The sequence below is a fragment of the Chroicocephalus ridibundus genome, chromosome 6 (assembly GCF_963924245.1).
Source record: "Chroicocephalus ridibundus chromosome 6, bChrRid1.1, whole genome shotgun sequence".
Classification (NCBI taxonomy): domain Eukaryota; kingdom Metazoa; phylum Chordata; class Aves; order Charadriiformes; family Laridae; genus Chroicocephalus; species Chroicocephalus ridibundus.
In genome coordinates, this window is record NC_086289.1 from 30,393,883 (window position 1) to 30,528,686 (window position 134,804).

The 134,804-nt window shown below is 41.3% G+C and overlaps 3 protein-coding genes across 4 annotated transcripts; 2 read left to right on the forward strand and 1 right to left on the reverse strand.

The window, feature by feature from the left end:
* The first annotated feature begins 7,748 nt into the window (after window positions 1-7,748).
* Window positions 7,749-9,981, forward strand: SLC18A3 (solute carrier family 18 member A3). The gene has a single exon (XM_063338875.1). The coding sequence runs from the start codon at window positions 7,749-7,751 to the stop codon at window positions 9,339-9,341; it is 1,593 nt and encodes a 530-aa protein (XP_063194945.1). The 3' UTR covers window positions 9,342-9,981.
* A 4,604-nt stretch (window positions 9,982-14,585) lies between these two features.
* Window positions 14,586-44,473, forward strand: CHAT (choline O-acetyltransferase). Of its 2 annotated transcripts, none has more exons than XM_063338982.1 (14): window positions 14,586-14,652; window positions 16,736-16,923; window positions 19,095-19,213; window positions 20,680-20,733; window positions 23,397-23,577; window positions 24,559-24,736; window positions 29,238-29,407; window positions 31,463-31,563; window positions 31,763-31,891; window positions 33,064-33,186; window positions 34,702-34,843; window positions 38,009-38,071; window positions 42,151-42,288; window positions 44,069-44,473. In XM_063338982.1, the coding sequence occupies exons 1-14, from the start codon at window positions 14,586-14,588 to the stop codon at window positions 44,336-44,338; spliced, it is 1,923 nt and encodes a 640-aa protein (XP_063195052.1). In that variant the 3' UTR covers window positions 44,339-44,473. The 2 variants fall into 2 exon arrangements, with proteins under 2 accessions (XP_063195052.1, XP_063195051.1); XM_063338981.1 differs by having other exon boundaries at window positions 14,586-14,648; window positions 16,732-16,923.
* Window positions 44,474-60,823: 16,350 nt separating this feature from the next.
* On the reverse strand, window positions 60,824-119,576 carry OGDHL (oxoglutarate dehydrogenase L). Its single transcript, XM_063338401.1, has 23 exons — window positions 119,418-119,576; window positions 114,415-114,649; window positions 107,559-107,738; window positions 103,771-103,873; window positions 100,300-100,415; window positions 98,198-98,352; window positions 95,107-95,253; window positions 94,425-94,515; window positions 93,730-93,909; window positions 93,237-93,365; window positions 92,675-92,854; window positions 92,251-92,403; window positions 90,867-90,969; window positions 90,120-90,248; window positions 87,487-87,637; window positions 84,090-84,217; window positions 72,775-72,953; window positions 69,459-69,530; window positions 68,031-68,156; window positions 67,346-67,418; window positions 65,145-65,308; window positions 64,358-64,512; window positions 60,824-63,599 (listed from the first exon to the last, which is right to left on the reverse strand). Exons 2-23 carry the CDS (start codon window positions 114,619-114,621, stop codon window positions 63,476-63,478), a joined length of 3,045 nt encoding a protein of 1,014 aa, XP_063194471.1. The 5' UTR covers window positions 114,622-114,649; window positions 119,418-119,576; the 3' UTR covers window positions 60,824-63,475.
* Window positions 119,577-134,804: the final 15,228 nt, after the last annotated feature.

Below are 134,804 nucleotides of genomic sequence, written 5' to 3' on the forward strand. Positions count from 1 at the left end.
AAACAAAACACCAAACCAAAACAAAAAAGCCCCTCACCAACTCCCACACATCCACTTTGCCAAACTGCTAAAAAAAAACTAAAGTTCTGATTCTGACTCTAAGCTACATAACCAGACGCTGTTTGGGATTATGAGGACATCACCAGTCCCATCACATTTTGACAGCAAATCCCATGCATTTTCCCACAAGCAAGATGGCTCAGAGCAGGAGCTCTCTCAGCTGATTCTCCCAGGTGCTACTCCTGCTACCCAGCCAGTCCTACCTGGGTTAGCAAACAAACTTCATCTCCTCAGGTCTGCAAATCCTCCAGAGATCTTTCAGTACAATTTCTAAACGCAAAGTTACTGGATGTACTGAAAAATCTCAGCACTTCTAAAGAAAATTATTCTACTTACGGCCTGCTCTTCTCAGATTCAAGGTGGGGAGTGGAGGAACTTATATAAAAATTTATTTAAAATTGCAGAAATGATCTCTTGAACTGAGTCGCAGACCCTTTAAACACAGCAGAGGGGAAGCTCATTTGGACATAACCAAGAAAAGAGAAGAGAAGAGCAAATACGACAAAGCCTGAAAGTGACAAAATTGATGGCAGCGGGAGAGGCTTTGGAGAGGAGAAACATTCACACAGTCAGAGCAGGGACACACTTCCAGAACTAAGTAACAATGATAAACCTGCTATTTCACAGTTTTCTTACCTCATCTGACGACTTCTGCTGCCAGGCCACAGTCAGCAATGCCTCTCCATCAGTGCTGTGCAGCCTAGAGCCTGCTAGCAGCATCCGTGAAGCCCCCGAGCGGGGGCCAAGACCACTCTGGGCAGGCAGCAGGATACAGCCCCATGGCACCAGCCACGCCAGCACTGCCTACCGCTCCACTGACCAGCCCAGCTCTCACGCAGCAAGGGTCTCCAGAAGCATCGACCCCAAGAAAGGTTTCCTAAAGCCCTGCATAGGCATAGACATGCTGAGGATGAGACACCAGGAAGGAGAGGGGAAATTGGCACTAACTCCACACACTTCCAGCCCAGGCAGAGAGGCAACGGGAGGTGCACAGCCCACAAAAGCCAGTCAGTGCAGTCCAGGTTTCTAATGTCAGGTATCTTATATTTACAGCAAGTTCTTTGAGAACAACCTTCATGCTGAGAGCAACTCACAACACTTTCAAACAAAATAAGTGAGACAACTGTAAAAGTACCTTCAGGTGACTGATGAACAAAGACCCAAAACCCCTTATCTAATGTATTATTCATTATGGATTATTATTCAGCTCTATTCAGAGATACCAAAGGCTGCTTTGATAGATCTAAAAGCACCAGCAGGAGCCACTGCCCTTTATACCTTACTAAGAAGGGCACCCAGCTGACAAGGGCCACGTGGACCATATGCTGCTCTGAAGCAGCACTGACAACAGAGATCTCAGCAGATACTCCAAGTGACAAAAAGCACTGTAAAATCACTACCTTCACTCTTCTGTCTTTACTCTCGATCTATCCCACGCCCTCACTCCAAGAGCAGCTTCAAACCAGCACTGGTTTGTCCCAGCCCAAAATTGGCCTCATCTGCAGCCTGAGTCCATCATCCCTAGCAGGATAAGACCCAACCTAATACCATTCTGAGGAACCAGCCCTGATACACACCTAATCTCCTTTCCTAAATTTGTGTGGATACTAATCCTACACACCTGCAAGTACCTACAAGGTGGCTTGAGTCTCCATTGATTTTATCTATGCTGCAAAAATGAGCATTTCTCCCCTTGTTCTCAAGGGTTTTCAATACTTTGAAATGACACAGCCATTCAAAATGTTACAGCAAAGGAAGAAAGCTACGGAAATGTAACTTCTTATGAGCAAAAGAGTGGGATGAGAAGAGATGTGCAAGACCAGTGACAGATTCTGCTACAGCCACACCTAAAATGCCTATAAAGTATGTACATGAGTAAATATCTAAGGCACTGAATAATTATCTATCTATTCTGATTTTCTTAAGTCACATGGAAAAGTAGGATGCACTACAACATCATGCTGGTTTTTTTCCAGACGCTAACACCTATTTCATATTTCACTCAGAATTGTCTCCTTTGCAATAATTTTGTAGAAAAGCATTACAAAATTGCCAGATGCCAGAGCTTTTCTTGACAGTGAAATTTCACTTATATAGTATGAAGATACAGGCTGACTATTTTAAGTGAAATCCTGTCACTGGGATATGTCACATACAATATATACTGCAAATACATTTTTAATTCTTTGCCAAGAGATTTTTCTCCCCATTTAAGTAAAACATTCATATTCAATTCATTCTGCTTGGGACAATGTTGATCACTTTACAGATTACCAAACCAAAATATCTGACAGGCTATTTGAAATATCCTTCTTCTGTTGCCAGCACTAGAAGAATGCCCAGCATGATGGAAACCTACATTTAAACTGTCAGCAAATCAGATTGCCAATCTGATACCGGTTTTAAAGCCACAGAAACTATTTGTGAGTGTGTGGAAGATGTCTTTCCTGCGGTCTTAGTTCTGAGAGACCGTTAAGCAACGAAGAGCTAATGAGGAATTTGATCTGCATTACAGCAAAGCCTAAAAAGGTGAACCGACATGAGTGGCTAGTGGAGAAGTGCATTAAGAATCAGTAGCATCAAAACATTTCTTCAGTTCCTGCTCCCTGCAAAATTGGATGAGAAATGAGTGCATGCATGAACTTGAGGGGTTTTGGAGCAAGGATAGATTCCGTATGTTTACAATTGAAAAGCTGAAAAACAGGTAATTTGAGAAAAAAGCAATATTTTCATGATTCATTGGAGAACACTTTGATAGGCTTCCTCAAAAGAGCAACGAAAGACGTAATAGGACAAAAATGATGCTGAAGCAGTCATTGGGAGGAGCAGGATCTTCCCAGATCTTATAGCTGCTTCTTGCATCTCAAAGATGGATACCATTTGTAGTCCCCATCTAGTCTGAGACTGACAGCAAATGTTTCAAGGAGATAAAGAAGAGACAAGGGTGGTCTAAGGTGGCACACACAGTAGACATAGGCATAACGGGAAGTAAACAGGAGAAGAAATTCCAAACTGAACATTAGGAGACTACTCAAGCTGTGAATTTTATTGAACAGCTAATTATTCTCCAAGAGGGGAAGTAGAAACTCCATTTGTTCAGCCATTTAGAAGTAGAGACGTGAGTTTATTGTAGAGAATACCCTATACTTTCAGAGTTGGAAGACAGGCTATAATTTAATAGCTCTTTTTTAACTCTAACTGCACAACTGTCTATTACAACTAACAAGAACATCAACTATTGCTAGAGCTACCATAAGCTTAGACACAAACCCTTGAATTACTTTCTCTCTTCTATCTATTTTCCTGTCTCTCTCTAAACATTATTGCCAAAGAGTGAAGCAGCATGAAGTACGGGTGCAACACTAAAAAAAAACAAAAAACCAAACAAGCAGATCATTTACCATTCCTCAAATAAAAAAATAAAAAGGTATGACAACCATTTTTAAAGAGCAGTTTTCCTTATTGAACACAGCTTTTACAGAAATAGACAGGCACTCTTTCATGTACAGTCCCCACCCCTCATCACACCTGTATCACACATGAAGCTTTGACAGAGAATTACAACAGACACGGTCTCCCCAGAAGGTTGTGCCTGGTGGCTACTCACGCTAACACCAAAAGCCCCATTGGCTGAAGGCGCTAAGGCTTGTCCAGCCAGTACTGCCAACCAGCCCTGCCCAGTGGGATCCCGAAGCAGGACCAAGCCCTGCCTGCCTTTCCTCCGATCCCAGTGCCACCACATGACGCCACCAGCCATGGAGATTTGCCAGCCCTTGCCAGGATTCCCTCTTTCCTCTGCTCTCCAAAGCTCCTGTGTGTGCCTTTCTGTGCCTCTGCCTGCACCCATGTGTCTGTCTGCCTTGGGAACAAAGATTTTAGTGCCCAGCTGGAAGGGCAGGAAGCTCAACTACTACTGACATACAGGAATATGTTAATGGCTAAAGCAAAATAGCCAATGTTTTCTCAATAATTCCACTCATGGCAATAATTAATTCTTCTCTGCTTGACAGCCCCACTATTTTGTGCACAAAAATGCTTTTGAAATTAAGTTGTTGAAAATGGACTTTACCTTCTGTTTCCTCCCTTTTCCTCCACCACACTTCTAAAAATTATAGCATACTTCTCAAACTAGGTGAGCCTCTCCTATTTAGCAGGATTAGATTATCAGGTCTTTTAATCAGAAATTAAAAATAGAAAAGAAACATGCAATTAGTTTGGCACCAAGTGCTAAAAAGTATTGCCATATCCTTAAGAGGACAAGCTCTCTATTGCAGACATTAAGTACTTGGACTATTAAGAAAATTAATAATTTGCAGACATGAGGAACTCTAACTCTCTGACTCATTGTGTTTGGACTCCTCATAGCAAAAAGTTTTTCTCCTGTGGAAGAAAGATGCCTAAGGATGCACGATTAACTTAAATCCATTCCTGACAGCAGAGTGCATCACAGCAGTTGTTGCTTCTCTCTCTCCCTCTGTAAAATCACCCTGATCCAGTGTCAAAAACAACTGTCATTCCCAAGAGCAAGGACTATCAATTCAGTAGGTAGCAGGACAAGCAAGCACAGATTGTACACAAGTAATTTTTTCTGTTTAACTACTCAGATTTATTTTATGTTTGGAGAGAAACCTTTCTCATTTTTCCAAAATTCCCAAGGTAGGTAGATCTTTCTTTCTAAACTAAAGCAACAGTTAGAAGTGTGACCAACTGGTCTTACTAACCCCCACTTTCTGCTCATGTTTAACTTGAAGTGATACCATGATCAGACATGTAGATTTACATGCTCGTATGTGTGTTATGTATTTTCTGTTGTTTCTGAAATCTTAAAGATTCTAAATGTAATTTCCCTTCCTGGGCTTTTTTTTGGACTCAAGAATAAATTCTCCTCTATGGGAAAACAGTCATCATGAGCTGTATTTTCCTGCATCTACAGCATCTAGAACAAAGAAAGTGGTAAGAAGTCCTGGTGCGGTCAACTCTGTTCTTTATACAGACCTAAAATCTTCTCCATCTCCTTGACATTAACAGTGGTTTTCCAAAACTGCATGTTCTGCACTGAAGGACAAATGAAGTACATCACCTCATCTGCATTCCTCCTCTCAAAGCAAATAAGCATCATTTCCTCTGGGTTTGGGATAAAAGTATAAAATTTTAAAAGTTGTCTCATCTCACCCCGAAGTTCCTTCCCAAATATAATTGAGTTTCTAAGCCAAACACCAGGGAGACTTTTTTTTTACTTTAATTTACTGTGGGTCCATCAACTTTGACCACACTTGAAGGTACGTTTTCTCCCCATTAGTTCTGTCTAGTCAAAGAAGCTCACGTAGCGATGACGCATCTCTTGCAGATAAGGGTATCTGCTGATTTGATTTACTAAGAAGGCTAAATTTATTATGCAACATTTTACAAGTATAATTCTGCTTTCCCTTGATGGTAATAAATTCGATATTAGCTCCCCTGAGACAAGAGAACCAGTTCCTTTATTATCCAGACATGACCCCCAGAGCCAGATTCCATTTTAGAGACGGGAAATGGCCATATCTCTGATTAAAAGGGAAACTTTAATCAAATAAAGTGCCTCATCAAGTAAGAGCCAAGATTCCAATACTCCTGACTGAAGCACAGCAATGATCCAAAGTCATATCTGCCCCCAACCCATTACCGCTTACTGCAAACGTGATATCCATCCCAAACAGGAGGTGCATCGTTTCCTTATCATCCTGGGAGCTGATCCTCCTGTGCCCACAGTCCCTCGCAGAAGCATATTTTCAGCCTGCTACCCCAGGGTCTGTTTGAGGAAACAGAGGAGGATGGGCATTGTGAAACCAGAGGAGGATGGGCTTTGCAGTGTTTGGGGATTTTTTTCCCAACTAAATCCATCTCGCAGGTGACAAGTAGCCTGAACCATGCAGCCAAGTGCAGCAGCCATGGCCTTCAGCTCAGTACCCTTCCAATAGTACTCTTCTGTTCTCTCAGACACTTTCCTTCTACAGTCTGAAAAGATCTTTTGAAGCATTTAGGATACTAGCTTATTTAGAGTCCCAGGTCAACAGCTTTGTCCCTGTTGTCAGTAGTGTATTTCTGCAGTTTTACAGTGGGGTAGTAGGTGAATAACAAATAATGGTAACAATGAAAATACGGATGTCTAGGGGTTTTGTTATTTTAAGCGTGCTTTAAGACTCCACTTCTGTGTAAGCACAATCGGATCTGTATGCCACTCCATGCAGCGTTCTATCTTAAAGTCTTTCTGTCCATCCGGACAGTTTTCTTGCAACAGAGCAAGATACAGAAACTGACAGATAAATCATCTCCCTTTCAGCCACAGAAGCCCAGCTACGCAAGCAAATGAAGGCGCCCAAACTCCACATCTACTCAGGAACTGCTCAGCTGAGAGATCCAGTTATTTCATACAGCCTTCTGCAGAGATCCTCCTTGGATCAGCCCTCATCTCATTTCTGCTACAAGAGTAATGACATCTACCTTCTGCTTTATGCCAGGAGTATCCAAAGCCTCCGCACCCAGTGAGGGCCCTTGCTCCGCAGAGTTTCCAGCTGCGGCAAAATGCGGGAAGTAGATAATACCACTGCACTTGAAGATTATTTCCCTGCTCTTTGTCTGACTGCTACACAGACATGCACGCATGTAGGAAGATGGTTACTGTATCGCTCTCTGCTTTCCAAAGCGGCTTCAGTGGCCTCTGAGGTGGGAGCGCTGTCCCCGGGGGTATAAAACACCCCCCCGACGAAGGGCAGGGCTCAGCCCCGTTCCCGGTTAGCCCGATCTCCCCCAGCCGCCCCCGCGCCTTGCCCTTGACCGGCCACGCCGTCGGGGGGGCGTCCCGGGCAGCGGAGCTGCGCCGGCTGTCCCGGCGAGCTGCTCGGGTTAGCCGGGCTGCGCCGCGGAGACACAGGGCAGCCGGGGAGGAGGCGACGGTTCCTTGCGGCCCCGGCGTGGGGGCATTGGGGGCTTTTGGTGCTCGCACCGCGCAGCGACCGAGGCGGTAATCGCCGACACCCGGAAGGCGAGCCGGGCTCCGGACCGCCACTCCGGGGCAACGGCGGCGCAGGGCCGCGAGGACACGGGAGCGCTGCCGGCAGCACCGGCGGGCGCACGTCGGACCGGGCCCGCTACCCCCGCGCCGTTCACGCCCAGAGGGAAACGACGGAGTGAGCCGTCCGAGGGGGCTGCCAGGGGAGCCGGGGCCGCTGCCAGCGCCGCCCATGGGTCCGCGGGCAGCCGCGCCGTCGGGGCGGCGAGAACTGCTGGCGGGACCCCGCCTCGGGGGTGGGGCCGCCGCCCCCCCCAGGCACACCCCCGGGGCGAGCAGGGACAGGCGGCAGCCCCGCGCCACAGCCCCCTTACCGCGGCCGGGCAGACCTGTCGCCGCCGGCGCGGTATAGCGGAGCGGAGCGGGGCGGGGCGCGGAGGGCGGGCGGCGGGGCCGGGCCGGGCGGGCTACGGGGGGGCGCGGGGCCGGCGCGGTGGCGGGGGCGGGTGGGGTTTCCGTGCGCGGCGCTTATTAGTGTGGTGATGGAGGGCCGGCCCCTCGGAGCCGCCTGGCAGTGGCGGCGCGGGCTGGCGGCGGCCGCCGGGAGGTGAGCGGCGGCTCGGGCGGCGGCGGCGGCGGGGCCGCCCCCGCCGTGCCCCATGCGGGCGGCGGCGGCGGGGCGGCGGCGGCGCTGAGGACGATGGCGGAGGCGGAGGGCGCGGGTCGGGCGCGGGCCGCCGTGGCGCGGCTCTCGGAGGCGGTGGGCGAGCGGCGGCGGCGGCTGGGCACCGCCATGGGGGAGGCGCGGCGGCAGCGGCGGCTGCTGCTGCTGGTGGTGTGCGTGGCGCTCCTGCTGGACAACATGCTCTACATGGTCATCGTGCCCATCATCCCCGACTACATCGCGGCCATGCGCGGCGGGGGGAGCGCCGCCGGCCCGTCCGCGCCCGCGGGGGGCAACGAGAGCGGCAGCGGCGGCGGCAACCGGAGTCTCCTGCCGGCGCGGTACCCGCCGGCGGCGGGGGGCAATGAGGACGTGCAGATCGGGGTGCTGTTCGCCTCCAAGGCTATACTGCAGCTGCTGGTGAACCCGCTCAGCGGCACTCTCATCGACCGCGTGGGCTACGAGGTGCCGCTGCTGGCCGGGCTAGCCGTCATGTTCCTCTCCACCTCCACCTTCGCCTTCGCAGAGAACTACGCGACGCTCTTCGCTGCGCGCAGCCTGCAGGGGCTGGGCTCGGCCTTCGCCGACACGGCCGGCATCGCCCTCATCGCCGACCGCTACGCCGAGGAGCCGGCGCGGAGCCGCGCCCTGGGCACGGCGCTGGCCTGCATCTCCTTCGGCAGCCTGGCCGCCCCCCCCTTCGGCGGCGTCCTCTACGAGTTCGCCGGCAAGAGGGTGCCCTTCCTGGTGCTGGCCTGCGTCTGCCTCCTCGACGGGCTGCTGCTGCTGGCCCTGGCGCCTCCCTGCGCCACCGGGGCGCGGGCCAACATGCCCGTCGGCACCCCCATTCACCGCCTCATGATCGACCCTTACATCGCCGTGGTGGCGGGGGCCCTGGCCACCTGCAACATCCCCCTGGCCTTCCTGGAGCCCACCATCGCCAACTGGATGAAGGACTCCATGGGGGCCAGCGAGTGGGAGGTGGGCCTCACCTGGCTCCCCGCCTTCTTCCCCCACGTGCTGGGTGTCTACGTCACCGTCCGGCTGGCTGCCGCGTACCCCCACCTCCAGTGGTTTTATGGGGCCCTGGGCATGGCCATCATTGGCGCCAGCTCCTGCCTGGTACCAGCCTGCAGGAATTTTGGGCAGGTCATCATTCCCCTCTGCGGCATCTGCTTTGGCATCGCCCTGGTGGACACGGCCCTGCTGCCCACCCTGGCCTTCCTGGTGGACGTGCGCCACGTCTCTGTCTATGGCAGTGTCTATGCCATTGCAGACATCTCCTACTCTGTGGCGTATGCCCTGGGGCCCATCGTGGCCGGCCAGATTGTGCACACCATGGGCTTCGCACAGCTCAACCTGGGCATGGGGCTCGCCAATGTGCTTTACGCCCCTGTCCTCCTCTTCCTCAAAAACGTCTGCCAGATGAAACCCTCTCACTCGGAGAGGAACATCCTCCTTGAAGAAGGACCTAAGGGACTCTATGACACCATCAAAATGGAGGAGTGCAAAGGCATGGGGAAAAGCCTCCGGCCAGTGGGTGAGATGGAGGAGAACAGCATGGACTCCTACCGCAGAGACCTGACAGGGGTGTCCGAGGAGGACTCATCAGACTATGAGTACAGTTAGGTTCCCCCACACATCCCAGCCCCAGGAGCAAGGAGGGGCATGTGGGAGAAATGAAAAGGGGGGGGATGAAAGCGTTATTGCATTATGTTTCTGTACCAACGTGCAATATATACAGTTTAACCTTTGTCATGATGTAATGGCTTTCTTCTTCTAGACTTATTTTTAATCAGTATTTCCTTCAGCATTCTGTCAAGGTGGAGGTGGGAAATAGAGGGGACAATCCTAAAGAAAGTTATCTGAATAATCATTGGCATAAGTCTGGGTGGGATCCTTCCAAAAAAAAGCGCCAGCAACAAAACAAAACAAAAAACCCAACAGCCTCACAGGTGGGGTATAATTGTGCAAAGTTTTCTCAAGCTGAAACTATGTGTGACATACTGTATATCTCTGTAAAAAATAAAAGCAAAAAAGTCTGTGTAAAATTTTGAATGGCATATTCAGGGACTTAGTAAATCTTGTGTACATATACTTAGATTTTCAGTTGGTTTCATATATTTAAGAAGAGCAACAACTATTACGTCTTACTCTTCCTTGGGAATAAATTGAAGTATTGTACTTTTTTTTCTCTCTCTTGTGCTGCTCTCTGGTAAGTGCAATATGCTGTATTATGTTGAAGTCCAAACTACAAGAATAATACGATCTGAATAAATGGAATTGAAGGGGATCGATTGTCTTTGTTTCATTGTTGAGGGCTGCTTGAGGGAGGGAAGATGGTTGTGCTCAGTGTAACCCCTACGGTAACAATTCCTTGTAACAGAAACCTCATCGGTTACCAAAATTGCCCAGGAGAAAAGCCCGGTACAAAATGTTCTCATTCATTCTTTAAAACATATGTTAACGGGTCCAAGCAAACAACATCGCACTGCAAACATGCTATCGATCGCCTAAAACCAACTCCTTGTATTCTCACGCTAATTTAATTTTAATTCTCACAATCGTTAATTTCAATTTCCGATTATTCCAAAAATTACACTACCAGCAGTTAGAGACACAACACTGGTAAAAGCCTTTCTTGGTGCTGAATGCTGCCCCATTGCAATGTGCCCACCTCAGGGTAGCCGACAGGGATTAAACAAAACAAAAGATAGGTGAAGTGTTTCATTCAAAGCTTTGCAAAAAGTGGAAACCTTCGATCCAACCACAATAGAACCAGGGTGCATATTTTGCACTGTAAATTTATCTTGATATAAAATAAAATCGTTTGTTTAAATTCCTAGCTCATTAGGAAACAAAATAAATGACTTATCATCTCAAGAGGGGGGAAAAAATACATAAACGGACACAGCAACTATTGAAGAGCTCCCACCCCTCCCTGGAGAGCTGGGCGCCGCGAAGGAGCCGCGGAGAAACCGCTCCTCGGTTCCGCCGAGCTGCGCGGGAGGCGCGGCCCCTCCGCGCCGCAGCTCCCGTCGGGGCAGCCGAGTCGCTGCTCAGGATGCGCACATATCACGACAGCACTGCGGCGGTGCTTCGGCACGGCGGGTTTGGCGAAAGAGCGATTGGCACCTCAGTAGGAGCTGAGCCCCGCTTCCCTAAATCGCAGCCGCCCTCCTTGCGGTAAGTGGCACCGGCGACGCCTCCGCTGGTCAGCCTCCCCGGGGCCGCCGCCGCTCTCGCCCCGGCACAGCCCGCTGCCGGCCCCAGGGCAGCTCCCGCAGCGCCCGGGCCCCTGCCGGCACCCCCGCCGCCCCCGGCCGCCGTGCCGGCAGCGCCGCCCGCCCCCTTGGCCACGGAGCTTTCAGCAGCTGCCGGATGCCCCGCCGCGACACTGCTCGACACTGGTGACAACCCCCGTGGTAAAGCGGGTCACCGAAAGCTGTAACCCTCACGGGCTCCCCTTGCCGCCGCCGCCGGGGAGCCTCTCGTCTGACCCCGACAGCGGTACGGGTGTGGGTGATCCCGGCTCTGCCCGGCACCTCCCGCCCGCCCTCCCGGGACACAGCCGTCATGGGGCGAGCCGGCGACGGTGCGACGGCGCGGCACAGCCTGCAGACGGGGCCAGACAAGCGCGGCGGCCCGCGCGCGGAAGGAGGGCGGTGGCGCCTGTTGCGCGCAGCGGGCGGGGCAGGCAGGGCCGGGCCGGGCCGGGCCGGGCGGGGAGGAGCCAGGCAGCGGCGGGGACGAGCCGCGCTCCGCACGCCCCCGCCCAGAGGGGACCTGGCCGCCGAGGAGGCGGTGGTACCTTGGACAGAGCCGTCGCGACGCGCGGAGCCCGCCCAGCAGCCGCTGCGGAGCGCCCCGACGAGCAGGTACGGGCGAGAGGGCTGCGCGCCCCGACGGCGCGGCTACAAGTGCCGGGGAGGGAAAACAGCGGGCCCGGGAGCGGGGGCGGCGGGTTCCGCGGAACCGAGCCGGACGGGCTCCCCTCGCCAAACTCCGCGGTGCTGGCGGCACCCACCCACGGATCAGCCCCGATGCCGCTGCTCGGGCGGCCCGGGAGGGAAGGGGCTCCGCCGGGGCTGGGGCGCGCCGGCAGCCTCCGGCGGAGCGAGAGCGCTCCGCGACGGACCCCGCCGCTGCGGCGGCCCGCAGGGAGCTTACGGGAGGCGACAGGGCGGCTCCCGGCTCCGCTCCTAACGTCAACGGCCATAGCAGAGCACACTTCACACATCTGTTCCTGATAACGCATACATTGCTCTTAACTTTAAGCATAGATTCCTGAGAGCTTTAAGCTTATCTTTCTTATCTTCTTGATAACACTAAGAGTGAGGATGAATAGATGGGGGCTGAGTGTGATGCCCTAGCGACGTTATATACCACAAGCTGCTTCCTGAGTCCACAGTGTATGGAGAACTGGAGTATAAGCACAGGGGCTTATTTCCATCCTCTGCTATGTGCTAACGGAGAGATCAGTGCCTTTTTTTGTGGATTTGAGCTGATGCTTTGAGCTGTGGGGAACGCCACCCGGCTCCCCAGCCTGCCGTGACTTGCAGCCACCCTGCTAAGCTGCTCACCCCAGCCCTCCAGCTAAGCCATCTGTAAATAAAAAAAGCTAGGATTATTTTTTTTTTCTTAATAACTTTGACAATGGACCTCTGAGCCATCGAAGTGAGTAACTTTTAAGTCCTCCTGAATTTCTGCAGGATTTTCTCTTGTGCCAGTTTCCTTGTCCTTTATTAAGCAAATACAGCATTGGGCATGATGCTAAGCTGGCAGCACTTGAACCAGAGACAAAGCCTCAGTTCATCCCCATGACAAAGAAAAGTATAGTTCAGCCTACCATCTCCAAACCCTTTATCACACTGATTTTACAGATACGTGAGTCTGTTATTAGTAGCATATCCCACAGACACAGAGCCAGTAGGGATGTGTGGTTGGTGTGACTCCATATTTCAGTTTGACAAAAAAAGGTAAGGAACGAAAGAACAAAAGTCCCAGTGAGAAGAATACTGGCAGGATTTTTTCTTTAGGGGAATACAGATTTAGGGGCTCTGTATTTGAACACAGGTGGTGAGCCGAGGCCAGCCCACAAACAACTGGGAAAGCCCCAGTCTTCCCAGAGTTACAGGACACGTCCATTATTTGAAGTGCTTTGAACCTGTGTTGCTCGGAGTAGAGCACAGGGCTAAGCGATGAGACCTGGACAGCACACGAGAGGGAGCGGAGCAGCACAGCGGGTTAACGTGGCCTTTCCACGAGGGAAATTGTCTCTCACCTGGGTTGAAATAGTGAGCAGATGACAGATCAACATGAGTTTGCTGTGTGGCTCATTGCAGGGCCCCAGGGACATCTCTCAACCTTATCCAACCTACTTCACAGCACATGGCCCCACTGGCAGCCAGTGCAGGACAGGGAGAGGACAGGATCAGCACAAGATGTCAGCGACCACATACACATTGGCAGAGCCATGCAGAAGCCACAAGGCTGGAATAGCCAAGCCAGTTCCTCAGGAGAGGAATAATGCACAGCTATCCCTGCCCGTTGCTAACCAAAACTCTTCACTTTCATACACTGTAGGTTTTTATCCAAATTGTTTTTTAAAAGCTGTTTTAGAAATAATTCAAGTGTCTTGAATGTATAGTCCTAAGGGTTTCAGAAAGGAAATATGACATTCTTTTCTACTTAGTCTAACACATGCTGTGTTTTATATTTTGCATACACACAGTGCAAAGTAATTTAAAAAAAAAAACCCAAAACGAACAAAAAAACCCACCCTGTGATCCATCAAGACCTGAATGAACACACAGAACTTACTCTGCTTTAGCTGTACCACTGTAATTGAAGGACAACTGCTTGGTGTGAGCACTATTACATTGGAAGAAATATGTGCACCATATAGTTTATTCTTGTACAGAAAATGAGTAAGAGGCACCTTTAGAAGTAAAAACCAGGATAAGCACAATACCAGAGAGCCACAAGTGGAAGTGTTGCTCTGTCACAGATAACTTCAGTGACTTTTGGCAGGTTAAGCTCTCTCCCTGGATAGGTATATGCTATTTGGGAAGACTGCTGTGAGAAGCAGCTGAAATGCAGTGTATGCCTCCCCTCCCAGTCCTCCCACAGCCAGCCTGCCAACCTAGGCAGGCTTACCGGGTCTCACAGCTACAACTATGCCCCAAAGCACTGGCACCCTGCGAGCTTTTAGCCTGCAGGGGGCAAAGGCACGTTTCCATCAAGCTCCTTTCCACATCTTTAACACGGAGATGACAGCACCTCACTGTGTCCTTGGAACCATGCGATGACAAATACATTTAAAGACTGCAGTGCTTTCATATAAAATGGTAAGAGGAGGACATAGAAGATCCTTAGATAGAAAACTGCAACCACTATTACCTGTGTTGACATAAATACATTGAAAGGAAAGTCACCTCTTTCCTCCAGCTAACATAAAACATTAATACAAAACGTGCAGATCACGGCACAATGCATTGTGAAGTAAATTGAAGTAAATTAGAGTGACAAAATAAACCATGTTGAGAAGGAACCATTTATGTGCATCAGATAGTTCTGGACAAAGAAATTTATAGCAAAATGAGACAAACAGAATGTCAAAGCAATCTCCACAGGGCTCAGTTCGGCTACTTTTGAATGTTGTACTCCTATTTCTCTTCAGTTTTGCATTCTGAAGCTTTTGTGTGTGCTTGCGCAGGGAATACTCCCCATGTACATTGTGGTAGTAAATAATGGGTACTGACTGGACTTTAAATCTTTTCTATTTCCAGAACTGAGGCGTGAGGCTCCATAAGTGCCCCCAAGTGGCTTCAATTTCTGTACTCAACAAAAGATATCAAAAGAAATGCAGGAATGCCTGTCCTAGAAAAAAACATGCAGAAGAAAGAGAAAGACACATGCAGTAAAGATGAGACAGTAAGTGACTATTTCCGGGAAAACAGAAAGAAAAAAAGAAAAACAAAAGGTTGAAGATAGATGACTTAACAGCTTTTAATGCTGTAAACTAATGTAAATTAATATAGTGATTGTAAACCAACCTCTGTTCCAGAGCTCATTTCTTCATTTCAGGGAACACTAGTTAGGCTGCAGCAGCTTATAATCAGGAACTGTGATCTAACATTAGTGCTTCTCACATCCAAATCACTCCTTCAAACATCCTGTGAAGAATTCCAGTAAGCAAAATATTATTACACAACAGCAGATGCATTACTACACAGTCCGAGATGGCATATAATTATTTCTTAATAGTAGAGAACTATCAAACTATCACATATGATTCATTTTCAAGCTGGTTGAAAAGATGACAGATGTTTATGCCTGTAAGTAATCAATCCCTTGGGTTTAAAGCTTTTTTCCTAAGCAGAGTCATGAACTGTACTGTAACCTTACCCAGAAAGATGGGGACAAAGCCAGGTATCTGAAAGAAATACTATTTGGCACATCTATTTCCACTGACCAAGAAATCAATGACAGAAGAGATATGCCCTGACTAAACATAGCTTGAAACTGTAGAATTACCATTCTTTTATTTCTGAGATCCAGGGTGCATTACAGGCTAAATTAGATTTGCATTTCCATTAATAACAGGTAATCCTGTGACACTTCTTAGGAGTATCTGAAATCTTTGGTTTCTAGATAGGGAAACATAATGCAGCACTGACTTTTCGCTGGATGTCAAAAGGCAGAGCTGGTATTTGAGCTCAGAGGACACCCGCTCCCTGCCTTCTGTTCAGAGCACTTCGCCCCCCTCCTTCCCTGCATGCACTAACAAAGGAGTTTGCAGCTAGCCTTCCTCTGAGCAGCAGGTGGGACTAAGTGACTGCTAGACATCTCTCACACTATGGTCCTGCGATCCTGTGAAAATGAATGTCTTTACATCAAGAGCTAGTAAAAAAATCTGAACTTTATCTGCTTTAGGAGACAGGCAAAATATTAAATTAGAGAAATAAACCCTCCAAAAGTTTATGGTCTACACTAACCACTAATGAACATGCACAGGTGAATTAGATGACAGTTTCTCCACTGGGAGACATGTTCACCTCCCTGAGGAACCATGTCTAGAGCATCACAGCCTCTTGAATTTTCCGTCTTTTGTGGATTACCTCCTTGCTTGATTTTCCCACTGCCCCCGTAATTCCTCTGGCTTTTAAGTGACTAATTACACTTCACTTGGTTAATTCAACATTAAAAACTAAAGGAAGCTTAATTGCATGGACAGCATGAAATTGTTTTCTTCCCAGATACTATTGGTTTCCTGCTCCAAGCAGGATAAGAATAAAGCAAGTATAAGCAGAAATGTTTTATCAAGCCTTCTAGGAGGGCTCCAGACTGGCTGACAGCAGACATTTGGCAGGGTAAAACTGTATGTAGTCAGTGCTAATAAACAGGTAGACCTGCACATTTTCTATTTCTGCAATTTTATAACCAGTCATATTACCTATCAGACAAGTATTAACCCACGGTTTTAATAATCACAAGCTAAATGCACTTCTTTCCTATTGAAATACCTTCTCTTAATGCATTATTTTATTATACTCTAATGTGTTTGAAAATTTCCTAGAGTCTAGCTCAGACTATGTGCTTGCATCCTGACTATCTGCCTGTTTGTCCTAGGATTTCTAGAATTTTTACCAAGGAATATTCTCCTGTTTTCCACTAGTTTCCTCACCTATCCATTTGGAATCCTCATTGGCCAAAGGCCTACAAATAGAGTTACTGGAGAGCTACCACTGCTTCAGTATTGCATACAACTGCATACTATGTTCTAAAATCCAGGCACTTTAAGACCTAATGAGAGTCTGCTGGAGTCACACAATTTAATTTGCAGTAATCAGGCATCTCAATTGCTAAAACAGAATAAATGGATTAAGGAAGGGATGCAATATATTAATCAGAAACAGATAAAAAAAAAAAAAAGAAGAAAAAAAAAAGAGAAAAAAGAGGGCAGTTTGGAAACAAGTAGAATTACTTGCTAATCTCTTTTTTTTTTAATGACTAGGCAGTGCCAAAACTTCCAGTCCCACCACTGCAACAGACCTTACGCATGTACTTACAGTGCATGAAACACTTGGTGCCAGAGGAGCAATTTAGAAAGACCGAGGTCATCGTGGAACAGTTTGGAATTGCAGGAGGTGTGGGAGAATCCTTGCAGCAAATCCTCGAGGAAAGAAGGGAAAAGACAACTAACTGGGTAAGCAAATGCAGATTAGAAAAATAATTTCTGTGGTAGATGATGATCATTTACAAACTCTTTGTGATGTTCTATATGTGATTGCTGCTTTCTTTCAGTGGGTCAATGCAAACAGGGGTGACATCAGATTCTACCAAAGGGAATGGGTATTTCAGACATATTAAGCTACAATTTTCAAACCATGTCAAAATCCATGTCATTACGTTTTCAGATCAACAGTTTGTTGACATAAATGAGAGAATTCATGCACCTCAAGTGCATGCACACAGGTGTCAGCTCTACTTATAGGAAGCACTACATTACATCCTTTTTGGATGTAATTTCTTCCTTTCACTTTTGTAACAGGATTTAGAGTTTTTATTAAAATGAAAAATGCTTTCTGATAGGGCTATAAAAAGTGCCTTGCATGCCCATCTAGCTGAAGCTCTGATTCAGTCAAATTATTCTGGAATTAAATACTTTAGGATAGGAATTACTCTTTTTTAATTAAACTATTATTTGCCATTCATTGTCACACCATACCAATGTAGTTACCCTGAAGTATTTACTTTGAATTTACTTTGAATATGTATGAATATGTATACATATAAATATATATCTATCACACAGACCATGCCGAGACCTCAGCCTTTAAAAAAGTCCAGCTTTCTGCTTCCCAAGACAGGAAAATTAAATAAGGCCTAGATAAAATAGATTCTATCATTCCACAAAGTCATAGGTCATCCTGCCTGCATTAACCATGTTAGAATATGGCAGCTGAAAAGTAGAGACACTGATTTTATTGAAGTCCTTCCATCCCAGGAAGACAGAGCAACACTGAATGGTTTCATGGATTCAGGGAAATCCTGCAGACTTGCTACTGATGTCAGTGAAGTGTGGTTCTCCCTTAACTTTTCAGTTGTGTGACCCGCAAGAAAACTCCATCAAATTGCTGCTATAGGCACAAAAAAAAAAAAAAGGCTACAGTACTGGCAGTGCTTTTATTTTAAAAGCAGTGCTTAATTTCTGAACTTATAATTGTTATATTCTGATCATAGAATTTCCTGGGTTTGGTGGCTAAATTAACCATCGCTTAGTGTTCCTGATAACAAATAGTGTTCCAGGAGACTACTGTTCATTTAACCACTTACAGCATGAAAATTACAGAGGAAGGATGTACAAGCGTTTTCTGAAACATCTCAACTTTAAATACTGGTTATTAAAATTAAATACCTGATTCTTAAGATAAACAAGAAATGTTTTGATTTAGAATTTAACTTGCCAGGAGTACAGCTCTAGCCTGTTCTCCTGAAGACTCCAGAGACTGTGGGGGAAGCATCTGTTCTAACAGCAATGAAATATCTCAGAGGAAAACTTTTTCAACTGATGCATGCATTCATAATTCTTTTTGCATAATTTTGTTGTTTATAGTTACTATATGCAAAGCATGCCTGCTAAACTCAGAAAGACCATTTGATCATTTTATGAAAGCCTCAATTTTCCAAATAATGACTCTTCAAGCTCTGCTCAGACATACAGGAACGTGGTTACCGTATATCTGTGTTTTCAATAAAAATGGTTAGAAATTTAATACGTGTGTCTGTCTGGGTCAAGCATCAGTAATCTGTATTTGTGTCAGTGGACACAGAGGGAGTTCCCCAGGGGCCCTATCCACATGCCAGTATGTGAAGGACTGAACCATTAGACTCGGGACATTCTTTTCCCACTCTATCTTGCTACAGGACAGTGTCTGATGGCTAGCAACAGAGCATCTTGGCAAATTGACAAATATGTGCAGCCCCCTGAGGAAAGCCATCACGAATAAAATTCTGTCCATCTCTTAAATATATCTCAATTACTATTCAAGCGTCAGCAGTTTGCATGTTGTACTCCAACATTTTTTTGTTGCAGAGAGAAGCAAACAAGAAAATACCCAAACCACCACAATATGGGTCTTGTTTACTTTTTAATGGAACACACTGCAAATTGCCATTGATTGAAAAACAGGATTATGGAATTGCGGCTGATTTCAGCTGAGCTGAGGTCACAGATCCCAGACTGAAAATGCTCAGTGGCTCCATTAATCAGAGCCCACGCCTGACACCAGAAGCACCAAGCACTACCCCCTCACGCCCGGATTGCCTTTCTGCATGTTGTTCATAGCTTTAAGATTTCATGTTCCCTTCCTTCAGGTGTTTAACTACTGGCTGGATGACATGTACCTCAACAACCGGCTAGCTCTTCCAGTCAATTCCAGCCCAGCAATAATCTTTGCTCGTCAGTATTTCAAGGATGTAAATGACCAGCTGAGGTAATGTACTACGACTTTGCAGCTTTTGCTAAATGAAAGGATATTTTAACTGTACTGCTTTTGCAAAAAGACAATCAACTTTCATTAAAAAATAAGGGCTGTAACCATTAAATGATTTCCTACTAGGCCTGCTGACTGAGGGCAGTGTTTCTGGAGTTACTCATACTGATATTCAGAAATAAAAGTGGCATTGCTATTACATTTATTGCATGAAAACAAAATGCCATAGGATTTATATTTTTTAAAGGAATATTTGCAAATCTTTTCATTGTGTAATTCAAGTAAACCATTTTGTGATGGAAACAAAAAATACTAATTTCTGACACATTGTTTAAAGAAAAACAATCTTTTACATGCTATCACTATGACTCATATCCAGCCTGCAACCTGAAAAGGCCGTGCTGGCATTAAATTGTCCCTCTCAGGTGCCCAAAAGGGCACCAGAAACCCAGGGGATCTAAGAATAAGAATTCAGAAACCATTCCTCTCCAAGAACACTGTTCTTCACTGTTCCTTCAGTCCCATCCTTCCCAGCCCTGAACTGACCTTTCTCCTTTGAGCTCTTGCGGGCAATTACAATAATTTAAAAAGTGAAAAGGTAAACAGGCAGCCAAGCACAGAGTATACCTCTCCAGACACCCTTAAAATGGGATTCCGTTCTTCAGCCTTTGCCAAAACATTTTCTCCTTTTAAAACAGTAAACCAGATCAAATCTACCTTCATATAGTACAATTTTCCTCTTTGCTTTTAGTACTCTCTAGCTGCTCATTACTGAAAGAATTAACTGCATGTGAATTTATGCTATTATAAAACAGCCAGAACCTTTAAGTCAATATGTATTATTTTAACATTTTGCATATGTATTATTTTAACATTTTGCATAGACAATGTGTCTTTTTACTTTAAACATAACTATAAATGCTTCCATTCATTACTGACCAAATTTATTGTGCACACAGCTTTCGAAAAACCTCCACTTTGCATTTTCTAATGTATGTGCTTTAACGAGGAAATATTTTTCTTAGAGCCTCCCATTCAGACACAGTGCAAATGGGCAGTGTCAGGAAATAATACACCTGTCCACAGCTCTGCAGAAAGAGTATCTGCTTAGGACAGGAAGTACTCTAATAAATTGGACAGCTTATGAGTATTGATATTGAAACCCATGTTAAGGATCCTATTAAATATTCAGCCTCTGCTCTCATTCTCTAAATAAATGCTTTCAGCCTTCCTCCTGTGGTAGTCTGTTTAACCATTTGAAGGGACCATCTCTAGGATTTCATATTTCTCTTGACATGAATTAATTCAGATTTTGGGTGGGGGTGGGGGGCTCTTCTTGCCAAGCCAGAAGACTTTCTCTCCTCATGCTGTGTCATCAATCATTCAGGCTCTCTTCTGTCTCTCAGAAACAGCCCAGTGTTGCTGAATGACAAAAGACTGATGTCACTTCTATCTGCTACTTGCAGGTTTGCTGCCAATCTCATTTCAGGAGTGCAAGACTATAAAGCCTTACTGGACACGTAAGTAGCTTGGAAGGAGAGCTGCTGCTTGATTATCTGCAGGGCTTCTGATTCAAGGGTGCTCTAACGTGCCCAAAGTCAGGCTGCATTGCACCTCTCCACCATTTGGCAGGGCCGGGGCTCCATCATGCTTCAGGGCAAGCGCTCCAGCAATTTTTTATGCACTTTCTGCTTTATTACTGCAATCTAACAGGTTTTGATGCCTGGTAGTCAACACTCTTGCACATGCAGTGCAGCCCAAAGGCCACACACAATCTACTGAAGAGAGCTATTGAGGAAGTCTGTGGTCCCCAGACCCAAAGAGCAGCAGCACTGCGGTTACACAGCCGGCACACCTTCCCCAGCACCAGACCCCTGCCAGGGTGCTGCACCCCCTTCACGTACTGCACCCTCCATTGAGAACATCAGCCCCCTGGCCTTCCTCCCACCAAAAAAGAAATAACACATCCTACCAGGAGAAGGAAGCCTCATCACACACAGGCTGGTTCAGTGGCTAGTAAAAATAAGTTGCTTATGCCATTGTTACTTTCTCTATATAAACATGGGGGAAATCCATGATTCATGGTCATGTATGAGGTAGCTCATAACAGCATTTTTTGTAGCACTTCTTAACCTCACCTAGTATGTTCCAAGTTTATTGCTGAAATCACTATTCCCGAAACAATAGCAACAGTGCAGAGCCAAGCACAACAGATACCACACCCTAGTGGGGAAGGGGTCATTTTCCTGTCTGGAAATACAAGAGACCTATGTGATATGCTTTAACCAATGCTTATTTGGATGAGGAAGACAAAGTCCATATTCAAACAACAAAGTCCCTATTATCTCTAAATTAGATAAAAGAAACAGGAAGGGGCTGTTTGATTTTTCACTTCAAAAGTCTGACAGCTACTCAGAAAGTATAGGAGAGGTACTTATTTAAGAACACGTGCCTTTGTCCAAGATATGCCATGTGACTGCATACACCAGCACTGACTTGCTGTGAAGTACTATTGCATACTAATGTAGTTTGTTGCATCTTTATATGACACCATCTGAGATGAGCTAAAGAAACCACATTGCTCAGACAAAGGACAATTTACATTCTTAATATTCTGACCTCGCTACTTTAGATCCAAAGACTCCTGTGATCACATTTGCTTGCCTTAAATCAATAATCATTTAACTCCTCACTGTGTCTTCAATATTTTTACTGTTTGCGTATCACCCCTCCTGTATCATTATGATGACACCATAACTGTAACATTTTCAGTTTCTTGTTGCTGTTAAGGACTTGTACCAGCGAGTATACTGCTAGCTTCTCTTGATCATCCCACATACAGATGCACAATATTCCAGCCCAAACCCATGTGTTTAGTAACTAAACTGTGCAGATATTCCATCCCGATGCCAAGACTAAATATTTCAAACAAAACCTAACTTGCTCACATAAGAGTTGTACGATCTACACAGACATCTAAATCAGTACGAGATTTTCTGGTGCTATCAGGGTTAATGACCCCTTTCTTAACTGCTATAATTACAGATTGTCTTATATAAATATACCATGCTATTCCAATATTTTTGATCATCATAGATGCTCTTTAAAACTCTGCTAAACTTAAGGATTTTTGCATCATGCAAAATGTAGGAGAACACAAATAACCCTGCTTTGCTGATAAGGAACAAAAAAAATTAAGCATCTGTACAAGGAAATAAGTGACACAGAGAATCTGAGAGTCAGGAACTAAAGTGAATATCCCTGGTTTAGAACTGCAACAGTTCTAAAGAGACAGTTAAACAAGATAAACTAGCATAAAACGTTACCCCATATCAGCTGTATGACAGTAACCCTCCTTGTGTGTTTCTTTGCCCCTGCCCCTCTCTGTCAGGCTGGAAGCTTAGTCCTCTTTTGCTGAGGGGAAACCTCTGCACCACAGGATCTTCTTCCTCCTGTAGTCTCTGCAGCCTCTCCCAAGCGACAGCACCATTATTTCCTGCTGCAGTGCCAGCAGGATGTTTTACAATCCATAATCGTAATTGTGATAACTTCTCTTTTTTTTGTGGCCACTAAAGAAGCCTTTTCAGAGGTAGTGTGTTCATATGCCTTCCAATAAAAGGGGAATAGGTTTTCAGCACTTATTCCCCTGTAAGTCTAAGTAAGGATTAGCACATAAGTAAGGCTCTGTGGAAAACAGAAATGCCCTCTGTATTGCCCCAGCTGATCCTGTTCATCAGGCAAGGCCCTCTCACCCACCCTGTAACCACTGCGCACAGTACAGGGCCACTGTGATTTGCCATGAATTTTATCAGTACTTTTTTCAAGGTGCTATGTCTTTTCCAGCTTTCTGCTGACTTTCATCCTGGCAAGTTTCCAGGGTCCCATCTAGGCAGGCTTTCCACGCACATTGCAAAGCTGCTTGTGACCTGCTATTCTTTCCATTTCCACTAGATGATAATGCAATTGCTTAACGAGTATGCATGAAGCTGCCAGGAATGATGTATTTAACTTTGGTATGGGAATTCATCTATTTCCCTTATACTGTAATCTCATTTTATTATTCAATTTGTGTTATATCTGATCTAATTGTAACAGAACAAAGGACAGATTAGATTTCTTTTCCTTTCTGTCTCTCTCTCCCCTCTTTTCCTCTGGCTTTGTTTTTCTCCTTCTCTCTCTCCAGCCATGCTTTACCTGTTGATTTTGCTCGTGGACAGCTGTCTGGTCATCCTCTCTGTATGAAGCAATACTATGGACTCTTTTCTTCCTATCGTCTTCCAGGACATACCAAAGATACCCTCGTGGCCCAGAAAAGCAGCGTAATGCCAGAACCAGAGCACATCATTGTTGCTTGTAACAATCAGGTAAATGGGTGTTCTTTTTTTATACCTTTCTATATTTCTTAACTTGCTTAAATTCACTCAAAAAGAGCCTAATCTAATCACTGTTCAGAAACACAATTTGCATGCTACACATGAGCTCACTTCTTACCAAGCATTTGCTGTCAGTATTTCCAGAAGGTGCTTCCGCAGCACTTTTATCCTTAGCCCACATTATGTTCTACGTACAATGATGCAGAAAGGAGAATTGTGGCAGAATTCATTTGCTTTCTCATTCAAACAAAAATGTTTATTAAACAGAGATGAAACCACAGAGAAAAAAAAGCCTTATTAGAGTGCATTTGCTGGAAATGCTCTTCTCTTGACAGTCAAGCACAACACATGGCATATATACTACCATCCCATGTAAGGGGGCCTAAGCTATGCCTGAAGAAGTTAGCATGGATGCAGGCAGAAATACTGAAGCGTTAGAGTGAATTTGCCCCACCCAATAAATGCTGTTGAGCAGCGGAGTATATTGGCTGGTCAGAGTACCTTATAGCCCAGCTCAACTATTTGTAGTACTGGAGCCGTGCCTGCAGGCCCCCTTGGAGTGAAGGGGTAGATCCCAGAGGTCCCTTTTCCAGGAAGTCCTGTTCTTCACCCCAATGGGAAGTTCTCTAGATTCTCTCGGTCATTTTTAAACAAATAATACCATGGAAATTATTTACATACTACCTGATTTTATCTCTTTAGGTTTTTTTAAGCTTATTCAAATAACCTATGTTTTATTTGACCCAACACACACTATAGGTCCCCTGTAGCAACTGGCATTACACTGGTGTAAAAACACAGGAGGGGTGAGCCCTGGGCCAGTCTCCAGTGTTTTTGAGCTCCATTGCCTGCACACCTGGCTCTCCAGGCAGGACTTCATCATCTAACCATCACCCAGGCAAACGCACAATGTTGGACCAGTAAGGGTCCAACCCATCTGTGACTGTTCTGAATTCTGTCATTTTTTTGCAGTTTTTTGTTTTGGATGTTGTCATTAATTTCCGTCGTCTCAGTGAGGGAGATCTTTTCACTCAGTTACGAAAGATAGCCAAAATGGCAGAGAATGAAGAGGAAATGCTGCCTCCAATTGGCCTGCTGACAACAGACGGAAGAACAGAGTGGGCAGAGGCCAGGACGATCCTTATGAAAGGTTAGCAGCAGCAATCCCAGCTTTTTTTTCTTCATCATCTTCCTTCTCTTCCTCCTCACCATCATTGCCTTTCTTTGCTGGGAGTGAACGTTACAGCAAATATAGGACTGAATGTGCAACCTCACTGCTGAATTTTTCTAGCAGGAGGAAACTCAGTACTCGTAAGTGTTCAGATATGTGTTACCAGGAAAGCAGCAGATACGGTTTGACCCTCTGTCTGGGTATGTTTAAGTGTTTCGCCAGGTAAATAGCTCTCACTCCATTCTCTGTCTTTCATCACATAAATTACATTACATCAGATTTTGTGATTTGTCTCCTTCTTCATATCCATTTTGTACCAATAGGAATGATGTATCCTCTTAGCTTATGGCAACTATTAGACATTTTTCATCTAATCTAACAGAGGCATCTACAAGTTAAACACCTATTGAATCTAGCTATGTACTCTCTCTAGTCAATGGAGAAAAACAGAAAGTACCAGGGCTGAGTCATCCAAATCTTAAGTAAATATCTAGGAAAGGTGGCACCAGTTATTATCTGGGGATAGTTCTCTCTCTCTTCCAACAACAGGCAGCACTTAGCTGTCTTGGATTCTGGACTCAAACGCCTAACTTTAAAACAGATGAAAATAAAGGCTGGGATTAGTCACCTCTATCACTTCACACCTTAGATACTTTACCTTAAAGCTAAGTAATGTAAATGGTCTCTTTTTGCCATGTTAGGTGAATTGGGGATTCATTTCCCCACCTTGAAAAAAATGTTAATTCATCTCTTTATCCACAATTCAGCAATGCTACAGAAAATATTGCTGTTTTACCAATGCCCTGGAAAATACAAGAGTTGCCAATAGTCTCAAAATATGTTTACCATCCCAAGGAAGATCTTCCCTTTTCTTATTCAAGTTTATCTGTGGCTATAATAACTTTATATAGATACACACATAGAGTCCTGGTCATTATTACAGCATTATTACATGGTATCACTCTCATCCTCAGGCTTTCCCCTCCCTGTCTTTTCTTTTTGAAGCAGGAGGAAAAATGATTCCTTAGTTTAATGAAAATGAGTTAAACACTTAATCATTTATTTTCACGCCACGCTTTTAAGTTAAAGAGTGAATACCTTGAAAGCTGCAGCAAAATCATCTATACAAATCTACACCATTCTAAAGAAAAAAAGATAAATCAACAAAAACTACAACAAAAACACCTCTATGGTATTCCTGGATTGCCTGGCATTTGCCAAAATTTTAATGAGGAAGTAAACAAACTCAGTTATGCAACTGAAAAAAGCAGATTCTGCACTAGCAAATATCACAGCACCGTGATGTGAGCCTTGTCTAATTTAGAGGAGGGATCCCATCCTAGACAACTCATATTAGCACAGTTCCCCTATATAGTATAATGCATTGCTGTTACACATGGATACATGAGTATTAACAGCCCTTTTTTCTTTCTTATCTGTGGTGAATAACTAAGAGAGGAAGAGAAAAGCCTCTAGTGAGGCAGTGTGAGGAGGAGGAGGTCACTCCACAATGGTTCTGTACTGGGCAGGGAAAGAGAGGATCCTCTGGGACAGAGAAGACCTATACAGCACTCTGCAGAGGTTATGAAGGAGATATATGCATGAGCCTGTATAGAAACACAAGTAGAGGATAGGTCTTCTAGGTTAGAAAATTTCAAAGAAATTGTAGTCACTGATTTATAAACACGTTCAGTATTTTAACTGCATTCAGGCTCCAGAACAAATTCACTCTTCTAAGCAGAGGAAGCAAATTCTTACTGCTATAGGGGCTACTGTTCTACGTACACTATTTCCGAATTTGATTCAGAACTGTCTTCTCATATTTTCCTTTTTAAAGCAAAACCCAAAAACCCCAACTAACCAAAAGCTGACTGGCCAATTCAATGCAATTGTGTGCGAAAGAAGGAAAGAAGGAAAGAAGGAAAGAAGGAAAGAAGGAAAGGAAATGTCTTGCAGGGCTTTAGGCTTGTTCTCACACTTCTCCTCTGTTGCAGCTCTTCTGGAAATATTTATTTTCCATTCCAAGTCATGGTTCCTGAGTTCTTGTGCAGTTCATTGCCTGCTTTATATGATAATTGTTTCAGTGTTTGATCAGCTGTCTGGACATGTCTGTTTCTTTCAGTAAGGGCATCTTTCCCCTACTTTTCTGTTTCTAGCAGAGCTTAATTTTATTCACCCTAATACCTAGACTCAAGATACCCTGAAGCCATATGTCAGAATAAGGGCTTCATATCTGTCAAAGATCTGTGGGCAGCAGTCACAATGAAATATACTTAAACCTATCAGATAACATAAAGCAGAATGCTGAGCAAGTTGTGAGCAGTTTGTAAATCACTATCCAACCAGTTTTTCCTTGAAGATGCCTGTCCGCAAATACCAACAGCTGATGTGTACGGGGCAACTTCCATTCACAAGGATCTTTTCAGCCTTTGCATTGATATACCCAGACCATCAATGGAATAAATACCACAGTTACAGTCAGCCCTGCAAGTGTCAGATACAAGAAGAGCTTTACAGCCAAGAGGACAGGGACATGTCTTCTCCCTTATAAAGCTTCTGAATGCTTTTGAAAACAAGTCATAAGGACATCAGTGTTTCACATGTTGTAGAGCAGCACAGATCACTAGCAGAAAGCTCAGCCTATCTGCGTGCCCCATCAATTACAATCTCTCGGCTCAAGTCTTTGTAGGAACTGGCAGGAACACCAGATGCCTTCCCTAGGACTTTGCTTCTGTGGGCAAGGAAAGACAACACACTATGTACTCCACCAGGTCCCCACGCAGCCTGCAAGAAGTCAGGCTGGCCACCTCTGTCACTCATGCCAATGGCTGCCAGCACTCCCTCATAGGAGCTGCCAGACAGCAACAGACGGTACCTTACCATAACGTGCAAGAGCCACAGCTCCCCCCTCTTCCTTCTCAGCCACTGCCATCACTTGACTGTCCTTTGCTTGACTCCTTTTTCATTTCTTGCATATTTGTGCTCTTTTTTACTATGCAGCATCTGGAGAATGAACCTGGATGATGACAAGCATCTGTATTTTTTTCTAGCTCCTCACTAACCTATGTTACTCATTTTGGGAAGGTGCATTTTTTCTTACTTTGAAAAATGCTGTTCTTTCAGAGGATCAAACTACTTTTCTCGTTTGCAAACATTAAAAACATATGATCCATATTTCAAATGCAAATCAGAATTGTTTAATTTGAAATTTTTTTTCCATTCTTTCAGCTAAAATCATCTCCTGAATTGAGCACAGATTTGTTGAACTTAGCATAAACTTGCAGGAAGTTTTGATCAATCTGAATTCATATCTTTAGTTAGAGCATTTTGAAACAAAAACATTTTCACCAAAATCTAGCAAAACCAGCAGCTGAAAGCTGATCTGTTAAGAATGGAAGGCATTTAAAGTTGATGTTTGAAAACCCTTTTTTTGTTTGATATTGTTAACAACCATTTAACAGCAATTAATGATGTTATATGCTTTTAAATAAAACAAGTTCTTGTTATAGGTTCCACACTTTTATCCTTTCAATTAAGAGCTGTATTAAGTGCTCACAATTAAATATTTCCTATGCCTCAAATTGGCCCTCAGAAGCAAACAAAACTTTACCTTCATAATATTTCTGAGTTAAAGAAACTGAGAAAAAAACCCTGCATAAATCCACCATAAATTAGAAGGAAAGCACTGAGGACAACATAAAAATAGCCTTTGTAGTCCATCTGTAGCAGCAAGAGTAACAGAATAGGGAAAAGAAACAGAGAAAGAGAGCCAGAAAAAGCACGTTTCTGTTCAGCAGTACACTAGTGATAGGCGGGAAGTAGAATGTGGCAGCCCATGGTTTTGGCAATACCATGTTCAAAAACTAAACCTCATGACCTCAGCCACAGATGTTTCCTCATGTGACGTAGCCAATATACCCAGTCCAGGGCTTATTTCTCTAAAGTACAAGAAATGACCAGGAACAGGAGAGAGAAGAGGGTTTTAATACAAGAACACAAAACCAACATGGGCCCTGCTGTTCCTTGTCTAGTAAAGGGTTTTAATGGGACAACAGCACAAAACCAGTATAGGCCCTGCTGTTCCAGAGCAGAATACTGCAGCACTGAGCTCTGAAATTCTCTATTTTCCACCTGTCCTCTTTGTAACTGTTACGTATAAAATAAGTAAGCATTGCTGGCTTTAAAATAGATCTATTTTGTAACATAATTACTTCAGGAAATGAAAGGTAGAAAAAGAAAGTGGACATCGTTGAATCACACAAAAGATATACAGATATATTGCAAAAGTTAAAACATAAATGAATGCCTTGGTATAACTTTTCCTTGCATTGAGACGTTCTGCTGTTGAGAACACTCTGCAGACACCAGCTCATTGCAGAGTCAGGGTCAGATCTTCAGTGCTCTCCAAGGCAGCAGGGCTCCCCAGCCAGTCCTGTATTACAGGTAAGAGGATGTGAACATTTCACTGTTTTATCCCCAGACTCTACTAACCGCGACTCTCTTGACATGATTGAACGGTGCATATGCCTGGTGTGCCTGGACGGCACAAGTGGGGTGGAACTCAGTGATACAAACATGGCATTGCAACTGCTACATGGAGGAGGCTACCATAAAAACGGGGCCAATCGTTGGTATGACAAACCTATGCAGGTAAAAACCTTACAGTACTATGATATTACTTGCACATGGCAAAGGACTCCAGTTGCCCTCATGATAGGGACCACTTAGAATCAAGTTGGAGAATGAGGGGAAGGTGGTGTCAGCATCTGCCAAGGCAGGGTTGGTGATGTTAGTGCTGTTCCTTGCAAAGCAGGGGAAGCAGTTGGGGGGCCTCTTCAACACAGGTACGCTTTCACCTTCCCTGAAGTTGCCCTTTGCACTTGAGGAGGAAGACAGATACACAGATATAGGAGCAGGTAGACATCTGATGAAAAAAAACCAAAAAACAAACAAACCAACCACAGTACGCATTTAATTACACTCAATCAAATGCTGGACTAGCATTCCAGAACAAAAAAGAAAAGTGCAATAGCTTTCTCTGTTTTCTCTTCTCACGCATTTTCCTGACATCCTAGAAATACTACTGCTTACAATTTAGCATGTATTTAAGTTAGTATTAAGTTCTCACTTAACAGACTGTTTACTCATTTAATGACATTCTTGTTGAGACTTTACTGGAAGTATTGATTTCTCCAGACTTTTTCCCAATCAGATTTTGATTGTCATATTTGAAAGTGCCGCACTGTTATTTTCACTTTTTGCAATGGACCCAGGATGAAGCAATGTATTAACCTCCAACTGTCAACATGTTGACACCTCATGAAAAATTGAAAAACCCCTGACTGATACATTGCGTTTGCAACGCTTGTTGCTCTTGCCATATCTAAGAACAGCAACATTAAAAGAGAAACCACTAAACTAATTTCACTTGCACTGACTTACCCCAGTGAAAATACATTTCAATAGTCATTCCTGATTTATGCCACTGTAAGTGACATTATTACCCGATGCCTGTAATGTGTTTTTAAAGAACAAACCATTTGTCTTTAGTTAAAATCCTCTGTTATTTGCACGGCCATTAGTTGAGATGTTTCAAGCAGATGAGAATAAACAAGATTTTCTTTTTGTTTACTATCAGAAGGTAGCAGAAAGCAAATAAATTGTATAGTATATGGGAGAGCTTCATCTGCCCAGATGTATTCAGGCCAGAAGTAGTTTAAAGGCAAAGAGAAATTCTTTGGGGAAAAAAGACTCCATTTTCTTTCATGAAAACGCATGTTATCTAAGGAGTCATTCTCACAGTAGGACTCGTTCTTTCTTTCTGTATTCTTCTTCAACTTTGCAGTAAGGCATCAGAAAACATCCAGGTAAACTTTTTGCATCACACACTTACTCGGTGAAAACCTCATGGGAACCAGGGAGGCAGGATGCATATGTGTAATACAAATGTGCAGAGTGAGCTGAGTGGGAGAAGTCCAGCCAAAAACACTTCAAAAGAAGTGGGAGAAGAAGTCCAGAAAACATGTGAGACAAGTTGCAGTTTCGTCCTAGACTTCTCCTTTTGTCTGAGATGCAGAAGTAACCAACTGCATGGGGGTATCACAGAACTACTCTGCAGCAGGTTAAGTGTCACCAGTTACACCATATGTATGCAATGAAATCAGGAATGAAGACAAGTATTGGGGAAATAAAGAAAACGCCACCAAAAAAAAGGTAAAGAGGAAGCAGGACAGTAAAACAAGCTATGAGAAAGCTATCAAATAAGGATTAGCTTGCTTATTTGATATGATACTTCTAATACAATGTGATCCTAAGGGACTTCCCAGATACAGAAGTTGCATTGCCCCCAAATGTGGAAGGAGAACCCTGGCCTGTCTTTCTATTGATGGGTTTTCTCTACCATAAAGCAGATGCTAAATCAAATTTCTGGACCCAATGGGAATTGCTAAAATTTACATTCTCGCAGGACTCAGTCCAAAATAGCAGCATGAAAGGGATCCAATGCAATGCTATTCACAGGACAAGAAAGTCTCCTGCAATAAGTCTGCAAGTCACTCACTGATCTGTAAGTCAAGGAAGTTCTTGATATGAGCAACAAGAAAACCATGGAGAACAATATCTTTTGTTAGGTTGCCATCATGGCTAACTTACTCAGAACGTGATTTATTCCCTATATATCTTGCACTTCTTCTTTTCCTTGTTTAGTTTGTAGTAGGAAGAGATGGAGTCTGCGGTACCGTGTGTGAACATTCTCCTTTTGATGGCATCGTACTGGTGCAGTGCACGGAACACTTGCTCAAGCACATGTGAGTCCCATTTCAGTACAGCTATTGTACCCACTCCAGCCCCTGGGAAGCCTCTGCCAGGGGCAAATTCCTCCTGATGCCCAGGGCCACTAAGACCCATACAACTGTTGGAAACCAGTCATTTACCTGCTGAAAAAGCAGCATTTAACAAATAGATTATTCCTGTAACCTTAATGACTTTTCTCTCACATACTAACAGGAAAGAAAGCTCCAAGAAATTAGTCCGAGCTGATTCAGTGAGTGAGCTTCCTGCTCCACGGAGACTAAGATGGAAATGTTCCCCTGAAATTCAGGCACATCTGGCATCATCAGCAGAAAAGCTCCAAAGGTAGAACAGATGCCTCATTTTTCTCAGCAATGAATGCAAGCTGGGAACTACCCAGCACAGTGAGTGCAGCCATGCGTTTCCTCCTAGAAGGCTCTCCCTCATCTTCCCAAGCTGGACATAACTAGCATCTCTTTTGCAGGATGGCACCCTTATGGGCTGGAGCTACTTCCCTGTATTCAGGAATTGCATTACCATTGTTTTCCTTCCATGTAAATATTAGGAAAGCTAAAGACCACTGGAAAAAACAGAGTCCTATTTGCACAGGATGCAAACAATGCAGGTCCTCCATTTTTGTGAATGCATTTTATGGGTTTGACCTGACTAAAGCCAAGCCAGGGCAATGGGCATACATATATGGGACAGATGAATACCACTGTTTTGAATAAACAATTTGAATTCAGGAATGTAATTTGTTTACATCCATGTTGCTCCTACAAAGGTTAATTCTTCTGAATGTGTTTCCAGACTGTAAAAGATTTGCATGATCTTTGGGGGTGGGGATGGCAAGGAGAGATATTTTTTTCCCCACGTCATTTCATCTCAACACTCAGAGCTGTGATCTCTCTGTAGAGAATTAACACATTGTCTGCATTATCAGCTGTAAGTATGTCCAGTGTAATTGCATTACATCAGACCTTAAAGTGGCTAGAAGCATACATGAGAGTATGAAAACATTCAGGACGCAGAGTAATTCCTTTTTGTTTTTAAATCAAGGTAGTAGTCCTCTAAGTTGAAAGTTGTAAGGAGCTTACAGCCTTTATCAGGTTTTAAATCCACCCATTTTTCACACTAGTAAATCTCACAGAACTTTATAGAGAACAAAGGAGGCCCTGGCTTAGGATTCAGGAGTGGAAACACTAGGTTTTGGTTTGGTTTTTTGTTTTTTTTTTTAAAAAATAAAAAAAGGTGTTTTACTCAAATGAACAGAATGACTAGAGTGCCACAGCTCATGTTAGGGCTACAGATAACAAGTCCAGTCTAGAACCTGTACGAATAAAAGTTGCTGACTAGGAACAAGTTACCAAGGGCCAGGACTGTCTGCAGAGCAGAAGCCTGCTCAGCTCCGAGTGGGTACAAGCAGGAAAAGATCTCTGGGTTTTATTTGCAAATGGAAATGGAACATGACATTCTTGCATCTTCACCCACAGTGACTGCCTCTGCTTGTTTTCCAGGATAGTAAAAAATCTGGACTTTATTGCCTACAAGTTTGAGAACTATGGAAAGGAATTTATTAAGAAACAAAAGATTAGTCCAGATGCCTACATTCAAGTCGCACTTCAGCTGGCATTTTACAGGTAAGGTTAATTCAAATCATAGGAAGAAGGTAGCACAAGAGGAGATTCATAATTTGTTTTTTATACAGAGGGTCCTTTTTTCCCTCAGCACCCAAACAAATGCTTCCTGCAGAGAAATGTCTGATCTTGCCTAATGACTGTAGGTGAGACAAGACAGAAGTTACCACCTGGTTATAAGACAGAGTACTCCTTTCCCTCACTCCCTTTCCTTCTCCTTGCTCTACCTTCCCAACTCTGTGTCCCACAGGCGCCGTTCCCAGTCCTTACCCTCCCTACAGCTGTGCCTGTGCTTGGCATAAAGTGGGTGAGGGGATGTGGCAGGGAGTGGCAGACAACCCTGCCACCCACAGCAGCAGAAGCAGATAGGGACTCCTAGGTCCTGTAGCAGAAACACTCCCTTGACACTGCAGGTAGCTTGGGAGGAACCGTGGCAGTAATTCATAGCTCACGACATACGCATCCCCTGCACCACAGGGGGAAACACACTCCCAGGGAAAAATAATACAGCAGCATATCAGATCAGAATTCCTGCACAGGATAGTAACTGCTGCTGCTTCCTTCTTCAAAGACATCCCAAGATTTGATAATATCCTCTAATTTTCATGGTATTATCAAAGTTAAAAGCTCCTTTCTACGTTGCCAGAAGAGCTGATGCTCCAGGCTAGAGATCGGTTGCATGGTTTCCTGCAAAACAGCCTATTACACAAATAACTCTTTATCATGTCAAATTAAATCCTGAAATGGTCTCTACCTAGTAAAAACCAGAGATGCCTAACACATTTTGTGTACTCCGTTAACATCTGTTAAACATCCATTTTTTGTATTCCATTAACCAAACTCCAACAATGACCTGGTCCAAGATTTTCATCTGGATTCCAGCCATAGTATAAATCCATCCAAAATATAAATATGCAACAAAAAAACCTTAGGGAACAGTTATGTTCCGAGACCCCTGCTTCAACTGGAAGGCACAGTAGGTCTCCTGAAGCAAGGAATGGTAGCTACATACCTGGACCCAAACTAAACATTAGTCTTCACAGCCTGGTCTATTTGCTCTGTGGGTTTTCATTCCAGTTCACAGTCTCAAATAGCACCCTTTTAGTTTTCTATTTTTCACACAGAGTGCATTTTTTTCTTGTTTTAAATAAAATATTTCATGCCCATAAGTAAATGATTAATTACACAATTATTTTATGATGCAGTACAAATAAAACATTCCTTGAGATCTTTCAGTAAATTTTAGTTTTACTAGCCTTGTTTTTACATAGCAAGTAATTTTTTACTGGCAACGCATAACTAAAATGTATACAGCTGTATGCAGCTCCTCATATTAGAAAGGAGTGAGCATCCATCTTTTTTAAGTTTCTTATAGAATTCTGTCAACATTAAGATGAATACTATGCAAAAAATAAAATCACAGCTGTAACAATAAAACATACCAAGCCTATATTTCTTTTACTCTTTATGACTCCTTGAAAATAATTATTCTTTATTTTTATTACTTCATTCTCTCAGATGCCACAGGAGACTTGTCCCTACCTACGAAAGTGCTTCCATACGCCGATTTGATGAGGGTAGAGTCGACAATATTAGGTCTGCTACCTCAGAAGCATTTGCTTTTGTAAAAGCAATGATTGATGACAAGACAGCTCTATCGGTATGTTGGTCTGGCTCCCTCTGCCTTCTTTAGCAAAACACTAAGCAAATAACACATTTGTGATCCCAGATCTCTCACTCGTTAATGTTAACTGAGAATATTAAGGCACAGGGCAGAGTAGCCAAGCCTTACAGGATTTTACTTTTTGTGCAAACCAACCATTAAGCTAAACAGAAATATTTCCTTATTTTTATTTAAGCATCCAAAAGATTCTATAATCATTCTATGATTCTATGCCTAAAAATGACATTATAAGAAACAAAACATCTGATTTTAGACTTAGTACTGTCTTCTGAATGATCTGTCACCAGATCCAAATTCTGCTCCCTGTAGAGATCTAGGCTGAACATGCGAAGTTCAGGATCGTTACACTGCCGCAGCAGGGGAACTGCCTGGCAGGTCCCCTGCAGTAGATAGCTCTGACGCAGATTGCAGTGACTGAAGTGATATAATTCACATACTTTGACTTCTGGATAAGGTGGATATGTTCTGGCTGATCTTTTTTGTTTTAAAGGTATGTTTCTACCAAATAAGAGTTAGTTTTATAAGATCCTCTAGGGGGCTGAACCTTCATGATGAAAAGAGTTCATCAAGCTATTTAAACAACTCTCCTAATTGTCCTGATATCATCCTGTAAAAAGAAAAATTAAATCACCTTTCTTTGAGACACCACCATCTGTTCCCCAGAAGCATGAGTACTGTACATGGTCGATGGGAATGCAAAGAGGTACAGCTGAGAGAGCTGAGCCTACAGCTGCACAGACAGCTTTGCGCACTGTCCCGCCTACCATCCCTGGAGAGCCTCCCTCAATGTCTCTCAGCGTGCCACTTCCACCCACTGCACTTCGCTGCTGTACAGGGAATTTCCAGGTGGCTGTTGAGATGCAAAACGCTGCAACAATATAGATTATTTTGCACAGTAAGCCCACTCCAGTGGCAACAGCCCACATGGCTGTTGTTTAGAATCTAGCATAGCATTGCTAGAAGTATTGCTGGGCTGTAGATTAAGTCTAAATTGATGAAACATTGTAAACCAAAGCTCTAATGACCAGAGGATGAGGAAAATTTGCCCAGAGAAGTGCTCTGTTCCTCCACTGCTGCTTCAATCTCCTTAAGATGCCCAGAATTTAGCTCGTGACAAACAAGACTCAAATAAGTTCCATGTTAAACTTAAAGGAAACCTGAAATAATTCCCTATGCTGAGTGGGTAATTCAAGGCAGATTATGACCATACTATTACACGTAATAGTGACTACCATACAATAGACAAGAAGATGATGTTGTTATTTGCTATCAGTGTCAGACAAGACAACATGGTTCTTAATTGTATTTAATTAGAAGCTGCTGTCATCTCTGCACACCATCCCCTCCACACTTTGGGGCTCAGCATACCCCAAGCTCCAACACACATTGCTGCAGGCTGACTGTACTCCTAGGATGAGCCAGCCTGCTCCTGACACGTTGTTCTGCCAAATCCTCCTTGTTCCCTTCAACAATTTCTTTGTACCTTCCTTATTCCAACACTTACTGACTTCTGCAGTTCTCCCAAAGCTTCAGCATTTCTCACCATTTTACCACCCAAATTTGAGATTGTGCCCACCTTTCACAGCATCCTAAATTGAACTGCTTCACACAAGCAAGCAGAAGAATGCCATGCATGTCTACAGTGAGCTCAGTCTCAGCCCCCAAATCTTTACATTGCATGCCTGGGCAGTACCAAATAGGGAGAATAATGGTTTCGTTCCCCCTGAAAAATACGCAATCATAATGCAAACCAATCCACTGACAGTTTTCCTGGCTTCTTGCCCACTGAGAGATGCAAAGGACATTTAAACTGTTCTGTGATTATTCTTTCCCACAAACTTCCAGAAATCTTTGTTTTGTTGTGAACATCTTCATCTTTTAGTTCAAAACTAGATATATTATTATCACAGAATCATTAGAAACAAAATTCACTTAACACAACCCTATTCCAAGGTGATATCTTTAGACCTATAGATTGCCTCTGGATGTGAAGGCATTAATTCTATTTTTTGGACAAAGAGATGCATCACTTGGTTCAAGTAGCCTTGAACTCCCCAAAATATTGTTTTTTAATAGCCATTAATCCAAATCAAATTAAAAACAGTTTTCTATCTGATGGTAATAAAAATTATTTTCAAACGATAGCTTGAACAGTCACCGAAGACTGATCAAGTTGGATTGATTCTCTAGCAGGAGAAATATATCATGCATATGACACTTGCTGTAAAAGAAGCAGCAACAGACACTGCAGAGATGGCTTGAATAGCTGTAAATTAGTCAGATCTAAAGACTGCATTTGGTAATTTAATCTGTATAAGGGAATTAATGCCTAGCTCTAGCCCTATGAAAAAATATCAGACTGTACTTTGAAGGTCCCTGACGGTGGCCTTGAATTGCTTCTAAAATGAATTCTTTGTTCAAAAGATCATTCATCGTCCATAGGAGCTGAAGGTTCCCTGTTTATCTGGAGACCCAGTCATTTCTGGCTGCCTCAGGGTCTCCCAAAGTTGCAGTGTCGGACTTGATGTACAGCAGGGCAGTACTTCTTAGGATCGTTCCCTTAATATAAAAGGCTGCCATTTGACAGGAGTCAAAATTTACTAGCTTGTTATCTGAAATGTGAGGCATCTGTGGAGGGTAGAGCAGCCTTGGAAAATTCTAGATATCCCTTTCACACAGGGGAGTAATTTTTTGACTGGCTAGTAAAAAAGCGGTAATGGCTTTCATTAATATCACTGTCATTGTCTAGATAAACCATTCTGGAGCAGATATACTGCCTGGCTGCTTTGAAAACACTGAATTACACTAGGCAATTATTTTCCCTACTTCAAATGGAACGATTCAGTTAGTAATAATCTACATCCCCAAAATCCATGGAAGGAATCCATGAAAGGAACTGCAAGTCTTTCCTTGACCTCAAACAAACCACCACCAATAAACCTGTTCAACCCTTGCACAACCAGGCACCATTGCTGATCAGGACATCGAATCCCTATGGCTTTTTATAAAGAGTACTTAGACCTGAGTGAGGAGCAAAGGGCATTTGAGAGTGCATGCTGTTTGGCTGCTGCTTAATTGATGGAAGATGCTATTTCTTTGAGAGTTTATTCAATAATAGATATATTTTGATTCCCCCAACAGGATTCTGAGAAGATGCAGAGATTTAAGGATGCAATTGCAGCTCAGACTAATTACACTCTTCTGGTAAGTAAAACACTGCTTTGTCTGAATAAAGACTAGTTGTTTTTTCAAGAAAAATATGAAGATACAATCATTAACTACTTAAGCACCAGAAAATGTAGGCATCTCTAAATAGGTAAGTACCTGTTAGACACACTTACAAAAATTTCTAATGACCCGAACACCCTCCAAATAGCCATATTCAACTAACCTCACCTTAAAAAATACTTCCTGGAAAGCAAGATAACAAAACTGCATCAGACATCAGTAGCAAGACCATCACTCTTGGGCATTAGCTCTCTTACCCAGAACTGTCATGGAACATGACACCCTGTATTCAACATATTCATGGGGAATATGCATCTGTGAAACATTTATGATTTGTATCTGTGTCATAATTAGGCATCCCAGCCACAAATTATGATTCTGCTAAGCTTGGTGTTGTACAAACTAACAATTCAAAAATGGCCTCCATCTTAAAAAGCTTGCAATCAACATTTAGTAACGGGATTTTTTTACAAATATTCAAAGGTTCGCAAGGGAGAACAGTAGCCAGATGAAATAAGCCTTTATTCTGCGTGCTCTGTGATCAACATGAAATGTTAGCCATGAAGATAGCCAAGAAAAGTGGCAATGGGGTATTCTAGCGGGGTATGGCAAGTGGACAGCTGAGAGCCTTATCAGGATGCGAAGGAAGGCTTAAAAGCCACCAACTTAACTGCTGCGTAACATGCATGAGAAATAAAACTCCAACTGCAAAATCCAGATCTCCCAAATTTACAGGTATTTAGACCCATACACTATAACATTACAGATAACCTCAGACAGCTGTAACACATCAGGAACTTTCCCCCCCTCCCCTAAAAGTAACCATTTATGCATTTTCTTATATTTCTCTTCCCTAGAGAAGAGAGGTCCCTATCTGGGACCTGATCCTCAGACAGACTGGTATTCTAGGAAATGTATTCTGGTATTCCAAAGTGCCATTTCTAATAAAGGTCATTAATGATGAGGGAATGATTATAGTAAATTCTCTTTTAAAGACCTGAATGCAATGTCTAATAAAAGGAAGAGACGATTTCCAGTGAAGAAATCAGTTTAGTATCAAATAGAACTCATTTTCTGTTGATTAAAAATGAGACAATTGAGCCTGGGTAATGCTTTACATCCCACTGTGCCAAGACAAAGCATAGACTTACTCTACAAAGAACTTAGTCAAACCATTCATGAAATTAATAAATGTTAATAACCAGCTATGTTAAGTGAATTTGCTACCTACGGTTCTGCCTCAGACCATTGCCTAACAAACCCACGTTGCTGATTACTGTTTAAATACTCATAATAGTCAAGAAATCATTCACTTCCAGAGGTGAATTCAAAGGTAAACTCAGAACTCTGGAGAGGTGAAGTGTGGCTTTCAGGCAGGATTTTTTCCTAAGACTGTGAAACAAAAAAAGCAGGGAAGAAAAACGGTTTTATGTTTCAAGCCTTGTGCTGGGAATCCACATCTTCGAAGCCGAGACTCCACATCACCTCTAAAACAGAGGCAAGTCTTACTTCAGGGCAACTGTCTCACCTCAGCCACCTCTGGTAACCTTACAATGAGCATAGTATACTGTAGGTCTACTAGGTCACAACCAATAAAATTTCCGTACGACATCTCTTTTAAAAAAAAAGGAAAAATTTCCATAAAATCACCCCTCCAAGTCATTTCAGTTCCAGAAATCGTTACAAAATTCAGCCTCCAGTGTAGCTCATGGGAAAATATTAAAATCACCATTGAAAAATTAATTTATCTTTAAATTTAAAAAGGTCTCCAGGTATTTCTACTCATCAAGCTCCCCTTTCTTTCTCAGAATAGCAGAATGTAATTGTTGTGCCTTTAAACTATGGGCAAGACTTACATAGTCTGACTAAATTGTATGTAACAGACTGAAATGTAATAGCTCCTAAGACAAACAACCAAAAAAATCCACTTCATAAAACAAAAAGCAATTTAATGATTTTATTTCCCCTTGTTAGGGCTTACTAGTAGCATTGCTATCTTAAATGTGGAGCTCTAAAATTCAATTTACTGCAGTTTTTTCCTATGCGTTGACTCACAGTTTATTTCGTTAGCCTGTCTCGGCCTCTTTTCAGACATGACATTGATCTATGTTGCAAAAATGTCATTGCTAACAGCCTTATAAATCTTGTGTGATAGCAAAATATTTCCTTTGATTATCAAGTCAGTTTCCCTCTATGGGAAAACCAATGTAAACACTGCCCTGATGTATGCTACTTTTTTGCAAACATCCTTGCTCTGTCTGGGCTGATGAACAAATGGCCCGTTTACCAATGGGTGCCTACTCCTTAATAAACTAAACAAGATTATGGACTCCCGGGCCTCTGCTTCACGCACTTATTACTGGTTAAAATGATTCTCCTCTTAAGAAGAAAAGCAAACTTGTGCTTTTCCTTTTTTTTTTTTAACCCCCTCTGTTTTTTTAATTCTTCCCTTAAGAGGAAAACCAAACTTGTGCTCTTTTTTAAATCCTTCCTTCTTTCAGGTTGCTTGTTCTCCTTCCTACAAGAGGCCTGTGCCACGGGGATATCAGTTCTGCTCTCTGTGTTGTACAATGTGCTTTGTTCAGCATCCCCTTCCTACTTGACTTCAGCCTGTTACCAGGGATAAGCTACAGCTCAGTCCTCATAATCAGTGCTCTCACCAGCTAGAATAAACCTAGCCTGAAGGATTATAAATGTATTTTTTCATCTGAGGCAATTCCTGCCTGGTTGGAACAAATTTTGATTTAGTTTCCTAAAGAAACAAAACTCCCTAACTATCCTGTCTGCCCATCTCCCACTATTGACTTTTGATCTTGTTAGCCATCTTCAATTACATTTTCTAGCAGGGCAAAGATCTTAAGCTGATAAATTCCATAAGTCTATAACATTAGGTAGCTGGATAGAGCAGACAGACCCAGGCATAGCAACCTCATGGCAGAAAGACTTACTGCAGCCTCGGCAGTAGTTCTTGTGAGCTGGCTAGCTGGCCACCAGCGTGCCACTGCTGCTAACATTCAGTCACTCACTGCACATGCTGCCAGTCACCTTGCCTGTAACCATGAGACAGAAGAGGATATTGGGCACATTTGGGAGGAGGGTTTGGGGGCAAGCATAGTTGGTTCTGTGCTGTGGATGATGGCGAGCAGAGACATGGGCAAGCAGGATGGCAAGTAGACTGCTCTAGGTCTCTTGCTTGTCAGGCACATTATTCTTCTTTGTTAAACCCTGTTTAATTTGATTCTAGACAAATGGTACCTGGACTACAGTACCATCCACCTGTGCTGTCCTACACTTAGTGTTTCCAATTGCCTCATTAGAGCGAGGGCTAAAGTAAGGGCTGCCCCAGAGATAATCCAGCTTTGCAATGAAGCCACCACAGGGAGTGGGAGAGGGAATTGGGATATTTTGGCAGTAAATTAAATTGAGAAGGCATCTGGGTCCCTAACCCCAGTATTCTCAAGTGGTGGAGTGTGATAGTAGATCTGTGATAGATCACTGGCAAATCTATCTGTTACTCTGTGATAACTGTGAAATCGGTTGCAGACATCTACCAGATCTTTGGATCTAAATTCTACGGAATGACACATGCTTTACCTGCCAGAGGGAGACGCAGGCAGCAAGGCAATGAAAGATTAATTTGTTCTGGTTTGGAGGTGTTTTGGAGCCTCCCATTTTGAAATATAATCCAAGTGACGTACAGGAAATTCCAAAACACACAGAGATTTCTGGTGTCCCATATGCTCCCCTCAGCAGCTTTGGAAGCCCAGCCCAGGATATTCAGTTCTGAGAGATGATGAACACCCAGAACACTAGACAACATCAGCACATAATACATCTCAAGACCATCTTCCTAATTTTTACATCTTCAGAGCACCATATGAATTTCTAGTTACTGATCATCAGCAAAGTACTTACGCAGAGTAATACCTGAACATTAGAGGCATTACATCACTCAAACCAAGTTCATCAACTCTGACCAGAAAACAACGCAGTAACAGCCAAGAAAACATCTCCATACTTAATTAAATGTTGGTGTCTTATCATGTTGTATACAGGCTATTACTGGAATGGCAATAGACAATCATCTGCTAGGGCTCAGAGAGGTGGCACGGGAACACTTCAAGGAACTGCCAGAGATATTTACAGATGAGACATATTTGACAAGCAATCGATTCATCCTCTCAACCAGCCAGGTGAGTTTCTCCTGTTCACTGGTCTTGCTAAGCAAAGGCTAATTCATTTGTGTTCTTCAAATTCATTTGTCTTCTTCCAGACCTGATAGCTCACAGTGAGAAGGATGGAAAAAACAACCCCAAAACAAACAAACAAAAAACCCTAAAACAAACAAAAAACCCCAAACCAAACAAAAAAACCCCACAAAGTATCAGTACCATCAAGAAGTCTCAAGAAGTCTGCAAAATTCTCCCGATTTTTAATCCAGTTTGGGTTCATTCTGCAAAAATCAGCACAATAAATACTGACTGAAGTTATCACTTCCCCTGCAACATCCAAGCAAATTCCTAGAAATTCTGGAAACGCACAGAAACAAACTCAGTAAAATTTTTATAAGGGCTCAGCGTTTCCTTGCTTTCCAAACTACATATGTTTCTATTCCCTTTCTTGTCCTCCTTCCCCTAAGGTGACAGCTCTAGTGGGAATGCTTTGCTCCAGTGACAGTATAGCCATAAGCCAGACAGGCTGCCACTGAGAAACAAAAGCCAAGAGGCATGAGGAAATTTTACTCTTAAAAGTAGCTGTGTTTGAAATGTTTGAGAGCCTTCAGTTGTTCAGTGTAAGACTTCAACCTCTGTAGGCATGCCTCTTGGATTTACAGACATTTTAGACATTTACAGACATTTATGGATTTACAGTTATTTGCAACTATACTAAGATACTCTAAAAATCAACACTTCCTACATTTAATGTCCTGAATAAGGAAACATCTTTATAGCATACAGTCTAAAAATTAAATGTTTCATTGCATATAGTAGCAGTCCTAATGAAAGAAGAAATCTATGTAGGAATTCATTTACTGAAACACTAACCTAACTGCGCAGATTGGAACTATGCAACAAAAGAGACTTATAGTATCGTGCTACAGCATAAAACCTTAATAAGTAATTTGATCTTGTCATAATGTTTGCAGGCTTTCAGACATGAGTGAATGTAACCAATGTACTACTACATAAATTCTCCAAGAAACTATCCATGAGCAAAGAGTGCTTCTGAATAGCTTTATGGCCTTCGGCTGTTGCACAGCAAATTTATCTGACAATTCTATGGCTCTATTAGCAGGACTAATGGCTTGTTCTGCACCATTAAAAAGCCAAATGTCATTTGTGAAGGCCCATGTACACAAAGTCTGAAACATATAGATTTCTAACACATCTTTTATTTTCTGCAGGAGAAAGCATTTCACTCTTGTATTATGCTATGATTAAACTGAGGTGTAATAGAAATACAGCATTAAAATATGTTTTTATACAGCATCGCAATTATAAATGAGTATTAGAAATGGAAAATACTACTTTCTATAATTGATTACGCTCTTCACATTACAAGTTTAACGTAACCTTAAGAAATTAAAAACCTTGGAGAAGTTTTATGAATTATAATTTTATGTATCAGAATTACATACAGCCTTAAAAAAATTCCCTATCAGTAACAAAGCTTATAGCTGTTAAAGACCTATATAAAGTGCACAAAAAAATGCATTATATCCACTAAAATGATACCAAATTTCAAATGCTGGCAAACAAACAGAGCAACCAAATTCTATACTGTGATCAGCTTTTACTAAGTGCCAGCTCCAGGTCTGGGCTTCTGAAGGAAGCAATATTCTACAAGGGAGAGGGGGATTCACCACATTTCTAGCATTTGGAGCATTTGTTTATCTTTTTCCTCATTCCTAACCAGCTGATTTCAGGTGCCCTGATTAACAGAGATTACTCCTTACCTTCTCCCTGTAACCAGGTTCCAACTACTATGGAAATGTTCTGCTGCTATGGGCCTGTGGTGCCTAATGGTTATGGGGCATGTTATAACCCCCAGCCAGAGCATATATTATTCTGCATCTCAAGCTTCAAAGACTGTAAAGAAACCTCCTCAGACATGTTTGCAAAAGCTGTGGAAGAAAGTCTCCTAGAAATGAGAGATATGTGCAGCAAATGCAACTCTACTACTGCAAAGCCACTTGCAAAACAAGAAGCAGCCACACAGCTACAGAGTGACCGCAAACTCTAAGAGGCTGTGGGAATTATTCTCCTGACTCCATCTTACGAAGAAACAATGACATAGTTGTTCAAAGGCAAGACAGTACTAGTAATACATATTAGTGTAGAACCAAAATGTCATTTGTTTTACATTGTTGCCAACATTTAAAACCCTGTAAGTATTAAATCTACCATTTCTTGCTTGAGAGTCAGCAAAAAAGGTTTGGTCTTGCCGGCTGAAATGAAGAAGGAAGTAATACGGGTATGTGTTGTACTACCGTTTCTAACCATAATTAACTTATGCCATTTTATCACCTAAAAAATTGAGTAAGTTTGTATATAACATAAAATAAATACTAAGGCACACCAATTAATGAATATCCCCTGCAAGTAGTTCTAAAATATTCATATCTATTCCTGCAAGATTTGCATGTAAAGAAAAAAAAACAGAAAAGAAAAAAAGGAATTTCCCCTGTTGAGAATGTTGAGCGTAACATTGTAAATAATAGGCTGATGCCATTAAATCTTGAAAATTTGCATGAAGAGCATTTAATACCACCATGTTATTTCCTACATATGAAAAGCATATTATTTTCAAGAGTGGTTGCTGTGTATTTCCACAAAGAGGGTTTAGGAAGATTACACTACTGTTTGCATGTTCCCCCCATTCAAAAATGCTACAGAAATAATTTAGCCTTTATTCTGGTTTGTGCTGGCCTCAAGCACAGTCCCACTCTGAAAGCAGCACATTGGAGATAAGATTCATCACAGAGAACTGGGATAATTTTGTCTGTAATTAATTGACTTCATTTTTTTCCATCAGTGAGCAAAATCCAGTCTGGCAGAGAGGCAAAGCACAAAGCATAAGTGCAATTCAATCCTACTTAAGATCTTTTTTGTTTGCACAGGAATGAATTTAGTCACTGTGAGTAGCAGGAGAGCGTATGCAACCACACAAAATCAAAGAGCAATAAAAAACTAGAATGAAGAGGCAAACTTGCAATATAAGGACGTCGCCAAGCTAGAGCTATAAATACCAGTTTAATAGTACTGGTACTCAGATCAGCTTTGCATCATCCCACTTGGGAGGGATTTATATTTTATATTTTTTAATAGTAGATGTAGGGTATCATAATCTCCAATATATAGTAAATTTAGTTGGAAAAATAATGCAGTATGTGGTAATTTCCATATTCTGTGGGTGTTATCCTAAGGGTTTTTTCATTATCTTTTATTCCCTACAAATCTTTCCAAGGACTGATATTTTGAATTGCCTTCTCTCAAACTGAAATACGTTGCCTTGCTTAGAGGTGTTCAGTCATTCTTAGAATACAACTTACTTGCTGACTAAAGACACTTACTTACTAACTCCAGAGTAGATCCTTTGCTAGGCAAGCTGGAGCACGCTGGGAAGCCCGGACTGCTTACTTGCCTGTGGAGAAGTGGAGACATTTTTTCTTCCTTTGTAGACTGAACAATCACATGCTTAAGCACTCTCAAGCCTAAAAGCAGGAGAATAGATTTATTATAATAAACTAGAAGTGCAGATACATTTCTGTCTAAGAATTTAGATAAAGATGCAGTAGATTATATATCTCTATGCTTATTTTACTGCCTCTTTGCAGTTGCACACATGCAATTAAGCAGTCTGCTGGATAAAGGCTACCTGCAATCCCATATACGAAAGCACAGTGGGCCTGATAATCAATTGGAGGAAGTCAGTTACATTGGCGCAAATCAACTCAGTTGATTTGCAGTGATTGAGAGCTGGGCTCATTTTTTTAAAGTTAATGCGTTCCTTTAAAAATATGTATGTTTCATTACCCCATGAGCCGTTGTTCAAACCAAAGATGAAATCTATTTTTAGATTATATAAATAGTATTTTGGCATACAAGCTGCCCCAAAGTTAAAATGTAAAAAAAATAAAAAAAATTTTAAAAAATTAAGAAAACTGTTAGCGACACCAAATGTTCACTTAATGTTCACTGTTCAAAATATGACTTTAAATTGTTCCTATACTATAATTATGAAAATTACTTCGAAACATTCCTAGTAATTTTGCTTTGTTCTGTCTCTTGTCACTACAAAGGCATTCTGTATTTTTAACATACATTTTCAACACTATAATCTCAAGATGTTTTCATAGATTTGTATGTTTAAAATTATAACCATATTTTAAGTCTATAAAAATGCTGCAAATAGTTATTTGATTATTTATTAATTTGCTTCTATTGAAATATGTAATTTTATTTTGTATTCCTAGTTCCATAGGTACTAATATTTGTTTGCAAATATTACCTGTGTTTTCATTTTACTTTTTTGGCTGGAATTCTAAAAGTAGTTCAGACACTGCACTCAACACACAATCACTGAGAATTCAGGCAGAAACTACAACCACATCTGAAATTTTATACCAACTTATCATTAAGAAACCCTTACTTGTCTACAGCTGCCATAACAGGTGTTTTGGATTCTGCAACACTGGAAAATACTGGTGGTGAAAAATACTGACACCATATTTTTACTTGAGGAAGAAATCAGCGACCACTCATACTTTCTATTTATTTAGCTGGCCATTCCATACTTGTATCCTAGATACTTGTTAGTGTTCAGCCTGAATACCTGAAATGAACAGCTTCAATGAACTCAGTCCCTCCAGAGGAAGGCATTGGCATACATGCTTCACCTTAACCATGCTAAAAGCAGTATCTGCAAAGTACCTGACTTCGTACTCACTTCAGATGTACTTAACTGGAGGGTCCTGATTAAACTACAGATGGATCAAATTCACAGCACAGGGTGTTACACACTTCTCGGTTTCCCAGCAGGGGCTTCACGAAGGACTGTGCTGCTTCTCAGTTAACAGAATCCGCTATGCCTGTGTGGTATGATCCCATGCTGCAGCTGCATCTATTAAGGATTTCAGGAAATAGGTAGTTTTCTTAGGTACTTATTTAAAATTGTTTGTATTATACAAATGAAGTTATCTTCTGAAGTTTAAAAATACACAGTCTGTGCACATGCACTTATGGAAATCAAATGTGAAGCTTTCAAAATGTTTCCAACCAGAAAACTATGAAATAGATTGTTCATTATAAAAAAAGGGAGAAAATCTTGATTGACAGAGTAAGTGCAATTACATTAACATAACGAGTGGCAATGATTTAATGAGACCTCTTGGTGGGACCTGGGACATACAAACCCCCTGCAAGAAAATTTTAAGGAGGTAATTGTTTCACGCTGTCTGTAGGTGTACACCCACATACATGCAGTACTGAGATGTAGAAATTAAAAAGCCAATTTTTGTGAATTTCTATATTCGCAGTGAACAAAAGCAAGAGAACCTTGACTTCCAAAGAGTGGTGGTTCAAGGCTGCGAGAGCCCGACCTCTCTCCGTGGGTGCTGCCATTATGCAGGCCACGGCTGGGACAACGCAGCCAAGCTTCTTCTGGTGTATGAGTTGCAGAAGACATAAAAATATTTTAGTGATACTTTTATTTTTATAAAATACTATAGATTTATGACAAATGTAAATGTGCATTTATAGTACAGTTTGTCTCTGTTTTGTGCTCTATCGAAATATATTTATCTGCCTATATTAATATATATGACCTGAAGTGTATACCGGTACCACGAATTCACCTTATTTAAAGACAGCGCTCCGCACCGCAAATAAAAACTACCGGAGGAAAGCTCTTGTCGCCTATTTTGTGTGCCAGGCAGCCCCCTGCCCCCGCCCCTCACGGCGGGGCAGGCGGGACAGCGGCCCTAACGGCTCCTAACGGCCCGCGGGCGCAGCGCCCGCCTCGCGCCTCCTGCCTCAGGGCCCTCAACGGCTCCCGGGCGGCGCACGCGTGCCGCCTCAGGGCCCGCCAGGTGCGGGGGGCTGCGGGGTGTGTGGAGGAGGGAGTCCCGCAGCCGCCGGCCCCACCCCCACACCGCCCCGCAGGTCTGGAGACCAGCCAGGCTCGGCGCTGGGCCCCTGAGGGAGGGCAGGCCCAGCAGGAGGGTTTTGCCCTGGTTTCTGCTTGGTGATGCTGTGCTGAAGGGTGTCCTTTTGCGGCTGGCAGGCTGCTAAAGGGAGGCTCTAGAAATTGCATGTGAGAAAGGGGAGAGCTGGTCCTTAAATATCCCTCAGAAACTTAAACACTTCCATCACTTATGTGTGGTAAAACAAGCTTGTATTACACTGTGTATGTATTTTTCTTTTCCAACTACACAAACCTCATTAAAAACACAGACTTTTCAGTCAGCAAGAAACGGCCCTGCCGCAGATCTGACAGAGGAGCAGTGCTTCAGGGTATCACCAAGCGAGTCCTGCCAAAGTTTACTATCCAAACCTAACATATCACCCACAGACCCAGGCGTAGCTATTTATTTACAATTCATCATCAATTAAGGACTGGCATAGTCTACTTTCTGTTTATTAGGGAATGAGCAATAGTTTTCCTTTGTTCTAATGCTCTCCAACTATAAGAGGATACATAATACAAATTTCTGCCTACCAAAATTAATCTAAGGTTGCAAGATAAATCAAATTGTATGCGTGTGATCTGAAGTATTCAAGTAAGTAAAATTGTGTGATTATAAAGGCTTTAAATCACATAGATGCATCAAAAAAAAAAAAGGAAGAAAAAAGATAAACTCAGTATCAGACAAATCACTATTTGCTTGACACTGGAAACTTAGAAAGAGCATGAGTTAATGCAAAATATAGGCTACTGGCAATTCATTCCAGCTACCTTACTGGGGTTGCTAGATCACAGCAGTGTACCTGACATGGATGGAGAGAGACCAGGCCTCAAGCTAGGGCAACTAGTAAGGTTGTTGTTTGGTTTGGTTATTTTAATTTAGAGCTAACAGTGTAGAGATGACATCTGTTTTGTCCATTTTATAAATGTGAATTAATTGTCAGAGGTTGCCATTAAAGCTTCCTAGAAAGCAGGGAGAGCTGTCTGATAAGGATGACCAAACAGCAGCTGAGGCTGAAAGTATTCTGCTTTCTGAACCAGACTCCTTCCTCAACCATTTTCTGTAGCTTTTCAATAAGTTGAATTAAAATGCTGCAAACAGCTGTCACAGGTGGAGGCAGTTAGGTTAAATGTTTGAGAAACACCAACCCTTGCAAGCTACGGTGGAGCCAGGATAGAGGAAGCGGTACCTCCACCTGCCTTCACCTTTAAAAGACAGACCAAAATGACTCATGAGTATTGGGCAGTATGCTGTCTCAGCCTTAACACATAGCTGATAAAAGCCTGGAAAGGTGAGAGCCTGAATGTTTAACTATACAGAAATCTGCTTCTGCCTTGTAAAACAAGTCAGTAGAATAAAATGAATTAAAAAAATTTTAAATCTAGGGGGGCGCAGGCAGAAGGACATGGCATTTCTATGTTGCTGGAATTGTATTATCAGCCAGTTCTCATATTTCCCCAGTTCTGATTAATTTACAACAACACTGTACAATGTGCTGTAATAAACCCAAAATGCACCTAATTCATCTAAACAAATATGTGGATCGAGAAGGGATTTTGTCCCCTCTTCTGGCTTGATTCTCAGCTTCACAAATCTCAAGTCTTTAACGTCCTGAGGAATTAGTCTTTCAGCAAAAGCAAAATGAATTATGCGTCAATGAACAATTGGGTTATCAAGGTTGTTCACTTAATGTTCCATCTGTTCTATAGCACCATCTTAACATTTATTGGAGATTTCTTTTGAATTTAGTCTTATGCCATGGTACTTACAAATAAAAGCATTGCATTTCTTACAGCTGCTGTGCCAGTTAATAGCAAATACAAGTATATAATGAATTTGTTGCCTTTTACTGCTAGAACTAGAAATGACAGAGGGTGGCGGCTTCATTCAAAGGAGATCCATTAACGTAATAATAGTGAAGCCAGAGATTAAAGCTGATAGGATTTGTGGGGAGTTTTGTACAGCACTTAACTACATCAACACTGTTATTTGCTCCTTGCCCTCCTAAGTGCTAAAACTTGGATATACTGGGAGTTCAGAGGAAACCAAGCAAATACAGTACTGGTCACTACTGCTTTGCCCTTTTCCAGCTGTCCTGCAGGCAGATGGACATCAGCTTATTCTGGAAGAGATACCAGACTGGAACGCTGTAGATCTGGTGGTCAACAGGGAGACTGTATTTCACTCTTAACATCAGTGACCTGGATATTGCTAAGTACAAAGTTTTAATTCATCCCATTCTCTCACTGAAAGCACTTACATTTTGAAATGAGCATAAACAGTCCAGGTTCTGTCAACACTAACACTTTTAAGCTCTGCACTCCTTTATATTTGAGGCAGTTTGAAGGGCACAGTCAGAGAGGATAGTTTGGGAGTTAAGGCCATGCTCGGGAGAGCACCGTTTGGGGCCTTCCTGCATGCACCAGCACACAATCACAAGAAAACCTGCTAGGTTTCACTCCACAGAGATAATAGGACATCCTTTTGCTTTCAAAATAGAAAATATGTTTCTTTGCTTGGGCCTTAGTTTCTTAGGTTCTTTGGGTAACTCTCTGCAAGATGCCAGAGAGTTATTCTTTTATCATTTTTTGCTGTAGGTGAGACAAGGATTTCAGGGCTCAAATTTTGTCATCTCCTGTGCAACTGGCTTCCAGAGAAAGGCTGAAAGCCACAGCTTCTCACCTCCCCGACTTTTCAACCGCCTCTCTAGGGCTGGGGACAGGAGTTGTGGAGCGAAAGCAGAAAGCTGACCAAGAATAAGGGGACAGGAGTTGTGGAGCGAAAGCAGAAAACTGACCAAGAATAATGACATTTCCAGCACCACAGCTTGGTTGGTTTCATGTTTCTGCAAGGAAGGCAGACATACCAGGAACCGGTAGGTTTGAATTGGAAATTTCTTCCAACAAAATACATCTGGGTTTTTGGTGCCAGTCCTAAACCTATGCTGGCCAGCGAAGTAGTGGCTAATAGGCCATGGTACAGTCTGCTGAGCCACCTGCACTGCTGCGTTCGCAGTTTGCTCTGTTTCAAATCCAGATCAAAGCTGAATCAATCTCAGCTAATCCGGGTAGAGACAAGCTGAGTCCAAGTACTGTGAGGGAGAATGCAAAGGAAAATAGATGCTAGGATAAGAAGTAGAAATGTAAAATAAGAATAAAATTTACTTGCATATACTTTGTAAGTTGTGTTTTTCTCCGTTAGGAGGTGTTGTCAAGTTGGATCCACTTTGTGAAGAAGCCAGAAAAGCAGTGTTAAATGCTTACTGATTTACAGGTACATTCCCTTTTACCTTGGTTTTCTGTCAGGCAATTTACTGGCATTACAAAGGTATTAGAAGTGTCAGGATTCAGTTGTTTCTTTACACTTCTATATGCCTCTTAATGAAGCTCTACGTAATGTTACACCCATGTATCAACCAAAGAAGAATATACTGCCTTTTCCAGAACCAGTCATGTGTTACCACCCTGAACAGCACAAATTCATGTAGAACTGTGACTTGCATGTAGTTCTAATAATTTGATTTTAATTAAAAGAAGAATGAAACTCCTGGGTATCTTGCATTCTTTCAACTTTTAGATAATAATTTCAAAGTCATTAATAGCTGATGATCAACCCATACATACTCATACAGATGTCCCAAAGAACATTGGTGCATCATTAGACACAGCCCAAAGGCACAGAGAGAAAGAAGTTGGCATAGCCATAAGGACAGGATTAAAGCTGATTGAGTATTACCACAGCTGATAATCCAGGTATCTCAAAAGTAATGCTGCCTTTTCCTTTCTATTTCCCCCCCCCCCCCAATAACTAGAGTATGAAGCTTCTATTTTGCTCCTGATTTGTCAACACCTATTCTCAACCTGAAGTTCATTTTAGAAACACTCTGACTCAGGTACTAATTCAGCAAATAATCCTATGCCAGAATGCTGGTACTCAGAGCAATTTTCAGTTTGGCCCATATTAGTTATGAAAGAAAGAAGTGGTTAGTCTTTGCATCCTAACAGAGAGGTATCACCAAAGAAGTAGCATTTCTTGAGGATCAGGAGCTCTGGGCTATATTATGACCAAATCGTGAAAGACCAGAAACAGATGAGAAAAGATTTTTCATGTGACAGTGAGGTATCTTCCAGCAAGATAAAAAATTAGCTCCATCAGACATTTTGAACACAGCTGGCTAGAATGCATAAAGAGATCTCAGGCCCCGTTATTGTGCCTTTGAAAGGAAAGGAAAAATAAATACAAATTTGAAGTAGCCCTTTCAGTTTGGTACCCGTCCCCCAAACACTACCTGCGATCAGTTGCCATGGCACTAGCAGGCAGCTGCATATTTGAAGGCACTGTAGTAGCCACTTGGACAAAGGCATTTGCTTTTTTTTTTTAATGTGTGAAATAACCACTTTTTTCCTCCAAGACTCCGTCATTTTTAAGGGGATTATCTGCCCCACAGATAATCATGGCCATTTGAAAACTGAACCTAGCCTGCAAGGCCATTCTGCAGTGACTTTCCTCCAGACTGTTATGATAAAGTCAAATCAGGGGGAAGAAAACAGCAGCAGCAAATTATTCCAGTAGTAACACCAAGTAAATTGCCGTGCAGCTTTTATGGTTTGACTAATTGTCTCATTAAGACACATTTCTGATCACTGAAATGGATCTCAAGTATTTTTAATCACTGAAAAAAATTGTACCACTAAGAGCCTCTCTCCCTCCTATCCCTGGCACTATTTGCCATGGAAAACACACAAAGCCTCCCGTTGATTGGAGCCCCGCTGCTGCACAGTTGGCAGTCAAACGGCACTAATGGCACAGTAACACAATATGACTAAAATAATTTGCCTTTTAGAGTAACAATCTCTTATAACATGATGAACCTCTATCATGCGCGTTTCCTTATGTTTTGCAAATGGCGCAAAAAAAAAAATCTGTCAATTTTTCCAGTAATTTCTTCAAAAAGGGGAGGGAAAATAAAAAATCATTAGCTATCAAGGAACAAATTAACGACACTTGATACATTAAAAAAAAAAGATGAAAACAACTGTACCAAGCACAGGCTGAACAGCAGCATGGTTGTATGGCACCCAGTCCACTCCCCCTTGCAGGACGCACCTCCAAAGAGTTTATCACATTTAATTACAGACACTTTTTTGAAGCACTTAATTCAGGAGCTGGCTTGCCCTTGGCTACCTCTGTAACTGATGGAGAGAGGCATCTCCACAGATCAGTTCAGATCTCTACTGAGCACAGCCTGTAGGATTTCTGGGCTCCTGATTTAGGTACTTTTTTGGTGTTTGGTTTCAAACAATATTAAAAGAGATGAAGCTTCTTCCTCATACAAGGAGCACGTTTCAAATGGAGCGAGCTGGCATTATCCAACGCACTACCGACATGCTCTTTATACCCTCAGCAAACAGGAAGATTTTGCTCTTGGCCATCACTCCCAGTGGTTGCACAGGCCGTACGTTGCAACAAGATATTGCCCCTTACAGGAGTTGTGTTTATTCCGTACATTATCATCTTAAAGGCAGCGGCCACGTAATTTTCAAGTAACTTCTTCTCAGAAGCCCGATGCCAAAGTGGCACAGCCACTAGAAGAGATGTACACTTTCATAGTGGTCAGCTTGATCAAAAAAACCTGCAAGGGCCTAGGAGCTCGTTTGTGGAGATGGAAGTGATGCATGGGAAGGAAATCACTCTGTGCAAATACTTAAGAAGAGTTGAAAAGGTCTGCTTTATTCTCAGCCATGTCTTGCTTGTTTTAAAGTGACTGAACGATGGTAATCATCATGGGTGCGCTTTTGATCGATACTTGGAAAAATAAAGCAACATACAGCTGATATCAACACAGTTCTCAGAAAAGAATTTAAACCTTATTAGAGGAACAAAGTTGAATTATTTTAATAGCTGGGGGGGTTTTTTTGTTTGTTTGTTTTTTTTAATAAAAGATATCAATGATCCTGTACATAGTTAAATTTCCTTCCTGTTCATTTTGCATATTGGCCATCCAGTAACACAATATCAAACACAGCAGCACTAAGAACTTCCATGTATAATTTTTACATATTAAAAGAAAGTCTGTGACAGACTCACTTTGCAGTCTGTAGGAAGTCTCTTCTCCATCTCCTTCAGCTGAAATGGAGATAACAGCTTTGAGTCACAGAGATCCTGCATTCCCAAAAATATTTTCCAAATCTCCAGTAAAATGTGCTGTACAACTAGCCATATGGCACTCCACAATTACTGCAGGGAAATGCTTTATTCCAGTAAATTCTTTCTTTAAATAATTTTTTTTCAGCTTAAAAGAGAGGGATTCCCTATCAATGCCCACACATGTTATGAGTGGAAAACAGCCCAAGAGAATACAAGCAGGATTCTTCTGCTCTGTCAAGGCACATCTTTACAAGACTCATAACTCAGTACAGGCTCATTCAAGTGAAAGACAAGATGCATTACTAATTTAAGATGAATTTGAAATGTGGCCATTTACCTGCTACAACTTTCAATTTTGATCAATTTTGTAAGGCAGTTAAAATAACCAAAAGATGGGGTTGTTCTGCACCCACACATAGGCACTATTTGGACACATCAATATTTGCTCACATGTGCATGTAAATGTAAATGCACCCAGGAGGGCATCTACCAAGGTCATATGAAGTATAGCCAGAAACATTACATATTAGTGGCTTTCCTCGCATGCTTTGCTATTAATTCTGGGGAACAGAATATGCTGCAGAGATGTCTCTCTACTTCCCGTTGGGCTTTGTCACAGAGACCGGTACCACAAAGTTGCAAAGCTCTGCATAAATCTGTTGAGCTCATGAGCTGCGCAATATTGTGCTCACTATGAAAAATACAGTTTTACTGTTAAGTCTAATGAGGGGCCTGAGGGCTGTGATAAAGGCCTAAGGGAAAAAAAAATGGAAGGAAAAAAAAATAAAAAAATCACACTTCATGTAGCACGTAAATATCAGAACAGTGATGCTGGAGAGAAGGAAAAATACTAGGTTTTGGGGTTTTTTTTTTGGCTAATAGTCCCTGCAGAAGCTATTTATGTGCAGCCATATACTGATGTGCATACTCTGATATATTTTCCTGAAGCCTGTAGAGTTTTGTCTAAGCAAGAGCTTCAGAATGTGTGTGTAAATAAATTAAAGAATGTCTGTTTTATAATGAGAAGGGTGTATTGTGGTATAAATATTGCAGAGTACATTAAATAAACATGGTCACAAATGACCAGGTATCTATTAAATGAGCACATCACAGGAGAAGTTAATTATCTCAGAGTGTAACTAGGAACCGTTTAGAATCACTGGAGATTAAGTTGCTTTATTTCTGTTTATCTTTCCTTCTGAATAGGCAGGAGGTTGTTGCAATGAAGAGTCCCAAAGCAACACGAAGCTTTGGCTCTTCATCAACCCTAAGACAGCAGAGTTTTGTCAACAATAGTTTGAAGTTCTGATAAACTAAAAGTTTTCCTCAAAGTAATTTTGTGCAAAATATGCTGGCACAAAACAGTGTTTAAAACGTAAAGGTGCAAAATATTTATGGTTCTTGTGGTATCTTAAGCTGCTCAGGGGAAGGAAGACGATTTACATGGTGTACTTTATGTATATGTATTTCTCTCATCTATCTCTCACCCCCCAAAAAAATATACACAGACTTCTTCAAAACTGGATGTTAGTGTCAGAGACATCCCAGGAGTAACATACAACTTTACATATTAGTAAGATTTTTCTAGACTTGAAGAGCTACTGTGCTTCAGTCCACGTGCAAAAATGTTAATTCTGATGGAATTTGATTTTGCCTGGGCCATGAATCCATGAAGAGAACTGTCTGCTATTCTTCCTATACAACATAGTCAACATTGCAAACACTGTTTAGTTTTAGGATATGTTTGTGCAAACCACTCCAGCACAAAGACCAACTGATGGAGGAGGATTTAATCACATAAAATTCTTGAAAGCAAGATGAAGCCAATCCCTTTAAATTACTTAAGTACTGCTTAAACCCTGTTAATTAACATATAGTAATAAATATTTCCTCTTTAACAAGCCTATTGGGAGCAGTTTGCTAGACATTTATTTCTAGTCACGGGGAATTATGTACGATCATTTTATCATGTTCTGTATTAGACAGTGTTATTTTATCCTCTTTATTTTATCCACAGCAGCAGAGACGCTCATTTGGGGAAAGATACTCTTTCCTCAGTGTAGGGAAACATACTCTTTCTTCAAATGTGTTTTGCTTTTTACTAATGAAGTTTACCCTTGCAAAGTCCTGCTGCCAGCACGCAGTGACGGTTCACATTTACTTGATGGCCTCTCCTGGGGAACTGACTGACTACAGACAGGGGAGCTTTACTGGGAACCCCAGCAAGGCTACCCGAGGCGTCGCTGCAGAAGTAACTGTGCAACCTGGGCAAGGTCATCTGGGGAGCGTGGAATTGAGGTCTCCTCTGTGGTACAGCCAAGGCCCAGGCAGAGGACACCCAGGGAGGTGTTTTCAGGCACTTTCTAACATTGACCTGCACTTTTTCCCCTACCGCGGGTAGCAGCGCAGGTGCAGGGAGAAATCTGAGAGCACTAAACATCACTGCCCTTCAGCCAAGTCCCTGTGCAGACAGCTGTTATTCCACTGCCTGGCCAACCGAAATGCGGTCACTGAAACCACCACTAAAACAAACCCATTATTTCCCTTGGATTGACATTAGACACTAATTGACAGCCAAGCTGAGCTCTTACGTAGAGCTGCTTCACTTGTGATAGTCTCAGCACACCCTCCACCCTGAAGGGGAGAAGAATATGAAGCTGGATGGGTATAGAATCACAGAATCATAGAATTGCCTAGGTTGGAAGGGACCTTTCAGATCATCTAGTCCAACCATCAACCTAACTTTGACAAAAACCATCACTAAACTGTATCTCTAAGTACTGTCTACCCGTCTTTTAAACATGGTCAGAAAGTTTCTCTGTGCTCCTTTATGTGAATTATGTAAATATCAGTGAATTCATGGGCTATTGAATAGAAGCAAAGATTTCTGCAACAGAAATTGTAATTTGGTGTTTCATGCAGCATCTCTAGTGATGACTACAGTTGTTTTCCCCTCTAAACAAATTATATCTCCATTTGCCATTAATGACTGCATCGCTTAAATATCACAAAGGAACCGCCTGGTGCACTTGTTAATAATTGAAAACTTTGAAGAAGTCTGTGAAACGTTTTCAATCAAAGCTAATAAATCTCTAAAATATCCTTTTTCCTGAATAATTTTTCCTTTTGTTCTTTTATTCCTTTTGGATCATAGGCTACGTTTTAAATAACGGCATTAAGAAAAGCACAATCTGAAATAACAGCTGAGAAGTATCTAAAATCAGAAGTGGATTCAACAGTTAAAAAAAAGAAGCAAGAATTGGAAGAGAGGCAATATTCATGTTTCCTTCTTGCAAATATGTTGAATTTCTGTTTCACTCTGCACGCTGTCTCCTGCTATCTTACGCTGATGATTAAGAAAATGTACCCACTTAATCTCTGTCCTTGTTCTGCATAAACATGAAGAAAAACTTTCGATAATTACTTTTTAATCAGTAGAGTCCATCAAATCAAGTCTCCTATTGCTACACAGTTGGACTTTGCAGAACTACTAAATGACCGAACAGAACAAAAAAAAAAAAGTACCCCAAACCTTTTGATCAGAGCTAATAGAAATCTTGAATGCCTTTTGCCATTTAAAGCTTCACGTTGGAGTTACTCTACTCAGGAACCTTTACTACCCAAGAATCAAGGGGAGAAAGATTCATGCAGAACTACCCTCATCTGCAGAGATTTTTTTGGTGCGCTGTGATGGTCAGTGTTTTCATCAGCACAGCAAGGCTGCGTGGCAGCCACTGATTGAAGCTCCAATACCTGCAGTCTTGTCTTGTCCACAGGATGCGGGAAGAGCAGTGGCCCAGCGTCCATCCCTCCCAGCAGACCTTGATGGCTGCAGCCAGGGAAAAGGCAGGTCATTCTTCACCCAGGGAAGGACAAGGAATTTTTAAAGGGTTTGTTTTCTTGCAGGTTTTTTTGCTGTTGTTTTTAAACAAAACATGCATTTCTCTACCATCTTTCACTCAAAGGTTTCCTCATCTTTTCCAAACAAACCTCACTTTGAGCAGCAGTAATTATACACCCTGAGCAGCTTTTGCCAGTGGCTTGCACCAGAAATCCCTGGCCACACTGGGAGTTTTTCTCTAGGCCTTGAAGTCTTCAGCAGCTCTGATAATAATTTGAAGGACGGCGCTCCCTTCACCCTGAGGACAGGATGAGACGCCCCTACCCAGTTCCAGAGCCACATCTCTTACCTGCTCGCAGAAAGCACCAGCAGTCGGCAGCCGGTGGCCCCCACTGCTTCCTAGGCCTTCCCCAGCAGCCGTCCTCAGCCTCCTTTGCCATAGCTTAACTCCGTAACTCTTGTCCTTCCTACACCAGGAATGGCCGGCAATGCCCCAGAGGCCCACACAAGGACCCACTGCAAGGGCCCACCCACAACCCTCCATTCTGGGGAAAACAGGTGAAATATTTGAAGTATTTAGGAGGTGATGCAAAGGAGATAGAGGTGGGCCAGCTGCAACCAAACCCTGGGCTTTAATCAGTCAACCACAGGCAGCATTTGGTTGCCCACACCCACAGAGGCCAGTCCCATCAGCCATAATTAAGTAATCACCTGTGCTGGGTAACTCATTAGCCTGGCAGGTGCCCTGGCAGACCCCCATGGCCCAGCGCCAACCTGAGCAGTTGCCTGTAAAATTAAAACACGCTGAATTCACCAACCCAACAAACGAGACAACAGCAGACTTTTTTCCCCTCCACCTTTGACCAGACTTGTTAACTTTACCAAGATGTTTCATCTGCTTTTAGGGATTTTCTGGCTTCATATGATTTTTGAGTGCGCCTCTCTCTCATGCTTTTAACAATGTTCTAAGTCATCTGACTTTGAAAAGGCTAGACTGAGCAACAATAGTCCGTGACTTGAATTTCACAGAATCACAGAATTGTAGGGGTTGGAAGGGACCTTTAGAGATCACCTCATCCAACCCCCCTGCCAGAGCAGGGTCACCTGGAGCAGGTTGCACAGGAACGCGTCCAGGCGGGTTTTGAATGTCTCCAGAGAAGGAGACTCCACCACCTCTCCGGGCAGCCTGTTCCAGTGCTCTGCCACCCTCAAAGTAAACAAGTTTTTCCTCATGTTGAGATGGAATTTCCTGTGTTCCAGCTTGTGCCCGTTGCCCCTTGTCCTGTCACCGAGCACCACTGAGAAGAGCCTGGCCCCATCCTCTTGACACCTGCCCTTTATTTATCTATAAGCATTGATAAGATCACAGTCTTCTCTTCTCCAGACTAAACAGACCCAGGTCTCTCACCTTTCCTCTTAATAGAGATGCTCCAGTCCCTTGGTCATCTTTGTAGCTCTCTGCTGGACTCTCTCCAGTAGTTCCTTGTCCTTCTTGAACCAGGGAGCCCAGAACTGGACAGAGTACTCCAGGTGCGGCCTCACCAGGGCATAACAGACAGGGAGCATGACTGCCCTCAGCCTGCTGGCCACACTCTTCTTGATGCACCCCAGGATCCCATTGGCCTTCTTGGCCATGAGGGCACGTTGCTGGCTCATGGTCATCCTCATGTCCACCAGGACTCCCAGGTCTCTCTCTACAGAGCTGCTCTCCAGCAGGTCAGCCCCTAACCTGTACTGTGCATGGGGTTATTAGTGGGGTTATTTAGTGCAGAATACTTGCAGAAGAGGCTCATATAATGCTTCAGTCCTTTTCAAACACTCTACAAAGATTAATCGATTGCTATTTAGTATGAAAAAAGTATTTAATTTGTCAGCTAGTCCTAACAAAGTATTTGTTTTCTGTGAGAACAGAGAAATATTCTTAACCTGGTTTAAAGATGCAGTCACAGAAACTTGCATTCATTGCTGATAATGCACCTCTCTAATGTGCATCTATTTAAGAACTATTTTTTTATTCAAGGGGCCTCGTTGAAGAAAAGCAGCAGAATTCTGCAAATAAGTATAATCTATGCATTTAGCAATTTGTAATGCTTTAGTAGCTTTTGAACATTTACTATCTGAAAGTGCAGGCGACAGGAAAAGTAATTCAACAGAAACATATGTTGAGCCAGCATGTTTGAAGAAATGAATTCCAGTGTTTAGAAATTAGGGAAGCTAATTCCAGTTTAGTTCCAGTATTTTAAAAATTCTGCTTGAAATGGAAGTGTGTTCATTTATTACTTTAAAAAATTAGAATAAAAACAAACAAACAAAATATTCTAATATAACCTCAATGCTATTACTACTTTTAACCCAATGGTTTTGAATAATTCTCTTTTTCTAGTCCAAAGGCTGTGTCTCTCACTGCTACTATATTTAAATAAGCCCCAACTGAGGAAACAAACAGAAAGCAGAAAAATGAGCTGCCCTAGCACTCTTACCAATGGGATGCTGATACCAGCACTCAAAGGAGAAACTGTCAAAAAGAACAGCCATAACAGAGAATTTTGTTCTTACATATTTTTATTTTATTGGGTTTTTTTACATTCTTTGATGGAATTTTTATGCAATTATTGTGCCACAATCTATGATACACAATGAAAATGGAAACCTGTCGTTTACCACTTACATTTCTATGTTAATTTTGTTTTCTGCCTCTGCATATACTGTGGCATAAATGCATTTATCATATTTCATGCAGCACTGACCTGCCTTATGCAAACTGAGCATACAATAAACACTGCCAGCAATATTTAGCTGCACTCAATTCTTGCCACAGAAACAAGCATTCATAAAAGCATTAAAATACTTTGGGTGATGGTTGCTGCCTATCAGCTTAATGTTTTGAGCTATAGAAATGGACAGGAGACAATCTTTGCTGCTGTCGACTGCAGTACTTTCCAAGTTCATTAGTTTCAAAAGACTGAATCGGCTTCACTGTTTCAATGAGAGAAAAAACCCAAGGCAACCAGCCTGATTTAAAAGGATGCTACTGAGTTTCACAATCATTAGACCAAGCTTGGTTCTGGATCCCATGGTAAGTATCACATCAATTTTATGCTCTGACAGAAGAATTATTTTTTTCACCATCGTGTAGTCTCCAGGCCAAATAAAGGGACAGCATAAGGCACACCTCCCTTTTTGGTAACCTGCTTGGACAAGTAGTACCTGATCGTAGCTATAAGTTTTTAATACAGCTTTTTGTTCGGACAAGACAAGAACCTTTCCAGCATCACCTGACTCTCTGAACCAGGCATAAACTGTCAAGCCTTATTATGTCTCAGCCGATACAGCAGCAGCAGGGTAAAACTTGCTGCCAAGAGCACAACTATGTCCCAGGAGCACGCGCAGAACAGGGAACTGGAGATGGGGGTGAAGCCTCATCTGTGTGTTTTCCAGTCACTTGTTATGATGTATCAAGGTGGCTGGTGGGAGGATCTAGTGCACCCCTCCAGGCACTGCAGGTACCACCTCCTGCTGCCACGCAGGCACAGCCATGCCTCTGCCTCCTACTGCACGGCTTACTCCGTTAATTGAGCGGTTTCCTCCGCCAGCCAGCAGAAAGAAGGGAAGAAGTCTCCAGCCACTACATAGTCTAGTGTGGCAGAAACCTGCAGCCACAAGGTCCACCCACACTCAAGCTCTCCCGGGGCAGAGGGAACGACTTCTGACAACGCAAGTTCTTACACTAAGAGGGGAGAGGAGAGCTGTGCCCACCTGCCCTCTAGCCCTGCGGAGGAAGCACAAGCAGCGTCACTCCGAGGCCACCCTGCTGCGTGGTGCCCCCCAGGAAGCCAAGCTCTATCTCCTGAGAAAAGAAACATCCCCGGCCGTTCCCTCCCCTCCGGCACCTGCTGTACACCAGCTGCCTCACACAGAGCCAGCTCTTGGAGGCTGTTCGATTTTATGTCCATACCAAACGTACACGGCAATTGATATCCTAATTGACAAGTAAACACAAGGGAAAAAAAAAATCAATTACTTCTTGTACAAAACCACAGTATGTGCCTTTGGTCAGTCAGCAACTGTTGCTTGCCTACCTTCCTCTTAACACAAAAAAAGGGTGACTAAATCAGGAATTGCCACTTCAGAGTTGAATTAATATCAGCAAGGAGATATAAGGGAGGGATTAGCACTGGACAAAGCAGAGAACCCACTACTTGCTGCACAAACACAGATTTCTCATCCAAACACAATCTTTTTTAGGGGTGCCACCAGGTCAAAGAAAAGCAGATCCTAGTAGTTTGGTGAGGGGAAGAGTGTTCATCCAAAATGAAGACGTTCACAGGACCCCACAGTTCCCTAATACCACAGAGCATCAAAGCAGGCACCCCAGGGAGTGGGAACAATTGGTGCTGTCACCTCTTCTGAAGTCATTTGATGCCGAATTCTCCTGCTGATCGCCCACTGCTCTGTCAGCTGTGGTCTTGTGTAGACTTCTTCCCTCCTCAACAACCCCCAACAAACCTTTTCTTGGTCCCTTTTATTTCTGCCTTCATCACCCTCCTCCACCTTATACCTGAGAAGTCCACACCACTTTTGCTACCACCCATAGTTTAGCAACTTTGTAATCTGCCTCCCTGTTTCCAGCCTCCTCCTCACATCACCAGACTCCCTCACCATCTCCTTCCAACAGCCACAGCCAGGACGTTTCTTAACGAAAGTCCTCTATCAACTATTTGCTTTTCAGTTTCATTACTCCTCTCCAACGTATCTAGAAGTAACTGTCAACCATTTTCCTTGTAACAATGCATCTTGTTTCCTTCGTGGCTCCCAAAGGTGCTCTCTTCTTCTTCAGGGATGTGCGTAACTATCATGCTGCCCATGCCTGCTCTACTTACTTACAGTAATTAGACAGTGCCCACAGACTGAGACTGGAGGCTTACAGAGTTAGACACCGCATCCTTGGGTAGAAGACTCTTCTTGTGCCGAAGAGGTCCCAATCTAAATAGACAAGTGACAAAACACGGTGGAAGAAAGTTGGAATTATTTTTTTCTTCTTTACAAACTGCAGAGCAAGATGCAGATTAATTAAGTCAGCTGCTGGATTGTTTTATCTAGTGAAGCAAAAAATACATAATTTCCAGTATTTTTCCCACTTTTATTTCCTCTTTCAGATGCAGTGATTTGAGAGACTACTCGTCAGAGATGGGTTGGTGCTCTGCAGTTAGAATGTCTTTCCCTCAAAGGCCTCCAGGTTGAAAGCTGTATCCAAGAACCTCCTGAGCGATACCAGATGCGTGTTCTTGTTGCCAGTGGCAGCTGCAGCAGCAGGCTCTCGGCCAACATACCTTTGTGACAAAAAGAATTGGGCAGATAAACGAGGTGAGAAGAGAGACTATTTTGACACTAAGAAGCATGAGAACATGCTGCTAAATGCATTCAAGTCAGCTTGGCAGATTTGGACGTTTAATCATCAATCTTTCTTAAATAAAAATCAATCTAAGTTGCACCATCAGTTATACCTTCCGGTCAGCCTCCCCCTTTTTTCCCCTTTTGTGTTTTCTCCCTCATCCCTCCCAGGGCAGGCAGCTACACTGTCTCATAATTATATAACTTGCTTTTGGCGATGAAGACTCTCATTCCTCTGACAGCTGCATGGGCAGATCCAACAGTCAATCATCTAAAATAAAGGCAAAGCTTCCTGGACTGAGCTCTTACAACCGTTTCCTCCAGAAACCTAATATTTGGAGTGAAATTCTTAAAAATTACAGAATCTTAAGACAACAAGTGAGAAAAATCCAGAAGAGCTAAGTGCTGTGCTAAATAGAAATAAACAAAGAGCTAGTTGTTATTGGTTTTCTTCTAGAACTACCAGGAGAGCAAGAGATGCATGATGTATTTGAGAAATGGTCATCTAGACTTTTCCCTCCTTCACTCAAGAACCCAAACTCAGAGGTTTTGATTTGTGAAGAACATGACTTCCCTGTCCTCAAATCAAAAACAAATTTAAAAGGGAAAAAAAAAAAAAACACAAACCAGCCACCAAGCAAAATTAAAAGCAAACAAATCAGCCCAGGAGACAGAGCAATTGTTTAAAGTCTCATACCATATCGGTCGAGTGTGGTTCACAATAGTGCGGAAACGAGGTTTGACATAATCGTAATATCCGCTGTTTTTGTGTTCCTCCTGACACCAAACTAGATCAGCACCTGGATACTTCTCAAGTTCTTCTTTCAGCAGGTCAAAGGGGAATGGTGAGATCTGGAAGGGGAGGGTAACTGGTGAAGCCTTCTCTTACATGGTGCTAGCCCATGGTAGGAAAGCCTTTTACCTATTGGGTATTACAACCAAGCATTGTAATTAACCATTTACTACCTAATATAATTGCTGTATGTTCTTTAAAGTGAGTTAAATTTCTTTGATTTATTTCATGCTGTCAGAAGTGAATACACACATATTTTATAGTTGCACGAGTATGAACAGAAGCAGGTCATAGGCCAGATCTGCTTTCCTACAGTTTTTCTACTGAAGTAGCTGTGACAATGCAAGTCTTTAATTAGTGAATGACAATATAGCTGCAAAGGGTACTATTCACAACATTTAAACTCAGCAGATCGGACGTACAAATTTAAGGTGCCATCATACTGTAACCTTCACTTTGTTACCTTGTTCTGGAAAAGTCATCAGGTTTTCTGGATCTCATTGTCCAGTACACTATTGATGTGTTCCTTCTCCACGAGGCCATGAAGGATTAGATAACGTCTTGTAAGATGCAATGTGCTATAAAAATATGATCACCATCCTTTCTGGCAAGAGATACCATGTAGAAGCATAGGAAACCCTTGCTGAAGGTCTCCCCAAGGACCATGTCTTCTGAGGATCATGGAGCTCACCTGTTCAAGTCTGGTTATAGCTACTTGTTTCTCCAGGTCTTGATTCTTTCTCTCTTTAACAAGATCATAGTACACTTTTCCTGTGCAGAAAATCACTCGCTTGACCTCATGTGGTGCCTGAGCTGCCAGCCCAGTCTCAGGAATCACACGTTGGAAAGTGGTACCTGGTTACAGCACAAATCAGAGAAGTGCTCTCAGTGGAACTGACACTGTAATAAAGCAGCCCGAAAATCATTCCTTTACCGAGCAAGCAGCAGGTTGCAACGGTCACGGGCTTCTGCTGCTTCTCTAGTCCTACTTTTCAGACCAGTAATTCTACTAAAGTGACTTTCAGCAGTTTAGTTTCAAGAAGCTAAAAGATTGTCAATAATCCACTCTTTCACACTTAATAGACAGAAACATATTAACAGTGGATTCTTTTTTAGCTTTGTGTTGTGCATTATACCTTTAATTTTAAATTGATTGGATAGCTCACCTTTGCTTACAGGTGTTTTTTCAGAGAATTACCTGAAATATTGTTTCTTCTTTCCACGATAATCTCAACCACGTAACATTAATATAAGTTTAGAACATTTTAGAACATTTTTATATAAAAGCATAGTACATATTCATAATGCCACTATGTCTGGCAACTGCAGAAATATTTACACAAACACACATATTACGGCATTAGCTAAAGGAAGAATTAGCATAGCACTGAGCCATATTTACAAGTGAAAAGATACAATTTCAGATGCATATCCTCACTGCTAGATCTCTTTTCCCCTGTGATATCATCTCCCAGGAGAACAATTTGCTTGGGATACATGAAACTGGAAGAGGGACTTGATGGTCTAAAAGATCCTTTTCTTTGCTCTCTGATGTGATTGATTAGAACTATTCCCACATTAACCAACTGCAAGGCAGCAGACAGTGGCACGACCTCCCAGTTTGAATCCGCACACCCACTTACCAGGAGAATAAGCTCCTGTTTGAACCATTTATCTTGCAGGGTGGAGAAAAGCGGCAGCACAAACATATGAAAGAGGAACTGATTTATGTCAGAATTATCCTGTCCCACTGAACAGCAGAATTCATAATTAAAAAAGACTGAATCCGCGCTTCATTGGGTCAGCTGAAATCACTATTCCTCTCCTTCTCAGCTTTCCATTAAAAATCAGAGCAAAAAGAGTTAGCTGAGAGTCAGCAGTACTTTACTGCTTGCTTCTTCTTCAGCAGGAACATGAAAATATGTCAGAATTCAATCTTAATTAGGAGTTTGGCCACTATTGAGGGTTAGCCTGAAGTAGAGGGAACTCCCACAACAAAATGACAAATCACAGTCCCTACAGAATTTCTAACCTGACTCATTCTACAAAGCTTTTGAACAGTAATCAAAACCAGCAAATGTCTTTGCTTGAGAAGCAAACTTCGCTCACCTACAAAAAGGAGATAATGCAATATTTAAGTATGTTTATACACTGTGACCTGCTTTAAAAAAAACCCTGAGCAGTTGCTCTTTTCCAACAGCAGTCAAGATGCCTGCTAGGACTGGAGCCAGACCACCGCACCTTTCATCACCCACTCGCTACCTTTCACTGCATTGCCTCATGCCGCTCTAACACATTCTAACCAGTGCGGGGCAAGACGGAGCACTCCAGTTTTTGGGATTACCTCTGCAGTCACTACATATCTCTTGGTGCTGATGGCACGCCGGCAGCAGCTAGGGTGGTCACCTACAGCTCTGAGCTCACTGGTCTTGCTTTAGATCACTGGTGTGACAAGGCAGCCCCAGAACTGAGTACTGTAAGAAGAAACGGGCCCCTTATTCTTCCAGATGGGCACACTGTGATCACAACCCATCCCTCACATCTGGGGGCGGGGGCAGTACAATGAACAATTCAATTTTTATATGAAGAAAAAAAAAGAGCGGAGGGACCTAACAGCCTATGCAGGGGAACAACCCTGCGGAGAGGAGGGGAATGCACTTTCCACTGCCTTTAAGACTAATGGCTGGTAACAAGATAAGCCTGTTAAAAATAAGAATCCATCCTTGAAAGCAGATTTTTCAGCGAAGTCCATGCTAGATCTCACTACAACAGCTCCACAGAAATTACGCCAAAGGAAAAGGCAAACTCTCCAGAGCAGATTCTCTTCTTCACTGTCTGACACGCGACTTGGTATAGCTAATTATTTGTCCATAATACTTTAAGGTGACCTACCAGACACCATTTCATCAAAACTGGATTTAGCTTCTGGATGCCTCAGCAGTGACTTAGGTGTCAAAACGATCAGCTGTAAGACAGAAATTTTTCCAACACTCAGGAGCTGCTTTATCTACATTATTACACGCAACATTTGTAAGACAGTTCATACAAAAAACACAAACCGATAGGCTATAGATCAAATTAGTGTGAATAGAAAACACAGTAAATTATTTTTTCCTGTTTTGAAAGCCTAGGAAGTTTCAAAATTATTCAGAAGATTTGGGTAGTCCACTCCTTTTAAAGGTTCTCAAAAACCATTGCTTGTGCTTCTCTGAGAAAAAAATCAAATCACAGGCTATGAACCAGTAAAATATCCACCAGCTGTATCTTAGGTTTTTGAAGTTCTAGCAGCAATCAGAGATGCAGATTATAGTTACGCAACCTGTTAGCTACACAGTATCTCAACAAGCTCATCTGAAGGCCTGCACAGCCAGAAGGAAGTAAAGCTGAAAAAATCAAGTTTTAGAACTGTAGTAAGTCAGAGCTGAGTTTCATTCCATCAAATTGAACCTGTGTTCAATTAGGGATCTTCACCAACGATTCTTGTTCTTTTCAACAGTATGTCACATGAAAACAAAGACACCTCTTTATGTGAGAGTTAATATACCTAGAATAATTAAGTCCATTACAGTAACTTTACCGGTTTTCTGAATGGCAGCAAGATCTGTCTTCTGAGGACGTGAAAGTAATTGGCTGGAGTTGAACAATTCACCACAATCCAGTTGCATTCATACAGCTGGGAAACTTCAAACTGCTCACTGAACTCCTGAGAGAGACATTAAAGGCATTAGAAAAAAGTCTAAAAGATCAGAAAAAAAAGGCTTGAAAGCCATCCTTCTATTTCTGACTCTCAGCAACTCCCTTCCTCAAAAAACTTAATTAGCAGATCTCTGCTGAGATTATATTATTAGCTAGGGAAGCCTCCCTGCAAATCATTCTCTTCTGTTTCTACTTCTTCCTAAAAATGTATGCAAATGAAGGCAAAAAGCTTCCATTAATTTCAGCAAGCTGGGAAGTCCAGGAACGAACGGTGAGGAGGACTAGGACTTCAGTAGGTGGAAGACACAAAATAGAACCCTTTTGAAAGAATCCTAAAACTATAATTCATTTTTTGAGTGTATAGTAACTCACTCTCTCCCACTTTTCAGTAGGTGTGCTGTCCTCTTATACTATCTTAATACATAAATTTAATATGTGTTATATTTATGTATTTTATTAATATAGGGTTTTTTTAATCCATATCTGTGTGTATATATATTAGGTAAGCATATATATCGGTATAGGTACAATAATCTCATTACAGATCAGTACCTACTTTCTATGATAAAATGTGTAACTTGCTTATTATGCAGAATTGGCAATGCTTAAACTAATCAATCAAACAGGTCTTTATTCTGACAGTGCACTGACGAAAATCACTTTTATATGAGGAGAGACATGGCTTTGGAACTATCATTGCCCCAAGGGTAACAAACTCGGCTAAAACTCAAACATCCATTTTATTTTGCCCCTTTTTTTTTTTTTTAAATTGGTGGGCTTTTCAATTAACATATAGCAGTGTTTCTTAGGAAATCCACAGTGGGGAAGTGGATGCCCAGTATCCTGTAGAGCTACGTACTTTACCTGTAGAAATGAATGACCAACATATGAAGGTCTTAGCTGAATCAAATGTAGAAGTTGCTCATTTTCATGTTCCCAGCAGTACAATTTAGCTCCATTGCAAAAACCCAGGAGCAGTCTCACTTGGCCTCCTTTAGAAATTAGCTAGAGACACCTCTTTGCTGTACGCACAGCAATATAAACAAGCAGAATCACTGTCCCTGAGGAACAGCCATAAAAAGATAATGCTGCCAGAGATTAATTGTATATGACCTCAGCATTGAAATGAAGCAGCACATACTGTGTACTTCCATTACTTTTTCTGGGATCAAGTTAACGTTACACCAATTCTTGAAGATAAATCTTAACCCACTAAACCTGGCTAAAAGGATGGTTCTTACAAAAAAAAAAATAGCTCTGAGATGTGAAGAGCAAAAAAGAGGACACGGACTTTGACAAATCTACTTACTGGATAAGCATCAGAATCATCATTGCTCATCTGCAGAAACCTCTCAGGCCTGGCTGATGAATGCTCTGGACCCTGGTAAAGGTATCATTTAAAACAACATTAAGAAGCCAAATCAGCAGTTAGACATCAGTCGAGGTCACCCACTGCATAAGCACCTCCTGCCACCCTGCAGCTCTGCACACCTGCCCCCCCAGCCAAAGCATCAATGGCAGCAGCCGTCAGAGAGGAGAGGACACACCACAGGACTGGAATTCTTTGTCTTCTGTAAACTGTTTTCATAGGAGAAGATTAGATTTTACGTGGATTTACAATGCTTTTACCAGCTGCAAGTAATTTCCAGCCTCAGTAGAGCTGCACAATGAAGACCAGGGAAGGGGCAGTAGGTCCACGTGGGCACAAGAATGACCTTGCTAATGCTGGGCAAAAAGAGGCTGGAGGAATGTCAGGAGGAGAAACACTACGTCCCTCAGTGCACTGCAGTGACTCACTCTTCTTTGCGCCAAACCAGCCTTGCATGAGGAACAGGACCAAACACAAAGGTAACTGCTGACTATGTGCGCTGTATTAGCAACTCAAAAGCAGACTCAGGATCTCTCTACTACCATTGTCCACTGTTCAGTACAGGACAAAACAGCCTAGGTGAATGCTTCAGCTAAAATGGATCAAAATACATATACGCATCATCTGCCAAACTAAGCTATGATTAATTTCTGCCTCCTCAGGAGGTATTTTACCTTCTGTCAAAGTACTGAACACTCACATCCACTGTCCTGCTAGCAGTAGCCAAGGTAATTTCTTCTGGTGCACATTGTTAGATCCATTTTACACTAGCAAAACACGCACACTGGTCACAGACAATATCAGGGATAAAGAGTGTAACAGAATCTAGTATCTTCCCTCTTGTCCTTGTTTATAAGGGATGAGAGAAAGCTGTGAGAAATATGAGAATGCAGTGTGCTTTTTTATTTATTGCCAATGCTGGCAGCCTTTGCACATTCAAGTGACAGTTGCTGTTAGGAAGGACTTTCATTTTGGAGACAGTTGCAAAGTATTTTAACCTGAAGACATAAACCATTAAACCTTTCAAATCTCTCCATGACTCCTAAGCTAACGTTCATAAAGACCTCCTTTCTGTATATGGCAGTCTCTCATCGTAACTTCCTCTGTTGAAACCTTAATGTATGATCTCCAAAAATCACTCATTATTTTGACAGCTAGTAGCCCACCTTGATTCAACACGTCATCCTCCCTGCTTCCAAGCACAGGATTCACTCTACTTCATGGACTAAGGGAATTCAAAGGAAAAAACCCACTCCACTGGCAACAAAGGAGTAACACAAACAGCCAGGAATTGTGCCTTGCATAATTACTCTTTTTAAGTCTGTCTCCACTTTTGAGGTGCCAAATAATCTGGTCATAAATGGGCAAGGGCTTGAGAACAAGAGGCAATGCCACGCAAAGCTATGGTGCACAGTAAGAGTCCAATATTGCAATACCTCTGCTGTATACATCTGTTTGCCGTAAATCAAACCCTACACTAAGTACAACCTATACATGTACAAACAGAGTGCTTCACAAGCACACTGAATTCGGTATGCTGGAAACAGAGATGTTACCAGCAAACAATTCCAGGAGAGACACGTGAGGCTTCCCCAACAAACACGCATACAGTGCCCCAGCAACAACCTCCATCCAGGGCTTCAACGTTCACATCCATCTTTGATTTCTCTGCTGACAGCACCACTCAGATTGCAGGCAACTGCTGCCTGGGAGTGTGGGGCAGCCTTTATTTCTATGGTGACCACCCATCCAGTGAGACCTGTACTGAATCCATTAGCTACTTTCAGATGAGTCCCCGAGGAGGCATTAGGCAGCAGAGTCTTTCAATCACAGCCAACTTGCCTGTGAATGCATGACCTAGAGGTGAATGGGATCCATATCCCATTACGGATCCTTCCCCAAATCATTCTGTCCCCAACACTGTAGTTATAGAGAGAATAACACTCCTGTAATGGAAGGCTCCTCTGGGAAGATAACGGATTTCAGCAGCCTGGTGGGATTCTTAAATATTCCAAAAACACCTGACGCTAGTAGCAAAATAAGCGTGTTTCAGAAGATCAGGGCAAATCTTAGCTGGCAAGTGGCTAGGAGAAAAGAAAGATTAATTGTATTGTAAGTAGCAGAGAACCATCTCCCTTCAGCTGAGTGCTTCCCTGCAGAGGACCACACCTCCTGCTGGGGGCACGTTCAGGCTGTCCCTCAGGATTCATTTTAAAAAAACTGATTTATCAAAACTCTTGTGCACAGCACCAGACCCTTTATTCTTTACACACAAATGAGTATGGAAAGCCGCTCATAAGACATGAATCCACCTCAGTATATCAGGACAGGATTATAATTGAATGGAAATAAACTGTTTGTGAGAAAGGAAATGACGCAGTTTGTAGTGAAAGGGTGTAGAGTATTTATACAGATGGCGATTGCCACTGTGGCACATACTATGCTTTTCTTAATAGAAAACTAGAAACATACATGCATTAATTCATGAAGGATAATGCATTTGAAAAGGAGAAAATTAACCTACCCTGACATGATGTTCACATAACCTTTACAAATAATTTAAAAGATCTGAAGAGCAATTCTACTGCTGACACAAACTTCATATAACATTCTATAGAGAGCTTGCCCATGCCCTTTCCCTCTAAGATACTCTCTAGTTCTTCCTACTAGCCACCAAAGAAAAGAGAGTCAACAGCTAGTGGAAACATTTTCCTTTTCAGAAAGAGGAAAATTTCTTACTATATCAAAGTTACCCAATATCAATGATTTTTGAAGAAGTTTTAAAGTTCATTCAATATCATTTCAATGCAGGTGAATTTAGCGCAGCATTTACGCAGAAACACTTCATGCAAAATAAAACCAAGCAAGTACTGCTAGATACTCATGATTTCTTTCTTACTGTATGCTAAGAATCTGTCTTTCTAGGGGAAGAAGGCAGTGTTGTAGGGAAAGATACAGAAAAACAGAGAGAAAAAAGGTAAAAAAAAAAAAAAGGCAGGGGGGGAAAACACACCACGAAGAAGGACGCAAAGCTCAGAGCTCAGAAATATTTCTCAGTTTTCTTTGGTTCTCACCAATGAATCTATCCACATTCTTTTCCGTAGCACTGAAGCAGCCCAACATGCCAAACAGCGCCTTCCTTCCCCCAGCTTCATATCACCATCGTATCCTAAAGACACCTTTGGCTTTTACAGCTGCAGAAGGAGACACGGTAGCCAGCATTTCCCTCCCGCACACGCCAGCCCATGGCCCTCACCATTCCTTCCATGCCGTGTGGCAAGAGCAGGACAATCCCGTTGTGACGGACCCACTTGGCCTGGCCGGAGCTGATGAACTGGTCTATTATACACTGTGCCGTGTTGTGGAAGTCACCAAACTGGGCCTCCCAGCACACCAGGGCATTGGGACTCGCCATAGCGAAGCCAAGTTCAAAACCTGAGAACCAAGAAAGTAGGGAGAATTAGAAAAGAAACAGACTGGCTGAGAATTCTACTAATTTCTCATTTAAAAAAAAGTTAAAACAAAACCAAGATGAGAGCATGAACTGGATTTTTGTAGCCCTGTTGTAAACCATGCAGTTTTCAGTAGTACCGTTTCCATCAGAAAGATTAGCAAATGTTTTCCAATACCGACGCCAATCCTTCAAACTTTTCCTCAAACATTTAAATATCATAGCAGTTTTAAAATGAACGAAAATCCCTCCCTTAGCTAAGACTTTCGTGTGATGCTTTCCTGAGACCTCACTGAGGTAAGTAGCATCTTTTCCTGTAAAAAAAACACTTACAGCCCAGGACGAGTTCAAGAAGCTACTTGCTAATTTTATTATTTGCACAGCCCAGCAGCCCTGTACAACAGTGTCTCATCCCCCCCATATACAGGCACTGAACAAAATTATCGGTGACATCAATCTTCAGGCTATGGGCAGGATCATAGTCTTCAGATAATCTTCAAAAGAACTTCAACATAACGCGTCTGGTACTTGGGTAAATGATCCTTTTTTTGGCAGGGTTGAGGACCTTTAGGTCTCTGCCTCAGTGGCAGAGAGGAGACCAGAAGTGCTCTTCATGGGGAGGACACTCACTACAAGAAAGACACTGACGTGCTGGAGCGTGTACAGAGAAGGGCAAGGAAGCTGGTGAGGGGTCTGGAGCACAAGTCCTATGGAGGAGCAGCTGAAGGAGCTGGGGGTGTTTAGTCTGGAGAAAAGGAGGCTGAGGGGAGACCTTATCGCCCTCTACAACTACCTGAAAGGAGGCTGTAGCCAGGAGTGGTCGGTCTCTTCTCCCAAGTAACAGGCAACGAGAGGAAACGGCCTCAAGTTGTGCCAGAGAAGATTTAGATTGGATATTAGGAAAAACTTTTTCACTAAAAGCACTGTCAACATTGGAACTGGCTGCCCAGGAAAGTGGTTGAGTCACCGTCCCTGGAGGTATTTAAAAGACGTGTAGATGTGGTGCTGAGGGTCATGGTTTAGTGGTGAACTTGGCAGTGTTAGGCTTATGGTTGGACTTGATGATCTTAAAGGTCTTTTCCAACCTAAATGATTCTGTGACATCACTACTTCAGCTAGTGAAAACAGAAAGATGTAACCTTCTCCCTCTCCACTGTGTCAAAGATCTCAACCCATTTTCAGGTGGTTCACAGCAGCAGGTAAGTGCAGAAATTTCCCTAAATGTGTGCTCTTTGAACTGTGAGCTCATCAACTCCATACACAGAGCAGAACGGCCGCACATTCCCGTCTCCTCTGCCATGTCAGATTAGCGCAGCAGGACAAATGTAAAGCTGCAGCCCCGTTGTCAGCAGCTCAGATGTTCTGCACACAGTAAGCCAGGGAGCTCGTTGGCTGCTCTTAAAACTTGTCAAGGCCCAAACATAACCGAAAGCTCTCGACAGGCTCCATGGGTATCTCTTAAAAGGCAGAAATGAATTATTGCTCTCACTGAGGGACCTGCTGCAGTGTGATAAAGCCCCAGCTCTTAGGGGGCTATAACAGGACCTGGGGAGATGATTGGCAAAGACAGAAAAGAAAACCAAATCAAACTGCTACTGTAATGTAGGTAATTGATTCCTAGTAGCTCTGCAAAAGCAAAAGATAGAAAACTACAAGGGTGTTTGCATGTGCTACATGGCCTCTGCTGTGCAGCTTTAAAAAAAAAATGCAGAATTTTGTGTCACATCAGAACATGAAAACCTAACTATGTGCAACGTACCTGTCTCAGTTTAATGACCGCATTTAAATGTAAGGTATTTCTCTATACCACATTCTATAGTGAACACCTACATGTATCTAATAATATAAAAACATATATTTGATCTCTGCTTATATTTCCCTTTGACACTTCAAAATAGCTGTGCCCAGAGTGCTGAGCTAATACCTGTTCTCATATTCTACATCTATAGTTTGGAATGATTAAACCCCCAAAAGTTAAAGCTTTCAGTAAAAAACAGTGCTACGTATCACTGCTCTGAATGTAGGTGTTCTGACTGAGGGAAAACTGACTCAATACACATAGAGAATAAATATTTGATGGATAAATATGTTTTAAGTTGAAGTTAAGTTCTTCACAGAATGTAATGTCCTGTTTTCAAATACAGAACTGTAACACATGAAGACTCTCATTCAAAGTTACCCCAGCAGAGCAACTAGCTTTGCTGGTGTGAAATTTTATTTAAAAAGCTACGATAATGAGTTGTAACTCTTTCCTGAGTAATTGCAAGACTAAAAAACCTCAGAGGGAGCTAACAGACTGACACAGATTCCCTGTCTCCCTACAGCTTCTTTATTTTAAGACCTGCATATGTAACCTAAGTTGCAGAGAGTGTCCCATCCTGCTACCATTGATCTACAGTGAACTTAGCTTTTTATTTTTGCTACGTACAAGTCACTGTAATTTCCATTTTCTCCTGGTTTCCTTACAGTGACACAGTAGCCACTCAAATGCTGTTCTACAATAATGGCTTGAGAGCAAAACCAGCTTAGGCAAAAATAAACACAGTTTCTAGTAACAAATATCTGTACTGCTTAACTTGTCTCACTGGGCCCCAGTCTCCCCCAACCCCCAAATGCTCACAGCAGTAGTGATATTTAAGACAGAAATGCACCTGACTGGCATTTGGGATGCAGAGAGAAATCCCTTTATATCTGAGAGAATGGTACACCTATCTAGATATTATGCGTTAATTTGGGTTTCTCCTTCTTTTTTTAACTTCCAGACATTCTCAGGATACAGGACAAACGTATCAATCTGCAAAACCTCATGTTGTGGATAATATTTCCTAGACTCAAAGGTAGCTATACACCCAAATACAATCATAAGTCAGGAACCTAACATGCCTCCTAAATATATCAATAAAATCCAATACTGCTTTGTGACCACCAATATTTAGTAAACTACAGTAAACTGTTGTGAAGTCATTAGAAAACCTAAAGTCATTGCAACTATAGTTTCTGATGCTGATCAAACCCGCTCTACAAATCTTCTAATTGGAAATGTTTCATGAATTTCAAAAAACTCAGGCTTCCTGGAAGAGATGAGCTCAGCATCTTGACATTCTTCACACACAGAAGGCTACTGCTAGAGAGTCACCAGCAAGTGCTAGTGGTATCCCTCACACTTCATTTGTGATTTGTACCCTGGCGACTGGAGGCTGCAGTCCCTCTAGAAGAGCGTCTCTTTGTGGAATTCAGTGAATAACAGGAATTACTTCAAAGAGAACTATAAACCAAAAAAACTGTATAAGCAATAATAGAAAAACACCTGAAATACCTTTAAGATGGCCTGACATTCCAGGCATTAAAAAATTTAATATAATATGAGATAAAAGAGAACAACATGTAGCAAATGCAGCATATGAGTTACTTTAATGTTATCAGTGCAAGGTAATTGACTTAGCTATGGGGAAAGATTTCAGGATTAAGTCAAACCTATTTAAATCTTCTTTATTCTTTTTCCATTTTGTCCAACTTTTACTTTATGTTCACTATCAGAGAGGTACTCAGAGCTTTAACCTAAGATTGAGGTCTTTGTGTGCTGCATGCTGCAAACATACACAAGCAATTCCTTCCCTGAAAGTTTTACTGTAAAACTGGGATGGGGGGGGAAGCAAAGAACAAGCATTTCCACCTTATAAAATGGAAAACTAATGAACATGCAGTTACATGAAGTTTAAACTAACTTGTCCAGTTTCACAAGGAAAACCCTCAGCAAAACCAGTGAGATTAATCATGGACCAAATAAGTTCCTCTGTAACACGAACTACAAGAAACATCCTTCCAACGCTTGACATGAAGCTGTGACATAGGCTGTCTATGCACAAAACTGAAATTGCTTTAGCTTAACTCGATGACTGCAGCTAAACTGGAACTACAAGATTTCTTTCTTCTGCTCCAGGAACAGGCAATGTCACTACACAAACTTTCCCAGAAGGTTGGTAGAGGGACAACTGCAGGACAAACTAACTGCATGAGAGAAAAAGCAACAAGAGCTTCTAGTGAAATTGTTTATTCACAGAGAACAGTTTTACGTGTTGTTTTTATAGTTTGTCTTCATAGTCTGCTCCTTGGTAATTCCAACCCAGCTTTTTGTTTACCATCTCCACGGCAAGAAATCTTTGCCTCACTAGGCTTCTGGACTGCAGAGACCGCTGGACTCTGAACAGTCCGTCTATGACTCCAGCGACACTTGTGTTCAGGCCAAAAGGCGACCAGCAAGTTAGAGGCCAAAAAGAGACTGGTAAGTCACCCAGACGGCCTTTCAGCCGTGAGTCACCATGACAGGGTGTTACCGAAGAGGATGGCTTTTCCCGACCATTCCTTTGGTCTGACTGCCTGAACGGCCTGTCTTTCAGAACGTATTTTAAATCTCTGTCCTCCTTATTTGTGTGATTCTACTGTTTTTAACACAATGCAAACAGTGGAAAAATTTACACAATTCCTTCAATGCGTGTTCCCAAAGGTATCTGAAAAATAGATTTCCCCAGATAGGCTTGAATCCCATTCTAATTTTACACAAGCATTAAGAGACCATTTCTACTGATTGGGTGACATGGTTGAGAAAATACGCAATATGTTCAAGACTTATTTGTGCATATGCTGCTCTCTGTAAGGACGGGGAAATCTAGCTTTTAGAGAAGAACAAACTGAAGTCTTGACCAATTAGAATTATCAATAATCACACAGTGCTTTTCAAAGAGTATGGAGCTCTATGCATACTTAAAACCTGGTCAGAGTACCTACATAGTTCTGTTTCATATACCAAAATCACCCCTAAATTCACCTGGAAAAAAGAAATTTCTAATTTCCTATCTTGTTGCCCACTTTCTGCTAATGGTCTCCACAAGGTGACAATGTCCCAGGTGAAGCTGCATTGAAACGTGTGATCCTAACACAGATACCTTTTGCAAGCTTTCTGACAGCTGTAAATATATCTGGGAAAATATATCCAAATGTAATCTATACATTCTGATTAATATTTTGAAATTAATTCTGCCAAGACTACTATTTCATGGAACACGTGTCTGTGATATACCCATCTTTGGTATACCAGCACTCATTTTCCAGCAGGCAAATGACAATGAGAGTTCCTAACATTACAGCTATTCCACCAGCAATTATAGCAATTGCTCGGGAGTCCATCAAGAATTAAGACTCTTACCTGCATGTGGAGAAGATTGTTTAAAGAGCAAGATCTGAACTGCTAAATTAAAAAAAATAATTACTGGTGGAAAGATGTCTAGACAGATGCCCAGTGAACAATCCAGAAGAGGGTGAGGTGCTTAACCTGAAAGGGATTTCTTGGTGCACCGGATGAGTCAAGGTCAGGGAAGGTGACCCGAGCTAGAAAGACTCCGCAGTTCTAGAGATGGGACACGAACTGCAGGGGAGCAGGTTCCTACCCAGGCCCCACATGAGGGCTCAACCTCAGATGAGAGTAAAGGGTTAAAAAAAACCCCAAACCTCAGCAGAGACACTGCAAAGTTTTATTGTTTATGTCTGCAGAGACAAGAACTGAACATTTATTTCTTCAGAATGCTGTGCAAACTTTGTGAGTTTAGAGAATTAACTCTCACACAGCTAGAAACACGGAGAACAGGCTTCGGCTGTGAGGAAATCCAGTGCCAAGACAACCAGGCTGCAAGACGTGGCTTTCAAAGAATGACAGGCAGAGAATCTGCACACCCAAAGGGTGGCGGAGAGCCACCAGCCAGCTCCTGAACACCAGGGCACAGGGGACCAGGACCCAGCACAGCAGTTTGGTAACCTTCCAAACTGAGGGGAGAGAGGAAAGAAAAATACACAGCACTTGACTAAGGTTGCAAAACTAATGTTTTAACTGCTGAAGTTCATTAGGGTCCCTAGATGACAGGCATAGCAGAAAGGCTTGTTTCTATTAGTCCAGTTCCCGCTGTGCTCCCTTACTGTTCTTTCGTCGCTCTGGCAGGGAAAGAGGTGTTGTCAAGCAAAGTGGCAGCTTACACAGCATATTATGCTGTGTTTTTCCCCACAGCACTTTTCATGATTGTCATAAGAACTGTAGTTTTTCCATTAACCTAACTAAAGCTATAGCTTAATTCAATATGATTTCAAAATGACTTAAGGCACGAATGTTAACTAATGGTTATAGAGGGCTTATCGGTGCAGGGATTTAATGTCAGAATGAGGAAAGTTACAAAGACAGATTTGTGCTTTCTTCAACAGAAAAATCTAAGCACAGGGACTAACGGAGGGACATGCATCCTTCCACAAAGCCAAATGCAGCTCAGGAGAAAGTGAGGTTAATACCCATCTGGTGGCTGACTATTAAACAGGAAGACTGATGCCTTCTCAGAGCTCCATGCAGATGCCATTGAGAACTTGGTCTATGGTTACTACAGCACATCCTATTTCCTAACACAATTTCTGACAGGTATTTGTATTTGCTACTCCTAACCTTAAAAATATGTTGTTTTGAATGAGTAGTAATACTACATATTTCATCCTAGGAGTATATTGCAAAAAAAAAGTTTAAATCAATACCTGTTCTCTTCCCTTCATCTTTTGCTTTAAACATGAACTTCCTCCTTGAAAGAGCTGTACTCCAGGTCTCATCATTCAGAAATTTGCTGAATTATGCACTAGTTCCAAGTTTATCTTGCCTGGATGTTCCCTGGGAGTTGCAATTATCGGATGCTACAGCCCAAGACCTCTCAAAGCCAGTACAGAACCCAACAGAGAGAACCACACCTCCTGGATGGAGAATCAACACTACACAAGTCATTCGGAGGGCAGTAAAGAAAGACAGGAGATCCTTTCAAGTATTTAAAAAATGCTGAAGAGGTAGCATGGACTGCCTATAAGTTATTTTTGCTTTTCTCCTCTATCTCAATCAGCAAATAAACTCAAACTTCTTTGCTTTAATGACTTCACACGGCCTTCCCTTATATTCCCAGACATTCAGTTTCAGTAAAAGGGAAAGTTTATAGCTAGATGAGTAGATGCACAACTAACAGTAATAATCTGGATATACCTAAAAATAGTAGACATAGGATGTCAAACAAAATTATCAGAGGTCGTTAAATACCTCAATTTAATGCCTCAGTACACACACTCCACAGCTTACCGTATACAACACATAAGCAATGTTTGAACTACAAGTTAACCAGACTGCCTTTATTTCCTAAGTGAAATCAATCTTGTCAGAGTATCATTTTAATGGAACAGTTACACCCCAGGTGTTCCTAACCAGCCGAACAATAACTTGGTGCAAAGCTCACAGCTCTGAACAGATGCCAGCTCTTGGCTTATGTACCTGCCAAGGAAATAATCTGTAGTTTTATCATGCTGGGCTCTTCAATCCATTTTTACTTAGTTCTAATTCACAGAAACTAAGGGGATTCCCAAAATGCTTCTGAGGTCCTGCCTGTTAAACACAGTCATAAATTAAATTCTTAACACTTTTTTTTTTTTTTTTTTTAATATATATATCCTCTTCCAACCCTCCCACCCCCCCACCAAATATGTCAGGGCACTAATCTCAAACTGTTCCTTGTAATAGGTTTATGAGAGTGGTAAGACACTGGCACAGGTTGCCCAGAGAAGCTGTGGATGCCCCATGCCTGGAAGTGTTCAAGGCCAGGCTGGATGGGGCTTTGAGCAACCTGGTCTAGTGGGAGGTGTCCCTGCCCAGGGCAGGGGGGTTGAAATGAGATGATCTTCAAGGTCCCTTCCAACCCAAACCATTCTATGATTCTAATGAAATAGCAGTTAGAGAAAATAAAGTGTTGGGGGGTTTTACTACTCCTGAAAAATCAACTCCTTACACTGCAGAGGTTCACTTATTCTTTCTTGTACTAAAAAGGAGACCCGGTGATGTTACCAGCCAAACAGGTAACAATTCCACTAGTTCCTCTCTGACTGAGATGCTTACCTAGAAGAGACATGTTCACACACTGCTGCTTACCCCAACGCTGTCTCTCTACAGATACAAACCACAAGAGCAAACGCATTGGAGAAGGTTGATTAGTAAAAGCTAGCAAGGGAGAGGAAACTTAATTATAAAATCACTTCAACACAGAAACATGGCATTTTTAGTTAAAAAAAATAATCGTCATTCATCGACTATTTTTATCACTTTTAATCTCCTTTACTGTTAGAAAACATCTCAGACATGAGGGATTTAAAGTTCTTAATTAAAAATATCAATAGTTAGTTTTGAAGAACCTGTCATCACATCCACTGAAGCAGAATTGCACAGAAATGGTACTTGTGTGTTCAGTGTATGAACAAACCCCTATTTTGCCCTATTGCTTGTATTCAATGAAAGCTATTAAATCAACTTGCACATTTCTGCTGCTGGGGAAGGAGGAAGAGCAATAGTGAGCAAGATGAGATCAAGAAAGGCAAAGAAAGAGTCTAATTATTATTATTAACCAAGTCTGTTTGGTTAATTTTTTAAAGAACAGAATTGTGGCAATAAGAATTGCCCTTAACACCACATCAACACTCGGCTTCCTAGAGCTACTGAGGTGCAATTTTCAGAACAAAATCAGATTTCAACCATGTCCATACATTTGTCACTTTCACATTGGGATACATTATTTGAATGTAAAGAAACCCAAACCCAGAAACCTACGACTCACCCATAAAATTTGCAGCAACACTGTAAACAGGCTCAAGTTAAAGAAACCCCAGACTAAACCATGAGAAACAAACAAAAAAATCATTCTCTGAAATTAAGTTCTTGCTTTTTATCTATGACAATTTTTTTCTTATGTTTATACACATCATCTTTTGCACTCTCCTAATCAGAGTTTGCATTTACATGCTACTATATTAGCTTACAGACATACAAACTTGTGTTGACACCAATTCTGCCACACAGCTAACAAAAATACCCCAAAAAATCTCATCTCTTCAGCACATGCTCCAACTCTATAGTCTTATACCATTTTAATGTTATTAGCCATAGGTAATATGTAGCATATGTTGTGCTGGTTTTGGCTGGGGTAGAGTTAATTTTCTTCACAGTAGCTGGTACGGGGCTCTGGTTTGGATTTATGCTGGAAACAGTGTTGATAACACAGGGATGTTTTTGTTATTGCTGAGCAGCGCTCACGCAGCGTCAGGGGCTTTTCTGCTCCTCACCCCACCAGCAAGTGGGCTGGGGGGCACAAGAAGCTGGGAGGGGACATGGCCAGGACAGCTGACCCCAGTTGACCACAGGGATATTCCATGCCATGTGACGTCACCCTCAGCGTATAAAGCTGGGGAAGGAGGAAGGGGGGGATGTCCGGATTTATGGCGTTTTGTCTTCTCAAGTAACCACTACGCGTGATGGAGCCCTGCTTCCCTGGGGATGGCTGAACACCGGCCTGCCCACAGGAAGCAGTGAACGAATGCCTTGTTTTGCTTTATTTGTCAAACTGTCTTTATTGCAACCTATGAGTTTTCTCACTTTTACCCTTCTGATTCTCTCCCCTATCCCACCAGCAGGGAATGAGCGAGTGGCTGCGTGGGGGTTAGTTGCCAGCTGAGGTTAAACCATGACATATGTAAAAAAGACTACATGATCAAATACTTCTGGAACTTTGAAGAAAGCAGCTATCAATTACCATCTTTATCTACTACAATGGTTCACCTTTTTCCTTCACACTAGCTCTGAAATGGATATGAAACAGTGTTTCATTACTTATCCATAGAATCAATAACATTTTTGATAAATTATTAGATGTATTTATTTTGTGCTCCACATTCCTCTTACCACCCACATCGTGTCAGAGCGATGTTATCCATTCTCTGCGGCTGAAGCGAAAATATCTGTCCAGTACCAAAAATATAATTCACTATGATTAATACTACCACTAACAAGAATTTGTTTTCTTGAAATAGCACCATTCAGAATAGCAGTTCAAATAAGGCTAGGATGGATTTTTATATCCATATTACAAAGTGTCCCTGATTTTATTGACAGTTCCTCCCCTTTTGAGAAAGTATTACGTGCACATTGCAGCATTGCCAAGATCAGCCACAACAGATGGGCGCTTTCAACTGAACCCCATAATTGTAAAATGTGGGGATGCTTGTTTAAGAGATGCCAGAACCTGGGAGGGAGAGCTTTGATACCTGTTTCATGTATAACTGTTTTACAGCTTTTTTTTTTTTCCACATTCTCTTTCTTGCTGAGCTCTGCTTCTCACATAGCTACGTTATTCTCTGAAGTTCACCTTCTGTCATTACTATGTAATTTCCTGTTGAATACTAATGAGACCGATGCTAGCGTATTCTGTGACTTTTCCATCAAAAACTGCTTAAGTCTCCTATTTTATAGTTTTGAAGTACAAGCATGTTCTAAGCAGCCTAAACAAATAGGTGTCCCATTTGAAGAGTGCAGAAAGTTTTGCACCGCAAGCACACTGAAACCTGCAAATTCATACGACTCATACCACAGACAACACATTCAAAAATTAAAGAAAGCAAAAAAGAAACAAAACCACAAAACAAACACCTGGTTGAAGTTTTCCCCTCTAATTTTTCATTTATGCTAAAATGTTAAAACTGAAATATAGGTTAAAAACCAAACCCATCATAGCACGCTGTAGGAAAAAATCCTAAGAGTTTGGCTTAGAGTTTATACTACAGTGAGTTTTTAAAAACCCTTCAAGAACAGACAACATGGGACAAATCTTAAAATGAACAGGGTGAATTTATTGAATCTTGTGGTAGAACTACTTTTTTCAAGGGGTGAGTTGGTGGGGAAATCAGTTTAAGTTTTGACTGGATTTCAGGCCCCTGTTCTGCAATTTCTGGCTCCCACCTGATACAAAACTGCTATGAATGTGGTAATGTCAAAATACAACAAAGGCAGAGTTTGTTTGTTTTAAAACGTGACTAGCAGAAGGAGATTTTTGTTTGTTTGTTTTGAGGCTTGGCAAACTCAAGTAACAAAGTAAAACTTTGTAGTCAAGAGGCTTAACCATATTAAAGCAAAAATCAGAAAAAAATTTCCTCTTAATTAGCAGCCATCGGTTCCTACATCTTGTTTGAGACCTATTAAAACACAAGCAGATCTGTCTGATAGTTACCCCGAGACATACCTAAGACACCGTATTCGGACAGGGAGCTGTTGCACACAGTGTAGGGGGCCTGCTGCTCCCAGAGGTGATTCATGGGAACACACGTTCTCTTGTCAACTTCTTGGTCGTGAAGCACGTGATGACGATGGCTGCAAACAGGCGTTGAAAGAAATTTATTAGCCAAGAACAACTTCGGGCTTTGAACAGAGCTATTTTCAAAGATAAACCACCAAAGCTATGTTCTAGAAAGCACGCAAACACCAGTTACCTTTGCTTTACACAACACCCTGGTTCGTCTGAAACCTAACAATGCCATCACACGTCTAAGTATAATTGCTGCGCTGTAAGGGCTCTCACTGACTGTCCAGCCTTGTTCTCACGCATGCACGGAAACTGAAAATACCTCACCATTAGTAGAACTCAGGGGGAAAGGGTGGGAAGGTTGTTACTGTAAACCAGACTGATTAAAGGGGAAAAAAAAAAAAAGAAAAAAATTGTTATTAAAAACATTTCACTCTGCCTCCCTGGCAAATTCTAATAATCTTTCCCTTAAAACAACTGTTGCTTGTCTTTTATGCAAAAATTTAATCTAATCCAACTTCAGCACCAAGACTTGAAGCAGTTGTATCCTCTTTCCTGCTATTTCCACTCGCACGCACCATTTACAGTTCTCTAGAACACCATTAATCAGCATTAGAATGGGGCACGGAGGAACACTACCAAAACAGAGATGACTGAAGTAATTACTGTAATCCATTAACTCCCTGAGCAGACTAACTGAGTGAATCACACCAATATGTCCGGCTTTACAACTGCTAACATAAGGACAGTTATTATACTGGTAACAACTACTGTGCTGTATAGCTGCCAACGCTGAACCGAAGACTGAACCTTTTGGTACTTCCCTTTGCTACAACAAATGCTAGCAAAAAAAAAAAAAAAAAAAAAAAAGATCTGGAATGTATTTAGAAGTCAACAATATAAGGCCAGGAAAAGAAAGAATATCTTCAAAGAACAGCACAGGGAGGGAGGCAGACAGCAGAAAAACACATGTATCAGACAGCTGTTAGGCAGAAATAATTTTTGCCAGTGTCATTTTATTTTTGTCATTCAGCCAAAGACAGAAGGCCCAGCCAGGCGATAAGCTTCTTGAGTATCAGGTTTTGTGTTTCCCCAGCAAAAGGTGATTACAGTGAGCATAGATGGACAGCCAGAAATACCCAGACGTGCAAGTCAGATTTTGCTGTTGCGCGATTGTCAGGTTTACTGACACCAAACCAGTGCAGAATCAAGTCTCTCTCTCTCCCCCTTTCCTTCCCTTCTCCAGAGTGTCTCTCCAAGATGAGAAGGGGCCCACTCCTATCTGCAGCTTTAGCTTCTGTCTATTGATAATGTTCAGTACTGAAATAGGAAGAAAGCAAGTCACCACACTGAATGATGACAAAAAGTACTGTTTTCAAGACAGCACTTCAGAAGCTGCAGAATAATGAAAGCACTCCCATCGTGTTGTTTTCGTTATGGCAACGCAGTATCTTCAGTTCTTCCCAAATTCTAGCTGATACTTCCTCTTCAACTAGTTCCAGAGGTTTGAGACATTATGTACTCCAAGGATTTTTTTGGGGTAAAGAAAGGTCTTCTCGGTACGGAGAGAGGATGAAATGACATATACTCTCTATGTAATTGCAATGTGTTTTTTCCAATAAAAATGCACTAGCATTTGCGAATGTCTTCAGTTGTTAGGGAAACTGCTTACCTTTATTATAAATGACAAAGAAACCAAACCAGAGCTAAAAAAGAGCAGCTTTACTGAGAACTGCAGCGTCTCTTAGATGTGCTTGTACCACAAGTTAACTTTTCCACCTATTCCTCTGATTAAATGAGCCTGAATACAGTACAACAGGCTAAGTCTTACGCATTTCTACAGTGTTCTCTCCTGTTTAACAGGGTAGTTGAATATTCTCCGACTTCCTCAGGTCCAAGGCATTTTTTTAATCTCACCCTTTATTGTTCAACTGCCCTATCACATTCGTAACAAAAATTCATAATCACACCACAGACTAGTATTCTGTAGATCCCACTACCCATCAGGCAAACTCAAAACCCAGGGGTAAAGCAGAACCAGGTGACTATACATCAAACAACTGCAGTACCAGCTTCAGACCTGAACTTCACAAGAATTTATTTGAATGCCTTTTTACTCCTTTTCTAAAAAGCCGAATAATAAAATCCAGATGGCACAGGAATCCTTAAGCTAGTCTTCACTCTGAAAAGCTTTTTATTTAAACATTTTTTTCTTTTTTCCCCTATATTGCTGTGAGCAGAACAATTATTTTTATCTTAGACAAACCTCAAGAAAATCTGGACAATAGTTCTGAAAAATCCTCTTCCACCAGTGAGAGAGCGGGGAATACAGAGAATCAGTATTCTCAAGACAAGTCTATAAGCGTGTGCTAGACATGACTATGCACTCACCTGAAATAGGTGGGTAGGTTGCTAAACAATGAACACGTGTGTTCCCCTCCCAGGAGATGCTCACCACTTTACAAGACCATGGTACCAAAATCAAGGAGGATGAAAAAACGGGGAGAGGGCTAGGGTGGAATCTCCCCATTTCCAGGTTTGTTTTCAGGTCTTGTCCGAAGGATTTTGTTAAACTGCCATTAGAATGGGAGCAAAAAGAAGAAAGCCCAAAAACCTGGATACCAAATGCAGCTCAGCACAGACACAGAGCACTGTACCAGAGAAGACGGGTGCCAAGATTTATCTCTTTCCTGCAAGCATTCACAATGAAGCACAGTGCAGCTGCCAGTTCATTCACCCCCAGAAACGGGCTTTGCATCAAAGGCTTCAATTAAATACTTAATTAACATTTCACTCCACGGAGAATCAGGTAAGGCAGCAGAACCGTATATATTTTTACCAAGTGATCAGATTCATTCATGCTCCATAGTCATTAAAAGTCTCAGTACAAAGGATCTTGTTTCACTTAAAAAAAGCCTTGCCAGCCGGCAATGTGTTTGTTCACAGGATACCCGAGTTCCAAGCAGCCACCACTGGAATGGTATTTAAAAGACTTCAGAATCTGTGGCAGCAAATGCCCTTGTTTTACTTCTCAACAATTAGATGGATTGCCACTGAATTTTTAGTTAAAAAGCAGAAAAAAATAAATTCTACTTTTCGTCAAGAGAAGGAAGAAAGTATCTGAGAACATTTGTTCTGCCTTAAATACAATTCTTTAAAATGCTGTTTGCAGAGACACAGGAGATTTGATTATTCTTGACCGCCAGAATCTATAACATTCAGATTGATGCTGAATAGCCTCAACCTCCCCTTCCCCGCAGAAGACCACACTGTTTAAAGAACGTTAAGGTGTTTCTTTAGGTATGGGGCAGCATTTAACAGTTATCTCAGTACTCACCTAAAAGTACCCCTCTCCACATCCTGTCCACTTAGTCGGACATGGATCCCTTCTTTCAGAAAAGATCCAAAAGCCATGTATTCTGCTAAGGCCCAGTCAACAACCCTGTTCTTGGTCATTTCCAAGCGGGCTCTCAAAATCCGAGAGAGTCCTACATTGGAATAAAGATTAGAAATCAATGGACCAACTTCAGAGATATTTTGGATTCACATTATATTCACCATTCTCCTTCCCCACTGGCTAAGTTAAACACAGATCTCCTAATAGGCTCTACTAATTCTTCTAGAACTGAACTGCTAGCAAAGTAAAGTAACTTGTTTCCCCAGGCAAAGGGTTGCCTAATGTTCATACCTTTTTTTAGAAGGACGTAAGATTGTCCTCAGTAGTTTCTGACACAACCAATTAAAAAGACTCACGGTGAAAAGACCACTTCTTAAAAGATTTATTTTCACATCTCTAACACCAAGTACTGTTTTATAAGAGAATGAAAATATCAGCTCTCAGGTTTGTGATTTTTCCTTCTCTCTTTCTCATTTTTTTCTTGGCGTTTGTCTTATTGGACTTCTGGAGATGTTACAAAGAGAAACCGGCCTGATTAATCAATACTACAAATATCATATAAATAGGAAACTGTAGCAGCTGTCAACAAGTTTTCAGTTGGTAAGCAAAAGCTGGTTTGTTGGGAGATTTTTCGTTGGGTTTTTTTTGTTGTTTGTTTGCGGTTTGGGGTTTTTTTGTTGTTGGGTTTGTTTTTTGTTGTTTTATTTGTTTGTTTGCTCTGGGTTTGGCTTTTTTTCTTTTTACAGTGAAGATTTTATAACTTGATAAGCCAAAATGTTAAGTTGCAACACTGACTTTTAAGGGGAATAAAACTTCAAATTCGCACACAGGTTCTTCCAGCTTTAAGGCATAAGCCTAGTGTATTCTGTGTCACTTGACACCATCTTATTTTCACATCTGCCCCAATGCTTTCTGTAAGCTGTCCTATTTGTTATTTTGACTATTTCCCTTTGTTACTTTTGCCATTTTTACAAAAATCCCCCTGCCTTCTTTCCACATAATTCTCTCATTGAAATCATTGCATTTTAAGTAAAAAAAAAAAAAATCAGTCTTGAAAATTTTCTCTTTAGAATATACTGAAAGTTTGATAAAACAAAATAATCTTCCAATTTTTTGTTGAAAGTCTGTGAGATATTAAGCTGTTGCGTTCTAGTGGAAGGACAAAGTACTTCAAAAGTGCTCTTCCCCTTTAATTCTCCCAAAATTTTCTCTTTCATGGCCTTTTAAACTGTGTAAAAAAATCTAGCAGACCAAAGTTTGCTTTGAACCATAAATCCATCTTATGTACTGGCAAGTGTTACTTAGTGTCAATGGTTAATCAAGTTACTAAAGAAAGACTGTGTTACCTTTTTAATTAGAATGTCTAATATTAAATTTTATTGGCTGACTGTAATTTCAAATTTATCAGTGTCACAACAAAGTGCACAACTGTGTAGAAGAGTTTAAAAGTTAATCTATTAATTGTATCTATCTGCTCAAGAAGCTTGCAATTGCTAACTGGGAAAGCCCTGCTATCATTACTTGTAGTAGTGTTTAATTGTCCCAAAGGAACACAAACACACAGAACACATACAGCAGACACAGTTTATCCCTTGACAGATGACTCTGGAGAAGAAAGATTAGCTAGAGATTTTACCAAGAAAAAAAAAGCTCTTTCTTCTGATTCTAAGTACTTTCCCTACCAGCCAACAGAAAAAAAAAACAAACCACCCCAACCCCAAAAAAAAAAGCTCTCTAAACAAATTATCTCCATGTTTCCCCATGGAATGAACTTGTTATTGCTCCCTGTAGAGCTGCTAGACGTCAACCTGATCAGGGAGTCAAAGAATCAACTCCGAACTTTGACAGAGTGCCAGGCGCTCCCCGGTGAGACAGGCACACTTCTTACAGTAATAGATGCCAAATTCAGAATTGAATCTCGTCAGACCAAAAGCTAAGACTTTTTGAGAAAATGCTAGGTATGTGCTATCGTCAATGCCAAATGGTTAGTTGAAAGAAAAACTGTGTCTGAATTTGCCCACAGAGTCCATTCAGCTGTACTGAAATTAGGCTCATGGTGTATCAGCAACATTGTCCTGTCTGAAAGGACCAAGCTATACTCCTGAGTAGAAAACTATCTAACTACAAGAAAAGTCTCTTAAGCAGACCTCAAATTACCACTGATTTTACCATTAAGAAAAACTATTAATAGTGCTTCCTGAAATGGGTGCCATACTTCCCAGTTAAGTGCCACTAACGTGCCGCATAGAAGCGGCATTTTCCACAAGGACTTGAAGAACAAAACGAGATATTAACTTAATGTTACAAAGTGACTTTTACACCTCCCTCAGAGGAAATTCTGTTTTAATGGGGTAGGGAACAGGAGTGGGGCGTGATACTGAAAGAATATTATTGTGAGAACAAGCAGCAGGACCTTAGCTGTTGCACTCTCTGTGCCCATAGGGTGGAAGAGTTAAAATAAAAGTCATGGGTATTTTCCTCTTTGGGAAATGGCCCAACAGCAACTTGTGTGCAGAAATATAAAATCTGAGCAAGAAACATAGCCAGTAGGACAAACAAAGACTCCAGCTGACCTGCATGTATTTTGAAGTCTTTGACTGGCACTGAACTAGCTACGTTGCCAATGTGAGTCAGAAGGTCTTCTGAAATGCCAGTTGGAGGACAAGACATGCTCTTGGGTTCTCCATCCACGTTAAAGAATCCTGGAAGTAAAAGATTTGGTGAGATGTTCAAGGACTGATTAATTTATTTAAAAACTCACGACTCTTAAAAGACATTCTAAGCAGCAGCCTAAGCCCAGTTCTTCACCTTTCACTGGGAGACACAATCATTTTGATTGTCTGCATGACAACAGAACTTGATCTCACAGGCAACACAATGATTCGTTTTGTTTCTGCTTTCACTCCCCGTGAAGTCCAACCACGTGGGCAGAGGCAGCCAATAAAAGGCACATGGCACCTCAATCCCTCAAAAAAAAAAAAAAAAAAAAAAAAAAAAAAAAAAAAGAAAAAGGAGAATGAGACAGACTTCTCCTTCCTGAAGGCACAGACAGTTAACATTACAGGAAAAACACTTCTCTGCTAAACTGAAAAGACATCTTTTTCAAAGTCACACCTTACTTTACATGTTTTTTAAGAAAAGCACCTCTTTCAAGTTGATCTGGCAGAATGTTTTATTTACTAAAATGGCAAATCAAAGGTCCCATATTTTATTTCAAAGGAACACTGTCTGATAAAAACCATTTAAGACTCCCAAGATATGGATTCAAAATAAAAGCACAATAATATTAACACTAGGATAAGCGAAAGGATGATTTTTACCAGGCCAAGGTGAATCAAGCCAATGCTTGATATGTAGGATCTTGTTATCCTTAGATCTAGTATATGCTTCTTCACATATTCTATCATACTTTGCAATTTCTTCCTGTAGGACAAAAACTTCCTTTTTAAAATGGATAAACATAACATCTTTGTATCGTACAGATGACACCTACTGTTCAGTAGGATAAAACCAGTTCTTTAACTCCAGAAGAAAACTTAAGCAATTATGCAAACAATTTCATTTTATCTCGGATCAAAATGTCTTCTGGAAACATGCTTACCCATATTACTCTAAATAAATTATTTAGTTTATTGGATAGGTGTTACACAGGAGACTACCGAGAGCTGAATTTGCAAGCATGGCTCTAGAATGAGACAGAACTGAAGTACCAAATACAATTTATAGTCATACTTCTAAGATCAGCATTATCCAGCTCTCATACTTCGGGATACGGAAGCCACTGAAGGCTAGAAAAGAACCTCCTAGGAAACTAGTCTGGCTTGGACAGTTAGCTAGCTAAGAATCTGCTGGCCACACCTATCGATGGCAACAGGTACAAAGCCATATAGAGGCAGAATGCCTCTACGATACCTGTATTTCAATCCAAAACCACACTCAAATTACTGAGCTAGCTAATCTTTAAAGTACTTAACAACAATGTTGCGCTCAGTCTGTACAGCAAAACATCCATCCAGGATCCTGGATCCAGTCTCCAAAGCCCATGACGCTACTGGCACACTCTTACAATGGATTCAGGACAGCTAGTTCTACACTAGCTGTGATCATTCTTGCAGATAACAGAATGCACCTCCACAAACTGTTTTTTTGTTGATCTACGATACGGTGTCACTACATAGCTACACCTTCTCAGAAGGTCCTTTGTTGCATCTGCACTCTACATATTCACTTTCAAAAAGATTAAGGTAGACCTAACCAGCTTAATACAGGCACCAGACTCCACACTGCATCCTTCTGGAAAATTTCAAATTATCTCTGAACTTAGTTGAATTATTGCAGGAAAATAAAAAGGTTACATTGATTTTATTGCATTATTGCTGCCTACAAGGCTGCCAAGGTTATTAATATGAAGCTACAGTTATACCTATGAGCATTCAAATACTGTCTTACTGCTGAATCAAGATTCTAGAGGTGAAGAACAGGTGACAAATGGATCCAACATCCACATCTGATCACCCTTTACAAGTCTCAGAATTGATCCTATCTATTTTATGTGAAAAATCCAAACCAAATTGAATCAGAAAGTGTCAAAGGGCAAAGACTTATCACAGTAATGAAAGGAAGGTTTTTAAGCAGACAACATACAGTGACAGTTGTGTCTTCCTACTGACAGCTTAAGTTCCCTTTAACTCTGTTGACGTGTACCTCAAACTCCTGCAGTGTCACAGTCCCATCTGCAATGAGTTTATCAGCGTACTTCTTCAGCACTGGCACCTGCTTATGAATCTGCTTGTACATTAGAGGCTGGGTGAACATCGGTTCATCCATTTCATTGTGTCCTCTCCTACGGTAACAAACCTACAAAGGAAAAGACTGTTTCTGTCGGTAAGGAAAAATGTAAAATGAAATCTTTCAATTCCATAGTTTTACAGAGATTTTAGGAGGTTTACGGTATAAAAACATTTATGGATTCTTGTGGGGCTGTTAGCTGTTTGGTTTTTTCAAACAAAGAAACTAAAAGGCGATTAAAAATCAAAATATGTTTCTTGACTGAGACTTCTAAGCCACAGAAAAATAAAAGACTGGTACATAATAGAGAGAATGAAAAGTTAAGAAAACCAAGACTTACCAAGTCAACCACCACATCTTTATTGAATGTGTTTCGCCATTCTGCAGCTACATTGCAGACATACATCACTGCTTCAGGGTCATCAGCATTCACATGAAAAATGGGAGCGTTTACCACACGAGCAACATCCGTAGGATATGGAGATGAACGGGCCATGCGGGGGTCTGTGGTGAAGCCAATCTAAAAATGCCAGAAACTTCCATTAAAATGTGGGCATCTCCCTCTACTTTGTTTTGAACGTTTGAGGTTTTAATTTAATAGTCATTTACACAGCAGTAGTATCAGCTTTTCATTTTGGCTAGCTAGCTTCTTTTTGCTCCCTTAAAAAGAAGACAAAGCAAACCTAATCCAATTAAGTGTTAGAAATTGAATGAAATAAATGTAGTTGATAAAATATTATCCATACAGAGTTGGTAGACACTATGATCTTTTTCAGGAACTTCCTAACAATTCTAATAAACAGAGGGGACAACACACCCAGCTAATAACAAACCAGAATACAGAGAAATACACTAGCAACTATTCAACAGACAAACCGATTGGAAAATGCTCTACTCATTACCTGGTTGTTGACCACAACATGAATAGTGCCGTTCGTGGTGTAGGATGGGAGGTCACTAAGATGAAACGTCTCATAAACCACTCCTTGTCCTGCAAAGGCAGCATCCCCATGTAGTAATATGGACATAACCTAAGAGGGAGGATTACACACACATATCAGAAAGCAAATCTGCAATTTAAGCTTCTCCGAAAGATTTCTTTGCTCGTTATTTCTGTAGTGCTTATAAAGCAGAACTGTATTTTTATAATAAACCATAGACTTGTCAGCATTCTGCTCCCTTTGCTCTGTTTGCAAATGAAAGTTTTAAGCCTACTTCCTGAAGTTCCCCTTGAGGTACCGTGTCAAAAACCTTATCTAGTTCAACAAGTGATACATCTCTTTTGTGAAGGGGGAAGAGAGGAAGACTGTGATACAAAACTACTGGTAAACTATTTTTATTAAAAATAACATGCAAAACTACCAGTATGGGTTACTATATTGAAAAAATCTTTACCTTTTTCCCTGCTGTATCCCCTCGATAAAACTGTTCAGCTTTTGTCTTCCCTTGTACAACAGGATCCACTGCTTCCAAGTGAGAGGGGTTAGCCATCAGGGACAGAGTGATTTTCTTGTTTGTTGCTCGGTTGATCCTCTCATGGTACATTCCCAGGTGATATTTTACATCCCCAGACCCCTAACATGCAAGATGTAGGCACAATTCAGGTATTTCATTCATACCAGCCGCATCCGATTGACTATGCCTAAAATTCGTGCTTCAGTCTGAAAAATACATCTGGCTTATTGTCCACCAGTATGCGCTATGGGTTTGACACTGTAATTTCAAATTGGAACACTGTTCCTATTTTATTATTTTAGTGTCGCTATCCAATATTGGATAATTATTTACAGAATATTTATACTCATTTCATTTACACGAAATAAAGATGCTTAGAGATTACAAACTCAGTCAAATGACCTGGAACTTAGTTATCTACAGTCACTGCTAAGATCCCTTCTGCATGTTAGGGGTACAGTATAGTCTTTAAATTTGTTAAGAAATTTCACCAAATCATATTCCTCAAACTAGAAAAGACAGCAATGCATTTCAGCAGCTGATAATGCTATTTTCATAACAACCATGACCATAATGACTAAAAACTAGCTTGAATGTTGACCTGTCTACATAGATCCATTGAAGAAGCATCTTACCTCATCAGCTGCTTCAAGTTTGGGATCGAACTGACAGAAGATCTGCTCCAGCTCTTTTCGGATTACATTAGCCAACACATTCAGCCTTCCTCTAAGAAAATTCCAAACATAGTTATGTTTCAAAAATGGTAATAATAGAGTTAACAGCATAAAACTTATCAAAATCAGCAAGCTATCTCTGTCAGAAATTTGCAAGAAGTTCACTTCAAACTTTTAAACCTCAAACCCTTCATTCTACCCTTCCCCCACTGTAAAGTTCCTCCAACACACCCCCTCAGACGTGTTACAACACCTAGTTACCCAAGTATGAGCAATGAAGTTTGTAGCTATCTAGCAGTTTTAACATGATGACATTAATAATCAACTAAGGCAGAAGTAAGTTTGATACCACCTCGCCAAGCCTTCTCAGTTCTAGACTCTATGCAATGGGATAGATACCATGGCTGCTGCCACATTTCTTGCAGCTTCAAAGTACACTGAAGAGTTTCACTAGCATTTACCCGTCAAGCCTGTAGCCTCTCACTGACAGGTATTTGTTGTAGTTCTGTGTTCCCATTACTCATTAGGGCTGACTCTTGCTACCCCAGCTTCTCCAATATCAACTTTGTTAATAAAGTTCTAGAACCTGAAACTTGTCTTAAGTCAATAAGCCCATTTGTTGGGAGGTTTCCATTGACATTACCTATGAGGCATCCCCATTATAACGTATTCAATTCCCATTTCACTGGATTTATCGATGATGGTCTTAAGTGCAGGAATCATTACTTCACATCCTTCCAAACCAAATCTCTTTTCAGAAGACCACTTGCGAGCAAGAAAGTCTTCAAATCTGCCAAAAGGAAACCCAAAAAACCAAGAGAGAGTGTCTGTATTAAGGTAACGTAGAAAATACTTATTGTCAAACATCTTTTAGCAAATAAAATTGCATTACACTGTTTTAAAACATCTCTGAATACATGTTTGCAAGCGTCAAAGTCAGTCACGTGTAGGGAAGGAGACATAGGAGAGAATTAAGTCCTTTTTCTCTTCCATCTGAGAAGTATTTACCAGGACTTTGAAACAATTCAGACAGGAAGAAGAGTCTCCACCTCAGACAAAATTCACTTCCCAAATTAAACTCAGCTCCTTCCCACCTATACAAAATATATGCTGATCACGGGAAAGGCAGACTAACAGCAAAGAAGTTTCTTTTATGGATTGAAGAAACCATAACAGAAAACCTCTATTTTCTGGAAGTAACAATTAAATACTTCTAGAAATACAATAGAAAGCACGCCTATTTCATAGGTCCTGTTCAATGGCAGGGCTCCTCAGACTGTGTGATGTAACGGTTGGTGGCATGCCAAGAACTAGGACACTGGTATCTCTGCCTCAGCTGCAGCCGGAGAAAGATGTCAATCCCTGACAGCTCTACATTCTTTCATTCTTTAATGCATTTGGGCCAGAGGCAATGTGAGTGGTTAAAAAGTACCTTTTAACAAACGCTCAAAGGATTATATGTTGTAAAGCTTGGAGATACAAAAGGCAAAGAAAATACATCTTCATGAAAATAACTGTATTGGTTGCATCATCTGTGCAACGCCTCGACTCATAACACTGCCGTAATCCATTAACACTCAGCTTATTCCTCATTTAGAACGCTGATATTTACCTCTTTAGATTGAAGTCCTAAAAGCAGTGAAATGAAGAGCTGCCAAAAGACTCTCCTTAGCTCACCCATCAATACCCTTACAATTCAGGCATCTAAGCAACAAGCCAGACCCTCAGCTGAGCTATGCTGCCAGAATTCCTCCGGCAAATCTGCAGGGCTATGCGAGTTTATATAAACTGAAAGTGGGGTCCCATGTGAACAGCAAGTCCTACAGGGCAAATCAAAGTGGTGGCTGTACACACCATTTTCCTCCTCTTTGCAGCTGCAAGTTAAGCCAGTGTCGGACAAGCAGAAAGTTCGTTATTTAAGGCAAACTGCCACTAAGTGCGTGGAATGACAATATTTCACAGTCACATCTTGCAAGTCCCCCACAGGCCACTGGGAGTTCGCACGGGCTGTCAGCTCATCCGCCGTCATTGCAGGTGTTCAGCAGCCAACGAGGAGCAAGTCTTACGAAAGGCAGTTACTCTCAGAAGGGATAATCTGCAAATGCTTGACCCTGCACAGGCTTAAGAAGATGCCCAGATCAGACTACACAATCAGGGTCTAACACGTTTATTAATGCACACGCAAAGTAGCTCAAAGATATGCAATGAGTATTTTACAGAAGGAAGAGTTAAAAATGACCCTTTGTTCAATAATCTACCAGTGAAAACACCACAAAGGATGAGAAAACCTACTTTAGAATTCATTTTCAAGTACCTAAAGTATGTAATGCTTGGAATGAGCATTTTTGAAAACGGCATTCTTGAGCAAAACAATGACTATCTGCTTTATGAAGCCACAGATCTCAAGAGCACAACCAGTTTTTCCACAAAACCAGATTTTTTTCTTGATCATTTTCAAACAAAAAAACCATGCTAGAGATAGCTGAATAGAAATTTAGGTAAAACTTTTTTCTTCCATTTTAAGCAGACAATTAATTTGGCAGAAGAACATTTGGCTCCTTCATATTACTAGAAACCCCAGATCTTTCCCCAGCTTAGACAGACAGGAATAAAAGCACAAGTTCGCATCTCAAAATGAATGGAGATGGTTCATACTGAGGGCTTGTTAAACAAACTTACTCAAGTGTAATACTCATTTGACTATTGAGTGACTTTTTTTTTTCCTGTTTAAATGAAACGTCTAAGCAGACTAACAATCTTGCTACAATATCAGCAAGCAAAACCTGGCAAAAATATCTTCCAACACCTCCAATGAGCACTTCATTTTTAAGTCTTTGAACATAGAAGCTTAATCAAAAAATGCTTCTTTATAAATCTCTAACTCTTGCGTTTATCAGAGGATATACAAACTGTTTTAGAATGTAAGAACTGTAATAAATCTCATGCCCGAGAAGACAGTCTTGTTCTAGGGGCAAGAGGGTGATTCACTCTCTGAGATCACAGTATTTCCATACAGATAGCCACAATGGGAGCAATCAATAAGCTGTTTCCAAACATGCTTTCATATATTGCAGAGACCAAAATTCCTGCATGACCTGGCAGCAAGAGGGCATACCTCAAAAGGAAAGGGGCAAAACCAGGACTTGAAATGACATTATGCCTCTCAAATCTGGTCCCATCTCGGCACAGCTTTACAAAGAGACCGTTAACATCCCAGCAAGTCAAACAATGCTCACGTCAACATTTCACCCATCTAAAAATTCACCTTAAGCTGACTGTTAGGATGGCTTCCTTTGACCATGTGCTACTAGAAAGATGCACAGTAAACAGAATATAGCAGAAGATCAGCATCCAATGTTGTTCTGACACCTATTTTCTGAAAAAGGTTAAGAGTCTTTAACACAGATGCATATTACTAGTCTGTTGTAACAATTTTCTCCCAGTTTATCTCCACAAGTCAATGAAAACATTGCCAGATATGTCACTAAAGGCTGCACAAGTGTTACAGAACACAACATGCCGTGATAATAGAATACTAAAAGTTACTGCGCAGACCCTGACATACCTCACAGAGCACACTTTCCTTTGATATCGCAGCTAAGTTAACTACACCCACCTGTACTCCAGATTTCACAAAGACTCTCCACCTCAGCAGCGTACAGACCACAACAGCTTCCTTCACCAGCCTACATCCAGCAGTGACAGAGCGGTTTCCCAGCACCACCCCAGCCTACCTCATTGAGCGCACCAGCCGGGCCAACAAAGTTCTTTTTTCCTCGTTAGTAAACTTCATAACCCCCGGCGTCTCAAACTTCTGCCGGATCCACTGGCACTGCTCCACATCATTGATGAACATAAACTCCAAGCCAATGTGTTGGCAGTAGGTGTTCTAGGATGTGAAAACACCAACACAGAAGCTTTAGGAGTTAATGGGCCATGAAGAAGCAAATACATTTATTAAATTATATTTTCTTCTGAAAGCTATCTTATCTTCTTCCTCTTCCTCACAGTAATCCTATAAGCAAATAAATTATTTTACTGAATCTTGTTTTGTGCCAGAAAGCTTTCTCTACAAAGTAACATTTCAAAATTTTCAATCTGGAAGATTCTCATTTGGTAAAACATTCAAAGTAGGCCAATAAACCTGCCTTAAACTGACTGGCATATTTCACCTAAGTCGCTACTGTTCCTACACACATAAGAGTGTCTTTTCTTTAGATGCACCAGCAAAGATTTCAAGTCATTTATCAAAGTTTACCCTGTCTTTTTTAAATGCCACCTGAAATCAAGTAATAAAGACAAGGATTTATTGTGAATGAAGCTATGAAGCCTCATGCAAATTATCAAGGCTAGAAATCTGAAGAAGAATGCAAGCAGCTGAGAGCAGAAAAAGAACAGGGAAAACTGCAAAGACACTTCAGAAATTTTATTTCCTTGTCGCATTTTTTTTATTTTCTTTTTCTTACCTTAAAAAAAAAAATTCACTAGAAAAATGTATCCAAAATACAAGTCAACAGAAGTAAGACCTATTGTAAGTTTAATTTGAGGCAAAACTACTCTGAACAGATAGTATGTGCTCTCTACTGCCTCTAAAAAGGAATGTTATGTTAACTTCAATTAAAAAAAAAAAAATCCAAAGTCTGGAGATAAGAGGGAATCCAGTGGGTTATTTCTCTCTAACACAAATCAGTTCCTTGAAGCTTTTAGATTTTGCTATTGCTTTTGTCCATTTATTTGCACGTTACAAGTTTAAGGATTATCTCTTGAAAATTGCTGCACAGATATGCTACAAGTGCAAAAACCAAAAAGCAAATACAGAGCTCAAATGCACAGAGTTGTTGTGGTTTAACAACTTAACATGCTTCAGCTAAACCAACGTAATAGTCAAACATGCAAGCCAACACATTCTCTCACACTCGCAACAGGTCAAAGCCATGAACTCTTATATGCTCAGTAATTTTTATTTTTTCTTTTTTTACATTCTTCTAATTCAGTTCCATATTTCATCCTTTAAAATATTCTCTCACTCCTAACTCCTTTTACTCCAATGGATTTCATTACCATGCAACAGAAATCTTTACAACTTCAGAACTCAAAAATTCTGAAAAAAGCACAATTGGGAAGATCCAATTATCCAATACTTCCTCAGTAGTTAACAAATTCGTTACCATTCCTACTTGCTGGTTTGCTATTTGGAGTTCCCCGTTAATTATATTTATTCCTTAATTTACTCCTTTATTTCTTAAAAAATTATTATTGCTTTAAATTACTTTAGCTTTGATGACTTCACATGGCATAACCATATCACCTGTCAGATAATGGAACTCTAGAAAAAGGATGGGGGGTGCAAAGCAAGGTCCATCACTATCTACAAACTACAGCTGGGCTTTCGTGAATTTGGTACCCAACCCTTGTATTTTTACTCACCTAAAAGTCTCACTAAATCTAGGGCTCTGAGAGCAACCCCTGCACGTCCTGAGTACTGTACGCAAAGGTGTTTCATCTGTGGTAGGACACTTAAAAGACAAGTTTTAAAGGCTCTGCTCCTTTTAAACAACACCCGCTCTTTACAGAATTAGAGCCCAAGTTAGTATTCTACCATATTCACCTCTTTTATACTCATCCTTAATCTATGTATTTCACATATCCCAGCAATGAAACTAGTGATGCTGCCATGTCTAGAAACAGTACAAGGGTTATTTTTAATGTCATTTGAATTCTTTACATGCTCTATTAATAATTGTCAAATGATAAGTTTTCATAACTGAACAACTAGAAAAAGTTCACTTCTGTTTGGATGAAAACAATCACAAATCAAAAAAAAAGTCCCACTGACCTCCAGCCGTTTGATGATCTCTCGTAAAGAAAGACTGTTCTCATTTCCTCCTATGAAGGTGGTTGTAGGCAGCTGAAAGACTTTGTCCAAATCGGATTCATGCAAACCATAAAACCCTACAACAGGTATGTTATCAATTTGTGCAGCAGAGCAGGAGACAAAAAGGAAACTGGCATTGTTTTTCAAACCACCATGAATTAAATTTAATAAAGCAGTATTAAGAAAGAAGATGCCAGATTAAAAATTGAAAGTGTGACTATTTTGGAGGCACCCATTAGTACAATGCACTTTAGTCTGCATTTTAAAAAGAAATGTTTTAATTAAATAGTTATTGTTTGATTAGAAGCACCAAACCATTCTTTCTTAAATGCTCACACAGAACAACTGAAATTAAAATCACCCAAACCTTTTTATATTTTAGCATATATGCCATCAATTCTCTACATTATATCTTGCACTTCACTGTTCAGTAAAATAACAAGCTTTGATGATTGGGATTTCTTCCTTGCTCTACCATGAGCAACAAACACCAAAAGAACCACTTTTCACCGCCAGAACCAGTTGGTTGGAAACATACTAGATTAATTTAGACAAAATTAATAGATAGATTAAGAGAAAATTCAGAACTTGTTCAATGTAACACTGTGCAAACACTCTGCTGGAACTTCCAAGGTATCTCTATTCACCCTCTTTCCCTTTATAGGGAAGTGAGTTTGAAATAGCCACGTAATGACCTGTACAGCTCTATTTTCCAATCGGTGACCCCTTATAAAACAGACAGATTTCCACACACACACCCCAACCAAAACAGGGGCTTGTTTAAGCATCTCGTCCCATTTTCATTTAGACATATCTAAACTTGTTCTGGCTGAGAATATGGTTTAAGAAAATATTTAACTTAACTATTATGCAGTTTCAAAAGCCAAAATACACAACTGACAAGATCGAAAGAGTGGTATCAATGGAAGTTAAAGGCTTTGCAGGATAAAGTTTAATCTAGACCTGTTCAACGAAGAAAGGAAGAGTAGTTTCTTACAACTGTAATAGGCAAACTTAGAAAAAACTTATAATACACATTACATACAGTTATAGAAACTTATATATACATAAAAAATATGTGTGTGCACATGTGAAAATATTTTAAAAACTAAAAATAACTTCTCAATTTTAAATTTTGAACTCTTTATCTTAATTCCAGATGAGCTGCAGGCATCCACTTCAACACTGACATGACAGCCTGCACGTAACTCTTAAATCAATATACTGCTCCTTATTTCCTGTTAAATGAATTTTCTGAAGATGAAAATGAAGAAGGAGTTTAAAGATGAAATAATAATGGAACTTAGCATTTAGAGTTGAAGTCAAGCCACAGCACTGCGCTGCCACCACTTTTACTATATGCACCGTCAGCAATAACACCTTTTGTGTTTTAAAAAGAATATATGTAAAAATAACATATTATAAAATATTATGATTTTTTTAATAATATATTAAAATGTCAAATCTGGAGTGACCAGAAGAAGTGTTTGCATACCACTATTTCTCCTTTTTGATACTGTAATAGGTTTTTCCAGCACCAAATTAATTCTTGTTTTCTATAATGCTAAAGAAAAGAGGAAAAAAAGGAGAAAATAGGGACACAGGGCATGACAGGGGTTTTAGTGTAATTTGAAACAAAGCAGTGCTAACATCCTTTTCCCCCGCCCCCGCTTTGTTGACTTTCTCTCAGACTTCACAGGCTCTTCATGTTCTGTCATGCAAAAACCAGAACACGTACAGGATTGATCTGGGCACAGCCAGAACATCTGTGCTTTGTACTGCAGCACCACATATCTACTGAAGCATCACCTCATGCTTAAAGAGATACAACCTTCTTGAAATCCAAGAGCTCCTGAAAGCAATTCTGTAACTTGTATCATGAATGTGTAACTAGCATTTTTTAGAACTCACAGAAGAAACTTCCAACCAGAAGGTTTCTCAAAAAAGAAAACAGAAGATGGGACAAAGACAATGCATGGAAAAATCAAACACTAAAATATTTTCTGTACTACCAGGGACTTTTCATAAGTTTCCCGACTGGAACATCCAAGGATAGGCAACATTTGAGATCCTTCTCTTTTTTTGCTGTGCCAAAACTAGGTTAGAAATTTCGTTTCTCCTCACAAACTGAAATATCACCTCTGTTACACTCTCAGACACATGCCCCATCTCATTCAGAGGTCTAGCATATTTTTCCTACGCTTGTGAGTGCTTCAGGATGATGCCCTTTTGACCAATCACAACAGCCTGTACTAAACTATCTGTAGAGTTTGAAGAAAATTGTACTGATGTGCTAGCAACCATCCATGCTCCAAACAAATTATATTTACTCAGTAAGTGTCTAATGTTATTTTCTAGTAGATACTTTCCTTTAATTAAAGCTGACAAACTTCAAAGAGAATCCCTGATTTGTCTAAGCACCTCTCTATTTACATTCTTAAGCACTCCACTGCCTTTATATGATCAAGGGTCAGAACTGCTTCTTTTCCTACCACCAAAAATAGAAAACACTGCAGCAAAGAGGCAGTAGATATAGTTAGAGTAAAACTAAGCAGAATGTGTTTTATCTACTACTTGCACTATGTTTTATGTCTGGTCCAAAAAGCTTCCCCACATATCAAAGAAAAATGATTCAGTATCTTCATCAAGTAGAAAACCACCTTTTAAACATACCCGGTAGATTGAAGATTAGAGAAAAATCAATCAGATGGGGTTTTTTATTCGAGCAGAGAGGAGCAAAGAAATTGATCAATGCAATTTCTCAAAGGCATGCCCTCTTAGCAACCAGAAAAACCTTTGCAAAAACAAACACTACTGTATTAGACTCCTCCAGCAGTAAACTGAAATGAATACCATTGGATTATATATAAAAGTCAATAATTCACTTCCTGTGTTTTCTTGTGGTAACTTCAAACAGACTTCTTCAAGTTATACAGAAAGAATAAGAATCAGAGGCTAGAATCCAAATTTGGTATGAAATTTACCCTAAGTTCCTCTATTCAGCATTTTGTTTATTGCTTGTTTTTCCTATTGACTAGCCTTCAGATGTACGCAGTCAAAACAACTACCAAGCATAATGTATAAAAGTATACAAGTATAAAAGTAATTTAGACTACCAGAATCTTAGCCTAATGTATTGATTAGCATTGATTTCTGGTGTGGTTCAAAACTGTAAGATTTGGGCTTTTTATGAAGTGTTTATAATCATCATTCATCTGAAGGTGAATTCACAGGAACCTCAGATGTAATCTCCGGATAGAAATCCCACTGTCCTGAAGTTTGAGCCTCCTTACAAACGTTCAAACTATTTCATGGTACCAGCAAGCAGAAAAGTTAGAATTTTCCCTGAAATGTCTTATTAAATCACCTCATCCCAATGAGACAAAGGAGACAAATGACCATTGCAAATAACAAGGCATACAGTGTACGCACCAAGTTTATCGATTGTAGTGATTAGGTCAGATGGAACAAATGAATCCAAGTCTGCATCCAGAATTCCAAGGGGATCCAGCTGAGCCACATGATGGCCGCGGATCTGAGAAAGGAGGAAAGTGAGAGAAAAATGAAATCACGCTAATAGAAGTCAGACAAAGGGCAAGAGTCACAGATAATCTCTCCACAGTATGTATATCAGCCATGAAGTCAAATAAGCAAACACCACTAACGTCACGAGAGGATCACATTTTCCAAGTTTTCCCATAAGAACGTGAAATAAGCACTATACCTCTATTAAAAATTGCTAAATACACATTAGAAGATAACCTTTATTTTGCCTGACGTACAATTTAAACTGGAATTACACTTATGTCTAACTAAAGAAAACTACTGAGGATTGTACTCTAAATCTCTGGGTAAAATTAAGAAGCTATGACCAGTCTATAGATCCTATCATTTGCTAATTCAGTCATTTTTTATTTTTGCCTGAATCCTCCTTTATGCACCTGCAGAATACTAAGTTACAGCATTGCTGACCTAAAAGATAAATCGGTGCTGAAGTTTATATTGCAAGCAAAGGGATCGCTCTTCATGAGCTCTGCTCCACATCAGATAGCATTTGTTTTCATTCATGAAACTTCAGGAATTTCATCTATTATAAAAAACTCACATTCAAGACAACAAAGGACCAAAATTCAATGGGGAATTTATCCAGCTTTCAGTTATCAATGACTGGTGTTAATGCATGCCACAAGGTGCTATAAACTAGTGCCTTACATTAACATACAACATTGCTACAGAAGAAGTAACTAATTGATTCAACAGAGCCACAAATCAAAAACTTATTTTTTAATATGATGTCTCTTGTGCATGATTCTTATATACCAAATTAGCTCATTAAAAGTTTTTTATAGATTAATATATGAATATTTTCTCCTTTATATTTTTCTTTTTAAGGACAAATTCAAATCACTTGGCTAGAATTTCATTCACACTACTAGTATCCTAATTGTCTCCGAAAAAAAGTATTAATAAACTGCAATATTAATAATGAATTGCATGACACAGTAATAGAATGTGATTAAAGCATCGTTCATCAAGAAGTCACCTGTAAAACCACTATTTTTATATATATACACACACATATACACATACATACATTTTATTATGAACTTTCCTGCATACATATGTTACATATACATACATACATATACATACATACATATATATATATATATATGTAACATATGTATGCAGGAAAGTTCATAATAAAATGCTTCCCACTCATAAGCAAACAGAAATACAGCATCTTTTTGAGAAGCACCGTCCCTGTGAATTCAGCCCGGCCTCTGAGATTCTTTGCATCTCATGAATCACCAGTAATAAAACTTTGACAGGCCAAATGATGCCCACGGCAACATCTGTGCCACCTCATTGTTTACAGCGGCACAAAGGCCATCTGACTGGAACTAAGCAAACAATTCTGTCTCAAGCATCATCAACAGGAAAGAATTCACCTCCCCAGGCTACATCTGCTCTGCAGTATTAGTAGAAAGAGGAGGAGGACTAGCAAGAACACCAAAACCCAGAAGAACAAAGCAGTAAAGCACTGTGCCATTACACTCCAGGAGCGGTTTGGTGTTTAACTGCAAGACAGTATTTTCCTCGATACCATGTTATTTTTTAATAATTTCCACTTCTTTCACTGGATACAGAAAATAGTAATAACTGCAAAAATCAGAGATCAACCTTGTGAAAATACAAGCACGGAAAATTTTCATCAGTTGCCATAGATTTGATTGAATGCAAGTACAGACTACCTGAAACTAGACTTTAAAATCCTATTTTCTAGACACAGATGAAAAAAACCAAACCCTACATTATAAAAGAAGACCCAACAAATTAATTTATCTGGACTCATTTTTGTTAAGCACACACATTTCACTGGAAATCCTTCTTTCAGTGCATCTGGTGCTCTGCGTTAGAAAAAGCAATAGATTAACTGCCTTTTCAGAAGGCCAGCTCAACAGACCACAAAGCAGTTTACCACAAAACCCATAAAATACTGACAGGTTCGAGAAATGAAAATTCTGTATCCTTTTCCATTTTGTTTCATTATCAGGCAAAGGAAGGTCACAAATTGATTGTATCCCTTCAACACTGAATTTAGAGGGTTTTAAATACCTTTTAAAAACAGACAGTTGCCTTAGGTAATCCTCTTTCGTTGTTTGTGGCAGACACATGGGTGCCTGCCATTTATACAGACTTTTCTGTTCCATCACTTGAGTTGGTGCACACTTTCAAATAAGAAAGCAAAATGGCAATCCCTGAACTATTTTCAAGTAAATGGTGTCAAACCAGCCTAAAAGTCTCCAATTTTCTCTAATTCTTCAACAAATTTTTACTGCAATGAAAACTGAATGGGCTGAAGTGGTTGTTTTCTACATAGCTATTTATAAGCAAATTTTGTACATTCTTTATATTCACAAACCTTTCTACTCTTTTACAACACCTCTCCAAGAGCTGGATTAACATGGTTCATATCTGAATCAATGGTGACAATGCCATGTGTACAGAAAAAAAAGTTTTTTGAAAAAATTCCTCTTCTATTCCTCTGATGATAGCAAGCGGGAGTTAAAATTCTTAGTGCAGGGTAGGACGGATCTGCTCAAGTCAAATTGTAACAAATTCCTTGGGGGTTACATACTTTAAAAAAAAATTGAATATTTTGCTCATTACAGATCTACGTGTTTAGCAGTTGGTGGTTTTTGTTGTTGTTTCACACTGTCTTTAAGCCTCCTATTGAAATTAAGACATTAAACACAAGTCTAAATAAAAATGTTTAGACCTGTTTTACACTTAGAAAACATCTAACCAAAACCACTGTGCTATTTCCAAAATCCTCCTTCTTTTAGACGAAAAAAGGAAATTAGACCTAATTTCTTAATTTAATAAAAGGCTTAAAAAAAAAATCTGAAATTAAGTCAACTTTGGTAACAGCTCTCCAAAAGAAATTCATCAAAGCTGACCCAAACTCAGTACTGTCAGCCTCCCAGAATTAAACTTCTGGTTAATTCATTATTTCTCCTCTCTCTTTTTACCTATAATCCTGTTAAAATGAATAATCTCAAAATTCACACTAGATGTACAAGAACGCAAGTACATTTCCTCCTTTCTATGATAAAGTAGTAACATTTAGAACTGTAATACAAATTTTCCCAGAGGCGAAGACAGACCTGGATTACAGAGAAGTGATCAGGAGATTCATTAGTACCAGTACATCCAGGAAAACCCCCTTCACATGAAGCAAAACTATTTCAGATAACTTAGTTTTCCAATTTGGTCAAGTAACTTATTGAATCAGACACACACACACAGAAATCTTAATACAGGCAAGTGAGCCAAAAGAATAGTAAAAGCTAAGCTTTGACATGTTTGGCTCCTGTTCCTGGTAAATGGGTAAAAACCAATAGATTCGTGTTCCCTTTCACAAATTATTATCTCCATAAAGAGCTTCCAGGATAAGTCAGAGGACCAGCATCAGGGTTGTGGGGAACCTGAATCCTGAGTTTGCTAAGCCAGAGTTGCATCCCAGTCTGAATCCAGGACCTCAGTGTTGAGGCTATGTGCAGGGAAGAAAAGACTGTCTAGTTCAAGACATTTTGGATCAGAAGCAAGACAATAGGTAAGAGTTAAGACCAGAAGACAAGCAAGAACATAAAAAGGAAGAAAAAGGTTGTTTGCAAAGGAGAGGCCCTCCCACAGCTACCCCAAAGTACACTTACTTGGTACGCTCTTATCAAAGACTGCACAGCAAGGTGATCTTCAACAAGCTTTTCAGCTTTACCCGGTGTCTGGGCCAGGCCATGGCTCTGAAGAAACGATGCCTTTCTTTCCGACTGATCTGGTAGATGGGGGTCATATGCTTGGCCAGCGTTAGCGTTTCGGAAAAACAAATCCCAGGACTGAACATGCGTACAGAGAAGGAAAAAAAGATGGAAAACTGATTACCTCAAACAGAAGTCTCAACCAAAAGCAGCTCCTTCAAGCTGCAAATGGCACCTCACTACTTTACAGTACTAAGTACCACTAATACCCACCAAAAGAAGAGAGCACTGATATGTCTTCATTTTGGTAGCAGCAACTCTGTGTTTCATTTACACAGAGCCCTTTTCACCTCATTTCTTACCCTGAGCTTGTTCAGTGGAAAACTCTCCAGCACGTATGAGTGCAAAGCATCTTCATACATTATTCATTCACACAGCTCTTTTTAACTGTGATGTTTATTCAGGCAACCAGTAATGGGTATGACATTATGCTGCTGGTAAAGAGGTATCAAGCCTATAAATCTGAAAACCTTAATAAATTAAATTAATCCATTCCTTTAACGATACTTAAAGAATTTATGATACTTCAAGACACTCACTGAATATGCCAAATCAGAATCAGTCCTTAAGGGCCTTTCTTGAAGAATCTGTTTAAAAGCAATTACGGCTTTTCTGAGTGAGACTGTTGATCGAAGGTCCTTTCCTCACTAGCTTAGGTTACCTTACTATGAAAGAAACTATGGACCCAGTTTCAGGTGCAAGTCATAACTTTAGAAGAATACACATTTCAGAAACTGAATCACAACAAACGAAAGATCCATTTATTGCCATCTCCCCTTTTACACGACCCACTTCCTCCACATATGCCCAAATCTGGTTTTCCTAAACTGTTTCCATTCTGATGAGGTGTCGCTGTCACAGGTTAGAATGGTATTAGATGCCAACAGACAGGAGCAGAACAGGAAAGCCTGCACTAGCAGGGGACTAATCAATACTTGTGCTTAGCTTACAGTTTCCACAAAAGGTAACGAAAGGTCATAAAATACTTTCCTCAGTTTGGCTAATTTAGGAAAGAAAGGAAGTTATTTCAAAACTTTAAAAATCTTTGTGACTGGAATAGAAGAACTGTAAAAGCTAAATTTCATTTTGTACAGTGCACGTTATTTACCCTGGCTGTGAGCTTGGAACTAACACATTTTAAGGAACCAGTGCCAGGAGAGACAAAACATAGCCCAAATATTTGATTTTTTAAAAGAATATTACTTAATATATTCATTACAGAATACACAAAAGTAGTAAAATAATGTAATACCAACACTGCATGACAGAAAAATATTTATAAAATTCTGGTTTCATTAACAAAAAGTCTTCATGTTGAAATTTCTACAAGCTTTAAGGTGTTCAGAAACACTGAGAGGGGCAGCATACAAGAGCTAGACACTACCCAGCCTTCCAAGTTCAAGTTATATAAGTAGAGGGACTCATTGAACCTGTGGACAGAAACCTCATCATTAACATGAAGCCTCTGTCCAAGAAACACTGCTTTAATGTATCTCTCCTGCTTCTTTATTAATACAAAGCTGCTTTGATACAAATACAATAAACTTACTTAACTTAGCTCCCTGCTCTAACACAGACTTCTTTAAACATAGCCTAACTTTTATGTGCCATTACAAATTAAGACAGACAGATCACGTTTGTTGGTCAGTTCCAGACACGCTGACGAAGACTTCATTCCTCCTCCCTTTCCTCATTTATGCCTATTTCCTGTATTCTTCTTACTGTGACACCTTGCTAGAGGCACTGAGATTAGAAGTCTGAATTTACACAATATCCTATAAATGGTCTATAAGAGTCTATTAGTGTAACTGCATCTCCTCTGGTATTCCCTCTATACACCTTCTTACTCTGCATTAAGAGCAGTATTATTATTCCACCCCTATACAGCACCCAGTCTGACAGTTTGCACATCACATACAGTGAAAAATAGATACAATCCCTTCATGTTACAACTAAGGCTGCTTGACTAGAGGAATTATTTTGGCAACACACAGTTATTAACTTTCATTAAATTAGGAAATTCCAAACACATTTGGATCCATGACGAATCTGACATTTGGTATTCATTCAGAGTTTTAATAAAGAATATGTTTTGCTTATGTTAAGGTTTCTTCCTCACTTTTTCCAACACCATGATACACATACAATGAGGATAATAATACAACTATTCCTTTGTTGAGTCAAAAGCTTTTTATCTAGATGCAAAAGTTATCTCAGCACAGTCCCACAAACAATTGAATATGTTTTTAGACAAGTGCTCTGCTGAGACAGTTGCTAAAAAAATCCAAATAGACTTGCCCAACAAGCTACCTGTTTAAGGAGAATAACCATAGGACCCTTTCTTCATTCAAACTCACAAATAAGAAGAAATAGCTTCAAAACGTTTACATTTGAAGATGCAGACAGCTGGGACACAAGGAACCCACGCTATTTTTTCCTATCGCATTTCTGAACTTATTGATTTGTTGGGCAGGCTTGACATTTAATCAGAGGGGAGGAAAAATACATCATTTGGCTACAGAAAATTAGTTTTTTCTAGATACACATCCATCAAAGCCTTTACAAATTTCTACAGTGTCTTTCAAGATTGATACCAGATTATAGTCTTCAAATCCTGTGTATCAATGTCAGTCTTTGGCAACAGCATTTGCCATGTGACTGAACAGACAGAAGACCAGCTTGGTCTCACAGCAAACCTGCAGGTTCTCAACTAAACTAGTGAAGTTCTTTAAGAAAATGGTAGAGGAGAGTTATAATAGAAAAATACATCTGTAAAAAATAAATTACTATAGTGATACATAATACATTCTTTTTTTTTTCCCCACAAGCAAATCTATATTGTAGTTAACCATTATTTTCTCAAGTAATATAATACAATTCAAGTGACTTAGTGACAACATCCTACTCTCATATAATAAACAGTGTTGCACTTAGAATAACAAGTAACATATTAGTTATCTTGATGGTTTGGTTTTTTTCTAGTGATGTTACAATATTTATCAACAGCAGTGAGGAGAGTAAAGCCTTAGAAGACGCACACTGAGCATCACTACATCATTTAAAGAAAAGAAAGAAAAAGAGGAAGTCAAAACAAAACAAAAACCCCACACTTTTTCCAAGTACATAAACCAAGGAAGTGATTACACAAGCATGGCAGAGCAGCTGCATACAGGATAACATGGTAGGCATTATGTACTCAATATCCAACCATGCAGTTTTGTAATTAATCTTGTGATAGTAATAACTGAGCCTTGTCAAGCTTCTCCCTTATGATCTATGGCCCTGACACCATGCTTCAAGGAGAAATAATGACGCCTTTTTCAGAACCCACGTCATTTTATTCTGATTGTTGTTTTGGCTACTTTAAGGATAGGAAATTCAAAAGACAAGGAAAAGTGGGAAGTCATCAGGAATGGATTTACACAAAGAACGAAAGCTCCCATGGATATAAATGCATATTCCTTGATATATAACCATGGTATATATAGAAAGGAGCAATTCTTACAAAAACTGCTAGCAACACTGAATACGCTCATTGGAATGTGAGAGCCATATTTCAAACAGTTTTAAATAAGCATACATCAGAAGACACGTCCAGTCAAGTCTTGAGAGACAGAAATAATTGGAGGAGCCTTGATTAATTGGTGTTTGTAGGTAAAAGTGAACAGAGTATGATTTTTAAAGCCCAGCAAAAATATAGCTCTTTCACCTCATCAACTAGAAGATGCACATCCCCTCTGATAAGGGGGAGATGTCCAAGAAGAAGAAACTTGAGGAAAAACAGGAAAAAAGAGGAGAGAGAATGTAGCGTCTAAACTTTTAGCACAAATTGGCTCTCTAAACCATGCTGTATGAACACAATGAAATATGAGTGGCCTGCAGAGAGAGTCAAATGATTAGCAATACTATAACCAACACCACATAAGCCATTGGTGTCTCTTGACGTTACTTTTCCAACACTTCCATCACTGTCTGTTGCAGAATGACAAATTCACAATTTGCTTATAGTCATATGACATGAGGTTTTCTGTATTTTTAATAAAACAGGCTGAGGTCAATTCTCAATTTTTTTAACCTGTTTTTTATTAAAGCACAAATTGAATAAATTCTGTCAGCAAAAATATTGGGTAGGTATCTAAAGCTTTCAGGTGATGAAATGAGAGGGTTTTCAAGAAAACAAAAATTAATTTTGTTGATAAAACAAAGTAAAATTAATTGGCATCATTCTCCTCCCCCTCTTTTTTCTAGGCTGTGAAAAATCTAATTATTTAGGCAAGAATAGCTGTAAAGTAATCCTTGATGTCCATCAATCATACTCTTTTAAGCCTCATAAACCAGGCACACAGTGAATTTACTTCAGTTCATTACTGTTGTAAGTATATTACGTATAGTTAACCTGGAAAAGAATTCACACATTTTTAAAATGCATCTTGAATTACCTGGGATACACTCCCTAGGCCAAACCCTACTCCACCAGTACATTTCTATTCCTCTGTCAGTTCACTTATGTTAATTTATTGGTCGCTGTTAAACCTACAAACTGCATCACCTCATCAGGATCCTTTGCCCAACTGTGCCTGAACAGTCAGACGAATTGGATAGTCTTTCAGCAGGATTTTTAGCATTTCCGTCTACTCTCAAGTATCAGCAAAATAACAAGCAGGTCTAAATTTATCAGAAGCCTTTGCTCTTTGCTAGGGCGTTGCGCCGGGAAAGTTTCCCGCCCCCGCAGGAGACGAGGGTGGCCTTTAGGCGGCGCCTGACTGGGGAAATCGACCCGGCTGTTCAGCACCCTGGCCAGCTCCCGGTCGTTCAGCACCCTGGCCAGCTCCGGCCGGCAGACTCAAAGAGAGACGGAGGAGAGGAGCCACCCCTGGAGAAGGGCTCTTCAGTTCAAGCGTTACACAAAAGGCCTAGGATCTATCTGCTATGTGAACGACATTCAGTCTTCACAGTTGTCACTGCATATATCACCTTCCAACATGGCTAAATTCATATGCAACATCCAAAAAAAACCAGCTACAAAACTGCTTTTTTTGGTCCCCTTTTTCTTTTCCTCAACATGCCTCACTTCCTCACACTCTAGATAGAAGTTGTTGCTCTAAGTCTGATAGTCTAAGTGACATTTTTATATACGTGCCCCAAGAATAAGGGAATACACAAATAATCTGGTAAACATTTTGAGGACAATTCACATTACTTCGCTAGAAAATGACTTGTATGTCTTAGAATTTATCAGACTTCTCATCAGCTTCTCAAGTTACTACACATGTATCACCATAAGAGAGACTTCCTTGTCAGCAGAAAAGTTTAAGTCTATGTATTTTTCCCCACAAGAAAGAATTTGGGCAATAGATTTAAAGTTAAAAAAAGCAAACAAATGTATGTCGCCTGGAGAGAGAGGGAGAGAGACAGAACAAAATACATTTCAAGACACTTAAGAAGGCTTTTCTGACAATTTTACATTCAGTTTAAAGGTTACAATTTCCACAGCTACCTAAAAGGAACTCAACATTCATCTTCTTCATAAAGTTTAGAAGTACCAACATCAACACTGTCCTGGTTTGAGGTAAAACAGAACTAATTTTCTTTTCAGTAGTTTTACTTATCAGCTAAGCATCTTCTAACTAACTACCTCTCTGAAATTAACAGCATATTTTTTAGACAGCATTGGCTTCTAGCAGATAAGGTCTGATGTTTATAGTTAATACCAAGGAACGGTATGCGGAGAGGCTCCTGCTTATACTTATTGCTATAACAACCAAGGTGAGCTAACTTTGTTATGCACCAAGTTGAGGGTCAGAAGTGGAAAAGCATAGAGGGGTCACACCTGCGGGGAAGAATGGACAGGACAGGTGACCCAAAACTGACCAACAAGGTATTTCATCCCATCTGCATCATGCTCAGTATAAAATCTGAGGGACCAAAGGGGTCAGTCCTCTTTCTTTCTTCAACGGCCAGTGTCCGAGGAGGACTCTGTCCCTTCATCTGCCTTTGATCCTGAACTTGAATCCAGTTCCTGAGTTCAGCTCCCGTCCGTTGCTGAGTCCAGTCTGGGACTTTCTCAGTGCCTGCCGATGATGCGATCGTCATCCTGGGAGCTCCAAACTGGTTTTCTATATATTGTATACATATTTCATTATTTTCTTATTATCTTTTCTTTTTATTATTTTATTATTAATATTTCATTAAAGTAGTTTAGTTTCATTTCAACTCATAAGTGTGTGTCTCTCATTTTCTCTCATCTCCTGTGAAGGGAGATGCTTTCCCTTCTCTGAAGGGGAGAGAGGTTAAAGAGAGCATCCGTCATTCATTTTAGTGGCCAGCCCAGCCCAAACCATGACCAACATATACTATTTAAATATAACATATCCTCTGATATAACCTTATTACGATAAACAAAAAATTAAAAGTATTTTATTTCTTGGGTCTTCTTCCAGATGCAACTAATTACTTAAACTGCTAGAACAGCATTTCCATGGAGGAATACTGGAAGTTTCTGAGCAGCTTACTATTTCTGGTCTGGACTTCTCATTCTTTCTGCTCAGCTCACCATGCCTGTTGCTCCTCCGTACTTTTTCCTGCTGCAATATCACATCTTACAACAATCAATATGTGGGAAATTAGTTTCACATTTTTTATTTCATACAAGACCTTTTTCTGGACTTTTTATAAAACAAGTCAAAAAACAAACAAAAAAATCGATTCCACTCTTAACCTAATATTATCGTACACAGTCAAGTTTTAGACTTACCTTATGTACGCTTTTAGGGTTTTCAAGCCATGCATAATACATTTCCTCCACATAATTTGAATTACTTCCACTCAGGAATGGTTCTGAGGTTCCTGATGAAGCATACCGTTGGCCATGTAAAAGTACCCTTCTGGCTATATCTTGCTTTTCCAGAAGTTTAATGCCATGCCACTTCAGCGTAGCCGCAAACAACTTCAGATGACTCATGTTTGTTTATTAGACAGAAGGTTCAAGTCTATTAATAAAGACAAAACAAACCTAATCAGAAAAAGAGCAAATGAATTGCAGACGTATTTCAGCCTCACACTGAAAACTGAGGTTTATGGCTAAAGCGCTCTTCAATGAAGCTCAGGCCTAGGCATGAAGTTCTTTTCAGGAGAGAGGCCACTCCATGACTGATGGTAGAGCTACTCTTAGAGCAGTGGAAGTGTCACTGATGACCATGCCCACCCCACAGCTTCTGTAACTGATAACATCATCCTGGTTCCTGAAGCAATCACAATACCACTTGTAACACATGCCCCCTGAGCCTTGGTTCCCTGGGAACAAATGAGTCTGCTAATCATTGACTTCTCTGGAGCTCTTGACAACCGTTAACTGCTGTGTCTCATAGAAAGCTGCGGCCTTTTACCAAGTCAAACCGGGGTACATTCAACGAACCGTGTCAACAGCAAATGCAGCGGATGAAAAAAGCCTGCTTCCTCAAATGTATGCCATGGATAATGGAGCTGACAAATAATTAAAAGTGTTAGCTCAGTGTTCATATTGACATTAGCCTCAAATCAAACAGTGCTACGCTAAGAAAAGGCTCAGTTTAATTTGCTTTCCTAAGTAGCAACGTTTACCTCGTCCTTCCAAAAACCTCTTAAGTTTTTTTAACAAGGACAGCAGATTCTCTGTAATTTTGAACACAGTGAGAAAAACAGTAAGGGTTGAATCTTGGGAATGCTGAACACCATCAGCTCCAGTGCCAGCAAAGGGAATCACAGCTCACCTTCAGAATAAAAAGAACAAATGTAGCTAACAATTAGAACAAAAATAGTACAATCTTAATGCTGAAGTCGCTAAAATTGCAAAGGAATAGCAATAATATGAAAAGAAATATTTGGAAAGGTACAAGAACATAAAGGGTAGCATACTAATTAAGAGGAAGACAAATTCAGATTTAACTCTGAGGTGTCTCTCATTTGGTTTATTGTACAACTAGAGAAATAATTTATTCGGTCAGAAGGCAAAATCCAAGTTTTTTGTTGTTTAGCGTGACTAGTTGAACAACTGCTAAAACCAAACAAAAGTACTGAGCTGCCAAATGAACTTTAAAGTGTTTTAAAAACAACACTGTCATTTTGAGTCATAGATCAAATTTTGTTACCTATTATACTTAAAGATTTTATCTCTACTTCAAGAAATAATAGATACCTTAAAAATTCTGTATAAATGTTTTCTGTATATAAATCCCATTAAATTATTTTCTCACTGTTTTTCCTCTTCCTCCTCTCCCTCCAAAAAAACGAAATACACAGTCATAAAATTCCTAAGTTTGTAAGGGACAGGAAGAGCCATATTTTTTATCAACCAATTTAAAAATTAACATTGGCCTTAAAAAATAAAAAGGAAGAAGAAGAAAGAAAAAAAAAAAAAAGACGCTCCTACTAAATAAAACAGTATTACTGCATGCTTTTCTCTGGCATCACATTTTTAACCCAACATCTATTTTGAAAACTGCTGACTGGATCCCTTTCCTAGTCGCTGACTTTAACCGTATCATCCCAGCAGTGAACTCTCCTCCTTTTTCACACCAAATTCCCTTGTCTCCTCTTTCAAGACTTCTACAGCCTTTACACTCTCATCCACTTGCAGATCTGATGCCTAGCTCATAACACCAGCTGCCATCATCCACTTACTGAATTTTCCAAACAAGCACTTGCTCACATTCTCCACGGTGCTTAGATACATGAAAAGCATTCTCCCAAGGCAGGATCACCAAAACTAGTATACAATCCTCTTTTAAACCTACCAAAACCCCAAAACCTCAAAACCACATGCTATTCTATCCTCACTTGGCATTTTCAGGAAATTGGCAATGGTTAGGCTACTAGTACATTGAATCACCTATACATTAACATTATTTCGTATCTACCTATATTCACTTGTCATTTCCCATTTCATAGATTCAAAGCTTACAACACTGATTTCCTCTAGTGTCAACACCCTACCTATGATTAGTGCTCCTAGGCAACTGTAGGAACATAAATACTATCAGCACTATTTTGAATGCAGGTTAAGTCCTGCATAAGCTCAGAACAACTGGCACAACACTTACAGATTTAATATATTGTCTACATAAATAATTCTCTTTAAGATGCTATGGCACTAAAAACAGTATGCATCACATTATTCTGCAAAACTTAGTAAGATTTCAACCCATTGTAACAGTAAGAACTGAGAGGTCACCATGACACCTAGGACTTTGTCTGTGCCCGTTCTGACAGAAATGATTATTCCACCTATCTTATTCCCTGCAAATCCCACCCTCTACTACGAAACTTCTGCACATACACCTGAGGGGTGGAAACACATTCCTAAAGGGTTACTTACCCTCATTTAAAGTGCTTAACAAAGAGCTGGAAGAGAAAGGAATGAATGGAACGTTTTTCTCAGTTTATCATGCTACAGTGGCAAGCTTCTTAAGTACAGGTAATTTTAGAATCATAGAATCATGGAATTGTTGAGGTTGGAAGGGACCTTTAAGATCATCGAGTCCAACCTTTAGCCTACCCTGACAAGAGCCACTTTTACATTCATTCTTCCTCCTATGTCTGCCTGGAGAATGTGTAGATCTTTCTTCTAGCAGTTAGCAAAGAACGCATAGCAACATAAAAAGAATTTGTCAGGAAAATTTGAAAATGGATGCAAATGACATAACATGTAAGAGAAACAAGGAACTTATAAGTGGTACCAGCCACTTCCCTCCAGTTCCATTTAAATTTCAAAATGGGGTCAGAGCCATACTTCAAGTTGTAACTACTGAATACGCAATCTATAGAAGCAGATATGGGCTATGTCACTCCTGTGAAGATATAAAGATCACAGGTGAAGAAAACTTATCACAGACATTATTGCCACCTCATGAAAAAGCAATGCCTTCATTTTTATTGCAAATGTGAACTAAAAATGGACAAAGCCACCAATCTTGTAATTCCAGTCAGATTTCAACTACAGATTAATTTCACTCAACGAAACTGACTTCTTCCTAGTTCTTTCTTTCACACACACATACACCGCTCTTCAGCACAGATGTCAGCTGTCAGCAGCTAAACGAATTGGTGACCACCAGCATGATCATAGACCATTCCAGCCCACTCAGCCTTGAGACTGTCAGTCAAAAATCAGCACACAGGACAGCAGGCAGAAGTCAGAAATAGTTAGGATTGCTCCACTTCACTATGTTTCCTAAATCAACCCTGAAATCAAAAGAGTGACTGGCAAGGAATCAAGCTGAGTTAAGAGCAACCTAAAGGAAGATATTAATTAAATCTCTACTGGAGGTCAAAAATAAGAAAGAAGCAGTGAACCAAAAGAACAACCTGATATTTAATGCACCAAAGCACCCTTAAAATGGTGAGAGTAAATGAAAGCCCCTAAGCAGCTGAAAATTTCTGCAGCTGTTCTGCAGTATGGCACATGTGTCTCAAGCTAGGAGCTAGCTTTCACCTCAGCACTTTCAACTCTAGAAGTGACCTAATGTCATGGACAGTCTTCTGAATTATTCTACAGAGGCTTCTAGAGCCTGTGTATAGAAGCATATCAAAAAGAGACAGCAAGACATTTCTGAGAGTGAAGTGTTTATCTAGAATTTTCAAGATCACTTTAAACATAAATACATTGCACAGGCTAGCATCATATGAACCAATATTCTCCTGATATTGCTGGTACCCTTACTGAGCTTCTTAACACACATATGAAGTCTTGTTACCAATGCTAACAAATGTTCTTTACGCTCTGCAGAAGTAGCCAATAATACATCTGGCCCATATTTCACAAAAACACTCCTTCATCCACTATCATCGTCATTTTCTCCTATATTCCCCATACAAGTCACTGCTAAAGCTCTTCTTAAGATTGAATAATTCCAATAAAACAAGGCTGACAGTGAAAAAAAAGGCTGAAAATTAAATAAAGTATCTCCAAAAGCCTGTCACGAGTGGAGAGGCATGGAATATCCTTATCAAATATGGCTACGTCAAGAATATATACCTCCGCATGCTAAATGTTTCTTTTCCTTCCAGCACAGATGTGCCATACTGAATAAAGCAGCATAATTCCCCATCCAAACAGCTGACCTGGAGGAAGCTTACAAGCCATGCATTCCCCGCATGCCACACACTGTAAGTCTTGGGCAATGGTGGCATCTCCATGCAATAAAAGTACACAATATAGGACTCTCCCCTCAAGAAAACCGCATTCAGTGGGTACCAAGGGACATCATCACAGACTCTCAGCTACCAAAGTGTTATAGAAGAGCAGGAGGGATGTATCTGGAAGAGGTCGGTTTTACTCTCCTGCCCCTACCCGTAATGCAAGGACACGTCCTCCCACGGCCACCCGACAACACCGTGCCACGCCGGTGTCCTGGTAACCTTGGCTGCGACCACAGGCCCAAGCAGGCGAGGATGCCAAGGCGGTCGCAGCCACAACGGTGCTGCCAGAACCCGGCCCGGGAGGGCCCCGCCGTTCCCCCGCACGCCGGGTGGCGGCTCCCCGCCGCCAGGCCGCGCTCCAGGGCCCGGTGCGGCCCTGCGGCGCGTCCCCTCACAACCGCACGGCAAAGCGGCCTCCGCCGCCCCGGGGGCCTGCGCGGGGGGACGGTCACCCCGGCCCCCAGGTAAGCTCACACGGGCCGGGCCGGACCTGGCCCCGCCACGCCTCCCACAGCCCTCCGAGCCGGGCTGCGCCCATCCGCCCGGCCCGCCGCCCGCCGCCCCTCGCCGGCGCTGACAGACCTGCGGGGGCGGGGAGGCTCCGGCCCCTCCGTGGGCCGCGGCACCGTCACGGCCGCGAGCTCCGCCCGGGACACGGGCCGCGCCGAGGGAGCGGCGGGGCGGGGGACCGTCACCTGCGTCACGTGAGGGGCCGCACGGCGTGCGCCCGGTGCGCGCGCTGAGGTCACGGCGGGGCGGGGCGGGGCGGTGTCCGCAGCAACGCTGGTGGCAGGCGCGGCCGCCGCGCCCGCGCCCGAGGCCACGCCCTCTCCCATGGGCCACGCCCCCCCGACCCCTCAGCCAGGGTCGCCCGCGGCGCCATTTTGGTGTTGGCGCTCGGCCCGGCCTGGGGTGGGTGGGCGTTGCTGTGCGCCAGCATTGCCCGAGGAGCGGGGCCGTGTGGGCCTCATGAGGTTCAACAAGGCCAAGGGCAGGGCCCTGAACCTGGTCCAGGGCAACCCCCTGGTATCAGTACAGGCTGGGGGTGAAGGGGTTGGGAGAACTGGTGGGTGAGAAGCTGGACATGAGCCAGCAATGTGTGCTCACAGCCCCAGAAAGCCAACAGTATCCTGGGCTGTATCAAAAGCAGCGTGGCCGGCAGGGCGAGGGAGGAGATTCTGCCCCTCTGCTCCGCTCTGGGGAGACCCCACCTGGAGCACTGCGTCCAGCTCTTGGGGCCCTCAGCACAGGAAAGACATAGACCTGTTGGAACGGGTCCAGAGGAGGCCACAGAAACAATCAGAGGGCTGGAGCACCTCTCCTATGGAGACAGGCTGAGAGAGTTAGGGTTGTTCAGCCTGGAGAAGAGAAGGCTCCGGAGAGACCTTATAGTGTCCTTCCAGTGCTTGAAGGAGGCCAATAGGAAAGATGAGGAGGGACTCTCTATCAGGGAGCGTAGCGATAGGACAAAGGCTGATGGCTTTAGACTGGAAGAAGACTAGATTTACATTAGATATTGGGAAGGAATTTTTTACACTGAGGGTAGCAAAACACAGGAACATGTTGCCCAGAGAGGTGGTTGGTGCCCCATCCCTGGAAACATTCAAGGTGAGGTTGGATAGGGCTCTGAGCAACCTGATCTAGTTGAAGATGTCCCTGCTCATTGCAGGGAAGGTTGGACTAGATGCCCTTTGAAGGTCCCTTCCAACCCAGACTATTCTATGACTCCTGGAAGCCCCGTGGTTGCTCCAGTCGCCTCTCCCGATACACAGTGAAAGCATTGCTGTGCCGGACACCACCCAGCCGGGGTGTGTGACCCTCTGGTAGGGCTGTAGACACCATGGGGTGTCTACAACAGGAGATCTACCTGGCAGGAAGGAAAACAGGATAAAATGAAAATCCATCTGCAAGATTTCTGGGTGATTGTCAAGAAAACTGGTGATAGAAGTGGACACCTTTGCAGCTGCACAGTGTGAGGTATGGTGGGGACATAAAAGATTATCCTGGCCTTGAAGACAGTGTGCTACACCTTCCTCAAGTCCATCTTCAGGCCTGTAAAGATACCAGTGCAAAAAACTAATTGCACTTGACATTAATGGCAGAGGACAGCATTAAACTTTATGCATATGTAGAAAGTCCTTCAGTGATCCCTGCCCAACAGTTTTCATTAAAAATAGAAGTATAAACAAAAGCAGTGATCAGATGAATAGCTGTGAAGGGAACAGAGAAGGAAAACACATCTAAAGGATAAGTTGTTCACACAGCTCCTTGTACAGGAATGAGTGGAAGTTTCAGAAAAGAGATGTAAAATGTTCCAAGGACCCTTATGGTTTCGCTCCAAAATTTCTACATAAAGTAGACTGAAAGTAGTAGATCTTGACAAAATGATTGGAATTAGTTTGAGGCATTTTTTTTGAGTGAGTTATTGTCCTGGGTTATATGGCCAAATATAAAATGCAAGACAATACAATTTTAAGTGTTCCTTTGCTGGCAGAATTTTTGTTTATATCTTCCAAGTTTTCTTCTGTCCTGGATGTCTTCAAATTACAAATGTCTATCCATTTTCTGTAATAATTCACAACATGACATATTTGTTATTTACCTGCTCTTAATCAAGTTACATAGTATATGCAACAAAGGTCAATCATCTGTACAGACGCTACAATTGATATTTCAGGTAAATATTGACACCACCACATAAATACCAATGTTTAATAATTTTCTGGGTAAATGATAAAATATGAATAATGGGAAAACTGCGTGTGCCTTAAAAGGAGGGAGGAGAGAAAAAGAGCTATAATTTGTTTTGTGGTAAGGGTATACTGCAAAAATGAGTTTATCAGGGTCAGGTGAGCAGAAATGGAAGGTAAAAACCTTAGGAAGGAACGCAACAGGCTTCATCGCCTAATGGTCACACAGATTTTCACGAGGCTTCTTGGTTATTACAATTGTTGATTAGGGTAAAATTAACTTCTAGATTAAAAAAAATCTCCACATAAATAAACAAAAAGCCTTATTATCATCTCATCAGTTTTCCTAGCAGGCGTGCGTCTTCAAGAAATTGATAAATACTGCAAAAGCGAAAGTGTGAATGATTTTGTGTTAACATTTTTGAGATATAGTATTTAGTGCAGGGAGTTGATGGCGCAGAGGGGAGGACACTGGTTGCAGGGATGGTGCTGCCAGGGAGGGCGGCTGCCACGCTGGCCGGGGGAGCCCGTCACCGCTGCAAAATGAAATGGGTGCTGAACCGGTTACTTGCCGCTCGCCAGATGCTGGTCGAGCCTTCTGGCAAGTGCTGAAATATTGTTAGATGCTGCAGCTACTAATTGAGTTTTAACCTTATTATGAGCAGACAGAAGCCATCTTTAGAGCAATCAGGTTATGCTGACTGAACATAAATTCAATTAAAAATTATAGTGAGGAGAAGCAGACCTCCCCTCTACTTCAGAGGGAAACCCACACATCAAATCTGGCTTTGAATACCATTGCAGTGAACAGGGTAAATATGCTCTGATAGACACTAAGATATCACAGTATGTTTTAAGTGCTTATGTTGTTCCCTGAAGCCTTTGCCCGATTTCACAACATTTATGTTTTCTTTTTTTTTTTTTTTTAAATCTTCACACAATGGGAAGTTCTGTGCTTGAAACAGCAAAATTCTTGTTTATAGTGCTTTGGTGCAGCTCCTGAATTCTCTGGTAGTTACTTTAACTGGATTTCCCTCCCACCTCTTCCATTCAGCTCTCGGTGCCTGCCCCACCAGCTCTTGTGTTGCCTTACTGCTGCTGGCTTTCCTTTGTTCGGTGTCACTTTGTCACCCTTCTGCACCTCCTGGGCCGTACCTTCTTACCATTCATCTGTCTGCTCTCCAGTGAGCCCCTGTGATGGACAATCAGCTATTTTCTCACTGTTCTAGTTTTAAGTCTTAAAATTTCCAATTACAGTTCACATTTATGCATCCACTGGTATACCTACCTCTCCCTCCCACCACCCACAGGAGGATACATACACGGGCTTTGCTTCCTGCTAAACTATCACACATTGATAGGGCTGGAATGAAAGTCCACCAGTGGAAGGAAAACTTAGAAAAATTGCAATTCGTAGCAGACACACAGCCAAGTTTGCCAGCTTGCTTGGCATCGTTCTCAGGCCAGCTCCGCACTGAAACAGTGTTATGTGTTAGAGAAATTTTGCACTGGATAAAACGTGTAACACAGGGTAGTCATGACCGTACCCTTGAAATGGAACTCAGATGTGAAATTGTCTGTTGAGTTGAAAGACACCCTGCCTCACCATGATTTATTTTTCTATTTATCCTTATTTTCTGTAGCATGTCAGTGTTAATCTGTCATGCTTTCTTACTTATTTCTGCCTCTTTTGGGTCTTAACTCAGGCACGAGTTCACAAAACTAGAACCAACCTATATGAACAAACCGAAGCACATCTTAACAAAACTAGAACCAAGCTGTTTTTGGAGACACACTGTCTTGCGCACTGGGGGCACAGTGTGACGCATCGTTTGTTCTACAGTATGGCATTGCATGACTCTCTAATGCCTTGCCTCTGTCTTCCCTTGTTTTTGGTACATCGGTTTTCCTTGCCGGATCAGCAGCTACTTGCAATCAGCATTGCGGTTCCTGTGGTTAATTACTTCACACAACTCCCTCTCTAACACAGCAGGACTTCTCAGTAGGCTTGTTTCTTCAAAGGGTAATCTCATAGGAGGTGGTCTGGATACAGGATTACTCATAGAAGGACAATCTCATTAATAGCTTCCCCTCCTGAGATAGATATATTTATGTATTTTTGGCAACTCTTGTTATCGGTAATGTAATTCCACTGGAGACAATGTTTACCAGAAGTTCTCTAAAGCCAAGCACAGAAACTCCATTTTACTTTGTTTCCCAATGTATTTTACTTTATTAACCAATGTGTTTATTACACATGAACACTACAAACTAACAGAGATTCAAATATAAAGTATCATCTCTTCTTAAAGCAAGACAATTTGGAATTGGTAAAGCATCCTCTCACTCTGAGCCTAACGATAAAGGCAGTGAATATCCTATAGGGCTCTGGTCATTAGGCTTGTCTAACATTTAAATCTGAGATTTAAAATACTTAGACCGTCCTAGACCAAACAGCTCCAATGAATGATTCAGTCTGTTTTCAAAGGTGGTGGTTTTGGGTTTTGCTGATTATCCTAGGTAGACGTTTCAAATAAGTGCTACAAAACTTTTTAAATCCTTGCAGCAGAGTAATGGCACTCACTCTTCCAGTTGGGATTTGCACCAATTTTTTGTACAACATTTCTCCTCCTTTTCCACAATGCTCTTGGTTGGAATATCCTGAAATTATTTTGCAGAGATCTCCTCTGCTGGATACAGGAGCCTCTCCTGGGCAGGGTACATCACCTGGGGTGGTGGCAGCTGCTTTCACCCTTCTCCCCAGAAGTGCTCTACATCTCGGGCAGCCAAGGGTAGCCACGAATTCTTGCTTCAAGCCACATGTGGCACAGTGAAGACCTTTCTCCTTCCAGCCCTGACCCAGCACTCTCCACTGTCATTGCATGCCACGGTCTCCCCGTGCAGCATCCAGCGTCCTGCCTGCTGTTAAGCACCCTGCCCTGTCAGTGCTCCACTTATGTCCATCAGTGTGAAAAGATATTAATTGAAAACATACTTTTCAGCCTGGAGTTCATACCCCATTTTCAGGAGGAACCGAATTACTTTTAGCAGGAACCGACAACTGCCAAGTGCTGCCGGGCAGTTCCTCTGGCAGATTTCTAATTCAGACTTCCCTGGGTTTGCTCCATGACTTTTGTTTTCATTCTAGCAGACAAATCTGCATTGAATGGGTAAATGTTTTTTGGTAGCACTAGTACAGATCTGCTTTGAGCTGCTGTGTAGCCAGAGTAACAGCACTGTATTTTGTGGTGAACTTCTTACACTCCCTAAAATGGCACATGTTTAGGTTTGTTTGAAATAGCATAATGCAGTGCTTCATGGTGACATTCGCAACAGTTGGCTCAAGTGGGTTTCAGCACCTGGGAATACCCTTCCCGGACACTTCCCTGTAGTAGCTGCACAGCCATGTTCAGCCCATTTTACTACTACAAAGTCAACAGGTGAGACCATGACACTAATAAATCAGCAGCAAATTTCCATTTTCTTCATTGCTTTCCCCCAGTCTCTTCTCTTCCTTTTTTTGCCATTTATCAGGCTTTTCTCCCTCCGCAGTCCTACATGGGAGAAGCATATTCATTACCTCTGCCACCTCCTGCAGTGAAGTTTATGTGGGAAATTTCACATGGGTTATTTCCATTCCTTTTGCTTGGAGAAACCTTGTCTTTGTGTGCCACAAATTTCAGTAATATCCCTGACTTCCCAGAATAAACTTCCCACGGTAAAGGAGACACAGGCTGCTGGCTGTCTGAGGGACAGAAATATCAGTCACAGTTTGTTGGTGTTTCTTGAGTAGGTTAAACGTGAGGTAGTGAGGAAGGCCAACAACACGCTGGGCTGTGCCAACAGAAGCACAGCCAGTAGCAATTACTGCCCTTTCCTCAGCCATAGGGATAACCGGGGGGGGGGGGGGGGGGGGGCAGTGGTAAGACAGAGCCAGCAGAGCCAGGCTCTTCACAGTGCTGCAAAGCAGGAGGATGAGAGATGGTAAAACAGGGGTGGTTCAATTTAGGTACAAGGAAAACATTTTTCACTCAGAGGATAAAAAACAACAGGGAGGCAGAGGCATGGAGGATCCTCCATCCGTGGAGATTTCAAGACCCAACTGAACAAAGCCCTGAACAACCTGGTCCGACTCCAGTGTTGATTCTTCTTTGAGCAGGAGCTGCCCTGGGTGACCTCCAAGGTTCCTTCAAACCTGACTGAAGCATCTATGATTCGTACCGGTTTCACAACAGAAGTCATGTCAGATCTAAGGTTAGGCATGCAATTGTTATTTGCTCAACAGAAAAACTTGTACTGATAGTTTTATATGGAGAGCATCTATCTCTGTTTTAATTATTCTCTATTCTAAAATTCCAGGCTGTATTGCTCTAGAGAAAACAGCAGCTTGGAAGTACAAAGCGTTTTACTGGAAGACCAAGATCACCAAAGACTGCTCCTCAACTGATTCTGGCCAACAGGTTATTTTCAAGTTACTTTATTCTCCAAACATATTCCTGGGTAGAATCAATGCAGGACCCTAATCAGTCTGGCCACTGATCCATTAGAGAGAGACAATAGAGCCAAGCGAAACTCAGTAAAATATAACTACCACCTGGCTGTTTCACAGGACTGTGCTAATAAAGTAGCCTACTACAACTACAAGAAAAAAAAGCAACTGTTGCCGTAATTATTTCTCTGCTATCTCATGTATTGTTGTTAAAATACCAGAGTAATCAAAGAACTACAGAGTACATAAAGCAGCAAGTGAGTCAATAAGAGGGTTAGGTTTGGGAGGAGCACTGGCATGCAACGTTTATTTTAGCTAACAAATGTTGAAATTAGCAAGAACATTAAACTTAATTTGTCCTAGTATTTTAATGGGAAGTTAGTATGTTGGAAGGAGAAAGAGCAGGAAGTCTTCCCACTAACTGTGGGAGTAGATCACCACTGGCACTGCAAAATAGCCTGCCAGCATTTGGCATGTTGACCATGAACAAAGCACTGCCAACTGCCTTCTCCTTAACCAAGAAAGAATTCAAAATACTATTTTTGCTAGTGAATTAGGAGAAAACTGCTATAAATTTTTTTTCAATATTTGCAGAGAGAATCATAAGAGAATTCTAACAAAAATAAAAACAATCTTTACTTTTGATAGCTTTCTTTTAGCTACGTCTAAAACACGCTGCATTTTTTTAGATTGTCCCTTTAGGTGAAAATAAAACATGAAGGTACCCTGACATCATCATACTCAACCGGAAAATTATCCTCATCTCTTATTCCATACCACTGGCTGTGTTTTCTTGAGGAGGATCTATTTTGATTTTTAATGCTATTTATCCTGATGAGGGAATATGTAATTATCTTCCCACTTCTTTCATTTGGAAGAAAATAAATAAGGCAAGACAGTTCTCCATCAGTTAAAACTTCTGGGGTACCTGAGATTTGTAGCTCTCGCTGGGAGTAGGGTTTGCTAATGAAGCTTTCACAGTGGTGGTGTCTGATTGTAATTGCTGAAAGGTGACTCTTGAAGAGGTTTATTTGCACTAATCAACACCATGTTGTGCCTCAAAGCTAGAGTTCCCTTAGATGCGCTGTCCCTACCAAGTTATTCTGCAATAACTAAACAGGCCTTTCTGTTTACTTCTGTTCTGGCACCATATCTGTTGTGTTAATGGGATCCTTTGAAGCTGCTCTCCGAACCTGTTGTACAGTTAAAACTTCATAATTTCTTTCTAACACTTTCCTCCTGCAGCCCCCAACCCCTTCTCTGGTGCCTGAGCCAAAGGGACCTTCAGCAAAAGTGTTAATGTAAAAAACCCAAGCGCTCAAGGGTGGGCTGTAAATATCGACTCTATTACATGCAGAGTAACAATCATTTCTTATTTTCCTGATGGTGGCCGTTTGGAAACCTTACATTCACAGGGCTGGACACAGCAGGACAATATTAAGCGTGATTCTTGTTCACAGCTGAAACACCTCTATGCTTCCCTCAATTTTTGTTGCCTGTATTTTACTGTACAATTGTTCTCCAGTAAAGTAGAAAATAGTCTAAGCGTCTCAGTTACCAAGGTGAGTTTACTCTTCATGCTTTACACGGACTGATGATCCGTTAGCAGCTATCATATCACCAGATTTTCAGAAAACTAACGTTGGTATTACAGGAAAAATGCAAGTGCTCATCCCAAACTTACCCCCAGCATGTTGTTTTCTCCTTGTTTTATCAACTCAGAATGGATTGTTCTAACTTTGCTGTAAATTCCTTTCAGACTAGATTGCTGTGCAGTTCAGGCTGTTACATTACACAGGTTCTCCTACTTACAAAGTCTTCACCCATCGATGCTGAGCGCATTGAGTTGCAGTAATGCTTATGACCACGAGGCAGTTGTGGTGCTCGGGACAGGACACAGCACCATAACAGTGTCCAGCTCTCTAGTCTTCTCTGCAGGCCAGTTACTGTGGATGGTGGATGTCCAGATGGTGCTTGTTTCACTAACGTGAAAGTAGTATTGCTACAGCTCCCTTTTGAGATGCATGAAATCCTAGTCCGATTAATCATATCATTTTCAGTGCACAGTAAACTACATGAAGACCAACATCATTAAGTGAAAGGCAGAACCCACAGTGAGATGAGTTTTGGATTGTAATGATGCTGAGTTTGGATTTTTAGTGCTATTGCTGTGGCTGCCTAAGGCAATTACAGACGTTGCCTTAACGAACAGACCTTTCCTGCATAGACCCATTCCCCTCGGATGTGCACAGTGCCTGCGGAAGGCTGTCACTGAAGCCAATTAAAGAAAAAAATTGAAAACTCCATAAAGGTGTTTGGAAAGTGAGAAATAAATCCTACCTGTCATTTCTTACTCAAGCCAGCTAGCAAATCATGATCCTCACTCATTACCACCCTCACCCGTTGTAGCAAGGGAGGGATCTAGCTCTGAAGAGCAAGGATTGCATGTCACTTTGGGGACTGTGATTAGCCCAAGTCTTAAGTAAATGAGTTTGAAGCTGACAGTTCACTCAATACTCTAAAGCCACTAAGCGCAGCTGGCACACACTGTCACCACGGGTGCTCTGCATGCGATAGGGGCTTAGCGGGAGTGAGCTGGGAGGCTAAATTATGATTCCTTTTGCAGACAGGGTGAACCTTTCGGGCCAAGGCTGAGATCATCGGCTAGACACGGCTGAGGAGCCGAGTGGCAGTGAGGCCATCAGACCAGAACAGAGATAGAAAGTGAGCACTGCGGTAAACAAAGAGACTTTTGCAAGGAATTAACATCTTCCCAAGCATGGGACAACACACACACGGGTTTCACCCACCAGGTTTGGTTTGTGGCACTTGTGTGTTTTACCTCTATAAGGAAAAGGCGCTGCCTGTGTCCACTGGACACTGAGCAGGGGACCTGCGTGAGTCCCTCACCTCCTCCTGCCTCATTCTTTCCCTCAGCCCACTACAGAGAAGTGCCCCCGCCTGGGGATGTTCCAAATAGTCATTTTTGGAAATACGTGGAGATACAAACTACTATATACAGCATTACGATACTTTGGCTGCTAGTTACTGTTGATGGTATGTCTTAGCCCTAGAGAAATACAGGCAGAGAATACCTGGTGTTACTTCTTGTTTTGAGGTGCCGGTCATGGTGACCCATACATTCCTGTGCACGCCACTCAATAAAACATCGGCCGAGTGTTACCAGAGATCAGAATCTGAAGCCGGATATAACTCCCTTAGTCATAGCTCTGTGAGGTCATTGCCACATAAATTTTCAGAACAGCAGAGCCTTCCCCTGCTCATTTATATAAATACATTCTTTTGGTCATAGCCTAAACATTTTTCATGGGTACAGTTTTACACGGATCTGCGAGATTTTACTGGACTGTAGCAGAAACCAATCTCAAAGTGATTTATTAACATTTTGAGTCTATCTGAAGGTCACATGTAATCAAGATTTGAGGCAAAAAGAGGGGGATGCTTGTTTAAATCAAACAGGAACTTGCTTAGCCTTGAAGCCCTTCAAACTACCGGGGCCAAAAGCTTTCCTAGCAGGCAAAGGAGGTTCCTGCTGTCAGTCAGGGTAGAAAAACCCTTCCAAAACTGACATGCACAAGGTGTAGGTTCATCTTAGTGTTTCCAGCTCTCGCATGCTGATGACTGACAAATGATTTTAAGACTTCAAAAACTTTTAAAAAAAAAACAACCAAAAAAAGTCAGTCAAAAGATTTAGAGCCCCAGATACTGAAGTCAGATGACTTTAGGATGTACTTAGTTATCATTAAAAAAATCTAGTCTTCATGATTGCCTGCAATCAAACAGTCAAGTTTCAGATAGGGGAGGGGAAAAAAAAAAAGCTCTGAATCTATTGCATTTTAAATTTAATCTCCTGGGTTTGGCTGCTACTTTTTGTCTACATGGAATTGGCGGAATGATGGAGGGATGGACCAAATCAATCAGTAGGTCTCTTTTTCATCATGAGCACTCAGGGAATTGTCATCACCAACAGTAAAGTTTAAATGCCACTTAGCTGAGATTTACAATGTGGAAGAATTAGAAGCCTCCTTTTCCTCAAAGTTACGGTGCATTCAATCCTTGCCCACAAGACACTGACTATTTTTTTTTTACCTTTCTTCTCAAAACACAAAAGTTTTGATTTTCTACAGACCGTAAAATCAAATACCCCTCATTCCTGACCCACATTTGCCGCAGGTCAAGTAATTATGAATGAAAATGCCACTTTGTTTATATGAGTGCCATTTATGACAGAGATTAAGTTATGAAATTTGTCCTCATGGCATCTTATTAATACTGTTCTGCTGTAAAATTCCTCAGGCAACAGGCAAAATAATGACTTAAAACTGCAACAGGGTAATTACCTTACAATGCAGGCATTTTGAAGATAGAATTAGCTCTGGATTTGAAAATACACTTTTTTAGGACCTTATCCTCTATATAAAAGGGTGCAAAACACTTGCAATTACCTTAATTTATTTCCATGACATTTTGGTTTAGATCCAATCAATTCATAGTACATTAAGGAAAATCTTGTCATTATTCAATAACAGGATTTAGCTATTCAAAGCAATTTTCTTAACCTTTAATTTTGAAAAGGTAAGTCTTCAAATATTAGCAGAATTAACTTCTTGCCGTGGTATAACGCTTTAATCTATAGAATATCTTTATTGCATCTGGTGTGCCAAGATGCTTTGATGAATGAAATAAATTAGCCAATTCAGCACTTCCCTTCAGCTTCCAGCTGAAAGCCCAGCGTACACGCTCAGAGGAGTGATGTCCTCGCTGACATCAGGCCATACATACAGGAAGGTTCTTCTGAAGCGTCTCTGAAGCAGATTAGATAAAATACATCCAAATCTTAAGTGGACGCTCTTCGGAATGAATTGATTTGATTTGATTTAGCTTCCTTCACTTTCAAATGGAGGTAAACAAGGTTTCTTTCTGCTTGGTGATAACCCACACTAACATCATAGATCATGAACTTTCCTCACTGTCCCTTTGTAGGTAACACCAGATGTGGAAATAGCACAACAGATTAATTCAACAAATTAATTTCCTTTACGGGTGGAGCAGGTCAAACTCCTGCAATGGGAAAAAGCCTTTTTATTGTTTTTCATCCTTGTCAGTCCTGCAAAGCCAACACACACCAGAGGGGACACCCTGCCCTCTCGATACATGGATTCAGTTTCTCACTTGCCCAGTTATTGAAGATTACAAAGGGGACAGCAGCTACTCAGGACCATTAACATGGGCACCTTGTTACTGATGAAGATGCACAAGCCCATGGAAATGTTTCACTGAAAAACAACTTTCTGTTGTTCCAGCTACACAAAGCAAAACAACTTGACCTAATAAGGCAGCCTAGAGAAAGTTTTCCATAATTCCTTATTCCTAATTCTAAAGCTGCAACATTACGGTTGTGTAAGGTGCTGACACTTGTTGTTTCCCCACCGAGCTCCAAAACCAACTTGCCTTACTGGACACGGTCAGAACTCACATTTCTATTTTCAGAAAAACATCACCTTTTTTTTTTCCGTTCCTCTTTCTTCCCTCTGCTGTAAGCGAAGCGAGTACTATCAGCACCCAGGCAGGACAGTCTTTCACAAATGAAAAACATTAATCAAACAGCCACCTAAGAAAAACCATACAGGTATTTCTTCTTGGGCACCAACATGTAGGAGACAGCAACCCAGCAAATGCGAACACAGAAACAAAAATCAATTGTCCACCTAAAGCGTTTTCTGCCCTCTTTGCAAAGGCCTGCAAACTTGGAAAGTAAAGGCTAAGTAGAAAAAAAGCCCCTACCCTATAACTGGTCTTGATAATGATTGCTGAGAGAACTGAAGCACTGTATTTGAAGAGCATGACTGTAGCAGATTCCTGTAACAAATCTGAAAATGTTTTGAAGTTTTACCCTGATTCTGCCTTTGGTTTTGTATTGATTTTTTTTTTTTGTTTTGGGTTTGGTTTTTTTTGTTTGTTTTGTTTTTAAACAGATACTATTAGCAATTTTCTGAGAATAAATGTAACTGTCCCCTGACAATCAAAATAATTTGGGGTTGTTCAGCCTGGAGAAGAGAAGGCTCCGAGGAGACCTTACAGCAGCCTTCCAGTACCTAAAGGGGGCTACAGGAAGGATGGGGAGGGACTCTTCATCAGGGAGTGTAGTGATAGGACATGGGGTAACGGCCTCAAATTGAAAGAGGGTAGATTTAGATTGGCTATCAGGAAGAAATTCTTTATGGTAAGGGTGGTGAGGCAGTGGAACAGGTTGCCCAGAGAAGCTGTGGATGCCCCATCCCTGGAAGTGTTCAAGGCCAGGCTGGATGGGGCTTTGAGCAACCTGGTCTAGTGGGAGGTGTCCCTGCCCAGGGCAGGGGGGTTGGAACTAGATGATCTTTAAGGTCCCTTCCAACCCAAACCATTCTGTGATTCTGTAATTTTCTATCTATCTCCATAAAGTGGGTATAAAAGAAAGGTGATAGCACCGGCTTGGAGCAGTAAGATTGCAGCTTTCTCCTTTTGCCTCTCAATGCGCTCTTCCACCCTGAAGCGTCAGATGCTCCATAGCCATTACAGAGCGCATCCAGCCAAGACTTAGAGAGCGTTAATTTCTCACACGCTCCAGACCATTCTTCCTAATGTAAATTACAGTTTACACAAAAGCTAGCAAACATTGTACTTCCAGGCAAAAATACTATTAATGCCTTTAACCCTCAGCTAAGGTCAGACATACCAAAAAAGTGACAACATAAGGAGACATTAAAACAAGCAGTTTGTAATTTGTCATAACTGCCTTCCTAGAAGAATACCCTTCATAATTGAAGTTCAACATCTGTGTAGGGACAGCAATTAAATGCTAATGCACACACGTGTGTCTTGCACCCAAACTGGTAGTGTCTTGTGTGGCACTACATTCTGTTTCTTGGTAACTTTAAACGTGGGCTTAAAAACTGTACCTGCTCCACTGGTTTTTCCTCCCTTCCCATTTAGCGAATGCAGTTTTTATCTGTGGAGAATCTCACTTTGATAATATTAATTGCAAAAGGAAGCAGCTGTAATATATATATAAGAATTCCAAGCAGCTGTAGAAGGCATCTCTCTAAAAAACCAAGAAAAAGCCGCCACTGAACTGGGCCTTCCAAGTGAGTATAACTGAGGACAGGGTAGATGAAGCGTCTGTGGAAAGTCCTATACAGGATAAGTAGGTCAGGAGGTAGTTACCTGCGTGTTTCCTGAATTCTCCAAGAGGAGATTTACACAAACCAACATTTACGACTCGGGGCAGGAGGAGGAGTTGGGGCTCTTCAGTAATCTTTACCTAATCAGACAGGGTTTACTGTTTTATACGCAGTGAAGAAATCCCCTTGTTGTATTGTGTTGCCCTGAAAACTTGAACATCAAAGTGGTCCTCTTAGGTACTCAAAAAGGAAAAAAAAAAAAAAAAAAAAAAAGGGTGACAAATCTCCCATTTTTAATACCACCTGTTCAATTTACCATTAAAAAAAAAAACAAAAACAACAAAACACAACCCCTTGTCTTTTTCATGTTGTTGTTAGGCAAATAAGCTACAGAAAGGGTTTCCGGTGCAATCCATTTTCTGTCTGATCTGGAGAAGAGCTGAGTGTAAAGGCTGAGGCATGTGAACTGTGGACACCAGCCAGCACGGTCACGCTGCGAAGACAGCACAGTCTCTCTCTCTCTATTGTGCACGGGCTCCACCGCCCTCGGCTTGGTAGATTTACAGCTGATTGATTAACTACGTATTAATGATCGGCACTCCTTGTCGTTTGTGACAGCTTCTTTAAGCTTCTGCAATGTATGTATCAACCAGCCAGCAAGCAGAGCACAGTGGATGTGTATCCGTAACAGCATCCCACAGTACCATCGAGAGCATTTGGAACATTTCAGCGCTTCCTTTAACTGCGTGCCAAGTGCTACTTACCAGAACCGTGTAACGTAACCCCGGCTGACAGCTCAGTTTAAGCAAAAATTGATGGTGTTGCTGTAATGGAGTTATTGGTGACAGATACCTCCTATGCAGCTTCCAGGTCGCACTCACTTAAGCGATGATAAATGAGCATGAAACACTGTTAGCACAAAACAAGATCATAAATACTCAATTCTTAGTTAAAAAAAAAAAAACCGACAACTTCAGACAGCTGTAGCATCTTGCAGTTGCCATGATTTTATGGATGTTCTCAACTCTTGTCAAAAACGTACCATGAAATAGCAAATGCAGATTCAATAAAAAGAAAGGAAAAAAACCCCAAACTCATCATCCATCCAGAGCAAATATTGCATCACCCTACACTGGCTAATACACTGATGAACCTTACAGAGTTCTTAAGGGCTTTTGGTGTCCCAAGGTCTGACATCCATCTGTCCATCCTTCCATCCCAGAAAGTTGCGTAGGCCAAGAGGATGCAGACTGTTTGAAAGTAAACATCAAAAAGTTGTGAAATTCAGTTGTCTGGGGCTCCTCTACCAGAGTACTGACATAGGTGGGAAGCCAGTGGTTTGTGATGGAGAAAAATGAGAAGAGTCCATGGGGAAGCAGGCCTTGCAACTGCGCTTTATCCCTACAGAGTTATCTCCACAGGCTCCAGTTGCTTTTAAGAATTACAAGGGACAACATGAAGACCATCAGCCCTTCTCTACCCAACCATCACACTGCCAGGAGCCCATGATCTCCAGATTACCCAATGCTCAGCCAAACACCTCTTAGAGAGAATATCACTGTGGCCATTCACACGGGAAGAATTAAATCTAAAACCAGGAAGGCTGAAC

What these genes read in the sequence shown, in the direction of transcription:
- SLC18A3 (XM_063338875.1), top strand. Translation starts at nt 7,749, where the DNA reads ATGGCGGAGGCGGAGGGCGCGGGTCGGGCGCGGGCCGCCGTGGCGCGG.
- CHAT (XM_063338982.1), top strand. Translation starts at nt 14,586, where the DNA reads ATGCCTGTCCTAGAAAAAAACATGCAGAAGAAAGAGAAAGACACATGC. An exon ending in GAACACTTGCTCAAGCACAT is followed by an intron (nt 31,564 to 31,762) that starts GTGAGTCCCATT and finishes ACATACTAACAG; the next exon opens with GAAAGAAAGCTCCAAGAAAT. An exon ending in ATGACAAGACAGCTCTATCG is followed by an intron (nt 34,844 to 38,008) that starts GTATGTTGGTCT and finishes TTCCCCCAACAG; the next exon opens with GATTCTGAGAAGATGCAGAG.
- OGDHL (XM_063338401.1), bottom strand. Translation starts at nt 114,621, where the DNA reads ATGAGTCATCTGAAGTTGTTTGCGGCTACGCTGAAGTGGCATGGCATT. An exon ending in ATAATGGGGATGCCTCATAG is followed by an intron (nt 94,516 to 95,106) that starts GTAATGTCAATG and finishes GAATTTTCTTAG; the next exon opens with AGGAAGGCTGAATGTGTTGG. An exon ending in AACTTGAAGCAGCTGATGAG is followed by an intron (nt 93,910 to 94,424) that starts GTAAGATGCTTC and finishes CTTGCATGTTAG; the next exon opens with GGGTCTGGGGATGTAAAATA.